Genomic DNA, 135238 nt, shown 5'->3' with positions numbered 1-135238 from the left:
AGATGGGTGAAGTACTTTTTTGATTTATACAATTATTCTTGGCCCCGTTAAATTTTTTTTGGCAAAATAAGGCATGATAACCATCTGGGTCTGGGGCTTTAAGAGCCCATATCATGCACAACAATATCAATTTCACACTTGGAAAAGGGCCTAGTTAGCTTAGCCCAATCATCCGAGGAAAATGCTAATGGACTTTGGAAACCCACGACTAATTAGTATGTTGTAAACGCTTATTCGATAATATTTTAGTACGTGTTGTAAAGGCTTCCTGATAGATTGTCGTACACCTGTCAAAAAAAAATCCTAACAAAACCTCCTAACAATGTAGTAGGGTAAGTAGGGTCGAATCCACAGAGAGATGGCTATTCAATCTAATTTCTAAAGATATGGAAAAACTAAACTATGTCACGAAATTGGGATAAGAAGTAGTCTAAATTAGAATAGGAATAAAACAACTAATAAAAAGACCTAGTATTATGGTTCACCATGCGTATAGTTCTAAATCTATCAAATATCAATAATAATTCAATCAATCAATTATCTAGAGCAATTGCTAAGCCTGCGGTTGCGTCTTAACACTCTCAATTCAACATATGTAGTTCGATCGCTAACATAATCAGAATTGGTAATTGTAGGTAAGCCTCTAAAAGTAAGATCTTTCAATTCAAACTTTTATTAGCAATAATTAATCAAACAATTGATCAGGTTGTAAGATTAACAAAATAACACTATCAATTAAAGAAATCAATAATCAAAATATCAATAACATCAATCAAGATTCATAGTATAAACATGGATTCCCAAACCCTAGAAATTAAACTACTCAAACATGAGAGAAATAATTAAAACTAAATCTAAGGAAGAATACATAATTAAAGTAAAGAAATAATATTACCTCAATAAATTAATGTATCAAACTCAAGGACAAATCCATGGAGGAATTCATGGAGTTGTCCATGAAAAACTAGGCTAGAGAGAAAACTACAATGAACGTAAAACAAAAGGTATAAAAAGGCATAAGGGAAAATAATAATCCCTTGAGTATTTGTATTATCCTAAAACTAATCTAAAAATAATTAAAGAAAAGAAATAAGAAAATATAAATTACATAAGTTGAAATTATTAGTGGATGATAGAAGATGACGTGGCCCGAAGACTTGTGACGATGTGGAATGAAAAAGCTACTCTAGGCTTCAAGGCTGCTCGACCAGACCTGCGGGCGCAGGCTTGTGGCCGCGGCCTGGCAGTAGCACCTGCTGGTGTCGAGTGGTCGCGGGACAGGGGCGCAGCATTTATCCCGTGGGTGGCTGACAGCATCACTTGGATTCAAACACCTATAAGCTATAACTTTTGTTCTAGGAAGCTTCTTGGGGCGTGTGACCTATCATTTGAAAGATTTTCAAGTGTAGTTTTCAACGCAACTTGAATCACTTCAATCCAATCTATAGAACTCAAGTTATGATCAAAAGAGTGACCAAAGGTCTATTTTGACACTTTGTAAAACGTCGTTTGACTTCGTTTCTAACTCAAATTCAATACCGAAAAGTGCATAACGATCATTATTGTGGATGCTATTTTCATTTCTCATGCATAAAATCCTCAGAGTCAACATCCACGAACATGTGATCTTTGATTAATAAGCTCAATTCATCGACTTCCATCCAAATATCATCCGAATCAACTCCAAACACTACGAAAGCGTCCAAATGATGACTATGAAATCACCTGAAACATTAAGAAAAACACAAACGGAGCGTGATAGAGCACAAAACAAACAACTTATGCATTTGTGAGCTAAAAAGCGACTAAAAGACCCAAAAATCAACTATAAACTTAGCATAAATATGCCTATAAATCCTATATAAATGTGATTCATCACTTCTCCACCATGAGACTGAGCTATGGAATTCCTACTCCATCATCTAGTGACCCCTTCCCTTCCTCCTCCTCTTCCTCCTCCATTCTTTATACACCTTCTCCAACAAGCTAGCTTCCTCCTCCATTTTTAATCTACCTTCCCCAACAAGCTAGCTTCCTCCTCTAATTTTGATCCGGCCACCTTCCTAAACAAGCTTCCTCTTCAATTTTTGTATCACCTTCCTCAAAAAGCTATATATATATATATATATATATATATATATATATATATATATATATATATATATATATATATATATATATATATATATAATGGATATCCTACACCATATAATCATGCTGCAAAACAATGGGTGGCATATTGTCAACCGCAAAGAACTTCGTGACCAAATGGTACTCTCATGCAGACATAATCTACGACAGAATGATTAAGCCTCACCTCCACCGTAAAAAAAGTAGTGTAGCAAATTAGTTCTTTCATTTCCTGTAATACTTACCTGCACTTATATAAAAGTAGCTTGGTATGTTTTCAATTTTAGGTTTTTTTAATTTTATAGGAGAATGATAATTTCCAAATTTGTAGTAATATATCAATTCACAAATATATGTGTACGTGTTAACTATGTATAATACAATTTTTACGTAGTTACACGTAATTTTTAAATTTTTAAATTTTCACGTAATTTGTTAATACATAAATAATGTTTATAATCGGTATACAAACTTATAATCTTTTTTGTATAGGATGGTATTTCGGGTTTCATTCTTTAATCATTTGTCGCTGCTAAAGGCATTTGACTATGTCGCTAAGTGTCTGGTAAGAAAGATGATGCCAGATACTGCTGAGAGAGTCATAGTTGAGTATGACAGTAGACGAGAGGCTTGGAAGGATGAGAGAGATGAGCAGCGGCATGATTGGATAAGCCGATTAGAAGACCGAGATGAGAGAAATGAACAAATGAGTGCACGAAGAGACAAAAAAAGCAATTGGAGCAGTGAAGACAGAATCTTTTCATTTTCCTGATGACGCACTGGAATATTGTCATGCTGATTACCCCTGAACCACCATGGAAAAGATTGAAGAGAGCGAAGAGACTGCAGGGAGCAAAGAGAGTGTAGGGACCGAAGAGAGTGAAGACCCCTTAACTAACTCTGAGTCCAGCACTTGGTGTTTTTTTCAAAATATATTGATAACCTAAGACTTAAAACATATGAAGCTGCCATTTTCCGCTATGTCATCTGTAATCAAATCTGCTTCGTTACCCCATAGGGTCACCGCAACCTTGTTAAACTTGCACTTTTTTGTATTTCTGTTAACGTGCATTATGGTTTTGAGATTTTTTTTTTTTTTATTTTTTCTTACTCTTCATCTTGAATTTGTATTGTTCGTGTATTTGCTGAGTTGTCCTGATTCGATTCCACTTTGCTTTCAACCCCTACAAGCTGTCCAATGACCTTTGCATCAAAAAAAATGGCTAGTATATGTTTTTTTTTTTTTTTTTGATTTGGTAGGTTTGCTGCCCTAATTTGCCTTTCACTGTGTTATTTATAGATGGAAAGTTGGGGAGCAAAAAAAAAGGGAAAATTATATAAGATTTGGCTAAAGTTGTCGGAAAAGAGAGGGAGGTTTCATCTAACAAAAAAAAGTGATCGTGGTGTTTTTTTTTAAAAAAAATAAAGATAAAAGTTTTTTTCTTGCAAAAGTAGGCATTCAAAAGTTTTTTTTTTCTGATAAATTTTCCTAAATTAAACAATATGGGTGCACGATAGAAACGCAAGTAAACTACAATTCATTGAATCATTTTGTGATTCTCTTTTGGAATATTAGTCATAAAACTCATAATGTGATTTTATTAGGTATAATTTTCAATTCGATCGCGATTTCAAATTTCAAATTACTGATAATTACAAATAATTAACTTAAACATTAAGCAAAATTTGAATGGTTAATATATACTCTTTTAATGTTTCTTGATTCATGATTCATTTTATAATAACTATCTTTAGCAAGCCTACAAACTTTGGTGGGAATTGATTTGATTTAATCTATGGTTGCTCGCTTTTTGCCTCAAAAAAAACTATCTTTAGCATATACTCTCGTAAACACGATATTTCAATACCAATATGTTATTATAAGCTATATATAGAAAATACTAGTAAATCCATTTTTAAAAACTCGACTTATTTACTATTCATACGGTCAAAATAAACCTTGTCGTAACCATGTGCACCGCGCATGCTTAGGGGTGATAGCAATAACTACACAAATTACTCTTTTTTTGCACAACAGCTCTCACACTTAAGAGTTAAGAGAGACCACTCTCGGAAAATCATCCTTTAGATCTGTGAATCGAAAAAACTCTGAAATTCACAGAAAATCTTCACCAAAAAATTGAGTTCACTTTACAATCTCAATTTTGATGCTATAAACTAATTCCTTCATCATTTCATTCTTCGATCGAGTTGTTTGATCTGTTTTCGTCGCACATTATCAGGTTAATTTCTCTCTCCTCTTCTCTGATGTCTGATCATTTTGATTTCATTTCTTAGATCGATGATTTTGATTAATTGCGATTGTTTTGCTTTAATTTTTCAATTAGGGTTTGTGATTTGCTGAATTTTATTAGATCTAGTTGAAATGTAGTGTGAATTTGTCGGTAAGAGCTTGTTATCCAGATTAGGGTTCTTGTTTGTGAAATTTTTGATTGCTAGGGTTAATCTGTTTGTGGGTTTGATTTTTCGTTATGATATGTTTTTGTTGGATTGAATTAGGGGAAATGTAGCGTGTATGATGTGTTGATTGTTGGTGGTATTGAGTGAATTGTTGTGATTGGTGAGATTTGTTATTGAATTTTGAATTTCGTTTATCAGATCTGAGTAAAAGGTATCGAAATCATGGAGAAAACTTGTACGCTATTGGTGCACTTTGATAAGGGCACACCGGCATTAGCCAATGAGATCAGGGAGGCATTGGAAGGCAGTGATGTGCCGGCAAAGGTAGATGCAATGAAGAAGGCTGTCATGCTTTTATTGAACGGTGAGACGATCCCACAATTATTCATCACCATTGTTCGGTATGTCTTACCTTCAGAAGATCACACTATTCAGAAACTTTTGCTGCTTTATTTGGAAATCATTGATAAGACTGATGCTAAAGGGAAGGTGCTCCCTGAGATGATTTTGATTTGTCAAAACCTTAGGAATAATTTGCAACACCCTAATGAGTATCTTCGAGGTGTTACTCTTAGATTTTTGTGTCGATTGAACGAGGGTGAGATCATTGAGCCATTGATCCCATCCGTGTTGCAAAATCTGGAGCATAGGCATCCATATGTTAGGAGGAATGCGATACTTGCTGTCATGGCTATCTATAAGCTTCCACAGGGGGAGCAGCTCTTGGTAGATGCACCAGAGACCATTGAGAAGGTGCTCTCCACTGAGCAAGATCCATCAGCAAAGAGGAATGCATTCCTCATGCTCTTCACATGTGCCCAAGAGAGGGCAATTAGCTACCTATTTACCCACATTGAGCGAATCTTGGATTGGGGTGAGCAGCTTCAGATGGTGGTTTTGGAGCTGATAAAAAAGGTTTGTCGGACCAATAAGCATGAGAAGGGGAAGTACATAAAGATCATTATATCTTTGCTTACTGCCCCTTCAACAGCTGTCATATACGAATGTGCTGGTACCCTAGTTTCTCTATCATCAGCACCTACAGCTATTAGGGCCGCTGCTGATACTTACTGTAAGCTACTGCAGTCACAGAGTGACAACAACGTCAAGCTTATTGTGCTTGATCGTTTGAATGAACTGAAGACTTCTCATAAGGAAATCATGGTTGAAATGATTATGGATATTCTTCGTGCTCTTTCTAGTCCTAATCTTGACATCAGGAGGAAGACTTTAGATATTTCCCTTGAATTGATCACTCCTAGGAATGTTGATGAAGTAGTTCTCATGCTGAAGAAGGAAGTGGTGAAGACTCAAAGTGCTGATCTTGAGAAGAATGGAGAGTATAGGCAAATGCTTGTTCAAGCCATCCATACGTGTGCTATGAAATTCCCAGAGGTGGCTAGCACAGTTGTCCATGTGCTAATGGATTTCCTTGGAGACACAAATGTTGCTTCAGCTATTGATGTTGTGGTCTTTGTGCGGGAGATCATTGAGACCAACCCCAAATTACGGGTCTCCATCATAACAAGGCTTCTGGATACCTTTTATCAGATCCGTGCAGCAAGAGTTTGCTCTTGTGCTCTGTGGATTATTGGGGAGTATTGTCTTTCTCTCTCCGAAATTGAGAGTGGAATTGCTACCATTAAGCAATGTCTTGGGGAACTTCCATTTTACACTGCCACTGAGGAAGGAGAGGGCCAGGATGCTCCTAAGAGGGACCAACTAGCCAGCAGTATCACTGTCTCTTCTAGAAAGCCTGTGGTTCTTGCAGATGGAACTTATGCCACTCAAAGTGCTGCCCTAGAAACTGCTATGTCCCCCCCTACCTTGGTTCAAGGGTCGTTGGCTACTCAAGGAAATCTGAGGTCTCTGTTGCTATCTGGTGATTTTTTCCTTGGTGCTGTTGTTGCCTGCACTTTGACAAAGCTTGTTTTGAGGTTGGAGGAGGTTCAACCATCCAAGGTTGAAGTGAACAAAGCAATAACTGATGCCTTACTATATATGGTGTCCATGATTCAGCTTGGGCAATCACCTGTTCTCCCACACCCTATTGACAATGATGCTTATGATAGGATTGTTCTCTGCATCAGACTTCTGTGCAACACTGGGGATGCAGCTAGAAAAATTTGGCTTCACTCTTGCAAAGAAAGCTTTGTTAATATGCTTGCTGACAAGCAATTCCGTGAATCCGAGGAGAGGAAAGCCAAGGCTCAGATTTCTCACTCTCAACCTGATGATCTCATTGATTTCTATCATTTGAAGAGCAGGAAGGTTAGTGCGAATTTTCTATTTATATATGGGTGTTGGGTGGATGGTAGAATCATGTTTATCAAATTTATTAGATTGGAAAAGATAAAAACTACAGGATTTATTTTTTAATGGTTTATGATTTGAGAAAGACTTATTTTCAATCTGCATAGATTGCATTTATCATACTGTCATACAGAATGGTTGCTCACTCCTTAAAATATGTTGTCGTTACCGTCTTTATTCCAAGTTTAAATTAGTTTTTATTTGATACAGTTACCGATAGGGATAGAGCTAGCAGACATAAAAAAAAAGTTTGAGCTGTTCTCTAGTCTATATTTTCTAGTTTGTTATCTTGAACTTTCCATTTTGCTAGTGTGGAAGAAGATTAATTTGATAAATCCCGGCTGGTGAAGATTAGACCTTCACTGTTGTAATTTTTTAAAAAAAATTTGTTATAACTGTCATCTTTTTGGGACTAAGGCTTTGTTGTTGTTAAAAATTGGCATCTGCATTTATCGTATAGAATGGTTGTTTACGCTGCAAGATTTTGTAGGTCTTTCATTTATCGTGGAACTTAATTTAAGTAATATTCTTTTTGGGCAAAGTATACCTAGTTTAAGTTTTTCAATGCAGTTGAATTATGTTCAAAAAGTGCTTAGGATTGCCTTATGCAAATAACTTTTTCCAATTGCTACATTTGCCTTCGTGTATGATTGTTCATACGGTAAATGTCTTTGCATCCATTAATGTTTGTTACTTCCTCTCCTCAGGGTATGAGCCAGTTGGAATTGGAAGATGAGGTTCAAGACGATTTGAAACGTGCAACTGGAGAATTTACCAAGGAAAATGATGATGCAAATAAACTTAATCGCATTCTTCAGCTCACAGGCTTCAGTGACCCGGTTTATGCTGAGGCCTATGTTACAGTTCATCATTATGACATTGTACTTGATGTTACAGTTATCAATAGAACAAAGGAAACCCTGCAAAACTTATGCTTGGAATTGGCAACCATGGGTGACCTTAAACTTGTGGAGCGTCCACAGAACTATACTCTGGCACCAGAGTCAAGCAAACAAATCAGGGCTAACATTAAGGTCTCCTCTACTGAAACAGGAGTTATATTTGGAAATATCGTCTATGAGACTTCAAATGTGCTTGAACGTAATGTTGTTGTCCTCAATGACATCCACATTGACATTATGGACTACATTTCTCCTGCAACCTGTGCTGATGTTGCATTCAGATCTATGTGGGCTGAGTTTGAATGGGAAAACAAGGTATGATTTATATGTTCAGTGTTCAATGTATTTTCAGATTACTTTTTATTTCTAGGAAATGCGTTGTTGTGTTGATTTCATAACGTGTTCGGAAAAAGAGCTTATACAGTATGTTCTGTGTTTTGTATGATTATATTTTTAAGGTCATGTTGTCTTCCATCTGCTTGGTCTGTTGCCATCTTGTGGTGACTCTTTGTTAGATTAACATTTGGTTTTTTTGGACATTATCTGGTGGCTTGTTTCCAACTTGTCTGTTTAAGAGAATCTTTGTTGAAAACTATAGTGGTTGAATTGTATGGTTTGTAATTACTCTTATTCGTGTATTATATGTGACAATTGCTTCTTATATATCTAGCAGATTATCACTTGACTGCATTGGGACTAACTTTTCCTCATTGCGTGTCAATTAATTAATCAGCTTCTATATTGTGTGTCAATTGATGAATTAACATCTGTCCTTTACTCCCCAAGTGGGGGAAAACTTTGATCTCATAATTTAGGAACATCTTACAGGCTTCACTGCTCTCAGTTTCATTTTTATGTTTTTTTTTTTTTTTTTATTTATTTTTTTTGGGTTTTAGAACCTTGTTCGTGTTCGGTTCAATAAATTGTTAAAGTGTACCCATGTTAGGATGCTGACTGTTGGATGTTTGACTTTGGCACTTAGGTAAAATGGACCGTCCTTGGTACCTAGGCCAATTCTGAAATAGATTTTCATGTGTTCCTTTATATATTCTGATTTCTTCTGTAACTACACTTGGTATGTGTTGGACTAAACTGAGTCCTTTTATCAGTTATTGTGTATGTGAACTTGACATTAATTGGGTGAACTGAGTTAAATTGTAGAAATGTATGGATTCCTCAATTTTACCATGCTTGTTTATTGGGTGAGCAAACAGTGGAAAAGTAAAAATGGCAAAATATGTGGATATGTTGTTTTTTTGAGTTTAGTTTCCTTTCAAGATCAATAGAATAACTGGGAGGTACTAAAAATGCTTATGATTCTACATACAATATAATAGTTATTTCTCATTAAACAAATTTTGAAAAAGCGAGTAATTTCTACAGTTTTGCTTTTAGTTTTGACATTTTCCCTTTAGTTTAAGATTTTTGAACACATTGAATGTGCCAGTTTGAGACTAGCCTTTTCTTTGCTTATTTTAAGAGTCAGAAACTAAATATGATTCCTCTCAAGTTTAGTCACATGTGTTATTTACTCGACCTCTAGAACAAAGTTATAACGAAGTATTTAACTATCTTGGCTGCTATGACAATTTATGCCATGTTTTGGTCTTGCTTAATTACTATAACTGAGGTATCTTTGTAAATTACTTGCATGCCTTTTGTACTATCACTGTTGTCCTCTTGCAACATAGTCATTAGGTGTTTTCAGGCTTTTAAAAGTTATATGATTGATTATGTATTGGCAGTTACTGACTGGGTATTACACTAGTGTTTTATTGGTCTGTGCTTTTTGAAAACTGCAGTGTCTCCTTTTTCTTAAGGCTTATGTCTCCTCTTTTATATCAACCCTGATTTAATATATTCATTTGGGATGTGAATGCCATTTACTCAAATTTTCCCTAATCAGGCTTTATAACTCTGACATTGCCTACAGGTTGCTGTAAACACTGTAATTCAAGATGAGAAGGAATTCCTAGATCACATAATCAAGTCGACTAACATGAAATGCCTTACTGCGCCGTAAGTCCTGTGATGCAACTATCAGCTTTTTCTAAGACCTCATTAATGATTTTAGTTATTTTTTCGCATTGACAAGATGATTGATGTATGCCACTTATTGATCTGTTTTTCTGTTTGATATCAGATCGGCCTTGGAAGGAGAGTGTGGTTTCCTTGCAGCAAACTTGTACGCTAAAAGTGTCTTTGGTGAAGATGCTTTGGTGAACGTCAGTGTTGAGAAACAATCAGACGGCAAGCTCAGCGGTTACATCAGAATTAGAAGTAAAACACAAGGCATTGCCCTCAGTCTTGGGGATAAGATCACACTGAAACAGAAGGGAGCTGCTTGATCAATATTTCGTCGTTACATTATAGGAGTTTCCCTTATCCTGCTTCACCATCATTCATTGTGTCATGTTGCTATCGGCATGACTGTTGCATATCCTTATACGCGCTTGTTTTTTAAAAGGGGGAGATTTTTGATTTTCCTATTGTTAATTTTTGATTTTACAGTTTTCCAGTGTCGGAAAGTTAGCCTAAAGCGGATATTCATTTCTTTATGTCTTGAGATGTATGTCTTGTGTTTCCCTCATTTAACTGAGGTATACTCTATACAATGTAGACCTCTCCCTCGAGGTTATATGATTAGCTGTTCAATCTTTCCTCCATTGCCATTTCCTTCTCTATCAACTGTGTTTAGCAATTACATCTTTCTATTCGGCAGGACACAATTAATTGCACACACATGCACATTTCATTGTAAGAGTTCGACACATGACAGTATGACACTATGACAGTAGGTATATCATGGCACAAACTCGCTTATTTCCCACAATAAGGTTATATGCTAGATTGTCTTTCAAGGGTCAGAAGGCTATGTTCACATTATTTTGAGCCTAGCACAGTACGCATCTTTTGTCAAATTACGTGTCTCGACTTATGTCCTGTTGCCTCTGATTTTGCCACAGTTCACATTTACCAATTCAATTAGATTGCTAACTTAAAATTGGTGGCACCTCCATAATTAAGGAGGTATGAAACACAAATTGGTACATGATTTAAACCGGAGCTTCTGTAAATGTGTTGGTTCATGGGAAATTTCATAGGAATCTTGGCTTCAAATTAGTATGTTAAGCGATTTTGTGATTTTCGTTTTGGCCAATAGGAGTCGAGAAAAATCTGCTCCTCCTGTATATGTAGGTTGATAAACTATGAACTTTTTGCTGCTGCCTTATTTATCTTCCAGTGGTTGAACTGCTGCTGTAGTGCATGCTAGTGCCAACAGCATAGAACAAAATCCAATTACTTGTAAAAACTTCCTATAAAAGCTAAGTCAAAACTTTTCTCTTACTTTTAGTAATCTTATAATTAAATGTTACTACTTACTCAATTAACTAATAGTACAATTCTTATGTTCAGGTATATCTATCAAACATGATATTTCGTCCAAAATATTCGTCCGACCAAGCCGCAGCAAGTCTTCCACATAAGATCAGTAGTTATTATTTGCAAGTTTTCTGATGGTATGATATTTAATTTTTCATTCAGGACATCACTAAAAATTATCTCAAATAAATAGTTAGTTGAGGTTAAGTAAGAATCTTGCCCCAAAAGTAAGGATTGTTTGTTTAGAATCTGCTGGTAACTCCCCCTTCTGCTGACTTATATTTGGTAAAGTTTGGTGAACATAGTAGATATGGATTTCTCAACTCCCAGTTTTAAGGACAAGAAATCTGATAACATGTTGACTTACCTTTACATATTTCCTTGCATATGTTTCAGAATTCAGAATTGTAAGCTACTCAAAAACACCAACCTTATGGTTGATTCGCAGATTGACGGTTGCTGAGAGCAACATGGACAAGCTCTTAGCTACCAGGCAGTGCCTAAAAGAAAGTCTTGAGAAATCAAATTCTTTGGCTTCTCAGATAGATGAAACCAAGTCAAGGTTACAGAAGATAAATGATAACTTACCGTTGTTATCAACTGAGCTTCGTTCTACTTACTCTCGGAAATCCACTCTTTATGCTGTGGGAGAGCATGTAGACAGGGCCTTTGGACCTGTAGCTGCAGTTTTGAAGGTACATGAATCTGTCTGTGGCCTCGAGAGGTCGCTCATGGAAGGCCCTATAGGTGGTGATATTACGGGGTATTTGTTAGTAGTGAAGCAATTCGAAGAGGCACTGATGTTTCTGTCTGACAACTGTGGGCTAGCAGGGCAGTGGATGGAGGATATAGTGAAGCTCTTGGATGAGAATGTAATGGCTGATGACAAGTACATATTGAATGTGAAGAGGTCATTGAGGGTTCTTTCGGAACTCAAGGACATGGAGGCGCGTGCTAGGCTCAACGGAGGACTTTTAAGCAATGCATTTAACACATTAGAGCTCACGTTCAGGAATTTAGTGAAGGAGAATTCAAGCAACAATGCCTCATTCACAGAGCTGCAGGTTCACAAACTTCAAATCATTATTGAAAGGTTAAAAGCACACGATAGGCTTGAGAACTGCATGACTATCTTTGTTGATGTGAGGAGCTCAAATGCAAGGGCAGCTTTACAAGCCCTTAATTTGAGCTACCTTGAAGACGAAATCTCTGAATCAGATTCTATTCAGAAATTTGAAGATCACACAGTTCAATGGGGTAAGCATTTGGAGTTTGCTTTAAAGCATGTACTTCAAGTTGAGTATGATACTTGCAAGACAGTCTTTGAGAAGTTTGGTTCAGAGATTTCTCTTGGATGCTTTGCAAAAATCACAGTTCAATCAGGTTTCTTAGAACTACTCAAATTTGGCACTAGGATTACTGAGGCCAAAAAAGACGCCATCAAGCTTCTAAAGTTGCTAGACATATTTGCAGTCTTGGACAGCCTGAGGGCAGACTTCAATATGCTTTTTGGCTCAAAAACATGCCTAGAGATTCAAAATCTTACGCGAGACCTCATCAAGCAGGTAGTTGAGGGTGCGTGTGAGATATTTAAGGAACTCTCCCATCAAGTTGAGGCACAAAGGTACAACATGATGCCTCCTTCAGATGGCAGTGTCCCTCGGTTGGTAACCTTTGTCACAAACTACTGTGTCATGCTCCTAGAGGACAATCACAAGCCGATTCTCTCAAAAGTCCTCTCTATCCATCAAATTTGGAACAAGAAAAAATCTCACAATGGAATTCTCAGACAAGAGTTCCAAAACATACTAGATTCCTTGGAGGTTAACTTAGAGACATGGTCAAAGACCTTTGAGGACACTGCACTGTCCTACTTTTTCCTTATGAACAATTACATATACCTGTTTGAATTCTTGCAGGGAACAGTATTTGGCGATCTCATGGGAGAAAAGTTGCTACATGAGCACAAGAGAAAGATGCAAATCTATGCTCAAGCATACATAAAACATAGCTGGGGAAAGCTTCCTTCTATACTAAGTGAAGATGAACTAATACTATTTTCCTTAGGAACAAATACTCAAGAACTGGTGAAGAAAAGGTTTCGAGATTTTAATGAAGCGTTTGAAGACATGTACAAGAAGCAATCCGAGTGGGTGGTAGCAGACAATGCATTACGAGAGAAGGCATGTCAACTCATAGTTCATACAATTGTTCCAACTTACAGGTCTTATGTTCATAATTACAGTTACCTAGTAGAAAATGAGTCTAGTCCTAGTAAATATGTTAAGTACTCTGCATCATGCTTGGAGGCTATGCTTAGCTCTTTGTTCCAGCTTAACATAACCAAATTTGGTCGTAGCAACAGCTCAAAATCGAACCATTTAATTGGGAAACTGCGAAATGCTGTTGCTAATCAGTTTCGTGTTGCTCCGATCAGTACATGACCTGTTGTATATACAGCTTTTCTGTTTTCTGATGTAGTTCAGTCTAGTTTGAAATGCATATTCTGATGTCTTTGTACATATTTTGGTTAAACATAAATTCGACTTCATTTTGTCTACCACCTCCTTTTGAGAAAGTATAATCCCATCTTAGAGAGTGGATAAGACCAAAAGTTCTAAATCCTCCTATTCCATCAGGGTGTGTAAAAAAATAAACGCATCATCCATTGATTCTTTCCTGAAAATTTATGTTAAATAAACACAACTATGATTGCCGAGAGATAAGTGTCTTGCATTTTCAAATAATGTGCATGTAAGGGGAGGTTGTTAAATAATCTTTAATATTTAGTTAAGTCATTATAATTGAAATTTCCATATTTACATGTTTTTCAATTTAATTATGAACTGTAAAATACCCCATAAAAAAAAGTTATTATTTTCATATTTCCTCGATTGTATAACTACGCACATTTTTATTTATAGCTACTAAATTATGGGACCCCCGGTTGAAAATCCTAGCCCCGGCCCGCCACTGTGGTTGAGACCCAAGATTATATTTTATACTCTATAAGCTAGGATTGCTTGCTTTAAACATCACAATAAACTTGAAAAATGAGATGCAAATAGTTTGTATACCGATTATAAACATCATTTATTTATTAACAAATTACGTGAAAATTTAAAAATTACGTGTAACTACAAAAAAATTGTATTATACATAGTTAACACATACGCATATATATATATATATATATATATATATATATATATATATATATATATATATATATATATGTGTGTGTGTGTGTGTGCGCGCGCGCGCGCGCATTGATATATTACTAAAAATTTGAATATTATCATTCTCTTGTAAATTTTTTTTTTTTTTAAAAAAAAAAAAAACCTAAAACTAAATTCTCATACAGTATCAAAAAATAAACCTTAACATAATACTCCTCATATCACTGTAGTATGCATTTTTAACTCTCAAGCCATGAAAACATCACGTCGGAGAAGGAAGTCAAGTGTGAGGGCGGTGACTCGGATGAAGGCGGCAGAGAATCAGGTTCAGGCTGCGGTGGTGTAAATGATGAAGGAGAATGATAACACGATATTATACACGATTTATATGCTATATTTGGTCATATTTTATTGTGTTTTTTTCATTCTCCTAATCTTTTAGAGCTTTTATTCTTCCTATTTCGATATTGCTCTTCTCGGTTTGTTTGTTTTTGTTCTTGTATGAATAAGGCTTGGTTTGCTTGGAATTTGTTTTGATCGCGAGATATTCTTCATATGGAGTGTTTCTAGCATTTAAGGATTATCTAGTTGCTTACTCCACAACTTGGTTACATAGTTAACCTTGAACATAAAGTCTTTACAAAAGTAACATGTTATTTTTCATGGTTACTCGGTGGTTGAACGTGTTTGAAAAAGAACATTATATTTGACAAAAAAGAACATGTTTGTGTTTGACAAACATAAAGGTGATCATTGGGCGGGCCGGACCAAGGTTAAAAAATTAGCTCACTTCTTAGGTCGGGCCAAAATGATCCGGTTGTGCGGGCTTTTCTGGCCGAGTAAAAAAAAATAACTAAAATGCATAAAAACGCATTTCCAAACCCGCCCAAATTATTAAATTTACAGGTCGGGTCCGACCCAATTTGGGGGGCGTAAAAATTTTGCCCAAAACCTGTCCAAAATCGGGCTGAGTTGGTCTAACTTTGATCACCTCTAGCCAAAAACCATACATAAATTCTTTACAAAAAGAACATGATAATACATCAAAGAACATATTCTTTTTCTTGGTTACTCAGGTGATTGATTTTTTTTTTATTTTTTTTTAATTATTTTTTTTAATGTACATACATACATTAAAGAACATATTGTATGATGTAAAGAACATATAGTTCAAACTCAAAGAACATAATAATCAAACTTAAAGAACATATAATGCTTGCTTTCTTTATAAATATCTATAATGTTTTTTTTTTTTTTTTCGCCCATGTTCTTTTAAATATTTTTAATGTTCTTTCCGGCACATGGTGCACCAACCACACAATATTTGGGGGAAGGGGAGATCCCACCCCACCAGGCCACCACTACTTAGTTATGGATCTCATAATTGGTCAAATAATCACGGGTTACTTTATAATTTGTACAATACAACACTCCATAACAAGTGGGTTCAAGAATAAAATAAGGTACTCCGTAGCTATTTTTTTTTTCTTTCGATTTCAATCATTATAGTGACTAAACACATGTACACTTGAATAAGACTGATCAAATTTCCAATTAACACCTTTACTAAACAATCCATCGTTGAGCATAGATGTAAAGTAGTAGCAAGTAAGGTGCATAATTTTGGAATATAGCTATAAGTTTGTCTTCATATCTACTATAACCAAGATCCCATCTCATTTCCTTTCATATGTGGCCAACAATTAAGAAATTATCGTAACACTACCACACCTACACTCAACTAAAACCAAATAAATGAATAATAAAATGACAAAATACTTCGATCTAAATCTGCAATAATAGCCAAAAACTAGCAATTTCCTCTAATCTAACCTTACCCCACAAATAAATATTTTTAAATATGAACATGTGATAACTCTTTTCTCACCACTAAATTATTGAGTAGTAGCTGGATTGAGCTGTCAATATTCTATTGGTTTTCTTTATATATTTATATGATATGAGTGTTACATGTTATATAGCCCACCAAAATAGAAATTAGTACACTTGATTACATACATATATTTGATCTTAGCTAAAGAGCTAAGATAAACTGGCAGGAAGAAGAATCATGGCTAATCTTATTGAGAAGGGTACTAAAATCATCGGTGTTGGCCGTAACTATATCGACAACAACCCCGCTCCGTTGCCTAAGGTTTGCCTCTTCTCCTCGGTTATTTCTTTTTAGTAAGGGTATAATGGTAAAATCAATCACAATTTGTGATTTTAGTATATGTATGTGACAACTGTCTCTAGACATGTAACGTGACTATTATTTTGTGACAAGATTATTGATTTGTTTGTTGTATGTTTTATTGGATGAATAGGAACCAGTGTTGTTCTTGAAGCCAACATCATCGTACTTGGAAAATGGAGGAACCATTGAAATCCCAGCTTCAATGGAGCAAGTATGGTATGAAGCTGAGCTTGCTGTTGTTATTGGCAAGAAAGCTCGCGATGTTTCTGAATCTGAGGCCTTGGATTACGTTGGAGGTTCGTCTCTCTTGGACTTCTTACTCTTTTACTTTGTTTATATGATAGGCCGCATTTGATTGAAGTTCAATCATTGAGAAATATGGTGAAAATGAACGCAACGTACTATAACATTATCTATTTTAGAATAATTGACACACATTGACTTTTTGCACGATTTATATATTAACTTAACTACAGTTTTTTTTAAAAAAACAATAATTATGACTTAAATAGATATTAACACAAAATTTTCATTATATGAACCTTTTTTTTTTTTTAATTTCCTAAAAAAAAAAACTTGTTCTTTTTTTTATAAATTTTTTTACCAATGTTTAATTATACTTAACGATAATAATTGTTAGCCATTTGACAAAATGAAAATGCAATTTTCATTTCTGGTGTAATAATTAATGTTAATTGATTCATTTGATTGGGATCTAAATCTAATTTTATAAAATGAATTTTGGTAAGTCATGAAATGATTGGGGTCCTTTTGGACTGACCCCTGTGTTCAGGCCCATCAGATAATTGGCAGCCCAAAACCCATTCTTAACCCATAGGAGTATAAATATGGGAGAATTGACTAAAGAAATTACTTACACTGTTTTAGAGCTTTTTTTTTTTTTTTTTTTTTTTTGATGACACATTTGGAGCTTTAAATTAAATGTACAATAATAAGTACTATAGAAACACTATTAAAAAGTCTGTCACAAAGCAAATTAGCAATGAGATTTGATGACAAGCTCAATATTGTATTGTGAATACTCCGAATTTTTTAACTCGAAATAATACTCCTAGATCACAATTGATTTAATTCGTTTTTACAAGTGTAATTGAAATTTCATACTCCATAATATCATGACTATCTCTTGTACTACGTATGTTTTCATGTATAATTGTCTTTTGGGGAAGGGGTACGAGAAACATGTGACATCGTACACATACTATTTAAGAGCATACGAGTAATTCGTAGGATGAATGAAAGTAGTCCACTTAAACTTTTTCAACATCCTTTTGAATTAGAATCCTTCTTTAGTATCCTAATAATCTAAAACTACAATTGTTCTTATTTTGGAAAGAAATCTAGCTAAATGCAGTAATCTTTGATGACTTTTCAGGTTATGCTCTAGGACTTGATATGACAGCAAAGGAACTCCAAGCTACTATTAAGGTAATATACTCATTTTTTAACATTAACAAATTATTAACATTAACTTGTATTACTATCAAATATCAGAGTGGAAATTAATTAATTTTATTAACATAAAAGGTTCCTGTCATGAAATTCTGTAACAAACATTCATATGCTTCTCTAACTTTATGTTTCACATTTTCTTCTTTGTATCTATTAGGCTACAGGTCTTCCATGGCTACTAGCTAAGGGACTCGACACGTTTACACCCATCAGTGAAATGGTAAGATAAATGATTTGAATAAATACATGCATGTTTCGGACTCTCTTATATCGAATTCAATACATTATTAGGATAGGATATGACAGGATTATTTATCTTTGGTTTGTCAATTCCCTGCAGATTCCCAAATCTGCAGTGCCTGATCCTCATGACTTGGAGTTGTGGCTAAAGGTTTGTCTATCAGACCTTATTTGTTGTGTTTTTTTTTAGTTAACTCTGAAACGCGTACTATCCTTGTTTGTGATTGATTGAATAAGATCTAATCCTAGTTTATGTGACAAAAGGTTGACGGAGAACTTAAGCAGAAGGGATCAACACAAGATATGATATTCAAGATCCCGTTCCTCATCAGCCACATCAGTTCTTTCATGACACTTCTTGAAGGAGATGTGATCCTAACCGGTATGTATTGCTTATACTCTGCTGCTCAATTGTCAAACTGGAAAAGGTTCTGTGTTGAATATCTTTGTCATGACTCGTGAATTCGATGTTTGACACTTGACAGTTATTCAGTACTGTCATGCTTCAGAGTTCAGATTTCTGGCCTATATTGTATTGTTTTTACTACCTATTTCTCGTCCTAATGATTTGCATACTATTATTTTGTATGGAGTTCATCAATGTGCCCTGCCTTTTTCCTGAGACCCTCCCCTGATCACCTCCAAATCTACAGGGGAGGGGGTGTGCAGATTAGGATACTAATCGAGAAAACTGATAACTTATTGTTATATCCTCTATGTTGCATTGATTAGTTTTCCTGGATATTTTGTATAATTCACAATGTCAAGATGAAAAATACAAATGTGAGTTGTCCTGCATAGACGTCTAGTTTGCTACTCCACCTATTGCTAACTGGTTATTGAAAGAAACACCGATTAGTCTTCCAGGTGGTTAGATTCTTAACCTATACAAGCTCGTGTTAGACCTATTGAAGGATTATCTTTATTAACTATGCATGAGCCTAATAACCTTGTAAATCTGTAAATGTATAGCATGGCTTAGTCATACCATTGATTCTTTGTGGAAAAACTCTGAGTCCTGAACTATTAAACCTATGAACTGTCAACTGAAGCTTCTCTCAATTATGTTGTGCAGGCACCCCAGAAGGTATTGGCCCAGTGAAACCAGGCCAAAAAATTACTGCTGGCATAACAGGTCTGGTAGATGTTAACTTTAGTGCTGAAAGACGGAGCACACCAGTAAGCAATTAATCGCGATGTTTAGGACTGCCATTTCCAGAGGAAGCATCATTTGTTTATTTGAAGTTATTTGTTTAAGTTGCTGATGATTTCATACCTTTCTCCAAGCTGGAATGTATCAGTAACATAATAAATTGTTGCACGATTTGAGCTTATAATGCTATTTATTCTTGTACAATGTCAAGTTAAGAATAAGAAATGTGTATGTGACTAGCTAGGAAGAACAGTTTCCCAAGAGAATTTAAATTTACAACTAGAGTAAGGGTCTGGTTCTTGGCTAAAATTTTGAGTTTCTCTTAATCAAATAAAGAAATCAAATGTGTCTTTCTTTATTTCAGATTTCTTTTATCCTCTCTAAAAGCTGCTTTAGGAGATCATTTTCTTTCTTTACTTATTCATTTTACAAAAGCATATGACGTTGGTTGTAACAAAACGAAATTACTAATTGTTAGGCACGTAACATATATAACGAAAATAGCAACTAGCTGCAGTGGAGGAACCAAAAATTTTACATCACGAGGCCAAGATCATTCAAAAAATAAATTACTAAAGTGTTTGCTAATTTTTTTTCCTTGCAAAAATATATTACCTCCTAATAATTAATTGGAGGCCTAAAATATATATATGAATCCAACTAGATTCAAACCCTGGTCACAAATTCATGAATGAGTTTCCATAAAAGTTTGTCTATACTTTCAAACAAAAATATTGTATACAAGATTTGGAGATGTCAAATCGGGTATTCAAGTTGGGTGTTGAGTTGATTCAAATGAAAAGCAAAACATAACCTTGGGTTAGTTGGGTACACCGTGCAACTAGGTGCATATAAAATTTTTCAAGATATCTCACATGATATAATTGATGTTTATTATAATAGTTAATTTATTACGGTAAAAGTTATAAAAATTTGACCACAAAATATAAAAGAAGGGAAATTCCAAGTTTATCTTCATGATAAACGATTTTTGTCAATCTAAGGGTATTTATGGTATTTCCCCTACATTAGTTGAGGATAAACTTGTCAATTCCTTGGGCTGATTGGATATAATTGTGATGACTAAGCTTCCAGCATGTGCAATCCGAAGCCTTGTTGGACTTGACGGCACATGCCCAAGCCTTGTTGGATTTCACGGCTTCCATCAAGCTCATTTCTTCCGTCAGTCATTCATCCTCTTCATTAATTTCATGCAAGTCTGTTGACATGTAATTACCCCACAAGTGGCAGAATATGATTTTGCAAGAAGGAGGCATGTTTATTTATTTGTATATTTGCTTTCTTCATTTGTATGACTTTCAGTAAAATTGTAATGTGTTATAGAAAATTTGATATGGTAATTCGGTTACTTTCTTTATTTGTATAAATCAAAATCTTTCCAAAGTATAGTTACTTTCTTTATTGTATAAATCAACATCTAAATTAATATTGTAGTTAAATTTGTAAGGTGTTATATTTATCATTTAAAAAAAAAATTCGTAATATATTAATCAATATCTAAGTTATTAATGTAGTTAAATTTGAAAGGTGTTATATTTATCTGATTTATTTTAATTACATTTTAAAGAATATTGCCTTTACCCAAAGAAAAAAAAAAGAGATTTAATTTATAGTCGTTTTCATCTTACAATATTAATTGACAAACACAATATTTAAGAAGCATGGCTTAAAAGCCCAAACTATGATACACAAATAGTCCAACTAAAAAGTAAATAAAATGGCTACCCTTAAGGCTCATAACTTAATAGAATAGTCCATCTACAAATGGCCCACACACTCTACAAGTAGTAGTCTACTTAGGAAATTGACATACAATTAAACCAACTTAGTTAATACCAAAAGTCAAATAATACACTTAACAAAAGCAAATTGAGTCAAATGAAAGTCAATTACACTCAAAAGAGCTAATTGAATGAAATGAAAGTAAGACTCATGCAAACAAAGTTTTGAATAAAATGTAAGTCAAATGCATTCGACAAAACTAATTGAGTCAAATACAAAACAAACACTTTATTAGAATAAAGTGAAAATCAATTACATTTAACAATATCTAATAAAGTCATACGAAAGTCAAACACATTCCAAACACAATCAAATGAAAGTCAAATACACTTAACAAAAGCAAATTGAGTCAAATGAAAGTCAATTACACTCAACAGAGCTAATTGAATCAAATGAAAGTCAAACTCATGCAAACAAAGTTTTGAATAAAGTGAAAGTCAAATGCATTCGACAAAACTAATTGAGTCAAATACAAAACAAACACTTTATTAGAGTAAAGTGAAAGTCATTACATTTAACAATATCTAATAAAGTCATACGAAAGTCAAACACATTCCAAACAAAACAAACCTATTTGAATCAAATGAAAGTCAAATACACTTAACAAAAGCAAATTGACTCAAATGAAAGTCAATTACACTCAACAGAGCTAATTGAATCAAATGAAAGTTAAACTCATGCAAACAAAGTTTTGAATAAAGTGAAAGTCAAATGCATTCGACAAAACTAATTGAGTCAAATACAAAACAAACACTTTATTAGAATAAAGTGAAAGTCAATTACATTTAACAATATCTAATAAAGTCATACGAAAGTCAAACACATTCCAAACAAAACAAACCTATTTGAATCAAATGAAAGTCAAATACACTTAACAAAAGCAAATTGGCTCAAATGAAAGTCAATTACACTCAATAGAGCTAATTGAATCAAATGAAAGTCAAACTCATGCAAACAAAGTTTTGAATAAAGTGAAAGTCAAATGCATTCGACAAAACTAATTGAGTCAAATACAAAACAAACACTTTATTAGAATAAAGTGAAAGTCAATTACATTTAACAATATCTAATAAAGTCATACGAAAATCAAACACATTCCAAACAAAACAAACCTATTTGAATCAAATAAAAGTCAAATACACTTAACAAAAGCAAATTGAGTCAAATGAAAGTCAATTACACTCAACAGAGCTAATTGAATCAAATGAAAGTCAAACTCATGCAAATAAGTTATTAGAATAAAGTGAAAGTCAATTACATTTAACAATATCTATTAAAGTCATACGAAGTCAAACACATTCCAAACAAAACAAACCTATTTGAATCAAATGAAAGTCAAATACACTTAATAAAAGCAAATTGAGTCAAATGAAAGTCAATTACACTCAACAGGGCTAATTGAATCAAATGAAAGTCAAACTCATGCAAACAAATTTTTGAATAAAATGAAAGTCAAATGCATTCGACAAAACTTATTGAGTCAAATAAAAGTGAAACTCATTCAAATAAATATTTTTGTTTATTTTTGTTGCGCATTCCAATATAATCAGATTTTTTTTATATAAGATTATTAATATTTTTTTTTATTCCGTTGTTTTGAAAATTAAAATTAAAATGACAGAAAAAAAATTTATTATTAAGTCGTTCACACTGCCTAAGTTTACTATAAATGAATTTTTTGTGCCAAATGAAAACACGGTCAAAGACTGTCCCAATGGAAATTGCTACTACACATTATAATCCCTCTCCCCAACACACATCATGAGTTCGAATCCTACTAAACCCCATAATTTTTTTTTTGTTTTATTTTTGTTGCGCATTCCAATATAATCAGATTTTTTTTATAAGATTTTTAATATATTTTTTTTATTCCGTTGTTTTGAAAATTAAAATTAAAATGACAGGAAAAAAAATTTATTATTAAGTCGTTCACACTGCCTAAGTTCACTATAAATAAATTTTTTGTGCCAAATAAAAACACGATCAAAGACTGTCCCAATGGCACATGCTACTACACATTATAATCCCTCTCCCCAACACACATCATGAGTTCGAATCCTGCTAAACCCCATAATTTTTTTTTGTTTTATTTTTGTTGCGCATTCCAATATAATCAGATTTTTTTTATAAGATTTTTAATATATTTTTTTTTAATTCTGTTGTTTTGAAAATTAAAATTAAAATGACAGAAAAAAAAAAATTTATTACTAAGTCGTTCACACTGCCTAAGTTTACTATAAATGAATTTTTTGTGCCAAATAAAAACACGGTCAAAGACTGTCCTAATGGCACATGCTACTACACATTATAATCCCTCTCCCCAACACACATCATGGGTTCGAATCCTGCTAAACCCCATAATTTTTTTTTGGTTTATTTTTGTTGCGTATTCCAATGTATTCAGATTTTTTTTTTATGTGACATTTTAAATTTTTTTTTTAAATTCCGTTGTTTTGAAAATTAAAATTAAAATGACAGAAAAAAAAAAGACAATACGTGAAAAGACAATACATTGATGTGCATGACATTGGAAACACATCACCTATTATATAAATCAATGCATACAGGAGTTAAAAGTCAGTACTTGTTACAAATGATCAAAAGTCAAAAGTTAAAAATACGTGATTCTATAATATACATTTGCATTTCTTCACTCCCAAGACAACCAACAACTTTAATTTATTTTTTCCATCTTTCTTTGCCTTTTCTTTTTAGTTTAATAATTAAACTTAAACAATAATACTACTACGTACTTTTACTGATATTGTCATTTGGGGGAGATTATCCGAACAATGTGTTGGGGGAGATTATCCGAAGACTGTCCCAATGGCACATGCTACTACACTATGTTCATATACATCAACGGTTAATACCAAATTAAACCAACTTAGTTAATACCAAATTAGACATACAATTAAACCAACTTTTTTTTTTATTTGAAAACCAACTTAGTTAATACCAAATTAGACATTAACCCTTTGCAAATATATGTGTATTCAACAAAGCTAGTTGAACCAGATGAATGTCAAACACCTAACAAACAGAGCTAATTGAATCAAATAAAAGTCAAACTCATTCAATTCAAACAAAGCGAATTGAATCAAATAAAAGTCAAACTCATTAAAACATTCAAGTGATTCAATACCCTTAAGTGTGGGTATCATTGATCCCTTCTTAAGGAGAGAGACCATTGCCGTACTTTAAACCTCCTAAATTGATTAAAATAAAAGTCAAATAATACACTTAACAAAAGCAAATTGAGTCAAATGAAAGTCAATTACACTCAAAAGAGCTAATTGAATCAAATGAAAGTCAAACTCATGCAAACAAATTTTTGAATAAAATGAAAGTCAATTACATTTAACAATATCTATTAAAGTCATACGAAAGTCAAACACATTCCAAACAAAAGAAACCTATTTGAATCAAATGAAAGTCAAATGTATTCAACAAAGCTAGTTGAACCAGATGAATGTCAAACACCTAACAAACAGAGCTAATTGAATCAAATAAAAGTCAAACTCATTCAATTCAAACAAAGCGAATTGAATCAAATAAAAGTCAAACTCATTAAAACATTCAAGTGATTCAATACCCTTAAGTGTGGGTATCATTGATCCCTTCTTAAGGAGAGAGACCATTGCCGTACTTTAAACCTCCTAAACTGATTTAAATAAAAGTCAAACACATTAAAACAATGCATTAGTCAAACTTATTTAAATAAATCTTTTTAAATCAAATAAAAGTCAAATGTATTCGACATAGCTACTTAAATCAAATGAAAGTCAATTGCAATCAACAAAGGTAAATGAATCAAATGAAAAACAAACACATTCAAATAAGTTATTTGAATCAAATGAAAATGAAATTTATTCAACAAAGCTTATTCAATACAAGTTCCTTGAAAAAAGGGGGGGGGGGGGGGGAGGGGGCGTAGGAGGAATCGAACCCTTGACCATTATGTGTAGAAGAGAGTAGAGAATTGCAAAGTAGTGCTAGCACCGTGTTATTATTGCCTAAAGAAATTTATTTATACTTGTTCCCACATGTATATGAAAAGGGGGACACCTACTAAAATTAGAAAAATCAAAAATGAAATATATTTTCAGGTTGTAATTTTTTAAATAAATTGTATGCAATTTGTAATTCACATAATTTATAATTTATATTTTTATGAAACTTTTTAAAATTATTTTTTAAAATGACACATTATTAAATTATATATATATATATATATATATATATATATATATATATATATATATTTGAAACAAAATATTATTAATTATATATTGAAACCTTTTTACTTTTACAAGTAATAATAATTAAATAAGCAATTTTAATTATCATCTTAAGCAAACACATAAAAAGATAAATAATAAACGTTTTCAAAAAAAAAAAAAGATAAATAATAAACCATTTAACTATTATCATCACGAAACAGTACGAATGTTCTAATTCTTCTGCAAAAGCTAGATAATCATCAATAAATGCAGGATTATTTCCCAATGGAAAAGGAAACGCTCAGTCGCTCATAGATTCATAGTAACACATCCCCCTAAAATTGCTTTGTCATTTCCCTGACAAAGCTCAAAACCCTTTCCCTAACCCATTCAGTCATTCACACTCTCTCAATCACAAATCATTCACACTCTCTCAATCACAAACCCTATCTGGAAAACATGGCCGATGACGACGACAACACTCCATGGAGTGATGAGTGGTATTGGAGATTTCTCCAGAGGCTTAGACAACAGGCATGGGGTCAGTTTGTGGCACACGGCGAGGTCCGTCTGGAAGCGACCAAAAAATTAGACGCACTTCAGGCGAAAATGGAAGATCTTGACAAACAAATAGCAAAATGCGAAGCGTATGCAAAGGCCAAAAGCAAAAGTGAGGAAGAGAAGGTGAGGAAGAAGAGCAAGATCAAAATTGAAGAACCTAAGACTGGAAGCGACATCCACACTCCAATTGAAGTTGGTAGTGATAGTGATGAGGAACCGATGAGGAAGAGAAGGTATGAGGGCGAGTCATCTAAAAGTAGGGCTTAGTGTAAGGGGGATATGGGTGTTGGGGTTGAAGGAGGGGAGGCTGATATGGAGATCAGCGACGATGAGGGTCAGGGTCAAATGAAACTGAACATTGATTTAAATGTAGTTGTCCAGGAAGAACAAGTACAGGAAGAACAAGTAGAGGATGCTTCTGCAATAGGGGTAGATGCTGCGGTGCAACAGGGCCAGCAACAGCAGCAATTGAATTCGGAGGAGGAGCAATCATATCGGAAAAAGAAGAGGACGATCAGCAGCAGGAAGATACGAGTGACTACAAGACAAAGGAGGATGGAATTGCTGGGTACCTCGACCAATTCCATTCTCCTGAAGTCTCTCAAAGTGATGATGGTAACAATTCAGATTAATTATTCAAGGTATGTTACGGTTTTTAATTAAATAAGAATCTCGGATGATATGTAAGTTATTAGAAAATTGTAGACAATGAAGTTTTTGATTTGGAATTATGGATTTTAAATGTAATTGATCTTTTAATTATGGATTTGGGTTGTAATTGATATTTTAATTTTGGATTTGGGTTGTAATTGATATTTTAATTTTGGATTTTGGTTGTATTTGATCTTTTAATTATGGATTTTGGATTATTAATTATCTGGATTGTGATTAATCTTTTAATTTTAATTATATGTCAATCTAGATAATTAATTAGTCTATCTGCATTGTGAATTTGTGACTGTAATTGTGAACTTAATTGCTAGTCTAATTGGATTTAATTTTGGTGTTACAATTTTGTGTCTATTCTACAAACAATCGAAAGCAAAATTTGTGAGGTTTGTAGCCGAATTTCGATCAGAGATTCTGAATTGAGATTAGTGTTCAAACTTTTGATACATCAATTAGTACAAGAATAAGGGAGAGTTGTGGAGAGCAGTAATTAAATAATTTTGAACTGTATAATCAATTTAAAGTTGGAACAATCATCTTTGTTATACTAATCGTGTTGAGATCCTCTAGAGTTTGAAAATTATAGAGTTGTAGAGTTGTGAGAGTTTTTAATTATTTTTATTGAACACCATACTATTCCTATCCATGTATAAAACTTAAAATAATCCAGTGTATAAAATTAGATTCCTTTTTTTAAGTTTAGTGAGGGTTTTCATTGATTATCTAGTTATACTTTAATTTCCATATTTAATGGAGATTAAGTTGAAGGTTTAAAGTTGGATACTTAGAGCATCTCCAATGGTAAGCTACAAAGGCTTGTAGCTTACCTTGATACATCAAAATTTCAAGCTAATTATTTTTAAGCTACAATGTGCTCCAATGGTTAGCAATAGAATATTGTAGCTTGGAAAAATAAATAAATAAAAAAAAAAAAAATTCTACCATACACATGTCACAATATAAGAGCATCTCCAATGGTTAGTTTTAGGCCTTTTTAGGGTATTGCTTGCAATATTTAAGAATTACATATTTGTAGCTCAACCATTGGAGAAGAAAGAAAGCAAGCTACTTTCAAGTAGGTCCTGCTCAAACAAGCAGTGTAGCTTGAATTTTTTTTTCAAATTTTTTTTCTATAAAAATTAATTTAATTTTGGAAATATTGACTTATAAAAAAAAAAAAAAAAAAAACCTTGAGTGAGAGATACTATGTATATGTATATATGCAGCAGATTGATCTATACTCCATGTTCCCAACACTTTACATTTTATCCAATTCTTATTATTTTTTTATTAATTTTTTTTTTATTTTACATGCTTACAATTTAATTTAATTTGCAAGCAAGTTCTTTTTGTATACCATTGGAGATGCTCTTAGAACTAATTGCATGGAGAACACTTGCATCGACAATAGATTTCTAGAGTAGTTCATATAGGCTTACTTGCATGAAAAGTTTTGACTAAAATAGTGAAGTATTTGTAATGATACATGATTGGTGAATTGTAAAATTGTAGGTCCATAGTCCTCCATACAATTTATAATCACATCATCACATGCAAACCTACACTTGGACATCAAGTATATAATCACAAGTAATCAGATTTTATTTTTTTTATAAATTTTTAATATATATTTTTTTAATTCCATTGTTTGAAAATTAAAATTAAAATGACAGGAAAAAAAATTATAAAGTATGGTTTGCAGAAAAAAAAAAAGGGTTAGGATTTTTTGTGAGCGTTCACACAGACAAAGTTTGGTATAAAAGATTTATTTGTGCCAAAATCAACACGGTCGATGACTGTCCCAATGGCACTTGCTACTATACACTCTACTCCATCTCCCCTACCACACATCAAGGGTTCGAATCCTGCTAAACCCCTCATACCCCCCCCCCCCCAAATTTTTTTTTGTTTTATTTTTGTAATCAGATTTTATATTTTTATAAAATTTTAATTTTTTTTTAATTCCGTTGTTTTGAAAATTAATATTAAAATGACAGAAAAAAAAATAATAAAGTATGGTTTGCAGAAAAAAAAAAAAAAAGTGTTAGGATATTTTGTGAGCGTTCACACAGACAAAGTTTGGTATAAAAATTTTTTTTGTGCCAAAATCAACACGGTCAGTGACTGTCCCAATGGCACTTGCTACTACACGCTCTATTCCATCTCCCCTACCACACATCAGGGGTTCGAATCCTGCTAAACCCCGCATACCCCCCGCCCCCCAATTTTTTCTTTTTGTTTTATTTTTGTAATCAGATATTATTTTTTTATAAAATTTTAATATTTTTTTTTAATTCCGTTGTTTTGAAAATTAAAATTAAAATGACAGAAAAAAAAATAATAAAGTATGGTTTGCAAAAAAAAAAAAAAAAAAAAAAAAGGGTTAGGATATTTTGTGAGCGTTCACACAGACAAAGTTTGGTATAAAACATTTATTTGTGCCAAAATCAACACGGTCGATGACTGTCCCAATGGCACTTGCTACTACACGCTCTACTCCATCTCCCCTACCACACATCAGGGGTTCGAATCCTGCTAAACCGCTCATACCCCCCCCCCCCCCAATTTTTTTTTTGTTTTATTTTTGTAATCAGATTTTATTTTTTTTTATAAAATTTTAATATTTTTTTTAATTCCGTTGTTTTGAAAATTAAAATTAAAATGACAGGAAAAAAATTATAAAGTATGGTTTGCAGAAAAAAAAAGGGTTAGGATTTTTTATTAGTTGTTACAGAGTTCCTTGTTCATTAGCAAACTTGGTTCTTTTACCTTTTTTATTATTATTTTTTTTTTACTTTTCCTTATTTAGAAATTAAATGGGATCAAATATATTTTAAATTTTAAATATTGGATAAGGGAAAAAATGTGATTACATTTACATTAAAAATTGTAAATTATCTCTTAGACAACAATAAAATATTTGAATATTTGACTAATTGCATGGAGAACACTTGCATCGACAATAGATTTCTAGAGTAGTTCATATAGGCTTACTTGCATGAAAAATTTTGACTAAAATAGTGAAGTATTTGTAATGATACATGATTGGTGAATTGTAAAATTTTAGGTCCAATGGTCCATAGTCCTCCATACAATTTATAGTCACATCATCACATGCAAACCTACACTTGGACATCAAGTAAATAATCACAAGCAAACCTAAACTTGGACAACAAGTAGTCAAGTATGCACAAGTACCACCATATAGACTACTTGCATGAAAAGTTTTGTAGGTCAATTTGACTAAAAGTTTCGTAGGTCAAACCTAAATGTGAATTTTTCAGTAAGTTGTCAAAGTAGTAATTTAATTTTTTGAAACATTATTTGTTGTTACTTTGTAATTGCGCTTTGGGCTTATTACTTCCATAAATTTGGGTTTGTAGTAGGTAGATGTATATACTAAATAAAATTAATTAAATGAAATAATTTAATTTATAAAGTTCAACTAATGTACTGTTTACTATCATACTACTATGGATGCATTACTTAATGATTCAACTTTAGACTAAATTCAAAGTAAAACTAAATCAATTCCTTTAATACAATAAAAGACAAATTAAGAATATCTTCTTGCAATCCAACAACAAAAACACAACAGAAACAAAGTGAGTTTTTCTAGATGATAATAAATTTCCATTGCCTATGATGTTCAAGATAAACCATAAGTTTCAACTTTAATTAGTTGGGTATGTAGAATATTGGTAGTTTAACATCACCAAAGAACTCCACTGTGATGACCTAACCATGCCTAAATCCTTCTTCGTTTATCATCTTATTCACACCTTCCTTGATTACACAATCCCTTATGATTTTGGTTCGGCCATACTTGATCTTCACACTTGCACGATAGGCTTTGCTAGATTTACCAACAAGGATATCAACTTCAAATGACTCTGGGTAGCCACTCAAGTTCTCTCTTGCAAATTCAACCGGGACATACTGTCAAAATATATCATTAAAATAATATTAGTAAGAGATAATGTTTGAGATTAAAAAAATATGAGAATAAAACAAGTTATGTATTTTTGATGTATTCAAAAGGTTGCATACACCCTTAATTTCATACCATTCTCCCAACTTTGATGTAATCATTTGTAAATCGAGTATGGAACATATTTTGATCAGTCATGGGAATTTTAAAGTTGTTGTCATCTCCATCCTCCTCATTATCCGACACCACCCAGCAGTCACGGAGAATTTTTACCCTGAAATGGAAATTTCCATAATAGTAGATCTCCATGATATCTCCATTCTTGATGTCATTATCTTCCATGAAATCTGACCATCCATCCTCGATTATACACAAGGATTGTTTTCCTATTTGTACCAATCTAACGATAATAGGAAAAGGTCTACCACGGTGACCTTTTCCTACGAAAAATTTCCCAGATGTCGTTTGCATATGCTCCATGATCCTTTCAGGATAGAATCTGTTAAAATTCAATTAGTAACTCTACTTTTACGTAAATTCTATTAATAAAACAAAACTAGTTTACATAAGTGAGGTTAGAATTCGATGACTCACCAGCCGTAATTGAGTTGACTCATCAACCATGCATTGAAACCAAAAAAGGGGGTTTATTTCAGCCATTTTCTGGACATCACACAAGCAATCAAAATTATATAAGTTTCTTATACTTCTATCCGATTACAACCTGGATGCTATAGAACTTGTCAAATAAAAATGATGTTTAATATTGGGTTAGGATTCCAGCCATACAACTCAACGCGAACATTCTCGTTCTCTTGAACATCCTCACCACATATGAACTCTAGTACTCCTTTCTTGAGGTTGCAAGAAATAATCTTTTTGTTTCGATCCCTCCTAATGTGCATTGTGGCTTCATACTTTGTAGTGTTGAAGTACAATGCAACTTTGGTCTCTTTTCCGAGGCCGTTGAATTATGCTTTGGCAAATTTCAGAGGGACGTTCTACACAAATAAAATTAGAAAACGTAGAGGAAGTAAGATATGATAGGAAAAACAAAAAATTATCAAACATGTACAATTGTATCAACAAACCAAGTGCAACTTACAATGGTTGGTTTAAAGACATAGCTGTGCAGAAACTGGAAGTCGAAGTATGGATCTTCTTCATCGCTATCTGATCCTACTTCAGTTCCTGTAATTTCAATGTCATCCCTCCAAATCCTAACCCGATATATCATGTTCACATAGTTCTCCAAGGTCAAGAGAATACGATCTCCAACTTCTATGTTGTTTGAGCTGACAAACTCACTCCAACCCTTGCTTAAAAAGGTCTCAACTTTCCCATCACCCCAAACAACTTCCTTTAAATGGACCTTGTGCTTAGTTCTATCAGTTCCCCGTTGTAGGGTCAGAACAATCTTTACGCGGTACTTATTCCACGTGGTCCACATGTCTTTAATCCCACGAGACATACGATTCGGAAGAGGCTGGTTAAATAAACAGAGAACATATCATTCTGTAGCAAATCTACTAATTTTTTGATAAAGTACATAGCAAGTACCTAGCACAATGAACTCACCACATTTCGTAAGCGCTTACGAGTATCGATTGTGAATTCAAAATTGGTAACAGACATTATAACTCCACCTATTACAAATTGCTTCCATTAGAACAAGGGATTAAAAATAAAATCAGGGGTTATAGTATGACGTGGATAATAACAAAGGACACCATAATTACAAGGAATTTTGTTTACATTCAAGAACAACCACAACAACAGTAGAATAACTGCAGAGACATGTCATTATCAACTTCCAAAAACACATCTAATAAACTACCCATAGGAGTGTCTTAACACAGCAAAATTCAACTATCACAAACACGATAAACACAAAATTGCACTAAAAACATCACAATTTCACAAAAAATGGAACCCAAAATGATAAATATTCAATTGAACATTTCCTATAACAAGAATGTAGGTCCGCTGAAATTTCCGTTAATCAAAATCATAGCGCAACTACAAATTAGATCAATCCGTAATGAATTTTATAGCAACAATTATTTAGAAAAAAAAAAAGATTGCAAATTCTGTTTAGATTGCTATCAAAAGCAGAGCACATCTTTTAGATAATTCTACAAAATAATGCATGTAAATAAAACAAAACAAGAAATAAAAGGATTGGGAACATTCGGACTAGTACCTGATTGAAGTGAACCGAAAAATAGGGTGCAAGACCTCAATTGAGAGAGAGAGATTCGATGATGAACAGGGGTTAGGGTTAGGGTTTGGGGTTGAAGGTAGTAGTGTTTGTGTTTTGTTTCAAAGGAATGGAAATTATAAGACTGAGAGAGAGTAAAATGTGGCAAATATCCCAAAACCACAAAAACAATAAATTATTTGGGCAAAAATAAACGTACAAAATTATTCTTTAATGACAATAAATCAAAGTCGTCATATTGCCCCAATGGTCTTCATTCACCATTCCATATTGAACTCAACACCAAAGGTTCGATTCTTGCTAAACCCCAGACGTCCTTTTTTATTTTGCAATTTTTTGTTCATTTTTGTAAATTTTACGTTCCAAAATTTTCTTTATATATTTAAAAATTTATACTTCTGATTAATTTGCTGTAAAATGATTTTTTTTTTTTCAAAAAATAAAGAAAGTTGATTTTTTTTTTGCTTGGTTTATAAAAAGAGAAGTTTACTTTAATAAAAAAAAAAAAAGTTTACTTAACTCCCAAAATCACGGAATTTGATAAGTAGCTGGAACCGTTACATATATGCCTTGAACAATAATTCAAGAAGGAGTTTCTTCCATTAATTTAGAATCCATACCTTAAATTCGACAACATCAATTTTTATAATCAGTAACCTAGATTATAAGTTATACATCAGAATAAATAATATTACACATTAGTATAATTAATTTATAATCCATAACTTTAGATTAGAAGTTAAGGGTTATAAAGTTGTGATGTACGTTATAATATTAAAAAGATGCTCTTACTTTTAATTGCGTCGTATTGAATTGTTATTTAAGGGATTGCTGTGGAGAATGTACAATTTTAAATTAAGACAATAATAACCCTAAGGATTATTACTGTCTTGTAGTATCTATTTAATTACTTAGATAAGAGGTCTTTTAATTTTTTGTAATCAGAATTTATTTTTTTATAAGATTTTTAATATATATTTTTTTTAATTCCGTTGTTCTGAAAATTAAAATTAAAATGACAGAAAAATTATAAAATATGGTTTGCAGAAAAAAAAAGGGTTAGGATTTTTTGTGAGCGTTCTTATTGACAAAGTTTGGTATAAAACTTTTTTTTGTGTCAAAATCAACACGGTCAAAGACTGTCCCAATGGCACTTGTTACTACACGCTCTACTCCATCACCCCTACCACACATCAGGGTTTGAATCTTGCTAAACCCCTCATACCCCCCACCCCCTCCCCAATTTTTTTTGTTTTATTTTTGTTGCACATTCCAATATAATCAGATTTTTTTTTATATAAGATTTTTAATATTTTTTTTTTAATCCGTTGTTTTGAAAAAAATTTATTATTAAGTCGTTCACACTTAGAAAATTGACATACAATTAAACCAACTTAGTTAATACCAAATTAGACATTAACTCTTTACAAAAATATATGTATATACACTAATTTAATTATTATGAAATTCTATTTATGGATACAAACACTAACAATGTCCATTTAAAAGACATACATACTACAAAATCTAGATCACACGAAAGCCAACACATTTTAAACAAAACAAACCTATTTGAATCAAATGAAAGTCAGATAATACACTTAACAAAAACAAATTGAGTCAAATGAAAGTCAATTACACTCAAAAGAGCTAATTGAATCAAATGAAAGTAAAACTCATGCAAACAAATTTTTGAATAAAATGAAAGTAAATGCATTCGACAAAACTAATTGAGTCAAATAAAAAAACAAACACATTCAAATAAGTTATTTGAATAAAGTGAAAGTCGATCAATTGCATTTACAATATCTAATAAAGTCATACGAAAGTCAAACACATTCCAAACAAAACAAACCTATTTGAATCAAATGAAAGTCAAATACACTATGTTCTTATTAGCATCATACTTGATCTTCATATGAAAGTCATGGTCTGGCCGGCCTTAAAACATTCTTTTATAATCATAGAATTCACACCTTCCTTGATCAAACATTTCACTATGTTCTTATTGGCATCATACTTGATCTTCATAACTGCCTTCCAAGTGTTGCATCCAACAAGGATTTGCACATCACATGACGGGGGGTATCCATACAAATTCTCTCTTGCAAACTCCACGGGAACTTACTCGCATATAAGCACATTTAAAATTAAGTATTTGGACATTTTTTAGTTGTAACAACATCTAATCATAAAAAATAAAAAAAAAAATAAACTTTATGAAACACTTGATTCAAATGATTTAATAAACCACTAATATTTTAATACCTTAGTTATAATCTATGTTAGTATATTTGTAAGTAAAAGATTCCTAGTATGTAAAATATATAAAATATGTTCACAATAAAAAAAAAGTATGTAAAATATATGTTAATATAATTTTTTTTTTTTTTAAGAATAGAAGTTTCATATAGGGTTGAACAAAATTGATTCACCCTATCCACCCATTTGCAACACGTGCAAAGGGAGGATCTAAAGCAATTGACCCTATCCACCCATTTTATACACGTGTAACGGGCGGATTGAAAAGGCCAATTTGCACAATTTAAAATTTGTATTCAATCTCATTCACTTTTAAACCCTAACTTAACCGTCATTGACTCAAAATTTTCCGAAACTCTTCCTTCACTTCCCCATTGCCGGCCGTGAACGCTGATCCAAGCCAAATCATCTCCGACCAGGTACGTCTCCCATTCTCCTTTCGAAAAGTACTTCATAATCGTGTTTAATCTTGAATTTTAAAACTTAGTAATCTTGAAATTTGATAATCAATTCGGAATTTGTGTTTGATTGATAAAGAGTAAGAATTCTTGTGTTTGATAATGATTTATACATTGCATGAACCTTGACCTTCAAATATGACTATCAATTGCTGGTCGAATTCTGGAAAATTGATGCACTACTTTCGTCTTTGAACTGTTGCCTGAACATTTGGTACAAGTTTTGTCCTGCGTTTGGTTTGGGGGTGATTATGGAATCGGTTCCCTGAATATACAAGGATAAACCAAAACCCTCTCCTCTGTTTTCATAGTTTTTATGCTGATTTGCTCTGCTTATCTATGGTGTATGGCGATTTGGGCTGTGACCCTGCTCCAAATGAATAAATAAGGTGCCAGAACAGTATTGAATAAGAACCATTATTAACCTGTTCAATATTAGCAATTGCATTTTTATGATGATTTGGTTATGCTGATTTGGTCTGTTACTGACAAAATTACAGCAATAATAGTGTCACTTTGTTTTTTAGCTTAGTTAGGAAGGTGTTGGCTTAAAGCTTGCAGTATATTATTATGAATATGGCAAAGAAATGGGTTTAGTGATTATATGTGAATAAAATATTAATTGTTCTTGCTGTTGTTGATAAAATTAGCAACAAGATGTGGTTATTTGTGGGGATTGTTGTCCCATTTTGACATTCATTTGGGAATTTGTACTTAATAGTACATGTAATATTTATATTCCTTATTCCTACCAATTTCACTTGTCTTTATGTATTGCCTGAAATTTGTACATTTGGGAATTTGTACTTAATAAGTTAATAGTATTTAATTTAATAGTACATGTATACATTATCAATTATTGCTTGTCCTTTATGCATTGCCTAAAATTTGTACATTCATAATTGTAGTGCTAAAAAAGGTCAATGTCACTTTGGCGATTTGAAGTCAAGCTCGATACTCCTCAGAAGTTTTCAAAAGTGGTGAGTTTGCCTAGTGTAATTTCTTCACTCTACATTGGAACTTTTTTTTAAACCCTTATGCATTGGTAGTATTGAACTAATATTTAAATGTTACCAGCATGTTCCAAAGTGAATGAATACAGAGGTGCAAGAAGTATGGGTGAAGAATGATGTTACAGATCGTGTGTTACGTCTTCACCGAGGTGCTGAGAAGAAGGTGTACCCCGTGCGTTTTAGACATGTGTTTACGGGTCCAGGGAAGTTCGAAACATTTTTAGGACAGGGATGGAGGGAGTTTGTCAACTCAAACAATTTAAAAATGCAAGACCGCATCCTATTAACCTTAGAAGACGATGATGAAATGCTGTATATGGTTAGGATTTGGCGTGACAATGAAGAAATCACTGTAGTGGACCCTTTTGTACTCATAGACAATGACGGTTCAATAAGTGACGTCGACTCTACCGAGTATGTGCCCATGGAGGTTTTTTTAAAACTACCTTCTTTTGAATTCACCTTCTCCAAGGGTTACATGGACAAACCTAAAATCGTGAGTTTATTCTATCCTATCCGAATTCTAAGTGAATTGATATTATTCTTCTTTTGGTTGCTATTAATTTAATGTCTTTATCCTATCCTATTTAATATTTATGTTTAATGTAAATCAGAACATTCCGGTGCACTTTGCCCGTGCACATTTCCAAGAATTTGAAGACCCGACAGAAGTTGAATTGTATGTGACTAAGTGGTGGAAAGCAACAATGCGTATTACGTTTGATATCAACAACAGGATTATGACTTGCGACATCAAGAAAGGAGTGTCGGAAATGATTAAGGGTGAAGGGGTCGTACAAGATGAAAAGGCTTTTGTTGAGTTGGAAGGTACGGATCCCACATATTTTAGCCTTACATTCACTTGATCCTTCGTAGTTGACAAGATGGTTTTTGTATGTATTTTGGATATTACTTACCTAGTAGCAAGTCTATGACTCTCAATGGTTGATGGGTGTTGACGTGTTGTTTTTGCATAATAGGACATGATCTGTTGCACTTAATATTAATATTAGACAGTTTGATAATGTAAAGTATTGTACTACTTGGTTGGAAGCTCTTGTATTTGCATTTTCAGACATGATCCTTGCAATTTTTTTTTTGTTTTTTATTTTGGAATTTATGACTTGAAAAATTGGATGCTAAATTTCCTTGTGTGGTCAGAGTCTTTATGAACAGGGATTGCTAGAGCTATGAGGAAATGAGTCTTAATTAAATTACTTTATCCCAACAATCTGAAAACTATTTTAAAAGGGAGGCATGAAATTGGGAAGGGGATACAATGAATATGGTGATTTAGTGTTATAGTGTTTGTGGATAACATGGTACCTCTAGAGTACACAATTCTTACAAATGAACTGAATAGTTTGATTTTAAGACATATAAGTAGAACAACCTAGCACCATGAATTTGTTGTTCTACTCAATTTATCAAGATATAGTCAGAATTATCTATTCGCTGATTTATGAATTCAATGGTAACAAAGATTATGAATTCATAACACCTTGACACATATACAAGCCAATCCACTTAATTAGTTTGCTATATTTCTAGAGATATCTTAATAATTTATCCTAATCATTTGAGCTAGGCTTCTAATCCTTTCATTATGTTACTTATTCTAGTATAAATGATAATTGAACAACTTGGTTGCTTCCAAAGTTTATGGTATTTTAAGCAAAGCAAAGTCTGATATTAAGCAAAGCATACCAAATCCAAATCCATAAGTCAAATCCAAATCCATAAGTCTGATGGTATTACATAGACAACCAAAACTAATAAAGAAATCCTAAGGTGCTTAAAACAAGAAAAACCCTTTCAAGTGAAAGGTAAAAACTTGTAAGCCAAAGTCTATCTAACGAAACATTAAAATCTGTCAAGAAAGGAAATCTTGGATGCTCCCCACATCAATTTAAGTGCGTCTTTTCTTTGCTCCATCACTTGAAGGACGACCAATGTTCATCTCTTTTGTCCCCTTACGCTTATTCTATAAAAACAAAATTGTACGGAGTTAGTTACAAGTTACATTAAACGTATGGCTTTTATAGAATAAATGACTTTTGTCCCCCATATTTTTTCCTTGTCTTACCTTTTTTGTAAGATCCACTAACGACACCAAATCCTCAAGCAATTTAACCTTATGCACCTACAATTCAAAAATCAATGTTAACGTTAACAAAACTTATATGGATTAATTTATTAATAATAATAAACTATCATTATAAATTGTTTATTGTTACCTTGACTCTTTTTTCCTTGTCTTTGACTGTTGACTTCTCTGTCAGCTTACACTTGGCAGACCCTTTGGTAGTGTTATCCTTATCTTTGACTTTTGACTTTCCTGTGGTAGTGTTATTTTTCTTCACTTGACCCTTACTACCATATTTCTTCCCTTTGACCATTGATTCATTAGTCACCTTCCCTCTACAATTCTTATTGCCGAGTTTGATTTTGTTCTTTGTTTTCCCTGTTGCTGCACTCTTCTTATTGTTGCCTGGTTTTTTGAAACCCATCTCTGCGAGAGTTTTATTTCTAGATCCCTTCGGCCTACCACGAGGTTTTTTGTTTAATATGGGATCCTTCACTGTCACATCACTAGGAGGAAACAAATCTGCAGTATCCATATCAAGATCAATTGTATTCTCCTGTGTCTGATTTATGCTTTCACTTCTTAAGCCAGATTCATCGGGAAATGACATGGAAATACTCTCTGCTGCTTTCCTAAGCCTGCATTGTTCAATTTGAGATCTGACATGCATCATAGCATTTCTGGCAATGTCTATAGCATCGTCATTCACCATAGCTGCTTTGTCACATAACTCTTCAAACTCAGCCATCAACTTATTGTACCTTTTTACAGCGGCAGATTTATTTGGGTCATGGTATGATACCCCGACTCGAGTGTGTTTCCTAAAAATATCCTTGCGCCATCGACTAACAACATATATGTCTGGTATATCAATCACATGGTTGTGCTCTAGTATTTGCATCATATGGTTGCACATGATTCCATTTGTTACGAATTTATGGCATTGACAGTCGACCTCTTTGGTCACCTTGTTAAATGTTGCTGTCAAATACCTTCTTCGACTGGTTAAGACTTCTTCACTCTATCCTTCAGGAACAATCCAAAGACGGTCTTCAATTGCATACTCAATTGTATCTTCATCCAACATTTGATTCTCTCTACAGTTACAGTACATCATTCGAGTACATTCCCTTTGTACCTCTTGAAACTTGTTGTCTGTGTACCTAGTTTGAAAAACTTCTCAACATTGAAACCAGTTACTATCCTCCTTACATATTTTGCACAATTTGCATCAGCAGCTGTCTCGTCTCTCACACGCTTATCCATGGCCTTCGCATACTTTTGAGGAAATTCAAATAGTTTGGTTTTTCGATTCACATAACCGTCAAAGAAACTGTTTATACTCTCAACCCGCTGAGTTGTCTTCATCCCAGCCCAAAAATAGTCCTTCATGAATGCCGGAACCCACATATATCGCTCTACATATAGGCCAGACAACCAATCATTGTTTTCCAATTCAAATTTAGTTATTAGCGAAGCCCACCTTGTCTTGAACTCACTAACAGTCAAACTTTCATAAACTGTCGCCTTCAATACTCCCTTGAACTCTTTGTACCTAAACATATTCACAGAGCATAAATTATTCCACAAACTAATTTATAATTAAGCTAGCAAGTAAGAGGTAAATTATTGTTCTTGTAAGTTCAATCATATACAAATAATAGGAAATCATAAATACAAACCTTTGACATTTCCCCAATTTTTCTAGAATTTTCCTCATAATGTGCCAAATGCACCATCTATGTCGAGTCAATGGCATAACCTCCTCTAAGGGCTTCCTCATGGCCGCTGCCTGGTCAGTTAGAATTGCACCCGGAGCTTGGTTGTTCATACATAACAACCATTGTTCAAATATCCATCTAAATGTATCACAATCCTCGTGGGAAACCAATGCACATCCCAACAGTATAGTTTGTCCATGGTGGTTTACGCCCACAAAATTAACAAATGGTAACTCATACGAATTTGTCAAATAAGTAGCATCGAAGCATACAACATCACCAAATTCTTCATATGCGGCCCGACTACGCCCATCAGCCCAAATAACATCTTTCAACCGGCCCTCTGGGTCTAAGCGTTCAGAATGAAAAAAATTATTGTTGCCTTCTTGCATTTTTCTAAAGTAACTCATCAATGTTGATGCATCACCCCCAACCATTTTCAACCTTCTTGCCTTGTATACCACATGCGACAAGTCTTTCACAGTAAATTGGAGGTTATCTAGCCCTTTCACTTCAGTCGCAAAGCACCCATGAATTTGTGAAATGGGCACACCTTCTTCGAAAAAATCTATCAACCTCCTCTTAACCCTCGGTGTGATGCCCTTTACTCTATACTCCTTAACAAGCTTTGCCTTACGTGGTGTAGGGTTGTGCGTGTGTTCCAAATTCACCTTCCTTATCTCCCACTCCCCATCACGATTAAGACCAGCATATACCTTTGCTGGACACTCACATTTTTTGGACTTTCACTTACATTTTTTTAACTCATCCACACACACGACACCCCCAACTACTCCACCTGAACCAGATACATCCATAGCCTTTGCCCTCTTCTTGGCATCCCTTATTGCTCTCATGTCTGGTCTGCCCCAGCATTCACACCTCCATGTAGTTGTAATACGGTCTCTCACTTCACCTTTTGAATACACACCTTGTGCCCTAGTCACCCCAAATCCCTGCTGCTCTGCATATTCTTTATAATAATCCTCGATATCTTGCCACCTCCTAAAAATCATTCCAACCCTAGGAGGTTCAACAAAATTCACTACACTCACGTCATTACTACCAACAACTGTCTGTAATGTCTCGATTGTGTTGATGGGAGACATAAATTGATCACCATCACGGTCCCCGAACCCATCTTCACTAACAATGTCATGCTCATCATCATATTCACTTCCTTCGTCCAATGTCTCGTTTGTGTTGATGGGAGACATATATTCATCATAAAGTTGGTTATCATCATCATCGCCAAGATCAATAACTGTGTGATGAACATCCCCATATTCACTTCCATCATCCATACTATCATCCATTCTTTAAATCAAAGCCTTACTACCAATTCATACACCTGCTCGAAATGTTTCAAAGTATAAGACCATCTTTAAAAAGAAATTCAATGCTTCAAACATACCAATAAAACATTCAAACTATTTATATATATGCAAACATAAATTACTAACCTTTTTAAAGAACATAAATTACTAAGCTAAGTCAATACTTCTTAATAATTAATAATTTCCTAATGAAGAATTAACTTTTTAATGTTTTTTTAATAATTTCCAATATAATCAGATTTTTTTTTATATAAGATTTTTAATATTTTTTTTATTCCGTTGTTTTGAAAATTAAAATTAAAATGACAGAAAAAAAATTTATTATTAATTAAGTCGTTCACACTGCCTAAGTTTACTATAAATGAATTTTTTGTGCCAAATAAAAACACGGTCAAAGACTGTCCCAATGGCAATTGCTACTACACATTATAATCCCTCTCCCCAACACACATCATGAGTTCGAATCCTGCTAAACCCCATAATTTTTTTTTGTTTTATTTTTGTTGCGCATTCCAATATAATCAGATTTTTTTTTATAAGATTTTTAATATATTTTTTTTTATTCCGTTGTTTTGAAAATTAAAATTAAAATGACAGAAAAAAAAATTTTATTATTAAGTCGTTCATACTGCCTAAGTTTACTATAAATGAATTTTTTGTGCCAAATAAAAACACGGTCAAAGACTGTCCCAATGACACATGCTACTACACATTATAATCCCTCTTCCCAACACACTAATTTAATTATTATGAAATTCTATTTATGGATACAAACACTAAATGTCCATTTAGCTGGCAATTGCCAAATTGGACCAACCAACTAAACACGTTTGGCTTCTTAATCATATGGCAAAATTCTCTCATTATTTGCATGTTCAACTTAAATAAAAACAAGGTTCAATGTAATACAAATTAAAGCAGATACAATAAAAGATCAAGCATCTAGATGCTCAAAAACAACCAAGAAAACAGGTCTTAGAATCCAAACAAAGTAGCAAAACATATAAACACAAGAATGATTTGGGAAGAAGGAGGCATATTCCCTTTTCACATATAAACTTCATCGTTCATTAATTCATGCAAATTTGTTTCAATGTAATTACCCCACAAATGGCAGATATGATTTGGGAAGAGGGAGACATATTCCCTTTGTATATTGACTTTCTTTATTTGTATAAATCAACATGCAAATGTTGCTTGACTTTTATTAAAATAGATTTTGAATATTATAGTAAATTTCATCGCTCACACTAATTATTCTTTTTTCACGAAAGAATGCAATTATAATTCCAAACTTTCAATCAACCAATTCTTAGCTATAATGACACCAAATCAATTATATATGTGTACAAATTATTAACAATAATTAATATTAAAATTCAACAAACAATTAATTTAACTTGAAGTTATTTCATCCGGGCTACCATTTTTGTGATTATTTTTAATCCCATTAAAATATATTTAGTCCCATTTAAACTATTACTTTAATCCCATTTTTGTTTCTGTTAAAAAAAAATAGACGGAATTGTTTAAGCCTAGCATCTAGATGCTAAAAAACAATCAAGATGCTCAAAAAAAAAAAAAAAATAGACGGAATTGTTTTAAGCCTAGTTAATGTTTTTGATATCTTTTCCTTATTTTAGTTTCCTAATCCTATCATATTAGGATTACCTTGTATTTTATATATTGGTGTTGGAAGCCAAAAAAAAGAGAATCAAGTCAATCACTTCTATTTTCTATCTAATTAAGCATTTTCCCACAATAAAAAAATGGCCAATTGCCACACATATTATAAACTTCATCGATCTCAATTTCTCAATATTGTCCATTTTAATTATAATTGATTACAAAATGTTTCAAATAATCATTTTTTTTTTTGAGGGAAATAATCATTTAGTATAGGTTTATTTATTCATATTACATGCAATCAAAAAATCCTTTTTTAATAATACAAATTTAAATAACTTACAAAGATAACTTTAAACAAATGATTGCACCATTAGTTCGGACTTGTGATGTTGATTTTTCCTCACCATCTTTCCGTTCTCAATCGCTCACTCAAGTTTTTTGTTAATGAATTTTTGTAATCAAGAAATGTTGCTTGGTTGGGAAGAAATATGAGTGAAAGCCTTGTATTTGCATGGTCAATACCAACAATTAATTCATCTTTTGACTAAGCAATTTAAAAATAAAAAATTAATTAAAAAAAAAAAGAAGTGACGGAGCCGTTAACGACATCCATCTAAGTGTATTCTTCAACATGTGACTGGGCTGCTAACTGGACTCCCTCAAAGCCAACATGCTGACGTGGTTGCGAAGATTGACAAAAAACGTTAATCATGAAGATTAACTGGGCAGCCCTCATAAAAGAAATAAGCAGGAACGAAAAGAGTAGTAGTTAAATGATCAATTCATCCGTGTATATTATAGAGTATTGGTTAAAAAAAAAAAAATGTACTCTGTACCTATACTTTGTATTAGTTAAAAAAGAAGTATGTATGCATATAGTATAGTTTAGCCGTAATTATTTAGTAAAAATTAACAAATAATGAATTATTTTTTCATGTACGTTATTACAGTATTATTTTCACAATTGAAAATATAATAATTGAATTTAAACTCAAATATTGAGTGGATATATATTTTTTTATTTTTGAGAATATATATATATATATATATATATATATATATTAAATATTACGAGTAGATTACATTAGATCGGCTTTAGATTTCTTTCCAAAAAAAAAGGATAGGCTGAATATTTCAGGAAAATTAACACATTGAGATTATTTTTTTTCAAGAAAACGTAATATAAAAAATTAATCTACTTTCTTAGCAGTGTCGTACTAAATGATTAGGGCATTATTTTTACTAGAGTGCACCCGTGCTCATACACGGAATATATATATATATATATTATAGAGAAAAAAATTAGTAGAAGTGATAGTTATTAAAGGGTGGTTATTGTTATTTTTTTAAAAAAAATTTTAGGTTTTTAAAATAGAGGGCTAGATTTTAATTGAGTGATATGGGTAGTTATGAGTAAAATGGTGGTTATTGGTTTTTTTTTTCAAATATATATATATATATATATATATATATATATATATATATATATATATATATATATATATATATATATATATATATATATATATATATATATATATATATATATATATGGGCTAGAATTGCAAGGATGGGAATTTGGAGTGCAGTGAGGAAGTGTTGCAAAAACGTCTCTTAAATTATATATAAGATTTGTATTAACACAACTATAATTCTTTCATTTTATTTATTTATTTATTTATTTAAGGAAATTCTATCTTTTTATCTAACAACTTCAAAAAATATCAGATTAAGAGAAAATCCACCTAAATCTTTGACCCTAATCCACTTATTATTTTAGAATAAACCCTAATCCACTTCTTATATATATACAACCATGTTAAAGCTAAATTAAAACAACAGACTAATTAACTTGCCCTAACTTGCATTATCAGTATAGATATTGTAATAAGTCCGTACTTGTTTCTTGCAACAAAATCAAATTAACTTCTCTAAAAAAAAAAAGCGTTCTTCAGGTATCATCATAAGCAATAATCATGTCTAGTTCGAGCAACGAAACAGAAAATTACTGGAATATGATTCCACCTGGTTATCGTTTTGAACCAAAAGATGAAGAACTAATTACTCATTACCTAATTAAAAAGATTAACGGCGAAGCTTTGCCACCAAACAAGATGCACGAGGCTGAATTGTACGGCAGGTTCGGTCCTGCAGAGCTTACACGTAAGTTTTACGATGATTTTCTTCGTTCTTGATCGTCTTTGTTTTCCTTTCATTCGTCTGAAATTAATCCTTGATTGTATGCATAGTGCATGTTATTAATCTTTGAACTTATTCACTAATTTTATGTTGATAGTATGTGTATGCATGTTGATAATCCCTAGCTACTTTGTGATATTGATCGTCCAATTATTGCAAATATATCAAGAAATCATGAATTATAAGATATTGTTAATTAGTTTATTATTATGCATAGACCCCATATAATTTAATTTTGTCCAAGAAATTCATACGACATTCATGTAATTAATGATTAGGGTAAAAAAAAAAATATCATGCTGTTCTTGTTCATACGTGATGATTAGGGCAAAAAAATTATATATATATATATATATATATAATTAAACGGATCATGTAACTCCCTCCGTTTCATAATATTAGTCTCATTTACTTGTATTGATACAATTCTTTGATGGCAGATATCTTTAATTTCAGACTAGCAAAAATTATAAAAACAGGATATTAATAATATACTCATCGGGACGAATAAATCTAGATCTCATATGACTATATTATTTGTTCTATTTATTATAGAGAGAAATTTAGAAGATTCCCTCTAATTTTCAATAGTCAAAAGATTCTAAATGTGACTAATAAGTAGAAACGGAGGGAGTATTGTTCATACTGTAGCATCTTTTGATAGTTTAATTATATACGTTGATATATAAACTTGTCATTAATATCAAGGTATACTCACATTTGACAAATCAAATTTTGTACGAATTGTTTCCTTAGTACACATTGCTTAAAATACAAGAATATATATGAAGTGAATATATTGATAATCAATTATCTATTTTTATTTTTTTAACGTACAACATTGCAAATTAAATAGCTTCAAGAATATTTTTATATATAACTCATGCTTCTTTATTTTCTTTTATATATTCTTGATTTTGTTTATTTTGGTGAGTCAAATTTAATATATTGCAAATTGATCTAATTTGTTGTATTTTGATGCATGCAGCATATTATGAATCAACAAGTGAAAACAATTGGTACTTTTTCACACAATTGGAGAGATTATACGACAAAGGAAGTCGACCTAAAAGATCTGCTGGCAATGGTTATTGGAAGATGACCGGGAAGGAGATACCAATCACGAATAAACAAGGAAATAATGTTATTGGTTTTAGGAGGAATTTTGCATTCTTTATTAAAATCGAACCGAGCCTTTCAAAACAAAAAGATGAACCCAAGGGAATTAAAACACCATGGCTCATGCACGAATTTAGGGTTAATGATGATACTTCAACCTCGGAGCCTAAACCGAAAAGACGTAAAACAAATGATCATGATGGTACGTCACAATCCCAAGGCTCCAAACCAAAAAATATGGTAAGCAATAATTAATTACACTTTATAGAGTACAGCTTTGAAGCAATTTGTAAATAATAATGTATTTGTTTTAAATTAATGGATTTTAATAGGATTATTGTTTTTAATTTGCAGTTGGATGGTTGGGTGTTATGCAAAGTTTATAGACTTGCTAGAGATGTCGAGGTTGAAGCTCTAAACCCGGCTCATCAACTTCATCAAGAGGAGGAGCAACATCAAGCTATTGAACAACCTGTTGCCCTAACTAATGGAGCTAATAATGATTTACCACAAAGAGATGTCGTCATGGTTGAGGAGCAACATATTCATTATCATCAAGGTGTTGAACAACATGTTGCCCTAATTAATGGAGCTAATGATTATGATCAAGAGTATCATCAAGGGGTTGAACAACCTGCTGCCCTAAATGATTTACTTGACTATAGTTTTCAACAACAACAACACAATCAAGAAATGCCGCAATATTCGCAAGAGGAATTGGAGTTTTTAAACGAGATGTTTCCATGTTGTGATCGAATATGACAAATATTTGTATGTACGATTACGGTTGTAGACTTGTGGTTGATAAGATTAATAAAAAAAATTCATTACCTTTTTTTTTATTATTATTTTTAATTATTTTAATTTCATAAAACTGGGCTTAAGGAAGTGTGGCATCATCAATCATATTTTGATCGATAAAATGTGTAAAATATTTTTATATTTTTTTTATAGTAATGTTTAAATATACATACTTCATATATTTGTCAAAACATGTAAATACGAGTAATATTCGTATTATGTAATGAAATTGTAATACTCACAACTCATGGACTAGTAGTTGGTGAGAATAAATGAATTGAAGATATAATTGTTAGTAGTGACCTCTTAGTTGTTAGTGGTTTGACAAGTTATAAAATGACATGCAATTTTTTTTAATTCCAGAGCAACAATTAATGTTAGGGGCCGTTTGGTTCACACGAGGGAATCGGAATGGATAGAACAAAGGGAAAGGAGAAGAATGGAATGAAAATACCCTATTTTTGCTTTGTTGTTTGTTTTTAAAACAAAGGGAATCCCACCACCACCACCACAACCACCACACAACCACACATTTCATTAATTTTTCATCTTTCTCAGCCACCAAACCCCTCGTCGGCCTTCCCCCGCCCCTTGCCGGCTCTCCCCCTCCCATCGCCGCCCTTCGCAAGCCCTCCCCCTCCCCTCGCTGCCGCTAGCCACGCCTGCGTCGACCTCCCCTCCCGGAAAAAACCACCCCTAGCCCAGCAAAACCCTAGCCCCGATCTCCCTCGACCCCGAAAACCGTCGCCTGGCCCTCCCACCACCCTCGAAACCTTAGCGGTTAGGATTTCAAGGGTGGTGGGAGGGTCAGGCGACGGTTTTCGGGGTCGAGGGAGATCGGGGCTAGGGGTGGTTTTTGCGGGGGAGGGGAGGGCGGCGAGGATCGGCGGTGGTCGGGGGAGGGGCGGCGGTGATCAAGGTAGGGGCGGCGGTGGTTTGGGCTGGTTTTCCGGTGGTGTTGGTAGGTGTGAAAGTGGTGATTTGGTGGTGTGAAGGTGCCCATGTGGGTAGGGAATGGGAATGGAAATACCTAGGGGGGATGGGGAATGAAGTTGGAAGGATTTGGGGTAATGGGGAGGGTAAAAGGAATTAATAAAAGTGCTAAATAAACATCAACAAAGGGAATCGGGCCAGTTGATTCTCATTCCTTTTCCTGATTACCCCAACCAAACGGCCTCTTAATTTATCTATTTCATTGGGATCTAAATTTAATGAATTTTGGTAAGACATGATTGATGATTGGGGTCTCTTTTGGACTGTACATACTCCATAGTATCTAGGCCCATCATTTGGCAGCCCAAAACCCAATCTAGTTTATCTAAATTCCTATGACACGTGATTACTGTCTAACTGCACGTTTTAAGGTGGAAGAATTGACTAAAGAAAATCACTTGCACTGTTTTGGAGCTTCAAATTTATTAAATGTATAATAATAAAATAAAGTCACTTTCCCAAAAAAAAAAAAAAAAAAAAAAAAAAAAAAACCTCAACAAAAGTTTATTACAAAGCAAATTAAAAATGAGATTTGTTGACAAGCTTTATATTTGTACTTTATCAAAAAGTAATATTGTCAATACTCCAAATTTTTTCTAATTCGAATTATTACTCCTAGATCACAATTGATTTAGTTTGTTTTTATGAGTTAAATTGAACTTTCATACTCCATGAGACCATGACTTATATTACGTAAGTTTTTCAGAAAGGCGTATTGTATTTTTTGGGAAGGGAAGGGTACGAGAAACACGTGACATACACTTACTTATACATACTATTTAAGAATATACGAATAAGAAATAGAGGAGAGTGAAAATTAATAGAGGTAAGAAAGAAGAGGAGAGCAATTTAAAATATAAAGAAGGAAAAAAAAAATGTACTTCGTATGATCACTTTTAAATTACTACTACTAGTAATATATTTTAAATTTTTTATATATTGGTGCAGTGGTACAGCTAGCTAAACATTTTATAATACTCCGTACTGTACTACTTTGTATTGCACTGATGTGGTCTAGATAACAATTCTAGCTTTTTGGGCCTCAAAACATTGAGCCCTATCCAACCAGCACCCTTGAATGGTTGAATGCATTCTTCGAAATCACCTTCATATGTGCAGTGTGCTCTGCTACCTTTCCAACCAGAATGCTTAGTCATTCAGATAGTGACTCACTTTCTTTAGCTACTCGTAAGAGTGTAAGACCCAAAGCCGAGGAAAATTCCTTTGTCTCCGGATCCATTAAGCAACTTGGACATAAATAAAAAATTAAAAATGAACAATTTGGACCAAATGAACGAAGTGACTTTTTTTTTTTTTTTTTAAAAAAAAAAAAAACTAAGATACATCTTTGTTTTTTTTTTCCAATAAAATAACCTCATCTATTTAGAAAAAAAAAAACTATGTAGCTGCTTTTAGCACGGGTAAGCTCAGGGTTATAAAAATATACAAGTAATTAATTTAGTGATATTCTACAATATATTATCTCCGTTTTAATTTATTTGCATTTTGCAAAGATGTGACATCCATCAAATTTTAGATAAAATTTGTTTATCAATGGTAGAAAGAGAGAAAAATAAAGTTGCATGTAAATAAGAATTGACTTCCCGTCAAAAAAAAAAAAAGAATTGACTTATTTTATTCATTATTCGACCTTTTATGAAGGGGCGGAGGGACTATAAAAATCAATCAAATTACACAAACAGCCAGTATTCCACACATTTACTGATAAATATACAAGATCTTATATATATTTCCCAAAAAAAAAATAATAATAATAAATTACGTATACTCCAATCAGCACACAGGTGGACCCCTATGAGAGGTTACAGCCCAGGAACTCCTTCTCCTTACCAATAAAAAGAGTAAAAAGAATTAGCACACTAGAGAAACACTCTTTAAATCAAGTAGTACAAGTAGTAGTTTATGAAAAGCCACAATATTGATCAACTGATCGAAATATTACACGATAGATGTTACATTAAATTACATAGTGAATTAGGCTAAATGCCTAAGTCTTTTATTTATCCTCTTTCGAAAATAACAGTCTTTTTAACAAACAAAAGGAAAGATTTATTATCATAAGCTTTGAAGAGTCTAGGACTGTAGTGAGGTAATAAAATTATAAGATTAATCACCCAGTGGTAGTAGGGAATACTCCTTAACTAAATAAGGAGTGCTTTTGGAAGTAATACTCCCCAAAATACGATGATTTTGGCCATCTTAATGGTCGATAACTAATTCTACGAAGGGCTTGGCAGTTGGGAAGCCAGCCTGCTCTTTGTGAACAAGGGCTTCAACCTGTTCTCAGTTTTAGATTTATCTGAAAATAAAAGAGGGGATGGGGGCGGGGGCGGGGGAGGGAGAGAGAGAGAGAAGGAAGCAAACAAACCATTTGACACTAGTTCGCCTCAGTCGCTCAGGTAACTAGCAAGCTCCAACACAGCAAGGTGGCTAATTCAGTAGTAATCAATCTTATCATCCAAAGACCTGCATCTAAACAGGGGTTTGAGCAAAGCCTTAGATTCCGGTTGATCCCATACTAACAATTCCCACCATTGCTCTTGGCCTTCAATCCGTTCTAGACAAGGGACGAATGACTCTTCTCCTGCATCTATCCTGGAGAACGGAAGACGCTTCAGTTTTGGACAGTCCATAAAAGTACAAGAAAGAAGCAAAGCACAAACAAGTCGACCCTTGTAGATGCTTTCCATCTGAGGCAATAGAATGAGAACAAGCTGCCTAAGTTGGGGAAGACAAATGACAGCGTGATTTCCTTCCGTTGGACCACAATCCACAGCTTCGACTGCCATTAGCTCCTTCACTTGTCTACAATCTTCAACTTGTAATAATCGAAGGGATTGGAGATTCTCCATCCAGCTTAGTCTAAACAATGTCTTAATGTCCTGGCATCTATAGATGATGCATACTTCAAGGCTTGAAAAAAGTTTAGCCTGCTGGTTCAAACAACTAAGCTCTTCGTTGCAACTTCCTACACTTGCACCATCATGAGTTCTAGAATGATATGCAACAGGATACAAGACATCAGATAGGCAAGCAAAGTCTCTACAATTGTCGACATACAACTCCTGAATGTTGTTAGGAAGCACAATGTAATCTCCCTCTTGATCAGTCACAGAACAGCCGTGCAATGATACTTTTCTGCTATATGGTTGATCAGATCCCACCTCACCTCCAACCTTTAGATGATAGCTGTCCAATTGGCACCAGTGCTGAGACCTTACATAGTTGCTCAAGTCACACAGGCTCAAAAACCTGGCATCAAGAATTTCTAATGACTTCACATTCTGCAGCTCAGAAATAGCGCCTGCAATCTGGCATGCTAACCTCTTGAGTCTGAATAAGGCAGGCAACACCCCACAAGGAATTTCCTTTGGTTCCAAAATAGAGGACAAGTTGAGCTCTGTGAGTCCTTCTAACTTTTCAAGAGAGCGAGGAACTTGCTCGATTGCTGTCTGGGAAAGGTCTAGAAACTGCAACTTCAGAAGGTTTAATGATGGCACTTGCTTCAGGTTCTGACATAGACTAAGATCTAAGAATTGAAGCTCTTCCAAGGCACCAATAGAACTTGGCAGTCTAAGTAAGCGAGTATCAGACAAATTCAGAACCCGAAGGGCACGCATTTGCAAGAAAAAGGATTCAGGAATCAACTCAAAGGAGCTGTGTTGCAAAAGTAAGATGGAGAGATAGCTATAGTTTTGAGAACCATCTGGGAGGATCGGCGATACTGAAGAATTAATCAAGGAAACAGCAAGGAGATTCTTCCGGAACTCCAATTTTGAAGTCTTGCCAGCTTCAACCATAAAACTATCTCCAGCAATAGATAGAGCCATATGCCTCACAAGATCATGGATCTTGATAGTCCTTTTATCCTCTGATGCTTCCAGCAAGCAAGAGTTGAGAAGTTTATTCAATATGGAATGGCCCATGTCATATCGTGCTTGTAATGATGAAACATTATCTATCAGCTTCTCACCAATCCAAAGGCGAATCAGCTCTTCTCTACGTATGTCAAAACCTTTGGGGTACAAGGCTGAATACAAGAAACAACGCTGGAGCGTGATATTGTTCAACTTTTCGTAAGAAAATTTCAGCCGATTAAATGCATCTTCCAAGTAGACTTGTTCCTTAAAAGGAAATTTCGCGCTTTCAAGGACTTCCCTCCGACTAGAATGATTATCAACAACCATCTTCCTGAAGCAGCTGGCCAACCCAGTGACAGCAAGAGGGAGACCTGCACACTTATCACACACAAGCTTCCTAAAATGGGACTCTTGTTTGGAATCCAAAAAACCATACCCTATGCTTTGGTGAAACAGCTCCCAACTTTCTTCCACCAAAAGTGGCTCAACCAGAACAAATTTCCGGCAGTGAAGCATACGACAGACATCCCGTGACCGAGAAATAGCAATCAGCTTACATTTTCTAGGAATCCCAACATCTTCATGGCGAAACTCATCCCACAAATCATCAAGGATGAGTACACACTTATCAATTCGAGACAAAAACACATGAATCTTGGCCGCTCTCCTAGTCTCATCCTTATCACCTTGAAGATCCACCCCAAAAGCACCAGCAATTTTTTGCTGCAACTCATTTACAGTAAAATCCACCCCAACAGAAACCATAGCAACAGCATAAACATCAGTAAAAGGGGTTTCATAATGAAGCCGAAATTCGAGCTGCTTTGCCAGGGTAGTCTTCCCAACCCCGGCCATCCCATAAACACCAATACTAACAATTTTATCATCCTTTAACCAATCAATGATTCTGTTCACATATTTTGTGTTTAAGCTCAGCGATACCTCAACTTTTCTGCGCTTTTTTTTGGGCTGTAGTTTATAATCACTACTCCTCGATTCAGGTTGAAATTCATCAGTAACACTACTCCTCAATTCAGATTGATTTTCAACCCCACTATTGTTTGTACCTCCATCACATGGTACGCCACGATAATGCCTTCCTATCCCAAACATCTTAGAAATTATCGAAATCATTTTCAAGGGATTTTGGATCTACCAAACCCAAAAAAAAAAAAAAAAAAAAAAAAAAAAAAAAAAAAAATTATCTTTACTATCAGCGTTGGGATTATAGCTTATAATCTAAAGAAATAAAATTACATATGATCTATTCAATGAAAACAGCAAAAAGTATTACAATCTAAAAAGTGAAAAGAAAAAAAATAACGGTAATCATCTAAAGAACAAATCCTCAATGAGAATTGATACATCTAGCTACGAAAATAAACGATTTTTACAGCCTAAAAACATAAATTAAAAACGATAGGATAATATTTAGAGGGAAGGTAAGTGCAAACCTGCAGATGCATCAAAAATGATGGGAAAAAATGGAAGCAAAAGTTAGACTGGTACTATGTTTAGCTTGCATTTGTAGCTTTTTCGAACTTGACTTTTTAGGCTTAACCGCTCCGATTTTTATTAGTTGCACAACTTTGATTAGTATACTTCGTGCCTGTTTGTTTATATTTACTGAACTGAACTGATTGAAATTGAATTGAACCGAATAAAGCTGAAATGAATATTTTATGATAAAAGAAAATTAGGAACTGAACTGAATAGAAATGAAATGAACGGTTTGGAATTGAACTAATTGGAGCTAAGCTGAATTGAGCTGAAATAAATATGTGTATACTTTATACTTCGTATTATAAAGAATCCTATTTGAATCTCTATCTAATAATTTTTCAATAACTTTAGAGCAACTTCAATGACAAGCTAATTTGACATTTACCTTACCATGCCACATAAGCTTTTAAGATAATTATCATTTTAGCTACTTTTTGCTTCAATGGCTAGCTATAAGCTTAGTACTAGTTGTTGGATAGGATAGAAAATACATGAAAAGAGCTTAATTGGTACAATAAGCATTTTATTTTAAAAAGTTAAATTCTCAAGCAAATTTTGCATTTGGCAAAGCTAATTTGCTTAGTCAAGTTAATTGAGTTTTCTACCTCCAATGGTCAAGCTAGTAGCTAGGGAATTATTAAAATTGCAAGCAAATCCCTAGCTACTACCATTAGACCCTAATATTATGATTGTAATGAAATGTACGGAGTAATAAACTGATATTGCAAAAGAAAAATTGAAGGAGTACTCCGAACTACTCCCTCCGTCCCCAAATGATAGTCACTTTTGAAGAAAAATCACGAGAATTAAGGAGAATTAAAGAAAGTACATCGAAAAAGTAATTTTACATTGGGTATGCAAAAAAGTAGAGAGAGAAAGTAATTAAAGTACATGGGAAAGTAAAATTTACATGAGAAAGTTAAATTCGCACAAATATTTTTGCAAAAGTTAGAGAATTTTGATAAAAAAATAATATTAATGATACTTGAAAAAAGCAAATGTGACTAATATTTTGAGTCACTAAAAATGGCAAAAGTAACTATCATTTGGGGACGGATGGAGTAGTTTTTATCTTTATTACGCCTATGACTAAGAAAAAAATTTGGTAAATCGTCAACTGTTGACGTCAAGTCTGTGTTACGAATTACGATACCATCCGTCAACATCACACCTAATTTTTTTTTAAAATGTGATTTATTTATTTTTTTTTTTTATTTTTACGGGACCATTAGGATTTTTTTTTTTTTTTTTTGACACATAGGATTTATAGGTGTTCATAATTATTGACAGAGACTTTAATTGACACATAGGATTTTTTTTTTTTTTGACATATACGAGTAGGATTTAATTTCTATTAAAGTCTCTGTCAATAAAATAAAAGTCAGTACACTCTTTGGAAAGATTCCACATACGAAATTTCCGGGAAAATCTCTCTTGCTGCCAATTATGAGAAATGTGGTTGTCCTTTTTTTTTTTTTTTTGAAAGATGGTTGTTCCCATCTTTTCAGGTTATTGTCGTTACTTTTTTTTCTTTTTTTTTTTTTGTTTTTTTAAAAAAAAAAAAATAATAATTCAAATAATCCAACATTTGGAGCGATTTCCCTCAATAATGTTAAAACAAAAACAAATTCCCACTATACACCCATTTAAAAACAAATTTCCAACATACCGTCCACGTAGGATTGGTATTTTGGTTTGGCTTAAAACCACTAATGTTGTTAACGGTTTTATGTTAAAACCGGTAGCAACGGGCTTGTTTGGCATCATTTTTGGTTTTTAGTTTCCTGTTTTTTTGTTAAAACTAAAAACCAAAAACAGGAAACAAGAAAAAGGTGTTTCTTTTTTGTTGTCAGTTTTCAAAATTATCATGATTTTAATAAGCCTAAATATTTTTTTGATCCATTATGTAACACATGTAATATACTTTTAAAAAACAAAAAACCAAAAAACAGAAAACCACAGCGATGCCAAACGGACCCAACATTAGCGGTTTTGTTTTTTTTTTAGAAAAAGCAAAGAGACCCGTTATTAATAAATTAGGTCTCTTTGAACTTAATAGTAATAGTGGGCGCTCTTTTTCCTGTTGTTGGCTAAAACATGGTATCACCAAAGAGACCTCCTTTTTTATTGACAGGTCTCTTTGCCTCCTTACTTATTTTTATTTTTAAACAGGTTAAGGAAGAAAAGAAACCTGTTTATTGAAATAGGCGGTCTCTTTTCTGAAACCGCTAATAACAGTAGCGATTTTAAAGCTATAACCGCTATTGTCATTAGCGGTTTTAAGGTGAAAAAAATAAAAATAAAATAAAAAATTTACACCCAATACCGATCCTACATGGACGGTATCTAGGGAATTAGTTTCCAAAACGGCACACAAAAGGAATTTATTTTTATTCTAGCATTATTGTGGGAAATTGCTCCAACATTTGTCCTGTTTAAGGTTTTGTTTGGTGGCACGTTTGAGGTAACAGTTAGCATTTTGACTGGTTAAAACACTACTATAAAAAATTTGAGAGTGTTTGGCCTTATTTGGCGACAGTGTTTGAAATAGCGGTTAGCATTTTGACCAGTCAAAACAGTATTAGAAAGAATTTGAGAGTGATTGGTAAGGTAGCAATAGAGGTAGAGTTTAAGTAGCATTTCTCAAAAGTTAAAAGTAGTATCATTTAGAAGTAGCGGGTAGCTTTTGACAAATTTTTATTACTTTTTAAACAATATTTATAATAAAAAAATCAAATATAATCATTGTTATATAATATTTACTATCGTAAAATATTTACTTATATTCAAATTACAAATTTGATAGACTCCCTCCGTTTTTTTAATGCATCCCTTCCCTTTTATGGATGTTTTTTTTTTAATATACATCACTTCTATTTGGTAACTTTATATAAATGTTTTTTTTAATAATATATTTTATTTTTTTCTCTCTCTTATTTTAAATCTCACTTAAATTAATTTATCATTTTTCTTTCCTCTGGTTCCCACTTATTTAACAAAAATATCTACTCCGATCCCCTTACATGCTTTCTCTTTCATGGTCCCCATTTTACTTTTACTGTAATAAATTATTAACACACTCACAATATTATATTACTATCTTAAAACTCCGCGCATCACAAAGTGGTGCAAATAATAATTAAAAAAAAAAAATTGCTCTTTGTGTGGCTGGCCATACAGTGTATCCCGCTAACACACAAGTAACCCCTGCAACCCCTAGCTACTTAACCCCTTAAGTAATCCCTCAAACCTAGTAAGCCCTTGCCCCACCCTTAAGTAACCCCTCAGACCTAGTAACCTTTTAAGTAACCTCTCAGACCTAGTGATCCCTAACCAAGTTGTTGGAGTTGGTAATGCAACCGAAGATATTTGTTCTCATTTGGTTGTATACTCCCATAAGCAATTGATACATGGTCCTGTGTCTAATAGTACACGATCGTGTGATAACTCTTGTATATTAACCCGTCTACACGGCCGTGTGTTCTTTCCTACACGACCGTGTACTTCTGCGGACAAGTTTTTACTACACGGCCGTGTACCCTCACCTACACGACCGTGTATGGCTGCAGCAAGAGAGGAAGTTTATATTTATTAGGTTTCTTTTTGAGACCTTATAAATATACTACTACTAATATTTTTCATGTACGTTCTTTTAAAAGGAAAAAAAAAGGAAAACCTGTACCGGTGGTGGCGTATTTCGCTTCTAAGTCAGTGGGTTCCAAACCACGGCACAACAGAAGGAGGACAGGTCTATGTTTCGAGTATGGCGATCGAATTTGTTCCAAGAGAAGTTCTTGATTTCTCTATTATTATTCATGGAATCAACATGTATTTTTTCCAACACAAGTAACCTTTCCAACCTAGTAACCCCTGACCTAGTAACCTCTAACTGAACTAGTAACCCCTCCGACCTAATGACCCCTTAAGTGACCCCTGACCAAGTAACCACTGACCGAACTAGTAACCCCTAATGTAACCCCTCCAACCAATAACCCCTAACTGAATTAGTAACCCATTAAGTAACCCCTGACCAACTAACCCCGACCGAACTAGTAATCGTTGACTAAACCACCAATTCCACCGCTAAAGCAACGACCACCAAACCACCAATTCGAACGTATGACCACAACAATCGTCCACTGAGGTTCTCGAGGATGGAAGAAATTTTGATAATCAAACAAAATAACAACAGCTTTTTTACTTACAACAATTTATCAATACCGATTCCACCACAATTTATCAATCAGCAAAATAAAGTTGACGATAAAATAATTCAAAAAAAAAAATCAATTGAAAAATACAAACAAAATTTATCAAATTTTTTTTTTTTCCAAAGCTCTAATTTAACAACATCTTCCTCAACGGCCTTTAACATTATAACCTGAAGATAAATCTTTGCTATTAGAAACATCAAAGGCAGAAATAACCTTCATATCATCAAATTTGTTGAAATTTGGCGGGAATTTTAGGGTTTGGAGCTTTGAAATTTAGAGGAAATTAGTACTAATTAATTCAACTTTATTTTATCATGATGGAAATGAAACACTAAATTTTCTTGGAAAAATTAGAAATATTAATCCTAATTTTCATCAATTTTGCTACAATAATCCCAACTTTAAATTATTCTGGAATAATCCGAACTTTGGGGGTTCCTCTTTTTCTTCAATCCCAAAAACCGGTAACCGTTTGAATGGGTAAATTTTTTTTTTTTTAAAAAAGTGACACGTGTCACAATGGAATTGGCTAAAACAAGTTATAAAAAAAATAAAAAATAAATAAATATAAATTAAAATGAAAAATAAAAAAAAAACCAACAAAACCCCAAAATCCCAGCCAACCCCTTACACCACCCGCCAACCCCAAAACCACCAGTTCAACCCTAAACGGCGGCGCTAATTCCCCTTCCCCCTCCTCTTGCGCCGGTTTCCCCCTCCCCACTCGCCGTTTCTCCTTTTCCCCCGATCTCCTCCGCTCAAATCACCAAAAACCCCCCAAAATCTCCTCCCCTCCACTCTCGAAAACCCCCTAAAATCTCCTCCCACCGTCGAAAAACCCCCCAAAAACTCCTCCCCACTGTCGAAAACCCTAGCCGCTTAGGGTTTCGGGCTGGTGGGAGGAACGATTGGGTGTTTTTGGCAGTGGGGAGGAGTTTTTGGGGGTTTTCGACGGTAGTGGAGGGGTTTTGTTGGTGGATTTGGGGTTTCAGGGGGAATTAGGGGTGTTTCGGGGAGGAAGGGAGACGGCGATGGTGGAGGTTGTTCCACGCGTCTGGTCAACGACGAAGGGGCGACAAGCTGGCTGTGAGGTGGTGGTTAGGGTGCCCGGTGGGGCAAGCTGGCCGTGACAGGTGGTTGGTGATGTTTGGATTTTTTGTTTTTTTTAAAATTTTTTATGGACCAATCAGGGCTTGACACGTGTCAAGTGACCTGATATTATAGGTCATTGACTTTTGTTGACCAGTTTGGGATTGAAGAAAAAGAATGCCCGCTAAAGTTCGGATTATTCCAGAATAATCCAAAGTTGGGATTATTGTGGCAAAATTGAAGAAAGTTGGGATTATTATTTCTAATTTTTCCAATTTTCTTACTTAAATGTGCAAGTTACAGAATGTAAAAAGACTTTAACATTATGTAATAGATTTAATTTTAATACTACCTCCGTTACATATTATTTGCAACGATTAGACATTTTTCCTCTCTATTTTATGTCAATTCGTTGCAAATAATATGTAACAAAGGTACTCCGTAGTATTAAAAAGATGACATGTGACATATGAGTGAGTTGTGAGGACATGTGGCATAGGAGTAAGTTGTGAGGACATGTGGCATATGAAAGATTGTGGTTTTTGTTTTTTAATACTAAAGTATAGATAGATATAGATTATGACGCGCAAGATTTATTTGAATATATTTTTTTAGTAGAATAGGATAGATAAAAAAAATAAAATAAAATAAAAAAACAAAAGGATAGATGCAGTAGGATAAAAAATTGAAGTTATTTTAGAGTTTAGTTTTAAGAAAATTTGGATAGATTTAGGACATGTTCACATTTACTTAATTCCAGTTCAGTTTAGTTTCCAATCAGTTTAGTTCAGTTTAGCTCAGCTCCTGATTTCCTCTCTTATAAAATATACATTTCAGATACGTGTCATTTATGATATTTTTTTTAATATTATTGATGATGCTTAAAATTTACAAACGCTAGAAAAATCCCTTATTTAATTAAAATTAATTGTTGACGGAATATATTGAAATTAAACAAGATATCTACTTCGTATATCATAATCCTTGACCTGATCAAACCTAGCCTGACCTGAAAAAGGGGCGGATTTGGACAACCTTTTCAATGGATTTAAAGGCTTGAACCGAACTGACTATATATATACGTAGTATTTTAAATGGTTGTGATGAGCAGGCCCAAAAAAATTTCTCAAAAACCGAATTTGAACACGCTTTTAGACCCGAAGTTGGGCCCACACCAAACCCATGGCCCAAAATTGGCCGATTTATTGGGCAACGTCCGGCCCATGGTCTCCTCTAAATTACCCTTATAATATTGTTCCCTTCCTCCATCCTGCCCTTTCTCATTAATAGCAACTTAATCTTTTCTCACCTCTTTCAAAGTCTCAAATCTCAATCATCCTAGTCAAGGTCAGTTCTTCCGTCAAATAGTCAAAGTGATGCTTAAGTTGAATTATTGAGTGAAATTACTTCGCAGGCTTAACTCCTACAAGGCTACAAGAGGGCCAGAAGCGTAGAAACTTTCACGAAAGAGATTTTACAAAAGAATTTTCAACCAAAATAACTACACAAGTAAATGGCATAAACTCCCTTAAAAAAAAAAAAAAAAAGTAAACGTATAAACTGATCAAGAGGACAATTGAAAAATAAGATTGGGTTAGTCATTCTCGAAATAAAGGGGTAAATAAAAAAGTGTATTGAGCATACAATGTATGCTGGATAGCTTGGGGGAAATGACGGAGAATTCATCTTGTGACTTCAAATTTGCAAATTTAAACCTCGCCATCTCTACATTTGCTTAAGAGTAGAAAATCCCTTACCTTCCTCCTCTACATTTGCAAAAAAAAATAAAGTGAATGGTTGGAGTAATCAATTTGGTAATTCCTTTGCCAGAAACATGAATCCTTCTGTAAGGAATTTAAGATGGTGGACAGATCATTACCATGTTGTTTGTCTCATGTAGCAATGAAGTATTGCATATCACTTGCTACTAAAACAAATTGAAAATCAATTATGGCGGCAAAAACTTAAGCAGTATAGTTTATTTTCAAGAGCATATGAAGGGTAGCACTGTAGCAGACTGCATGAAAGCCGATGCAGCCAATGGAAATTGACAGGACATAAATGCGTATTGTTTTGATTGGAATTCTGTCACATTCTAACTGCAGTTAGAAAGCGATAGGCTAAGAAAAGTAAGAAGACGCGAGATCAGGAGACCATTGCTACTTGAAGGATATCAAACTTAAGGACTCTCCTATAGGTTATCTTAGTCTAAGCTTTTGAGCATTCTACAATTTCTAACAATTGTATCTATACTTACTAGTGCTACTACTCGTCTATGCATTCATCTTCAGTCAAATTTAGCTACTGTTTCCAACTTTCCATAGTACAAATAGCCAGTTATGTCTTGACTAGTTAGGGATAAAGGTACAATTGGACCACCTTGGATGGCTCCTTCATCTGAATTTCCTATTCTAGTAAAGATATGTTATCACTAACACTCCTAAAATATGGCATAAGATTTACTCTTACCCGAATAACAAACATTCAGACCAAGACAGGGGAGAATCGAAATATAAGATGCATATCTATGAAACATGAATTATACCAAAGGTACCCCTCCCAAAAAGCACAAAGAGAAGATGGCTAATAGCCTAATGAATCAATGTGCACTCCACCGCCATTCCAATGGAGAGAAAATGTTCTGCATACATTATCTATCATAAGTTATTTATTACTTATGGCTTGTATTTGACATTATCATTAAGCATCAAAGAACATCCTACTATCTGACTGAATGAAATTCTCGGCTGAAATTAAACTGTGCATAGAAATTTATTTGAGTCTATTGATATCATTGAAACCATTTCTTGGAAGATGACAACTATGGACACTCATGAGCTACATATCATGTTCTCATCTCAAATGAACCAATGAAAATCTCAACTGCTAGTTCGTTTACATATACATGTTCACTTCTTGTTGATCTGACCTGACAAAATTAGGAAGATTTCTCAAAAAAGATCAAATAAGGAATGAACAACAAATGCCTTTAATATATTTATACGGTCACACTTAACAACCTCAAATGCTAGTCTGGCATCCTAATTCATATAACAAATATCTCCATTCATGGAGATCATCTATGCCACACATGCGATTTGCTATGTTTACAATTTTGCGAGGTACCCCACAACATCTATTAGAAATTGAGCAAGGAATGTCATCATTCTCATCAAGATAAGGTACTAACCCTTTCCCAAGATATGCTTTATGCACAAACAACTCATAAGCTTCTTCCTCTTGAAGGGGCTCAACTATGATCGGTTGAAATTGATCCAATAACCTACATTTTAAGGTAGAGTTAGTTGTTAATACTAGCTTGCACTTGCTCCCTTCTGCAGGGACAAAGATCCCTATCTGATCCAAAGAAAAAACTACTTCTGGTACACCATCTAAGAAGAGAACGAAGCTGACAAAACTTGCAAGTTTATCTGACAGCTTTCTAGCCCTTACATTCAAGTCATCATCACTGGCGAGATCACAGTTCACAGCAGCAGCAACAGCAGACTGTACATTCTTGATAGTCAACTGATCCGGGAAAGTGATCCAAAAGACATGATCAAACCTGTCAACCCACCTTACTGCACTATTGTGCAGGTGCTTCATCAGAAAGGTCTTACCAACTCCCTCTACCCCATGAATGGCAATCCTTCCAACCTTATCATCTTGCAGTAAAAGCTTTAGCTCCATCAAAGTATTTGAAGCTAGTTGTCCAACTACTGCTTCCACCGGCAATAAATTGCCACGAAATGAGCCTCGTGCATACGACATAGAGAGCACATCATCACCCTTCTTGTCCAGTACTTCCAAAGCATCAACCAATGTGTCAATATCCCATCTCATCTTCAAACTAGTTACTAAGCTCCACCATCCTCCAACTTGTTGTCCTAATAAGCATTCCGATTTCTTAACTATCTCTTGCACTTCATCCATCCAGTGGCCGAGGTCATTTGCTGACTTTAGTTTCTTGCCTGGCTCGGCCTGAAAGAATTCCCCTAAGTCCTGCATCCTGGCTCTTATAAATTCAGTTTTATCCTTCAGAATTCTTTTTCTTTCATCAAGGCAATGCCCCCAAAACAATATAACCATTAGACCCATCAATCCACAAAGTATGGTGAAGGACAACATTGAAGGGTTAAAAAAAAAAAACCTCCCTGTATAAACTTAAATGCTCAATGTAATTTTTATAGAACCAACTCCAAGTCTGAACCCTCTAACAGCCCTTCAGCCTAGAAGTGTTCATAGGTCGGATCAAACCAGGGGCATACCAAATCTCATTCCAACACAAACAACAATACGGAATCAGACCCACTTCATCAGGGCGGACCAGGTTTGATCAGCTCTACCTTAAGTTGACAAACGGGTAGGGTTGGGTCGGGTCAAGTCAGGTCAGATCAACCAAGTTTTAAATACAATTTCGACAAAAATTAAACCAGATAATTCAAGTCCACAACCCTCAGCAAAATGGAACCCCTCCAAACTTCGTTCCCAAAAAAATGAACACATGGGCTACTGACTACAATGATTAGAGAACAATTTGCTTACAAAAACAAGTGCAATTTTAATGGTAATTGTACTTGCTATCATTAAAACTTAAAAGACAAAGTGATGATAGTGGAAGAATCGAAACCTGGTGTTACAGCTTCGGAATTTATTAGCAGACCCTCAACACCCAGTGTTATTTTCCACAGAGAGAAGGCGTATGTATTCTCAAACTCTTGAAAGTATTTGTTTTCCTGAAAAAATACCTGCAAATCTGCAATATTATAGGAGATTTTAAAAAATTCTAGATTCTACCACGGCTATATGTAAGAACAAAGATTGCTTATTGCGTAAATAGGTTGTTGGCTCTCTTAGCTTGGCAGTCTTCCTGGCAGCTTCCTGCCTTCCTTTCACCATCCCAAACAAAACTAAAGTATGTGGTTTTGACTTTTCCTGGAGTCAACATGTTACATGTAACTTTTTTAACAAAAGGAGGAGATATATTAGATTAAAAGGCTAGAGCCTTAGTATTTACATAATACATCATAGTGTTATCACATTGGAAGCTGATGTTACATGTAACTATGTAAGGGTTATTGTTACTTTTATTATTATTATTATTATTATTATTATTATTATTATTATTATTATTATTAATATTGTTATTTTTGTTATATTTGTTATTATTATTGTCATTTTTGTTATTATTATTGTCATTTTTGTTATTTTTGTTATTTTTGTTATTATTTTTGTTATTTTTGTTATTGTTATTATTGTTATTATTATTATTGTTATTATTATTATTGTTGTTATTGTTGTTGTTGTTATTGTTATTATTGATACCAACTGTCACGGTCCGAGTGTTCTGACATGGGATACAAGCCTAGCTCAAGGGAGGTTCGTGAGCACACAGCAACACGGACCAAAGGTGTCTTAAAGGGCACACGATGACAACGAGTGCGGAGTCGGGGCTTGTGACAGCCGATACTTCGAAGCGGGCACAAGCGGAACCAACGAGATGAAAATGTATCTTGGGTCTCTTGGTTTGGTGGGGATGCTTTAAAACAAGGCAAGCACAATATCTATAAAGGCTTAAACAACAACACAAGTCTTAAAGCAAGGCAAAGGGGTAGGGAGTTATTATTATTATTATTATTATTATTATTATTATTATTATTATTATTATTAATTGTTATTAATTGTTATTATTGTTATTCTTATTATTATTGTTATTGTTGTTATTATTATATTGTTGTTATTATATTATTGTTATAAGTTGCCATAAAAAAAGAGAGAGGAAAAAAAAAAAAAAACAAAAACAAAAACAAACAAACAATCTAAAACATCAATATGAAGAAGTGGAAAACTTGCAACATGAATCAAACAACAAAACTCATATGATTATATCTTCCCTTTCTTATTATTAATTGGAAGTAAGTGTATGAATAGTGTTAAAAATACAAATTTTGCAGTATCATATTATCTAATGAGAGTAATGACCCACTAAAATTATTGGCAAATACTCGTATACAAAGTACTCCGTTGAATATACTTTGTATGTATTTACAGCAAGAGAGTAAGAAAAAAAAAAAAAAAAAACTGCGGCACCGTCTTATAATACTCGTATACACATAACATAGAGGCGCAGGAAAAGTTATTTGAAGCTCAAAGGCTTATTTTCACATCCATATATAGAGTAGTTACTATTAGTAATTACAAAAGATTTACACAAAAGGCCATAATAATGGCTCATTATTTACCGCATCTAAAATTAAACAAGGCCAAATGTGATGTCAGTACTGAGTAGTGACATCATGCACCCTGCTGGCCTGAAAATAAATATAGAAGATTAATACAACAAAAAAGAATTGATGATCAACACATGTAAACTCAGAAAATAATGGGCAAAAATTACTTGAAATTTAATATGACAGTGCACATGTAAATATGAATAAAACATATACTACCTCCGTTACATATTAGTTGCAACTTTGGGTATGCAACTAATATGTAACGGAGGAACTAAATTCAATATCGACTTCTTCTTGGTATGACTGCTCACTACCTTTGCAAGAATAAACAAACTTAATGTAGCATAATCCTCACATTGGTTCTCGCATTTGTTCAGTTCAAAAGCACGGTGTGCAGCATCAGACATGAGGTTGGGGGATAGAGGCTATGGCCTTTGCAAGACAAGAAATCAACTGCCTAAGAAATTGAACTAGGCTTAGTTCAGTTGACAATCATACACACGATTATCTACAGCTATATGGGACATGACCTATCTCAATGGAAATCGCAACACCATAACAAGTTAAAAACAATATGTATAGACAGTAAACAGAATGAACCAAGGCTATTGCAGATGCATAAAACTTGCACTCATTATAAAAGGAAAAGCAATATATAGTACAATCTTCACTTCAAAAAAATACAAAAAAGCATAGCTTTCATACATTTACAGAAGTAACATTGTAAAATAATAGAGTATATAAACTGATTTTGGGCTTTAACCCTGCTTAAGCTTTCAGCTAAGTTGTCCTTTAAGATGCTATCGAGAGTTAGCATGACAAAAAAGGTCTAAACACAAGCAATAAGATTATAACTGTACATCTAATAAGGTAGAGGTTATCTCCAAGCCACAAACCTTCTCCAAGCCATAATGTAGCATAATGTAGCATAATAAGATTATAACTGTAGCATAGTGAAATAGTGTTGGTTATCTCCAAGCCACAAACCTTCTCATTCTCTCCTGTTTTCCTTCTCCTTTTTTACCGCATTTGACCCATCAAACGCCTCATTAAGCCTCATTTCTCTGAAATTTCCACTTTAAAATTAGAGGACCCTGGACTAGTTTACAATTCCACCCACAATGTAATTCCAAAATTATGCTTCTTTATGATTAGTTTATTTTATTTTATTTAAGCCATGACCCAAAAAAAAAAAAAAAAAAACAGGGGGTAAACAAATGATCAATTTCAGGTCAATAATTTAAAGTAAACTCATATTTTCAGCCCCTACAAGGGAGATAAAACACAACATCCACCACAGGTCTTGGGTGTGTTCTAAAAAGGATTTGATGCAGTAAATTAAATAAGAAATATCTAAGGTTGAGTGGTGGATAACTGGATACCAGGAAACTTTCACATAATTTGGTATTATGCAATAATGGAAGTAAAATTGTTACCGTGACCTGCACTCATGCGCATCTTCAAGGCCAACAATCAAGGACTCTGATCACATACAGATTCTGAAACCCCCAGTGTAGTATTTTTTGATCTGAATAGAGTTTGCAGTGATAATTTAGTATCAGTTCGGTTTAGTTGTAATGAATCCCACCATTCATCCGGTCCTTCAATTTGTTGAAGCATTGGCAGAAGAACTTTGTGTTGATCATCCAAGAAAAAGGAGAATGGGAGCCGCGTCAATTGGGGACAGTCATCAACCAGAATTGACTGTAAAGAGGTGCAGAGCAATACCCCCCTGTAGATGCTGGAAAGCATCGGCAACTTTGTCAGCTCTAACCTTCTTAAATTTGGCAACTTAAAAGTGTGAGGGCTACATTCAAATGGGGATCTGTTAGGACTGTTACAATCTTCGTCTGAAATCAATTCCTTCAACTCAGAACAGTCCCTTATTTCCAATATTTCAAGACTTTCAAGACCCATAATTTGCGTAGGGGTGAATAACTTCTCAATATCATGGCACCTACTAATTGTACATATTTCTAGGTTCGGAAGGAGTCTACCACTTTTTACATCTCCATCTAAGTGATGTTTCGAGTTGTGCAGCTTGGAATTTTCCCAGTACAATTTTTTACGTTCTGTGTCATAACCTTGAGAATATCCTGGATGGACATTTTTGTAACTTGAACTATCCCAGTTCAGCATATCACACAGGCTGCCTAGACCTTCACAATTGTTTATGTGCAACTGATTGAGATTTTCCGGTAGGACTAGCTGTTCTCTTTCAGCAGCAAAAGAACACCCATAAAAGGATACTATATTGCAATAATGCCACACTTCTTTGTAAGATTTCTTCTCTTGCTCCACAACATCTCCAACTTGCAGATGGAAACTATCCAACAATCGCCAGTGTTCAGACTTAACATAACAATTGTAGTCACTAATGTCATGGAATGTTGCATCAAGAATCTCCAGGGACCTTAGATTATTCAACTGTTGCAAGATCCCCATAACATAGCATGATATACGCTTCAATGCAGGCAGCCTGGCAATCAACCCATAATTCAATTCCTTTAATTTGTGAAAACCAGAGAGATCAAGTTCTCTCAGCATGGTTAGCTTCTCTATACCATAAGGAATTCGTTTAATGGCACTGTAACCTAGGTCCAAGATTCGCAAAGCATTCAAGTTAGCCAATGAAGGCACGTATGTAAGCTTCTGACAACAACGAAGAAGTAAGCTTTTTAGACTCTGCAGATCACTAATTGAGTCAGGTAGACTCTGAATGCTAGTACTTGACAGATCAAGGACAAAGAGACTAGGCATATTCAAAAAGAACGACGCAGGAACATTTTTCAAAGGGATGTGCTGCAATAGCAAGACTGAAAGCTTGGGATACTTTGGGAAAGTGCCTAAAGGAATATCTGTAATTTCATTTCTTGCCAGTGAGACAGCATGGAAATCTTCCTTGAATGCCAGTGCTTCCGCCAGGTCTTTAAACTGTGCACCACATTTGACCAAAAACTGTGGTCTAATATTTTGCCTGGTAATTCTAATAGCCATATTCCTGATCACATCATGCATCTTCACAAAATGATTCGCTTCAGAGGATTCCAGCAAGCTGCAGTCCACAAGTTTATTTATTATGGTGTGACCCTTGTCATATTGCGCTTGCAAAGACGACACCTCCTCTATCAGACCCACAGAAATCCAAAGTCGTATCAACTCTTCTCTCGGGATCTTGCAGTCTTTAGGATACAAAGTGCAATACAAAAGAGAAAGCTTGATTGTTGCATTGGTCAGCTTTGCATAAGACCAATGCAATTTCAAAAATAAATCTGTGGTTATCAGTAATTCATGCTCTTTGGGAATTCCTCTGAGTCTATGAAGAGTAAGTTTCCACTCAGAAACACTATTCACCCCCCTTAAACTCCTCGCCAAATGAACAATGGAAATTGGGAGGCCTGCACACTCCTGGCAAATAAGCCTTGCTACGTGCCCAATGTCATCAGAAGTCAATGCTTCACAACTCCCATGTCCAAGTACACTGCAAAACAACTCCCATGCTTCACAAGATCCAAGCATGCCAATCTTAATTGTCTTTTTGCAACCTATTCTCCCACAAACGCTCAACATTCGAGTTGTTATGATCACCTTACATGCACCAGAGAATGGGATCCCAACCTTCTCAAAGGAGAAATGGTCCCACAAATTGTCAAGGAACAACACATATTTTACTTTCTTTGCCAAAAAATTATGCAACATAGCCGCTCTCCTGGTTTCGTCTTTCTCCTGATCAAGGTCAAGACCAACTGCGCTTGAAATGCACAGTTGCAATTTGTGAACATCGAAACCCATCCCCACAGTCACCCACACAAGAACATATGGAAGCTCACTCTGTAAAAGTCGGTTATAAACGTGGATAGCAAGGGTAGTCTTGCCGCAACCACCCATCCCAAACACACCAATTTTGTCAATCTTATCATTGTTCAACCAACTCATTATCTTTTCAAGATTTTCCAAGCTCACTTTGCCTACCATAGACCTGACTCCTAATGCCACCCTTTCCTCTCTCTGATGCTTTCCACAAGATTGAACAACATAATTTTTCCTCAAATTGTCAGATGCAACCCCAAAATTAGTTTGGTTTTCCATGTTCTCAAGTTTTTCACTTAAATTCCTCAATCTCCCCCAAATCAAATCAGAAGCCATATTCCATTCCTTTGACATTGAATCCTGTATAATAATTTATCTAAACAAAAAAGGACACATCAGTTTTTTTTTTTTTTTTTTTTTTTTTTTTTTTTTTTTTTTTTTTTTTTTTTTTTTTACCTTTGCTAGCAAGAGTTGTGTCAATTTGCAAAAGAAAATAATAATAAAATTTCCAATATTTTCTCTACTGAAATTTTCAAAAAAAAAAAAAATTTGTTGCTTGATTGATATTCATTTATTGACAATAATTTTCACCTTTTTAGTGCTTGAGTTATAACAGTGTTTCCCCCCCCCCCCTTCCCCCCTAAGTGAGGTTTATTTAATCATTTACCCTCATTATTGTTAAATAATATAAAAACACATATAAACCGCGCATTTGGGGCTTCATCTAGTTTAGTAAATAAATAAAACGAAGTCCATCCATCCCAATTTTGTTAGATGTGATTTAAATTTTAATGGATTGATTTATAAAGAAAAAAATGAAATGGGTCTTATTCAATTGGTATTAGACACCGTTCACTTCACCTTATTTTTTCTTAAGGAAATGAAATTATTTTTGCTAAATTTAAATTATTTTTATCAAAATAAAATTATTTTTACTAAATTGAAATTAATTTTGCTAAACTGAAATTATTTTAACTAATTATTTTTTATATTTCTTCTTTAGAATTACTGATTTCTGTTATTTTTTAAGGTGAAGTGAACAGGGCCTTAATGTGTGTTTTTTTTATAATATACTCGCATAATTAAATATGAAATGGGTAATGGGATGGGTAATATGTATATTTTACATATAAAATATTTATAAATTTTTATCATTATGAAATTAAAAATGCTCAGTGATTAAATATCGCATATTTTTTTTTTTTGAAACAGATTAAATATCGCATATAAAACAAAGTATTAAAAGAACTAATTAATTTTGATATTGAAAAAAAATGTAACAGTGTAATTAGACAAGTGACTTGGATTTTCTCCGAGATATAGACTTCGGTAAACTAAACTCAAAGTTTAAAAAAACACAAAGAAAATGACAAGTTAATTTGCAAAAATTTTTGTATACTTTCGATATACAGTAATACAAGGTTAATAAGTTTCATTAACTTTTATTTATATGATGGTAACTTATATACAGAGGTAACTTTTGATATTTTTTTTTAAATGTTTGTCATTTAATTTGGGACAAAGTAAATAAAAATACCACTAATTAAAGCGTGAATTTGTTTTTCCAAATCAACTACGGAGTATCTTAGGAAAACTGGAGAAGCGATCGTGTGAAAGCAAAAAAGACACGGTTTGCAACTTTATACAATTTAAAGCTGCAAAAAAATTTAGGAAACTACCAGGAAATACTAATAAAATACCCAATTCTAAGTTTAATTTTTAATTTTAGGTTTGGTCAAAATATTTTTTTGGTTCGAATTTTGTACTAGTCAGAGATTATCCAAAGCATAAGAACCAAATAAAAACAAAACATCTTGCATAAAACGATCCTAACAAAAATGTTTTGTTACATATTTGCACCGATAAAAAAAATATATATTTCGTATATTTTGTAGCATATTATTACTAGTATATTAAAAACAGCAAGAATTAAACCAGTAAACCCAGAAAGCTAAACTGAGCACAGATAAGAAAAGTTACCTGTGAATTGGCCTTCTTGGGGAGTTGGGGATGGAAATGAGGGTATGTGATACTCAACGATGAGAGGATTATGCTTTTTATATTGCGGTAGGTTCGGAGCACTTGACTGGCTTATCATCAAGATACTTTATGCAATGTTGGTCTTGTTGGACTTTGTGACAAGGATTTGTTTAGTTCAATTTTTTTTATTTTTTTTTATTATTTTTTTAACTGAACTTATTTTTACTGAACTGAACTTAATTTTATTGAACTGAAATTATTTTTACTGAAATTAAATTATTTTTACTGAACTGAAATTATTTTTACTGATTTTCTATTATAATTCTTCTTTAAGAAAACCGAATTTTACTGAACTGAACTTATTTTTACTGAACTGAAATTATTTTTACTGAATTGAAATTAATTTTACTGAACTGAACTTATTTTTACTGAACTGAAATTATTTTTACTTAATATTATTTTTTAAGGTGAAAAGAACAGGGCCTAACAAAGAAGAAAAAAATAGCTAAGAAACAGACTCTTAAAAAGACCAAGACAGTAAAAGACAACGACAAGCTTGAGCTGCAAGCCAATGAGCCGGGGATACCCAAGAACGAGGAACCTTCTTTGGCCCCATTCTTTAAAGCTGCTCTGCTCTGCTCTACTCAAATCAAATCTGCTCTGCTCTGCTCGCCTCAGTTCTGCTCTGCTTTATTTTCAAATAATAATTAATAATAACAACTAGTTAATATTCAATAATAATAATTAATATTGTATTGATGATAATAATTTATTATTTTGAATAATTATAATAATTATTAATATTAAAAATAATTATATATATTAATAATAATTTATATTTATTAATCATAATAATAATTATTATCAATAATAATATTTGATAATTCAAACTATTAAGAATTAAAATTTAATAATATCATTTATTAATAATTTCTAATAATTATAAAAATTCTTTCAAAATAATAAATAATGATAATAATAAAAATTAATAATTTAAACATTTGATATTAGAATCGCAATGTGTAGAAACATTTTATGTGGGTATTAATTGTTAGTTCATTGAATTGAATTATTTTTCAAATCTTTCCATACATTTTAAGAATTTATTAAAAAAAAACAAATAAGAGGTTGTTTTTTATATTATTTTCCTTAGAAAATAAAAAGATAATTGTTGAGAAAAAAATAAACAACCTTTTCAAAAAAAAAAAAAAAAAAAAAAAAAAAGCCTAAATAATAGAACAATACAACAAATTTACATAAATAAAATATTAAAAATATACACAATGTATAAACAAATACAAACTTATAATAATATATAAATATAGTTTTTTCCCCGTGAATATCCGAGCGTTGCTCGGGCAATGAACTAGTATTATTATTATTTTTAGGTTAGAAATATATGATTAAGACAAATTTATCAGTAAAATCATTATTACTCATTAAATCATTTTATTTTAAATTTTTTGTGAAATAAATATAAGTAAACCGTTGTCTTTTATCTTTCTACTATTAACATATGTTAAATATGGTACACATATATTTATGTTTTCACTCACCTAAATCGTATATGCACTTACCAACAACAACAACAACAACAACAACAACATTAATAATAATAACATTATTAATAATAGTATTAATAATAATGTTGAAATCTGCTCTACTCGCCTCTGCTCTGCTATCCTGAAATCTGCTCTGCTGAAATTTAATCTGCTTGGCTCTGCCCAGAAGCTTAAAAGAACAGAGCCTTAATCCTACAAGCTGTAAGGTCTTTGACAACGTCCTGAATAGCCTACGATAACCAAAGACAAGTAATATCATTCGCAAACGTCTGGGAAAGAAGAGAAACCACCTAGGCACTATCCGTATAGATCTGCAAACGAATAAACCCTTTACACTTTGCCGTCCTTAACGCCTATAAGCATGCTTGAAGTTCTGCCTGAGCGGATGACGACTTAGTCACCCAAAGTCCACCCCCAATGATCGATCCGAATGGCGCTCCCGAAAAACCCAGCCAATACCTGCCGAATTATCATGAATATTCCAAGTCCGTGAAGCAAAAGGCAGCAATCTAAGGAATCATATATGTTCCCTTGGAGACATCCTGACATCAAAGGCATAGGAGCTACACCCCTGGGATGCTGGAATGAAGAAATATGCTGAGAAAAGGTATCAGCCTCAGCAGCTTTAGAAACCCATTCTTCTTCTGCCAGGTGAAGAATCCAAAACGGGTAGACAACAGCCTGCCTAAAGACCCTGTGATTACGAGATAACCAAACAATCCACATGAAAGAAACGAAATAAGACAAACCATTAAGGTCCTTAGCTTACTACCTTTAAAAAATGCAACCATATCTGTAAACCAAGCTTAAATGGTTTGGCTTGCAATGAAGCACGAGAGAAGGCCAACGGGCTACTAACTAAAAGCACTGTCATACACATACAAAAGAGCAGTCCCTAAACAGGTAGAAGTTGTCTCACAATGTTGATGACAGAAAACACAGATAGGGGAGACTAGCAACCCACGATGGTAAAGAGTGTCTGTCAGGGGTTGAGCGTCATGTAACAACTTCCAGACAAAAACTTTCAATTTGGGAAGAAGGGAAAGCCCCCAAAACTGTTTCCACCACAAATCAGAAGCTGGGACGCTGGGCACATAGGCCACCGATTTACGAACCATCAATGCATACCCCGTCTTGGTGGAAAATCTTCCATCTTTAGTAAACTTCCAGTAGATGATTTTTTTTTTACTCCCTCTGTTTTTTTTTTTTTTTTTTTTTTTTTTTTTTTTTTTTTTTTTTTTTTTGTAAATGTATCACTTCCCTTTTATGGGAGTTTTTTTTTTTTTTTTATGCATCACTTCCTTATTTGAAAACTTTATACTATATTTTATCAATTTTCTCTCTTACTTTAAACCCCACTTAAATTATTTTGTTTTTTTTTTCTCCTCCATGGTCCCAACTTATAAAATAAAAATATCTACTCTCCCTCAAATACTTTCTCTTTCATGGTCCCCATTTTACTTATACTATAATAAATTATTCACCCTCTCACAATATTATTTTATCCTCCTAAAACTCCGCGCATCACCAAGTGATGGAAACAAAAAAAAAAAATTGGAGGGAGTATTTGATGATGGTCAGGTGTGATCTGATTTGATTAAGTTTGACCTTATATGTACGATGATCTATAATGAAAAAATTAAATCAAATGGGACCTTCCTATAATCGTAATAATGTATACTCCCTTCATGTTTTTTAAGTGTTACAATTTTAGGCAATTTATACTCCCTTCATGTTTTTTAAGTGTTACAGTTTTAGGCAATTTGTACTCCCTTCATGTTTTTTAACCGGCACATAGTTAGTTTTAGGCAATTTAATTGACTTAAATAAAATAAGAGGTAAGTTGGGTAGTTAGAGTATTAAAAAATTTTAAAAGAAAGACAATAGAGTTAATAGTTTATTGAAAAGTAATGAATGTGAGAGGAAAGATATAATAAAAAAAAAGTAATAGTGGGTTTGGGTGGGGACCATGAGAGGAGAGAGATATAATATTTTAATGTAGCTCTTTGCCAAAAAAGTAAGTGTAACACTTATTAAAACACGGAGAGAGTATTTTATTACTATAATATGTAATCTTCGTAAAAAAATTTCATTACAAAATTAAGCATGTTTAGCTTTAAAAAACCGCGTGCACATAAAACAATAGGGGACTAATCTGATTGACTAAACCGAGCTAAACTGAACTTATTGGAGCTGAAGTGAACTGAACTGAATATTTTATGAGAGAAGAGAATTAAGATCTGAACTAAACTTATTGGAGTTGAACTGAACTGAAAATAAGCTGAAGATAATGCCCTAAATTGTGTTAGAATTTATTTATTCCGATCTGAAACTTTTTAAAAATCTGATCTATTCATTTTTTTTTTCTTTTTTTTGAATAAGTTCAAATAAGATGAACTAAAACATAAACTCCATTCTCAAGTGTTTGTTTGTTTTTTTATTTTTCATTTTTTATTTTATTTTTTTTACGGATCATTCTCAAGTTATCCCCACTATATTTCCCAAAAACAAAAAAAAAAGTTGTTTCTAGTGAGGATTGTAAGATCATATCTCATCACCTTAGTATGAGATTATCTACATTAATAAGTACTCTTGTTTTTAATAACAAACTAGTGTGTCACCCGGGCGTTGTGCCGGGATGTTACTTTGACTAATTTCTTTTCGTTTTTTTAATAAAGTGTTTGAAATATTACTAATTTGGAATGTAATGTTGAATATTGAAGAGAATATAAAGAATAACATGTGTGTCTTTATTTTTGAGTTTGGATCGATGCAATTTTGTATTCTGCATTTAAATACATTTATGTGGAAAAATAGAACATAAATAATTGGTAGTTAAAATGGTAAGGCATGTGGTATTCCTCCATGAGGTTAGGAGTTCAAAACTCTTTATATGCGTTTTTAATTAACATTGCCATGGATTATTGAGGTGACATGGCGCGATGCCATAGGATATTGAGTAGTGACGTGGCACACGTGGCACATAAACGTTTGTTGAAACGCTTTTTAATATATAAGTATAGATATAGACTAGTGAATAGCATGCGTGTTGTTCTTAGGCTATTACTTTTGTAATTGTGCAACAACTATTTTTAGGTATTTATTAGTTTGTATGTAGTATGTCTTTAATATTTTTGTAGCATAAATCTGTGTGCACTATATTGACAATTAGGGTCTGTTCTCTTACGTTGAAATTCAGTTCAGTTCAGTTCAGTTCAATTCAATTCAATTCAGCTCCTAATTTCCTTCTCTTATAAAATATGCATTTCAGTTCAGTTCAGTTCAGCTGAGTTCAGTTCAGTTCAGTTCAGTTCAGTTCAGCTGAGTTCAGTCAATGAGAACAAGCCGTTAGTCTAGATGGTTAAATAATAATATTTCTTCTAAGAGGTTAAGTGTTAAAAAATAAAGGTTAAGTGTTCAAACCACCACATCCATATATTGTTGTTGAGATCCTTGAGGGGTCTACATGTCGCATGAACCTTATTAGAAAATCTTTTTAGTAGATTAGTATAGATGTTCATTAATATTTTTCTACAACCCTTAAAATGTTTCACTTGTTCCCCTTATGAATAGTGCTCACATGTGTGGTTTATTTATTTATTCATTTATTTTTTTTTTCATTCTAAGAAAATCACATATCTTCTTCTACTAACCTTCTGCCCTTTTGATGATTCATGTAACCTTGCTTTTTACCTTGAACTTAGTCACTTTGTTTTTTGCTCTTTTCTTCTCTTCCTTGATGGATGATGTTGACAAATAAGACTAAAAAATGAATCTTCACCTTCTGAATTCTAACAAAGCAACTTAACATCATTTTATGTCTTTGATGAGTTGCTTTTATTTTTGTTTGATGGATACCACATGTCGTCTTCTACATTTGCTCTCTATGATTCAGGTAAATTTGCTTAATTTTTTTTCCTTTTTTCTTTCCTCTCTCCTCTTCTTTCTCAGATTTCTCATCTCACTTTCTCTCTCTACCAATCAACTAGCATGGTTGCCAACAATTGAACAAGATAATCACAGACAAGATGAATATGAGATAGATCTCATGGTGGGTATTTTTGTTAATGTTAATAATTGTATAATATTTTGTTTCAACTAATTTTTCTAATTCACTTCATGAATTTATTTAATTTAGTTTAGATGGGAAAATTAAAAGATGCAGGCGTGACCACCGCAATCTAGAACATCAATTCACCGGAAAGGGAGGCAAACTGGTTGCCTATGGGCCGCAGCAGTTGAATCTGAGTAGCAAACTCAACCACCGAGTCAACTGGGTCTAATTCAAATGGGTCTCCATTGTATTGTCTTTTATCCAAAATTGCAAAAGGTATGATAATTGTTGTTGCCTATTCTGCATATTTTGTTTCTTATATTAATTCAATTTTTATATTCTGGGTTATTGAATACAACTTCCCCACTTTCGATTATGATTGGCAATTATAGGTTAGATACTGAAAATTGAGGTACAATATTGGCCAAGACTTCCCCACATTCTCTTGTTTGCGCTAGCTTAGACGTTGATGATGGTGTTTTTTAGGTGTTTTGTTCCGGTGTACATAGAATACAATTTGATTTGCTCCAGTGTACATTGGAATTGGGAATCAAATGGTTTCTTATGTTTGTATAAATCAACTATTAAAATTTACAAACTTAAGCCAATTATGAATCTGAACAACAAACAATAATGGAATCAAGTTTAAAGAAAGGAAGGCATTTGGTTGAGAGGGTTTAAGGCTTTAACTATTGATGGGACTATTCTGCTTGGAATCATGGTGTTATATAGAAGTTTAATGACATGATCAATTAGTTATGTTGAATTGGGGAGGGCTGTGACTGGGGTGAGATGGGTTTTGTTACGAGCTTTTGTAAGATTCAAAACAAAATTCATAACGTAAAATAATGATGAGCTATTGTAGATAGGGGTTTTGAGATTTTGTAGTTCAATACATATTTTTATTTAATTTTTTTCAAAAAGATATTTAATTGATATGAACTTTATTGAGGAAAATCCGGGTTTAATTGGAACTAGGTGAAAAAAACTGATTTTTTTTTTTTTTAGAAATTTGAGAATTTCCAAACTTGTATTTTGTCAAATTGTTTGTAATTTTGGATTTTGTATCAATTTTGGTGTAAATTTTGTTAATTTCGTTGAATTTTGCTGGTTGATGTATGTGATTTCAGGCTGAGAAGGCTTATCCAAGGGATTCTATGCAAGAAGCGAGAGGTTTGATGATGTCAGATATGCACAAAGCGGATCCACATTCTAGTGGCAGCACTAATGTCCACGATGTTTCATCAACATACCTATCATTTTTCAGTGCAACTGAAGAACGAAACAACTACGGTCAGGGAGGAATGAAGGTGAATGGGATTGTTTCTGTCAAGTAGGATCCACTCTATGCTTGAAGGTATGACTGCCTCCTTATTGTCTGGTACTCACATTATTCTAAAAGCAGTGTTTTTCATTTCATAGTCTTATACTAAAATTAATGTTTTTCATTTCATCATAGTCTTTCAAATATTTGTCTGACTGACTTCACATTGAGGATTTTGTATTGTGCTTTTAGATGATTTTAAAACAAATACCAGTATATAACCTTAATTATCAAAGCATAAGCCCTAAACCCCTAATTAGTAGTCTTTGTTTCGGCAGATTTTTGGGAAAGCCAAGTTCTCGAATCTCAGAGGCGATAAGGTTCATCTCCGTATGTATTTATAATTGCTCATCGATCTAGCTTTTATTCACGATCAATTTTCTAACTTGGTAAGTAATTTCTGTAATTGATCATCAATCCTTTGATGGGTCGAATTTTATTTTCCCCAATTATTAATCAGAATATTCCAATTTGAGTTTTTGATCATCGATTTACTTGTTCTTCTTCTGGTTTTAATTAATTCGACCCCATTAATGCAAACAAATTTTCCGGGTTTTTTGATAAAAAATTGAATTTAAAAGTGGCTTATATTAGGATTTTGATTAAAAGTTCTCGCAAAATTTGTGCAACAACCGTTAATTTTACCATTAAATTTAACACGATCTCCAATGTGGGAACTTCAATTTTCCTGTGTATTTTTATGTTTTAGTGTTGCATTGCTCATTATTTTTAAAAAAATATTTTTTGTGTATTTTTTCAGATTAGTGGTTAGTCTCTGATTGTGATTGCCCACAAATATTGAAGTTATCAACTTCTATTCTGATTATTGATGCTAATCAAGGTAGGGATATGATTGTTCAATTTAATAATTTTTTCAGTCATGTTTCGCCATTTCGATACTTAGGTCACTTACAGATGCTACAGATGGATTGTTCAATTTAATAATATTTTCAGTCATGTTTCACCGTTTCAGACTTGGATTGTTACAATGTTTATATGCACATTCAAATATATTAAAGGTAGGAACTCAGAGCTTATGCAATCAGCTACTTGTCTGATTGCTTGAATTTGGATATAGGTGCGTGAATGTATATGTTTATAACCAATAAATTCTTTTGTCTTATGGAACTCTTAAGGAAGCTATGCACCCTGCTCACTTGATCACTCCATCTCAGTCTCCCTATCCTTCAACTATTTACAAAGTGTGTATATTATTTGGTACCTTCTAGGGTTTGGCTGTGAACTTATTTTTGATGATTTGAGAAGGGAAAGTATCTGATTTTAAATATGATAATTACTACTTGATTTAATGGAGGCTGCCTACATTGGCACCTTAAAACTCTCAATGGGACTGAAGAATGTAAGAAAATAGGTAAGCAAAAGATCTTGACACCAAAACTGAAAAATGTCAAGAGATAGGGAAGTCAATGATTGTTGCTACTCTACTGAATATTGAGGAATAAAGAAACGAATACTCTTTATAATTTAGGATTTAGGAATTGAACTGAATTGGGTTGATTTGATCAGTTTTTGATCTTGAATGTTGAAATTTGCTGTTTGTTTGGTTGATTGAGCATTTGAGCTATTCTATGTAATTTGGGAAGGGATTCTTGGGGTTTTCAGAAAATGACTGTAAGATTAGTTGATGAGTATAAATCTGGTGACTCAATGAGAGAGTGTACATGTTGTTGGAGTTTGATTTGGATTAGTTTTTAATCTGATGGCCAAATGATTGCTATCAAAAGATCTCAGCAAGGATCTATGCAAGGTACAGAGTTTGAAAATGAGGTAGAGCTTATATCAAGGGTTCATCATAAGAATCTTGTGAAACTTGTTAGTCTGATTCAGCTTCAACAAAGGAGAACATACATTGGTTTATGAATTCCTTCCAAATGGTACACTAATGAAAACTGTTTCATGTACCTTTCTTAACCTTTGAACTTCATGCAAGGTACCATGATTACTATTCAGATGCCACTGTTACATGTCATGATTTTTAGATGTGTATGGAATTTTATTTGATACATGATTCTAAAATTGTCTTTGTCCAATGATAATCCTTTGTAAATTTAATTTTGTCAGATAATCATTTGATGCTCATATAATATATGTGGTCATCTCTAATGATACAATGTTGGGCAGGAAAAATCTGCTATTCAAATGGATTGGATAAGAAGGTCAATTGTAACCCTTGGCTATGCTTGAGGTTTGCAATATCTGCATGAACTTGCTAATCCACCAATCATACACAGGGATATCAAGTCAAACAACATACTTCTTGATGAACGTTTAACTGCAAAGGTTACTGATTTTGGTCTCTCCAAGCTGTTCGGTGACGCTGATCAGAAGAGTTATGTTACCACCCAAGTCAAAGGAGCAATGGTCAGTTTTAAATCCTCTTTCTTACTTATGAAATTTTCTTATAGCGGCCTTCCTATTAAATTATTCGAAGTACTTTCTACCATGTCTATAAGTATGCATAGTCGGTGTTTATAAACCTAAGACATTAGATGGCATTAATAATTAGGATCTCATCCCACATTGGTCTTACCACTTGGTTTGAGCAAGGGTCCTAATGAACTTGATATTTTGGCCGGATTTTGTGACAGTGTTTTGCCTTGAATGTTTCGCGTGCAACATTCTGGCTGCTGGCTGCATTAGAAGAGTTTCTATCTTTAATGTCAACTTAATTATATATATGCCATACATATTGAGAATGGGTAGTTCAAAGTGTTTTGGTAGTGTATGGCCATTGGCCAAATAGCTGGGTTTATTTTACTATTTAGGGTTAGGGTAGGAAGCTGTCATATTCTCACTCTTCTTCTGGGTTTTTTCATCAAATTCTTATGGATGGAAAATACAGTACCTCTTTGATTATGTTCCCTTGACTGTTGTATGAACCAACAATAATGAATCTATTTCTATGTTCAATTTTTTAGCCTAAAGATTGTCTTGTTGAAGTAAGTGGCTTCTTATTACTTGTATTCAAGAGTGCTTTTCTTTAATATTTTGCTCATCTAATTAATGCAGATGCATAGTATATCCTAAAATGATCCATCTAATATTGTTTTGACAAGGCTATACAGTAGAAGGGATACAAAGAGCTGATTGCCAAGTAAAGCAAGCAGTTCAGTTTTTGCAGCTGTGTCACTGAAACTATAACCATTATATTTGATCTTATTTTGTAGCCCTATGAACACTTAAATAAACAAGTATGTTAATGTTGGTGGTTAGTTGATTAGAAGACCCGTTATTTTAACCCTTTTATCTATGTCATTGTTTTGCAGACCCTGTAGCTGCTTGACCTTTGTGAACAAGCCGGAATGTAATATGCTTTTTGCATAAACTGTTGTCTGTAGATTTTGCCAGCATATTGTAGATTTCACATTGTATCTGTAATATGGTGAGCCAAATTTTTCCGCGAAGCGTAAGCTTGGAAGATGTATTCTGGCTTGGGTTTATTTATTAAAAAGTAGGGAGGTGTTTTAGTAAAATAAATGTATTTTAAGAGTTCGTGATCTTATTGTATGTTATTGCAGAGGAGTGATTCTAGCTTGTATGATCTAGTGGCAGAATTTCAATGAAAATGATAATTGAGTCGAGAAAATCCATGTATTTGTATTTTTCACTATAAATACTTACTATTCAGTGTGTTAAATGGAATATTGCAACGGGTTAGTGGTGACTGGTGTCTTTTTCCATTTCTTCCTTTAGATCGTTCTAAGCAAATTGGGAAATACTACGTACTACGGATTACGTTATAAGAACAAAACAAAGTAACAATTTTATTAGCCCGGCTCATTTTAAACAAAATTAGTAATCTGGGCCTTTTGTCTAACTTAAAAATAATTCATGTGGCTAAATCTACCCCAAGCTTTTATCCAATTTACCCTTAAGGCCCATAACTTAATAAAAGAATCCACCTATAACTCTATAAGACTACAAGTAGCCCACACTTTCTACAAGTAGTATACTTTTTTTTTTCTTTTTTTTTTTTTTGAGAAAAAGTAGTAGTTTACTTAAGAAATCGACATACAATTAAACCTACTTAGGGCTTGTTCACATTTACTGAGCTAAACTGAGCTGAAATGAATATTTTATGAGAGAAGGAAATTGGGGGCTGAATTGAGCTGAATTGAACTGATTGGAGCTGAACTGAACTGAAATTAAATAAATGTGAGCAAGCCCTTAGTTAATACCAAATTACCCTAAACAAACATGTATATATGCTTTTTTTATTTTGCAATTCTAATTATAGATACAATTCTATTTATCAACATCTACATTCACTAACAATGTCCATAAAAAAGCATACATAGTTACATACTAGAAAAAAAAAAGTCACACGTCCGGTCTCATTCACTAATGACACTACATTGCTTCGCGCGCAACGCGCGCGCGTGAAAACCCTAGTTTTAAAAAAAATAGTCCCTGACATATATATACCTTTTGGCTTATACTATAAGAGCACCCACAAGGCCACAATGGGGACTACAATAGTACAATCCTCATCTTTACTATGTTTTTTGTGAAGTTAGAGGAAGAGGATTGTTGTGGAAGTTTTATAAGAATCCTCAATTAAAGAGGATGAAGGTGGATTCTCTATAGATGGAGGATGAAGATGCATTGGCTCAAGAGCCAAATTTTGGGTGGAATTGTGTAGTGGGTTACACGTGAGGAGATAAGGGATTTTTATTGATGTAGGGAAAATAGAGAATGAAAAATAGTTAAAAGGATGAAATTAGCGAAAAGTAGTGTATATAAAAGAGAAAATGAGGTGTCAAGACATGAATAAAAGATAGAGTATATTAGAGGATGAGGATGTTATTGTTCATGCTCTAATATTACTTCATATAATCATATAATGTTATAATTTTTTGAAACTTTGCCACATGTCAAATGATAATTAGAAAATTAATGTGTATAGATTTTGAGAATTAAAGAGTTTTTTTAAGGCTAACTTTTATTTGTTGGCTTAAGGTCGTGAGGGCATCTAGACAATGTCTTCGATAACAAGCACATAATTACAAAGCACTTCTATTGATCGTGACTAGTACAAGCATCAAGGCTTTTCTTCAAAGAAAAAAAATAATAAAATAAAATAAATAAAATAAATAAATACATATACAAGGCTTCTAAAGTTCTAAGGAATTTCCTAGGTTTTTTTTTTCCTTTTTTTTTTTTTTTTGGAAAAAAGGAATTTCCTAGCTTTAATTCTCGCTGTTAGGCATAAGCATAACCGTCCACAGCACCCATCAGGCCAACAATATACATCCACTAGACCACTACATAATGCTCTCTTGATTCTTGAATGTATCAGTGTCTAATTTTTTAAGAAACTATTGTGGCAAATACACGCACTATAACTAGCAATATTCGAAAAGCTTTTTTCGATTTGGCTTTACGTCACAACTTTAGTTGTTAGTAGTGTTAATGAAAAAAAGTATGTAAACAAATATTTTTAGGAGTATTAATTTCCGCACGTTATTCTAAAAAGTTCAAAAGAAGAGCTAATTAACAATAATAAGTGCAATTAAGCAAATAAATGTTTTAGAGGGTATAATTGTCCAAACACTATTCATAAGTGTTACGTCATACTTTTAAAAGGTAGGGAAAAAAAGAAAAGAAGAAGATAGGGACTTATGAAAGAAAGTTAAGTTAATTTTTTGTTTTTTGGAATCATCAATCAATCAATCAATAACTATATGGTAAAAGACACACCAGCAATGACACATGTCATCTACTGGTGTGTCCTTAGTTATTTTTTTTAAATTAAAAAAAGTTACTAGTATTTAAAGAAGGAGACATTTTACATATATTTAAATAATAAATCTAATGTTACGGTAATCAGAAAAATTATATGAAAAGGATACAATATATTTAAATAATCACCAAATAAATCTTACCATGATTGTCCTAACATATATATTGCGGTTGATATGCAAACTTCCCTAAGAAAAATCCTAGCTACTCATATTATTACAATTGATATGCAATCTTACTCTATATATATATATATATATATATATATATATATATATATATATATATATATATATATATATATATATATATATATATATATGTGTGAAGTAAGGTAAGAAAGAAATTTAATTAACTTATAAGGAAAGTAAGAACAAAAAAGAGGAGAGAGAAAATTTTGAGATGAGATTATAACAGAGGAGAGAGGAAATTAACATATACTACGTGTATATATATAAGAAAGAAGAACAGAAAGTTAAGATATAAAGAAAGGAAATAAAAAACGTATGTTCATTTTGAAGCACTGTTGCATTAGTATGTAGCTAAGAATTTAAATACTATATTGATGAGCCCCAAATTTTATTTAACCCTTCTTCCCCTACAAGTTACTTAATACACATTGTATACTCTATCCATCCAAATTTTAAACCAACTTATTACTCCCTCCATTTTTTTTTTTATTTTTTTTATAGTTACTTATCAAAAGTACCAGTTTAAATGTAACACTTAAAAAACACACGAAGGAAGTATGTAGAGTTAAGAGTTTGGAACTGGTTATTGAGATTTTAATTTTATCCACATACATATAAGTTCTTATTCACGTTTTGCATTACGTGAATAGCCGCAGGCAGGGGTGCTTATGAGATGAGACAACTCATGAGCTACTCGAGTTCCGCTTGGTCAAAACTCGACTCGAGTGAGCTCAACTCGAACTCGAGATTGACTCGAAATGTTAACGAGGCGAGTCGAGTTGCTCATTACTCGGCTCGAAAGCTTGTAAGAAGCTTGAAATCCTTTATATAATATAACATTTACAAAAATGAAAATATTTTGATATAAAAAACTTTTATTTTAGATTATTAATTAATAAATAAACATTATTTACTAACTCTTATCATCATATATATACTTCTCAAATGACAAAATTAAAGATCATGAAGAGATGTTATAGTAAATAGGGAGTTCTACTAAAGACGGATCAAATTTTAAGCTACTCGAGATCGACTCGACTCGAACAAATTTGGTCAAAACTCGACTCGGTCAAAGCTCGGTCAAAACTCAACTCGATAAAGCTCGACTCGATGTGTTGACGAGTCGAATCGAGCTACTCCAAACTTGAACTCGACTTGCATCACCCTAATCACCGGTACAATCACTAAGGTAACGGCCCACACTCTATCGCAATCACCCACTGACATGAGCTCCTATTTTCTAGAAGGCACATCATTCGTGTTGTAAGACTTATAACCACCTAGGAATTGTCATAGGTTCACACTTCACAGTCAACTAAGCATCGGTCAGCCCACTTCACACCACGTATGTGCCTTGGCACCTTGCATCATCAGGTCAGCTATGTCATGCCACGAGACCTCAAAATTTCGCAAGTCCTGGTCCGTGCTAATGTTTACTCAAGCCATCTCTTTCGTGCTATCCCACTAGACATCCCAACGTCTAGTTAAGCCTACGAAGGCCTCACATGCCTAGGTGAAAAGGTCAAAGCCTTTGCCAAAAATGAATGTGATATTCCCTCAGTCCCTTGTTATCAATTTATCATACTTCCTTCAGTCCTATTGTTATTTTCACTTTAATTGTGCACATGCGTCAATATATTACTTTGACCATATATATATAGAGCTGCATATTAGTAAGAGAATGTAACAATTGAATATAATGAATTAAACATTAATATGAATTGAATAAGACCTAACATAATTATATTATGTTATATATATCTATTATATAATTGTACAGTTACGCGGATATATATAATTGGTGGATTTGATATTCATTTGTTTCTTTTAAAAACAATCTATATATGATGGATAGAAATCAAATATTACAAAGATTTATATGTGGCTGGCTTGGCCACATAGTGTGGCCGGAAATACTTATTCAGGGATTACTCAATCGATCAGGGATTACTCTATCGGCCAAGGGTTACTCATTTAGTGTTTTGATGTGTCGGTCACCAGGGGCGTAGCCACGATTTTTAAGCTAGGGAGGCTGGCGGTTGAATCAATATATAAATACTGTATATGGCTTATTATTATAACAATTTTTTTTTTTTGAATCGCAATTTATGAGTTTTCATATTAAAAAAAATGTCAATAATAGCTTACTTGATAAAATTATTGGCAATTTATTTTCTTATGTATAAAATCAGTGTAAATTCACTTGTTGACTATCAACCACTCACTTTAAAATTAAGAGCTTCTTATTTCATGATTATACCAATCATATTATCCACAAAAAAAAAAGTGATATATAGACAAATTATTACTGAACAATTGGACAAAATTATCCGATTGAGTACATGTAGAAGATTGAAGAGATTAATCACTTATGGAAGAGTTGAAGAAGTTTAGTATAGAATTTGGCAAAAAAAAAAAAGAGATGAAAAAATAAAATGTAAAAAAAATAATAATAGAACGTAGAAGATTGAAGAATTGAAAAGATAATTTACTTATGGAGGAGTTGAAGAAGTTTAGTATAGAATTTTGGCAAAAAAAAAAAAGGAAAAAAAAAAATGTAAAAAAAAATAATAATTGAACACTAAGAAGGATCAAACCTTGGAGGCTTGGACCTAAAGAGGGTATTGTAAGCCCACTCACCAATGAACCACCAGAATTTCAACATGAAGTTTATGAAATGATTAACATATATGCTAAAAACTGCAGGGGGCAGTTTAGAGAATTGAGGGCCGTGGGTTTAGGCTACATAGGCCAGGCCTCTGCCAGTCCTCCCTGTAGCTCTGCCCCTGTCGGTCACACATTGTAGCTAGTCACACAGAGTATATATGCACCTATTGGGTTGTTATTGTGTTATCATTACATAAAAGTATAAAACTATAGTTAATTAATTATTGATATTTTAGGGCCTGTTCACATTTACTTAATTTCAGTTCAGTTCAGTTCAGTTCAGTTCAGTTCAGTTCAGTTCAGTTCAGTTCAGTTCATTTCCAATCAGTTCAGTTCAGTTCAGCTCTTAATTTCCCTCTCACATAAAATATTTATTTCAGCTCAATTCAGTTCAGTTCAGTTCAGTTTAGACCTGGCAATCCTGACCCGACCCGATTGACCCGACCCGAATGACCCGACCCGTAACCTGAAGTTGACCCGAAATCATTGACCCGAAAATGACCCGAACTCGAACTAACCCGACCCGACCTGAACCCGACCCGAATGGAGTTGACCCGAACATGACCCGATGACCCGAAGTGACCCGACCCGAATGACCCAACCCGAAATTGACCCGAAACCCGAACTTGACCCGACCCGAAATGACCCGAAACCCGAAGTGACCCGACCCAATCTTAACCCGAATTGATTGACCCGAACTGACTCGAAACCCGAAAAGACCCGACCCGAAATGACCCGACCCGAAGTGACTCGAAGTTATTGACCCGAAACCCGAAATAACCCGACCCGAATTGACCTGATGTGATTGACCCGAAATATAATTATCGTTATACGTGAAATGACTAATTTAGGACTAATTAATTAATTATATATATATAATTTATTTCTCTCTAAAATGGTGTAATGGATTACATTATAATTATTTATATTACCACTACTTTCCAAAAATGAATAATTTTGTTAGGAGAAAAGATTAAAATTACTCAATAAAATCTTTAAGGAGTAGACTAGTAGAGTACATCAGTACAAAACCCAAAAGTACACCAATATTTCTTCAATGCACTAATGTATTGTCAACTTTCAGCTTTAAAAAATAAAAATTAGTCCACCGGCAACAATACAATTATACAACTACTAAAGCACATGTATGAATTTCAAAGCATCCCTTATTAGTAACTCGTATATTACATATAATGTTAGCAAATTGCAACTTGACATCAAATTAGAGTTTATATATGAACAAATCATGTCACAAGCAACTAATAAAACCCATTCAATGTTAGCAAATTGTAACTTGACATCAAATTAGAGTTTATATATGAACAAATCATGTCACAAGCAGCTAATAAAACCCATTCACCAGTCCTGAACCATAAGGATATAGCAGCAGCAAACTAAGGAGCAGGTTCTAATATATTGCACAAGTTCTAATAGGCAAAAAAAATAACAAAGATTTAGCGAATACAATACAAGTTCTAATATCAAACAAACTAATATTCTTTAAAAATCATACTACAATACTCCACCCCTCTAAATTCTCGACATCAAACATGTGATGTTGTTGTAGCCCAATCCACATAAGTTCCGACAAATGCATCTTCTTCATTTGCTACAAACATAAAAACAAAATGTTATATTTAATTTTTCAAATATAAATTAGTGGTGCAAAAATAAAGTATAGTATCAACTATCAACTTCTTACTTCTCCATGAAAAGGTACTTACATTCATAAGAAAACATCCAACTACGAGTTGTTATCAAAGCTTCCACATTTTCAGGAAGGTAACAGCTTCTCCATTTATTCAATATTCTACCTCCTATGCTAAAAGTTGATTCCGAAGCAACGGTTGTTAGGGGCACAGCCAAAATATCTCTAGCAAGACAAGAAAGCTCTTTATATCGAAGTTCATTTTGTTTCCAATAAGCTAATACATCAAGCTTCGTTGTTCGATCTAATTTAGGGTCCTCAAGATAGACATCCAACATGGACCTTTCAGCATGTGAAGAGAAGGCCTCCTTATCATCATATTTCTGAATTCAACACAACAAAATATGAATCAAACACTAAAATCCAGAAACTAACAAAATTGAAACCAATAAAATAAGAAAACTTAAACATATCATGAGATCAGATTTGAAAAAATAGAAATAGGAAAACTAAAAAGCATAATAAATCCATTAAATCCTACTGTTATGAGCTCTAAACCAATATATATCATTGCCTCAACTACATTATTTTAATCAAGAATCCTAAGCCCACCCAACTTTGCTAATAAGTAGGAACATATTTTAACAATTACTCAACATGATATGTATTTTATCACTGCAGCAAGATAAGAAAATAGGGATTCTAACTTCTATCCCTTCTATTTTGGAGTTCCTGGACTATTTTGCCACCCATAGCGCTTATTAGCATAGTCAAAGAATCATAAAAACATTATAATATACAATTTTCCCTAATTTTCTATATGATCTTTGGTTATTGAATTCAGAAATTCATCTGCATTAACTAAAATCAAGTAGTGAAGCAAGAAATGAAATAACTAACAACAATTGAAAAGCATAATAAATCAAACTCTAATAAACTTAAAACATAAACAAACAGTAAGTAAAGTACTATACATTTTATCTATAACTTTGAAATAACATAATAAAAATTACCGCGAAGTAGTCATATTTTCTCTTGCGGTTCCCATATGAAGTGTTTGTGGAGGATTTGCACCTTGAACTAGTGTCAATATTTGATGTCGGTGATGCTTCATTTCGGACATACAGCTTATAAAGCTTTCCCAAGTTATACTGAATTTCGTTAACTTTCATGGTGGCCACTACCTCTCCAAACATGTGTTCATAACAAAACTTGAGAACAGATAATTTGCAACGAGGATCAAGAATAACAGCAAATGCAAACAACATGCCATAGTCATCATCTTCTGATTTAAACCAATACTTATCAAACTTGCTTTTCATATCTATTGCCATGTTTCTCAGAATTTCATCACTGTCATGCTCCAAATCTGTCAACAACATGAGAATTTTCCAAACATTCTCGAAATAAAGATTTGAGGTAGGATAATCTCTTCCAGAAAACAATTCAGTTATCTCATGAAACGGTTCTAAAACATCTCTAATTTTCTCAAGAATTTCCCACTCTTCCGAAGTAGGACAACAAAGTTGAACTTCAGACATTTCTCCAAAGGCCTCACGGTATATAATGGCCCTATCAATCATCATATACGTGGAGTTCCACCTTGTTTGGACATCAAGCCACAATGATTTGGTTTCTTGTAGCTTAACTAAATGCACACAAGAACGAAAAACTTTTTTTCTTGCTTCGGAAAATTTAACACGCTTCACACAAAGTCTTACTTTCTCAACAATATGTTCAATAGCTTTAAGACCTTCTTTAACAATAAGATTTAATACATGTGCTGCACATCTCACATGAAAAAAATCACCATCACACAACAAAGCCCCTCTTGCAAGTAGAGTGTCCTTCAAATAATTTTGCATTTTATCATTACTAGAAGCATTATCTAACGTAAAGCTGAAAATCTTGTCATCAATACCCCAATCTTGAAGCATTGCCAACACAACAGTATACATTGTTTTTCCAGTGTGTGGTGTATCAATGTGAGTGAAGTTCAACACTCTACTAACTAAGTTCCAGTCAACATCAACATAATGAGCAGTCAAACACAAATATCCCTCAGTTTGACAAGAAGTCCACATATCACATGTCAAAGAAATACGACCAGAGACTTTACAAAGAGCAGCCTTTAACTTAGCCTTATAAGTTTGATGCAATTTTAGACAGTCAGCTTTAGCGGTGTTTCTAGTAATGAATTTCACATCAGCATTTAAATATGCATGAATTGCTCTATTACCATCATGTTCAACCCAAGAAAATGCATATCCATGTTTTATAATGGCTTTAGCTACCAACTCTCTATACACTTGTTGGTTAAAATTTGTACCTGTGGCTCCTCCTTTTTTCAAGGAATTCTGATATGCATTACATTTTTCAAGATGTCTTTTCATATTGCCTGTACCATAACGGGAGTTGGCAATGAAAGATGCGCTTTGACAATGTTTGCAAATTGATCTTGATTTCCCATCTTTACATTCCACCATGTCAATCATGAGGAATTCCTTCCACACCGGGCTCCGTCTCTTGTCTAAAATAGCAGAATCAGGTACACAAATGGTCACAACCTTTTCTAAGGTAGCAGATTCAGGTTCTGGTGGAACCAGAGTGGCTTCTTCTTGTGAAGAACCAAAATCTGCTTCTGGCTCTGATGGCTCTTGATACAAATTCCAGTCCACATCTACAAAATGAAGTATAAATAATGTCATTTATACAAAGAAAAGCAGCTTTATTCACTTTTAAAATCATACATATTGAATTACTAGCTAACAACATTAACTACAAATGAAAGCAAAAGGTGATATGCAAACAAAATTATTAGAACAAAGAAAATTCATTCAAATTATTATATGTACACCCATCAAAAACCAAACAAATTGGGTCTAATTTTAAGTGTTTAAATATATATGAATATGATTATATGAACTTACACTGCTCTTGTGGAAGCTCTGCCTCTGAGATGGTTCAAAACGCCATAAGCCCAAAAGTGTCAGCACGGTATATACATGCAAAAAAGGATACATGCATTAGAAACCAATTAAAGATGAATTTGTAGAACTGTGAGTACACTTTGAAATACATTAAGCCAATTAAGGTGCTTGTTTTCCAATCATGTGGATGGCTGAGTTGTAACCAATTTCAGTTGAAATTCATTCCCCATTTTTGAAGTTCTAACCAATTTAACAAGATTCATTCCCATTTTTTAAGTTCTAACCAATTAACAAAAGAATCAAAGTAATATACAATTACCTAACATTTCTCACTTGAGTTGAGAAGACAAAGAATGGAGTAGATGCTTGAACTGTTGAGCAAATCTAGTGACCAGTGACGAAGGAGAACTAAGAACTTCTCAACAGAAGATGAAGTCTTTCAAAAAAAAAAAAAAGCAGAAGAGAAGATGGAGAATGGGTGAAAACGGCTGTTCTAGCCTCTAGGGTTCTTATTTTTCTTGCTTTGGGTCTTCTTTTTTTTTTTTTTGTTTAGGAGAATAGGAATTTGGAGTTTGGACCCTTTTGTCAGCTTACTGAGTTACTGATTTACTCAAGAAAGACAATTTACTTTTTTTTTTTCTAAATATTAAAAAGTTACTATTGAACTAAAAAAAGAGGGAGATTTCCCGCTATTTTTTCAATTAGATATATTTTGGAGGGAAGTTTACCCTCTACTTTTTTTTATCAAGTATTCAAGTAAAAATTTTGATTATGGTTTATGGTGGAAAAATTCTCTCTAAATTTTTAAGTGTAACTTTGTAGATTTTGAATCAACGATGTGATTTCAAATTTATATCCAAATATCTCACTATATATAAATATAAAATAAAGTTCATACTATATTACTATGCAATAACGTTCGAGTGTTCTGCGATTGATCACAAAGCAATACACATAAAAAAAATCCGACTTTTTTTATTTTATAAGTATACTATACATTATGCGACAATCACGCTATATCTTAGAAGTACTATTCCTACTATATTTGTATAGTTCATGAATTTGATATACTACGTATTAGTTTAGTTGTACACTTAATATATCGATATACGTAGTAAATGCTACAATTGAGTAAATGAGTAATGATCAGTAGACAAAAGATGCTAGACAGCTTGTTTGAGACCATAAGTCATAACAATAAATTTATAATAAAACGAATCATGTTAAAACAAATATTCACCTGATTAAAACAAATAAATTGTATGAGTAATGTGTAATTTTGCAATTTACAAAGAGTCCCACTTGATTAAGACTATTATTATTATTATTATTATTATTATTGTTAGGCACGATTATTATCATTATTATTATTGGCCTTGAAAACTTACTCGACCTGAATTGACCCGATCCGAACTTGACCTGACATCTAGATCTGAAAGTTGACTTGACCCGAATCAACCAGACTCGAAAAGACCCGACCCGAAGTTGACTCGATCCAAACTTGACTCGACCCGAACTTGACCCGACAACTTTGACCCGAATTTGACCCGACTCGAATTGACACGACCCGAAATTGACACGACCCGAACTTGACACGACCCGAACTCGACTCGAATCGTCGACCCGAATTTAACCCGAAACCCGAATTAACCCGACCCGACCCGAATCCAACCCGAACATTTCTTGACACGAAACTGACCCGATCCGAATTGACCCGACCCGAACCCGACCCGAATGACCTGTTTGCCAAGTCTAGTTCAGTTCAGTTCCAATCAGTTCAGTTCAGTTCAGCTCAGTTCAGTAAATATGAACAGGCCCTTAGTGGTATCTATCTAAACCTAGTTAATTAGTTGTTGGGATTTGATGTGAATATGTGATAGTGTCTTGATTGACTTGACAGATAATTTCTTTGTGTCGTGTATTGTCGAAACTCATGCCTCATCCATCGTGTAGCTTATTTCTCCCAAGATTTGACTTGTCACCTCAGCATTTTAGCAAATTTAAGCTAATTTAGAACAATAAGTTATGAGGATTGTTTTGTGATGTTAAGATGTAGTGAGTAGATTTTATTTCGTGAAATGTAAAACTTATTTTATCCCCTATTTACATTTAAAATGAGTTACCCGAAATTGGGTACTATCCCTCACTCTCAAGGTACACTTATTATTAATGGGTTATATACAAAGTTATTGAAAAGTTTAAAAATCAGGCCTTTGTTTCTAAATGATCCTACATGTCCACATTTCCAAAATTGGAAATGTTAAAGTAAAGATAAAATTAAAGATAGCGAAATAGACAGAAAAGGCTATTTTTTGGTCTTCATGACTCGGAATATAAGTTCTCTCTTTTGAGGAAGTTGCCTAGAAAGTACTAGTAAATGTAGTGATGTGATATTGCCACTTATACGCGTAATTGCTTACTTCGTATATAGTTATGTTCTTTTAGTCGAGCCGTTTATTATGCTTGTAATCATAGTGCAGTTCAATCAGCATCTGAATATACTCCTGGATTTTACGTTGATCCAACGACTTCATTTTTTGCTTCTTTAAGCTCAGTCAAACTTCAGGTTATTCTTATGATTATTTAATTTCTTCAATTTCAGATTTCTGCTTTATTCCTATGATACTTTGTCTATTTAAATTATTCGTGATTATGGTATTTACTTTATTTAATCAATCATCCAACTGCAATTTTATTTGATCACTATATGTTGCTGTTGTTATTATACTAGTTTTTACTTTTGTTAGCTTCATCTGAATTCATCCAATTTTATTTTATTTTTTTCAATTATTATTTGCATTAAGCTTTAATTACTGTTTAATCTCATGTAAAGTGTCGAATTATATAGTATATAATGGTGGAAAAGTAAGGATTGGTTTTGTTAAAATTGGAATTAGGGTTTGATAGAATCTTTACGGGTTAAATTGTATAATTTGAGGAAAGATAGAATCTTTACGGGTTGAATTGTATACAGGAAAGTGTTAGCTATGGAGGTCGGTGCTATATTTATGGGAATTTTTGGGCTTTTGAGTTTTTTAAGTGGGGTATCCAGTCTTGATGAGAGGAAAATAATTCTCTTGAATGAGACTGAATACTTGGTTGCTAGGATGCAGGACATTAGGAGAGAAATCTCATTTACTCAAGGCAAGAAGCGAAAGCGAGATCATGCCGTCTGGGATTGGATGGCCGACGGTGAGAAACTCGTGGAGAAAGCGCGATGCGTATTAAGAGAAGTAGGAAAATGGCGGTGCTTCCTTGTGGGCGATGCAAGGATGAGATGGAATGTTAGCAAACTGATTGATGATATGAGAGTTCATGACAGAATTGGTGCCAGTCTCCTTAATCAGGCCTTGTCTGATGCCCGAGGTCTATGTCATGGCTTACATATACCGGTTAAACAAGTAGTTGGCCAAGAAGCTTCTGATACTTTGGACCAGCTTAAGCTTCTGTTGAAAGGGGACAAGGCTGGAAGGATTGCTATTCATGGCGAAAAAGGAATTGGTAAAACCTTTTTAATGAAGCACCTGCATAACTATGCGTTAGGCAGGTTTGATTATGTTTTTTGGGTCCCTTCCCCAGATAAGTTCACCGTCAAGTGTGTGCAAGATGCTGTTGCTGCAGTTGTTGAATGTGATCTTTCAAGTGATGATTTACATGTAAGGGCTGCAATGTTGAGACAAAAACTTGCAGGTCTTGGCAGCTTTGCACTTTTCTTAGACGGTGTTGCTGATGTACATGAAACTGATATTTCTATGGACCTCATAGGAATTCCAGTCCCTGCAGCAGGCAGCAAATGCAAGGTGGTATTAAGTACCTTGACCTTGGGATGGAGAATGTTTAAACGCTTTGCGGCAGTCAAAGTTGAGCTCCTTCAAGAAGAAGCAGCATGGCAATTGTTCAAGCATGAAGCTCAAATTGGCAAGGGATTTGTGTCTTCCCCTGTTGACATGCCTAGGTTACTTGCAAAAACATGTAGCGGATTGCCACATAAGATTGTGAAATTAGCTACTCACATGTGTGGCAAAGATGATCTCCATGAATGGAGGTTTGAACTTTCTCAATCAGGATGTCATAAGTTGAAGAACAAACATCCAATAATTCATGAACTTGAGCCAGAGAGTAAAAGGCTAAAGAGGGATATGATATGATTCATTCTCCAATGTCTCTTGGTTGGGTGGGATTTGACAGGTAACTGAGAAGTTCTTTTGTGTCAGAAAGCAGGAGCATAAAATTAACTGAATCATTGTGATTCTGTAGGTCTTCAGTTGTCTGTTCTTCATCAAGAGGCATGTTTGATAATGCTGTGAACTAGCTGCTCAAGGAACTCGGCATCAAGAGAACAATTAGATGTATCTGTTGAGTCTTTTTTTATATAGCCAATGGCGCTATCTTGGTAAGCTATACACTTATACTCACCCTCAGGCTCGCATTAGAAGACTAGGACTAAAACTTCTGACAGAGAAGCCATTGATAGAAGTATACTGATTCCTCTGGCTTTTACCCAACTTCTTTTTGAATAATTATGCTTTCCTTAATTATATAACATGATTACAGTAGAATTTCGAAGCTGTGATAGCAGCTGGTCCATCATGTGTCTATCTCTTCGTGACTATCTTATGTTTTAATTTGTGTTTTGTTCTGTTCCCCTCTTTGCATAACTTGTCCTAACAACATCTGGTGCTGGATCATCCAAATTACATCTTTTGGGCTGTGGCTAATCTCATAGCCCTTGACCCATGTCATGCCATTCAAGTTGCTGCTGATGTGAATGAAGATCCATCTTACTAGTTGTCCATCCTACTATGGAATCACGATCCATCTTACTAGTTGTCCATCCTACTATGGAATCACCTTCATATTTATGCTGCAAGGATTCAACTGACAGGAGAAGATGTTAGCCTAACAGCTTCCGGCAGAGAATGGCTTCAGTGATAGTGTCACATTTTGAGTATACAAGGATGATTTTGTTTTTTCATCCCTTGCCCAGCCAGCCAACTTTTTCTCCACGTAGTAAGAGAAAGAAAGATCAGATCTCATTATTTTTTTTTTGGCATTGTTCTGTTTATCTGCTGCTGTATACTTACATTTCATGATACAATTTTCCCCTGATCAATGTATTTGTTCCCTGCTTTGGAAGTTGCAATGCAAGATTCAAAATGATGGTCAATACTGATGCAAGGGCAAAGAGTGCAATTGTGCAAATATATTCAGAATGTATAAAAATGAGTATCCCATTTAATTAATCAAGGACATATGCTGGGTTTTAAAATTTAAAGTTTTGCCCGATCTTGTGGGTTTGACTGTTAGTCTTTTCATTGCTCTTTTCCATGGCTTTCTCGCGTTTGCCTGTTATATTCCTTCAATCTTCAAAATTAAATCCTATGTTTCAATTCTCACTTCTCAGCTCTCCCTCACAGGTCAATTTAGCCTGGGTTTGTGTGATAGAAACTTTGGGAGTGGGGATAGGGCAATGGAATCCCTTCTCCAAAGTGCCCTGTAGATTGAACCCTCAAACTTGAGTTATAGAAGGTGTTCTTTCTACAAGGCCAAGCTTAGCTTGGATTAATTGTATCAACAATAGGTATGTACTTCAAAAACCTTTTTTTTTTTTTTAATCACATAAATACATACTACCTCCGTCCCCTTTTGATAGTCCCTTATGGGCATTTTTCACGGGAATTAATAAACACAAAAATGAATAGTTAAAGTACATTGAAAAAATAAATTGACATTGGGTATGCAAAAAAGTAGAAAGAGAAAGTAATAAAAGTACATGAGAAAACAAAATTTACATGGGAAAGTTAAGTTTGCACATATATTGTTGCAAATTGGAGGGAATTTTGGTAAAAAATTAATATTAATAGTTGTTGGAAAAAGCAAATGGGGTGAACATTTTGGGACTAAAATTTGTCCATAGGGGACTATCAAAAGGGGACGGAGGGAGTAATATACAACACAGTATTTTGATAACTCAAATCACAGACTTAGTTACTGCAGACAGCTCCTAATCTGCACCATTCTCCTGAATCCTGATCTTGTAAGCCAGTGACTTCACGCAGCAACTTAATCTGGACAGAGTTGCTATCTGTTATGGATTGGTTCAATGAGGTCAACACCGCAAGTCAACCACCACTTTTGGTGTATACGAGGCGCGCTAAGTTGGGGGCAGCAGGGGGTCAGCACCAAGGAGCAACATGACAAAGATAATTAAAAGGAAGTTTGGGAAAGGAAGCAGCCATCTTTAATCATGCCTTCTATGGGTTTCTATTTTCGTTAATGAATTGTCACATGTTTGATTTAAGCCTTGAGTATATGTTTGTTAGTATTAGCAGTAGTATGATCTATCCAGAAATTTGTGAGTTAATCTTAGAGAGACTTGTAGCCTCAAGCTACTAGAGAGAGTCATAACCTAAAGTTATGTTTATCCATTTGTAATCATCCTTCAATCAATCAAAGTACTCAAGCTTTCATTCTCAATTCTCATTTCAATTGTGCAATTTACATTACTCGAATTCAGTACATAATAGTTGGTATCAGAGCGGTGGTCCTGCGACCGCCGGTGTCGGAAACCACCACCCAGATTTTAAAAAAAAAAAAAAAAAAAAAAATCGAATCAGACCAGCCATGGAAGGAGACTTACCGCAACGCCTCACCGCCATAGAAGGAGCCCTAACTCTCATACAAGAGAAGCTGCAGCCCCAAGAAGACAACCTCACGCGCGCCGTAGCAGCGGCCATTAAGGCGGCCATGGAAGAAGAACGCAGGGAAATCGAGAAGGAAAGGAAGAAAACGGAGGAGGTGGTGGCGAATACCGTCAATCGCCTAGAGGAACGCCTAGACCAATTCCGCGCCACCGTGAACACTCAGGCCACCTTAGACCGTGGCAAATTTACGAAACTTCAGGAGGAACTGGAGAAATTGAAGTTCGTGCAACCCCAAAACCAACATCCGTCGCAACCAGTGTTACCCCCCCTAGAGCAGCCGGTGGTGGGGGAGAATACCTCTCACCAGGAGATGGAAAGGGTCCGAACCCCCTCAGGGCCGAGAACCTTTGACGAACCAGGGTGGCATCCACCCGATAACGGGTGGCGCGACGGCGGCGGAGGAGGCGGCGGAGCACAGTGGAAACACCGCAAATTGGATATGCCAGTTTTCGAAGGTACTGACCCGGATAGTTGGACCGCTCGGGTAGAGATGTTCTTTGAGTTTTACCGATTGTCGGAGAGAGAGAAAATGGAAGCCACGGTGGTGGCTATGGATGGGGCGGCTTTGAAATGGTTTTAATGGGAACAAAAGAGACGACCGTTTTATGGATGGCCGGATCTCAAACAGCGAGTCCTCAATGAGTTCCGACCCTCTCACGTCGGAACCTTACACAAACAATGGTTGGCCGTTGAACAGGTGGGGACGGTGGCGGAGTATCGCCGTCGCTTCATAGAGATGGCGGCGCCACTTGAGGATGTGCCGGAAAGTTTGATGTTGGGACAGTTTATCATAGGATTGAGGGAAGAGGTGAAGTCAGAATTAAGGCTCTTGAATCCGTCCACATTAGAGAAGGCTATGGAGATGGCGGGTCGGATTGAGGAGAAGAATAGAGTCCAGCAAGGGAAACGGCCCATGGGAGGCTGGAAAGGAGTGGCGAATAGTGGGCCTTCAAATTCGAGCCCAATGCTGAGTGGTCCTTCTAACCAACCCCTGCACCAAACCATGAACAAGGGAGGATTAATCTCCACTTATGGGCTGCCGGGCAGCAGTGGAAGTGGGCCGCCCAAATCTTGGCCCAAGGCCCCTGAGTCTCAAGGATCAGTTAACATGAATCGTGCTACTCAAGGTCAACGTCAAGGGTCAACGGGAGGGACAAGAAGGCTTACCGAGTTTGAATTACAAGAGAGGAGGGCAAGAGGCTTGTGTTTTCGGTGTGATGAGAGGTGGGGTGTAGGTCATCGATGTAAGAAGAAAGAGCTTAGTGTACTTCTAGTAGCGGAAGGAGAAGAGGAGATTGAGATCGAAGGGCCGGAGGTGGTAGATGATACTACTTCCGAGGAGCAAGCCTCACTTTGTGCCGTGATTGGGATTCACAACCCGAAAACAATGAAATTACGAGGTGTGATTCGAGGTCAAGAGGTTGTGGTGATGATAGACCCCGGGGCTACTCACAATTTTTTGGCTCTTTCGGTGATAGAACAAGTGGCGATTGAGGTGGTGCAAGGGGGAGAATTCTCGGTCTCATTAGGCAACGGGGACTTGGTTCATGGGAGTGGGGTGTGCAAGGGAGTTAAGGTGGAGTTGAGTGGTGGGGTGACCATCACGGAGGATTTCTTACCACTCTCACTAGGGAGTGCCGAAGTCATCCTTGGTATTCAATGGCTTGCGAAGTTGGGCTCGGTGGTCACAAATTGGCGGACCCATGTTATGAAATTCTCGATTGCCGGAACACCGGTCACTTTGACCGGCGACCCTACACTTGAGAAAACTCAAGTGACGTTGAAGTCCATGCTTAGAATTTTAAAGAAGGAAAAACAAGGCCTTTTGGTGGAATTAAATTTGGCAGAGTTCACCAAATCAGGCCCAAGTCCAGCAAGCCCACCTCCTTACTTGGAGAAGTTGTTGGGCCAGTTTCAAGGGGTGTTTGAAATGCCCAATGGACTACCTCCTAAAAGAGATCATGAGCACTCCATTAATCTCAAAAGGGGATCCGACCCGGTTAGTGTCCGTCCTTACCGGTATCCTCAAGCCCAAAAAGACGAGATCGAAAGGCTTATTCACGAGATGCTCGAGACCGGAATTATAAAGCCTTCAATGAGCCCTTTCTCAAGTCCGGTATTGCTAGTGAAGAAAAAAGACGGGTCTTGGCGGTTTTGTGTTGATTACCGGGCCTTGAACAAGGAAACGGTGCCGGATAAATATCCGATTCCCGGTATTGATGAGTTACTAGACGAGCTACATGGGGCTACGGTGTTCTCGAAGCTTGATCTTAAATCGGGCTATCATCAAATTCGAGTTAAGCCGGAAGATACGCATAAAACGGCCTTCCGAACCCATGAGGGGCATTACGAATTTTTGGTAATGCCGTTTGGGCTCACTAACGCACCGGCAACGTTCCAATCTCTTATGAACGATGTCTTTCGTCCCTATTTAAGGAAGTTTGTGCTAGTCTTTTTCGACGATATCTTGATATATAGCAAGGCAATTGGGGAACACGAGAATCACTTGAAGTTGGTCTTGTAAAGGCTAGAGGAACACCAATTGTACGCCAACATGAAGAAATGCGAATTCGGGAAATCGGAAATTGCCTATTTAGGCCATGTAATTTCGGCAGAAGGTGTCTCAATGGATGGAGATAAGATAAAGTCCATCCTTGAGTGGGAGATACCACGAAACCTCAGGGAGTTGCGGGGATTTCTCGGGTTGACCGGTTACTACCGGAAGTTTGTAGCACACTATGCTCAGATAGCTGGCCCATTAACATCTCAATTGAAAAAAGAGATTTTTGGGTGGTCGGAAGCCGCTACTGCCGCTTTCCAAAAATTAAAGGTCGCAATGACCACGGCTCCTGTTCTGGCGGTTCCGAATTTCAAGGAGGGGTTTGTGGTGGAAACCGACGCATCGGGGTTTGGATTAGGGGCGGTGATGATGCAAGGTGGGCGGCCAATTGCGTATTATAGTAAGTTGCTTGGGGTCCGAGCTCGTGGGAAGTCTATATATGAAAAGGAATTGATGGCAATTTCCTTAGCGGTGACAAGGTGGAGGCACTATTTGCTTGGTCGGCCGTTCGTCATTCGCACCGACCAATAAAGCTTGAAGTACTTGGTCGAGCAAAGAGAAGTGAGTAGTGAATACCAAAGGTGGCTAAGAAAGCTTGTGGGGTTCGATTTTGTGATTCAATACAAACCGGGCACCTCCAATAGGGTGGCCGACGCTCTGTCGCGGAGGGATGAGAGGTTGACTGGTAATGGAGTTCGAATACAGGGAGTAATGAAGAAGATGGAGTTGAAAAACATGATCCACTCACAATATGTGGATTGGACCGAATTAGAAAAGGAGTTGGAAGCTGATAAGTGGTTGGGCCAAGTTGTTAGGGGGCTCAAGGAAGGGAAAAATGGGCCGAGTGGATTTCATCTAGAAGGGAATCGAGTTTTTTATAAAAACAGAATTGTTTTGCCTAACTCCTCAAAGTTTGTTCAATTGCTTTTACAGGAATACCACACCACTCCAACTGGTGGCCACGACGGCGAAATCAAAACCTATCTCCGATTGGCGGCGGATTGGTTTTGGTCCGGTATGAGGAAGGATGTCGGAAAATTTGTTCGAGAGTGCGAAGTCTGTCAACGCAGCAAGTCAGTGAGCAAGTGTCCTTTGGGATTGCTCCAACCCCTTCCGATCCCCGAAGCCATTTGGGAAGATGTGTCCATGGACTTCGTGGAAGGGCTCCCTGTATCCCGCGGCTTCGACACGGTTCTGGTGGTGGTTGATCGGCTCTCCAAGTACAGCCATTTCATTGGGCTGAGACACCCCTTCAACGCCCTTAAAGTGGCCGACGCCTTTGTGAGGGAGATAGTGCGCCTCCACGGATTTCCGGCCACCATCGTTTCCGATAGAGATCGAGTGTTCATGAGTGCGTTTTGGAAGGAATTGTTCAGGTTACAAGGAACCCAATTGAGCAGGAGCACGGCTTATCATCCCCAATCAGATGGGCAAACGGAGATTGTCAACAAGAGCCTCGAGACTTATCTACGTTGTTTCATCGCCGAACAGCCGAAGCAATGGGCTCGGTGGTTACCATGGGCGGAGTACTCTTATAACACCTCCCCACACTCATCCACCAAGATTACACCGTTCAAGATCGTCTATGGCAGAGATCCTCCGAAATTATGGAGATTGGGAGCAGGGCAAACCTTAGTGCAGTCGCTAGAGGAGAGTTTGAAGGAACGAGATAGCATCTTGGATGAATTAAGGGTGAATTTGCACCGAGCGCAGCAGATTATGAAAATGCACGCTGACAGGCAGAGAAGGGAAGAAAATTTCGAAGAAGGAGACAAGGTGTTCCTTAAATTACAGCCGTATAGACAGAAGTCTTTAGCGAAGAGGCCTTTCGAAAAACTAGCAGCAAGGTTCTATGGACCGTTCGAGGTGGTGAAAAAATTTGGGAAGGTGGCGTATAAACTCCGGTTGCCTTCGGATTGTAAGCTACACCCAGTTTTTCATATTTCCCAATTGAAGAGAGCGCTGGGAAATACACCCTGTAACTCTTCTATCCCGCAACAAATGACTGCCGAATTGGAATTAATGGTGGAGCCAGAGGAGTTACTCGATATTCGCCGAAGGAAACAGGGCTCTGTTTTCGTGTTGGAGGTGCTAATAGCGTGGAAAGGGCTGCCACACTTTGAGGCAACGTGGGAAGACTTTGAAGCGGTCAATTTACGATTTCCCGACTTCCACCTTGAGGACAAGGTGAAACTCAAAGGGGGGAGTGATGTTATGGATTGGTTCAATGAGGTCAACACCGCAAGTCAACCACCACTTTTGGTGTATACGAGGCGCGCTAAGTTGGGGGCAGCAGGGGGTCAGCACCAAGGAGCAACATGACAAAGATAATTAAAAGGAAGTTTGGGAAAGGAAGCAGCCATCTTTAATCATGCCTTCTATGGGTTTCTATTTTCGTTAATGAATTGTCACATGTTTGATTTAAGCCTTGAGTATATGTTTGTTAGTATTAGCAGTAGTATGATCTATCCAGAAATTTGTGAGTTAATCTTAGAGAGACTTGTAGCCTCAAGCTACTAGAGAGAGTCATAACCTAAAGTTATGTTTATCCATTTGTAATCATCCTTCAATCAATCAAAGTACTCAAGCTTTCATTCTCAATTCTCATTTCAATTGTGCAATTTACATTACTCGAATTCAGTACATAATACTATCACTCAAGCCTAATCTAAACATTCTTGCCACAAATATTTGCTTTCTTCAATTTGTATTTTCTGATGTCAGAAGTTCATCAATGATTGTCTGAAATGAGATGTAGCCCCTTCTTAAAGTTCCTAAATTTAAATAATGCTACAGCATCTGCTACTAGTTCTTGCTTCCCATCTTAAGCAGCTGCTATAGCATCAGGGACATCATCTACCTTGCTCTCATCCCCTTCTGCAAAACGGGGATTCCTATCTCAATCAGAGAAAATTGGGCTTCAGGGACATCATCTTAGAAAATCACAAAACTCCCAGACCTGCAAGCTTAATCAAGTGCGGAGTACGACCATGTTTCACATCTAACAAATTCATGGTACATGGTCGAAAATAAAATAAACTTGGGTCTTGTATTGAAACTGTTGAAGGAAACTCATAATTGTTCATATCTATATAAAACTGTAGTAGTAGAAACACAAAATTTGTCTTTCAAAAAAAAAAAAAAAAACACACACACACACACACACTAAATTGTAATAACTAAACTCATAATTGCTCGATGTAGACACACAAGATTCTTATCTTAAGAAAGGAATGCGACTAGCTAGGGAAAATACCATGCATGAATAACCAAGCTGCTAAACTCCCTGCAAATTGCAATCTCAGCTCTGAACAAGCTAAGAAACAGTATCTGCCATTTTTCTGATCCACTTATTCATAGTCACTGTTTGTTTGTCTGGTGCAACTTGAAGTAAGCACATTCTTTCAAGTCGATTCAATATCACATGACCCTGATCATCTACATACATTTCTTCCCTGTCTTTGCCAATTAGCCCGCAATTTTTCCACTTATCAATGATTATGCGTTTGGCAACTTGACAATCATTAGGTACCAATTTTGCTGCTGCCAGAAAGCAACGCTGGACAGTACTATCTTTTAAGCAATAGTACCCAAATTTGAGCTGCTCCAATATAATGTCCTCTTCCTTGTTGATGCTGGAAATGGTGCCTACCATCTCATTCAATCGGTTGTTCCATTCTCGATGATCTTCAATCCCTGACATAGACCGGGCTATGATGATGATGGCCAGTGGCATTCTTGCACACTCTTTTGCCACTTGGATTGCTACTTTCTTGGTCCTTTCCTGATCTCGTCTTGAGAACAATTGATCATTATTTCCGATTTTCACTTCATGTAGGAACAGATCCTTGGCTTCTTCTTCCTCCAACAGCTCCAACTTGATGGTGTGGTCACACTTCATCCTGTTGCATACGTCTTTGGACAGTGTACTAAACACCAGGATGCAGTTCACACCAGTACTTTCTGGGGTCATTTGAGACGGTATCCCTAGCAATTCATAAGCTGGAAAGTCCTCCTTCACATTGTCAAGGAAGAAAACTGCACGACCCTGGCCTATCTCCTGGAGTCTCGCCATTATCCTGCCTGCACATCTCACCTCATCGTGTGCATCATTGTTGCCCAAATCAACAAACATCCCATCAGCCACGCAATTCTGCAAGGCCTTGTTGTAGTTCCTTTGATCAGGCTCTATATCTGGTGCCCTGGCCCAAAATACAGCGTCGAATTCCTGTACATCTTCTACGGCTTTGTTGTACAGGTGCTTCATGAGATTGGTCTTTCCAGCTCCTTTGTGGCCATAGATACCAATGCATTGAGCACGACCTTCTGTCATGGCTTGATAAGCTGATTCCCTTATCCTAGACAAGGTCGTGCCAATGTACTGATCCTCCACCATGGGTAACTTCTCTCCACGCTTTCTAATCTCGTTGTTTGTTAAGCCTTGCCCTTGCAACTGGTTACCCTTTTCCAAAAGCTCCTGTCCTTCCCTTAGGTGTCGCTCAATGCTCAGCACCCACATCATACGCTTCAGCAACCATGACTCATCCTGGAGACTGTCTAACACTGATTGTGCTGAACGTATGTACCCATCTGCTTGCCTAAAGTAGGCAACCACAACATTCTTACACTTCTTTCTAGGGTCTGTCTCCTCATTTGTTACCATTCGATTCATGTCATCGACAGTGTTCTGTAGTTCCTGCCGCACACCATCCAGGTCATTGCGTATGATGTCCACCTGCACAAATCGTTTCCCTAACTGACAAATTTTCGGCACTACCTCAAGTATCGCATCCATCATTTCTATACCCACAGCAGCCTGTGTGACCCGGTAAGATCCTATATGTTATTCCCATGGTGATCCATCTGAAGCCTACACGCCAGCCTATCATGCAGCATACACAGTTGCCTCTGAAATAAGAGAATACTCTGCTCAGATAAAAAATTTCCTCCCAACTAGGGGTACTATACATTTACAATAATCAAAAAATTACAAACCAAAGAGATCAAACAGCACAACTCTAGGAAACAATTTCGACCTTTTATGTGATCTAGAGGCTAGCAGAGGAACTGGTTACTTCTATGTTCATCTAAATCTTGTTTAGATTATACTAAGGGTTTGTTCTGACTTGCTGAACTGAACTGTTTATAAGAAAAGAAAATTAGGAACTGAACTGAAGTGAAATTAAGATTGAGAGAACATGTCTTAGCTTTTAGATAGCACCTAAAATAATGTAACCGAGCAATATGTAAATATATAATTTTTTCTCAATCCTTTTTTTTTTCTCCATCTCTATACTTTGTTTCAAAGCTTTTCACTCACTTTACAAAAAAAATTGTATTGGTGTTTGAAATTTTATTACGGACGGAGTATTTTATTGTTTGCTCCCCTGTATTTTATTACTCTGTATGATGCAAAATGAATACACCCCCATATTTTGTTACTCCGTGAAAGACAATGATCGTTGCTTTTCCATTCATTAGCTTGCGTATAAATATACAAAAGTAAGCGAGATATACTCGGTACTGATTAGCTACAAGTTAGGCTAAGATTATGCTAGGATAAATACAAGCTAAACTAATATATACAAAGTCAAAGAATATATTTCCATATATTCTAATACTCCCCCGCAGTCGTAGCGGGAGCATCACGAACGCTAAGACTGGTACGAAAGTCATCAAATAAAATCCGTGGAAGACCCTTCGTAAAAATATCTGCAATCTGATAACGAGAAGCAACATGTAATACTCGTACCTCGCCTTTAGCGACTTTTTCACGAACAAAATGAATGTCCATCTCAATGTGTTTTGTGCGTTGATGTTGCACTGGATTTCCAGAGAGGTAGATGACACTCACATTGTCACAATAAACAATAGTTGCTTTTCTAATAGGAAAATATAGCTCAAGCAACAGATTTCTGATCCAACAAGAATCAGATACCACATTAGCAACCCCACAATATTCTGCCTCTGCACTAGATTTAGATAATGTAGGTTGCCGTTTAGAGGACCAGGAAATCAAATTATCCCCTAAAAATACACAATAACCTGAAGTAGATCGCCTGGTGTCGGGGCATCCCCCCAATCCGCATCAGTATAAGCAACAAGTTTGTTAATAGAGGACTTATACAGATGCAAACCAAAAGACAAAGTACCCTGTAAGTAGCGTATGATACGCTTTAGAGCTCCCATGTGCGCATTGCACGGATCATGCATATGGAGACAGACCTGTTGAACTGCATAAGAAATGTCAAGTCTAGTAAAAGTCAGATACTGAAGGGCACCTGCAAGACTCCTGTACTTAGTAGGATCCTCATATGGAGCATCATGAGAAGCACTAAGTTTGGATTTCGTGTCGACAGGTGTTGGACAAGGACTACAGTTAGACATACCAGCCTTGGCAATGATAGAAGTAGCATACTGTTTCTGAGACAAGAACATACCATTAGCATCATGAGTGACAGCAATGCCCAAAAAGAAACTCAAAGGACCTAAATCCTTCATTGCAAATTCGGAGCTCAGAAGACCCATAATCAGTGTCCGAAGATGGTAAGAAGATGCTGTAAGAATTATATCATCAACATATAACAGAATATAAGCAGTATCAGATCCCTGCCGATAAATAAACAGAGAATTATCAGATTTACTGTTAGCAAATCCAATAGAGGTGACAAAATCTGCAAACCGCTGATACCAGGCTCGAGGAGCCTGTTTGAGACCATAGAGAGAACCTCGTAAAAGACACACATGATCAGGGCGACTTTTGTCACGAAAACCCATGGGCTGATGCATATACACTGTTTCATTGAGCTTACCATGCAGAAAAGCATTCTTGACATCCAACTGATGGATCGGCCAAGAGTGAGAAATAGCAATGCTTAGAACAGTACGAATAGTAGCCGGTTTGACAACCGGACTAAAAGTCTCATCACAATCAATACCCTGCTGCTGAGTCTTGCCATCAGCCACAAGACGAGCCTTATATCTCTCAAAAGAACCATCAGAATTCCGTTTATGACGGAATATCCACATAGAACGAATAACATTCACATTAGGAGGCCGAGGTACCAAATCCCATGTATGATTATCAATAAGAGCATTATATTCCTCTAACATTGCATTTTTCCAATTATGGTCACGGATAGCACTAACCGGGTCCTTAGGTATAGGAGAAATGGTAGTAGTGGTAGTCGTGTTTAAATTGTGTAAATACTTCGGGTTAGGTTTCACAATGCCATCTTTGGCTCGAGTAGTCATATGGTGGGAAGGTGGGGCCTGCTGGTCGTCGGTGTGGATGGGGGAGGCATGAGTGGTAGTGGAGTGGGAAGGCAGGGACGAGGAGATATTAGCATCACCACGTGAGGTAGTGAATGTTGGGCTGTCGAAAATAGGAGGCTCAATAACAGGTGTGTGATGAATAGTGGGCTGCCCATCGTGAGTGGGGGTACCCGTGACAGTACGTGGGCTGACCTGGAGTCCTGGTGAAGAAGGCCCATTAGTGGGCTGATTAGAAATTCGCCTAATAGGGGAATTGTTGGGCTGATCTGGGGTCCGTATGAGAGGAGGAGTGGGCTGGGCCGGGGAATGAGGAGGGCAGGGCTGGTCTGTGCTCAAATGGGGTGGGTGATTTAGTGGATTATAATCCAGGAAATCATAATCGTCATATTTTGGTTTGTGAATTTGTGAGAACGGAAACTCGTTTTCAACAAATCGCACATGCCGACATATGATGATTTTGCCATTTGATAAATTATAGCACTTGTAGCCACGATGACTTGGTGCGGGACCAAGATAGACACAATGGGTGGACCGTTCTTGCAATTTGTTTATAGTAGTAGAAGGAAAGAGAGGGTAACAAAGACAACCAAAGACTCGTAATTCCGAATAGAGCGGATCACATTGGTATAAGATTTGAGTGGGAGATTTAAAACCTAAGACTTTGGTTGGAAGAATGTTTAAGAGGTATGTAGCCATAGCTAGAGCATGATGCCAAAAAGAATGTGGCAAAGATGCATGAGCAAGAAGGGTCCGAATGATGTTATTTATTGTTTTTATATGTCGTTCAGCTTTACCATTTTGAGGAGAAGTGTGTGGACAAGAAAGACGGTAGAGCATGCCATGATTTTCAAAAAATTCTTTTAGAGTACCATTGACATATTCGGTGCCATTATCACATTGAAAAGTCTTAATGTTACGTTCAAATTGTGTTTGGACTATCTTATGAAAAGATTGAAAAAGGTGTTTGACTTGGGATTTTTTTGCAATGGGATATGTCCATAAAAATTTGCTGTAATCATCAAGAAACAAGAGATAATAACAATGACCGGAAGAACTAATAATAGGAGAAGTCCAAAGATCACTATGAATGATATCAAAAGGTAAAGCAGTATGCGACATGGATTTATTGAAAGGAAATTTAACATGTTTCCCTGATGGACATGATGAACAAAAAGAATTACAAGCCTTATTACATTCAATAAATTTTTGACTACTTAAAGATCTAAGAACAACATCTCCAGGGTGTCCTAGTCGATTATGCCAAAGATCGGAAGAAAGAGCAGTAAAATTTGAATGTTGGACTGAAGAGTTGGCTTGATTGGATGGAAAGATAGGATATAGGTCACCAGTACTGTCACATCTCATTAGATTGGCCCCCGTCTGTAAATCATGCACAGAAAACCCATAAGGATCAGAAGCAATAGAAACCATATTGTCAGTTGTGAATTTTCGGACGGATATCAAATTTTTAATAATTTTGGGAGCATGCAAAACATGGTTAAGGGTAAAGGGAGGGTATGGGGAGGGCAAAGTAGCACTACCATGACCAATAATTGGAACTAAATCACCACTACCAACAACAATGTTTTGATTTTTAATGCTCGAATTTACATAGGAAGAGAGAATACCTTGATCGGCCGTCATATGAGATGTTGCTCCAGTGTCCATATAATAATTGTTGTCCGGACGGTTGAGATTAGCAAGCATTTGCATCGCAGCTTCTATATGTGTCGGAGAAGGATTCGAACCATTTTCCATAGCACTGTAAGCCTGCGGAGCCGGACCCAATATACCAGGCCCAGTAGGCCGTGAACCAGATGAAGAGGCAGCAGGCCTCGGTGCCCAAGATTGAGATGGATATGGACAGGGGGGCTGGGCCACTGGGCCTGCCAAGGGGCCCACGAAGCTGGCCATGAATATGGACCTTGCTGAAAAAACCAAGGTTGCCATTAGATGGGCTGGACCGCTGTTGGGCTGGCCCATTAGAGCGTGGCTTTCCAGTTTGCTTTGAGTTGGACTTCTTTTGCTTCCCTCCTTTGTTGTTTGATCTGGAGGAGTTCACAGAGGAGTCCGAATGATGCTGGCTGCCGGCGGTGGAAATAAGGGCGGTCAGAGATGAATTCTTAGACCCCCCCTCCTTAGCAAGACGGTTTTTGATGGTCCGTTCTGCTAGTTTCAAGCGAGATCGGCAACTTTCAAAAGAGGGCAATGGTTCTTGATTTTGGATAAAGTCCACCGTACCGGCATATGCTTCGGGAAGGCCAGCCGTCATTTTTAGGATGAGACGAGTATCGGGAATCGGAGCATCAACATCCGCAAGACGATCCGCGAGGGATTTGATGTGATTACAATAGCCGTCAATTGAAGAAAAATTCTCGAAATCAAGGTCAGCAAGTTCTTGTTCGAGATGGGAGGCTCGGGAAGCTTTGTTATCTTGGAACATGGACTCGAGACGAGTCCAGGCACCTTGAGCAGTGTCATCTTTGAGGAGAATAGCAGTGAGAAGATCGGGAGAAATAGAACCATATATCCAATTAAGGACGGCGGCGTCGAGACGTTTCCAAAGGGCAAGGTCTGCCTTTTTGGAGGCTTCATAAGCAGCAAGTTCCGTTGCCTCCGTAGGAGGAATAATGTGAGAGGTGAGATCATGTACCCTACAAAGCACTTTAAAGAGTGCAGCCCAAGAGTGGTACAAACCATGATTGGCGTCCAAGGTTATCGGGATGAGGGATTTGACGTTTGTGATGGTCAAAGCAGGATGATATTTGTTGGAGTCAGCCATGGAGTGTTGCAGCGGAAGAGAAACAGAGGAAAAACAGAGGATAGAGGAAAGGGGTGGGCTGTTTGAGAGGGAAAGAAAACCAAGGTTCGAAACCTTAATCTGATACCATGAAAGACAATGATCGTTGCTTTTCCATTCATTAGCTTGCGTATAAATATACAAAAGTAAGCGAGATATACTCGGTACTGATTAGCTACAAGTTAGGCTAAGATTATGCTAGAAGATTATGCTAGGATAAATACAAGCTAAACTAATATATATAAAGTCAAAGAATATATTTCCATATATTCTAATACTCTGTAATTTCGTATTTGCTCCATTTTCGTGACGGACGTACTTTTTTTTTTAATTTTCTTTTTAGGAAATTTTTTAACAACTCCCATACTCAGTTTTGTTATTTACGGATTTCACCTTAAAAAAATAATATTAAGTAAAAATAATTTCAGTTCAGTAAAAATAAGTTCAGTTCAGTAAAATTAAATTAACTTAATATTTGCTTCAATGGCTAGCTATTAGCTTAATATTTAAATTAACCACACCTCCTTAATTTATGTTTTTTACTTTCATTTTATTTATTCTAATTTGTTTTATTTTAGCAAGTTCTTCCCCAAGCAAATTAGCTTTGCCAAGCTAATTTGCTTTACCAAGCTAATTGCATTTTCTAGCTCCAATGGGTCAAGCTAGTAGCTAGGGATTATTTAATATTGCAAGCAAGTCCCTAGCTACAACCATTGGAGTTGCTCTTATATCCCCCTTCACTATTGGTAATTTTCTGTCAATTTTTCTTCTCCACTGAAGGACACAAAACCAATTGAAAAAATACTTCATCCATTTCTTTTTAGTTGGTACGTTTCTTTAGTCAAGTTTGCCAATGTATAAATTCAACCATTAATATCTTTAATTTTCGATAAGCAAAAATTATAAAAATTTAATACTACGTATTTAGAAAATATATATCGTGATGATTCTAAGAAGATCCCACATCACTATATTTTTCATTACATATAAATCACAAAACACAGTCAAATGGAAGTGTGTAAATAGTGCTAAAGTTGAACGTGTCTGTTGAAGCTTAAAGGTTTTGATGATGACGAACTTAAACAAAGCAACCTTCAAACTAATAAAAGTTTTCTAAGTGTTGTGACTAAGACAGGTGAAGTTGGCTTTGGAAGTGGAAGAGTAGCCTAGCTTTTGAAGACTCATAAGAGAACTCAATTAAGGAAAGTTAAGGAAGATAGAAGAAGACTAGTGAAGTTCCTTAACAGGAACCTGAAGACAGTAAGTTTTGGAAGAACTTGGTCTGCAAAGTTCCCGTTTGGAGCTGGAAGGAAATTGACAGCAGGAACTTAGTCCTGGACTGAGTGAAGCCCAAGTATCCTACATACTATCTCCATTACATATTAGTTGAACTTTTGCCAAAACGGGGTGCTACACATTAGTTGCAACTTTTAATTTTTTCCTAATTTAGTAATTTTTTTAAATGAAAGTACAAAAATACCCTTACTAAAGAACTTATAAACACAATTAACTATCTAAATCAGATTTCATTAAATTCCTAATCTAATTATTAACATAATATTTTCACCTAATTTAACTCATCTAACACCTAAATTTAAAAAAAATTCAATTCCAACAAGCATTCAACTCAATCAACTACCAAGAATTATCTGAACACGACCTTCACAACATCGTCGCCGCCGCATCTAACCACCATTGTCACCGTCGCCGCTGCATCCACCACCACCGTCAACGTCGTCGCTACTCATCACCATATTCAAAGTTGCCGCCTACTCCTCCAACGTTCCTCTCTCTCTCTCTCTCTCTCTCTTGTTTTTTTTTTAATAGTGTAGATCTAGGTTTGAGGGGTAATTGGGCTAGTTTAGGGTTGTTTATGGATGGTTTGGTGTGAGTTAAGGTGAGGAAGGGTAGTTTTGGGTTGGTTTAGGGTGAGTGTGGGTGATCTTGGGGCTGATTGAGGGTGGTGGTTTTGGGGTGGTTTATGGCGAGTGTTGGTGGCTTTAGGGAGGTTCGGCTGTGAGGAGTTGGTGTCGATGTGGTTAGAGTTGAGAGGGGGTGGTTTTGAGTCGTTTGGGTTAAGAGGGGGGGTGATTTTGGAGTAGTTCGCGCCGCGGGGGTGGTTTTAGGGTTGTGAGTCAAGCTGTGAGATGGGTGGTCTAAAGGTGGCTGCTGTTTGATGTTGGTTGTGGACTTGTGGTGTGGCCGCTGTTGTTGTTGGTGGTCATTTTTTTTATTTACCTCCACTTTCTCTCTCCTACCCTTAATTTACTATACTTTAACCCATTAATTAACCATTATGAAATTTTGTCTTAGAATCCGTGTCAAGCTCAAAGTTGCAACTAATGGTGATAGCTAAAATAGTAGATTTGTTGTTATTTGATTCACTTGTGTCCGTCTTGGCTATCACAAGAGTAGAAATTGTTTTGTACATCTGGCCTATTCGGGTGTATTGTACACCCATGACTATTTGCTCTCATTTCGATGTTTGTTTTTCATTCGATCATCAAATGAAGAGCAAAAACTAACATTAAAATTAGTTGGATGTATGGTACACCTAGGTATATATAACAATCTCTCTCACAAAAGCTCTTTTCATACCCGAGTTGCACCCTTGCCACTTGCCATCAATAAAAAAAGACGCCCACAAAGATTATTAATTGTCAAGCCACTTGAATTGTGACAATGACAAGGCAGCAAATTTAAATAGAGAGAGTTGAATATATAGCCGATTAGGGAAGGCTTGGTGAGTGCGTTTCCACGCTAATCGGCAGTAGTAATCGTAACAAACAGGTTTTCACAAAATAGATTTTAAAACAACTGCAATAATTCTAAAACAAAAAGTGAAAAGCACGTAATTTGATACCAGTACTTTTTTTTTGACAAGGTTTAGACTTTTCTCCATTCTTGTTGATTGTTCTTGACTTCCCCCCACATAAGTCTAGCATTACGAAGAAGTTTCCTCTAAAAACGTACTTCCACCGTTTTTATTTAGTTGACGCGTTTGATTTAAGCCCATATATTAAGGAGAGAAGAGAGAGCGAGAGAGAATAAAAAAAGCAAGTGAGGTAACTTGTAAATGCAAGATAAAAGTTACCCTAAAAGGAAACGTGTCAACTAAAAAAAAAAAAAAAAAAAACTTCCTAAAAATCAATGCGTGTCAACTAAAAAACAGAGGTAGTATATCGAGTAATTTATCCATCTATTTTAAAATGGAGTAGCTTACATCGTTTGACAATACACATTTGTTAGTAAAATAAAATTGCAATTTCCCAAAAAAAAAAACAAAAAACCTTGTCACGGTCGGCAATTTCGTAAGGTGCTTCCAGTAGATCTGCATAATGTTTTCGCAGTTTCTATGAAGTACCAACATAAGCCAAGGCAGGTATAAAAGAGAACATAAAATCCTAAAGTCTCCTCATCAACAAAAAAGAAATCTACACATTATTCCTTTTTTTTAATTTGAAACACACATTAAGCTCCTCATTCTCTTATCGCTGCCAAAATATAGGTCAGTATTTCTTTTCATATTTGTGGTTTCTATATCTTTATAAAATCCTTCGTACGAATACTTATTATTGCGCTCTTTTCATTTTTCGCGGTTTATTGTTATAATCCAACATCAGCTGAGAACTTTTAGTACTCGTCATAATTTAAATAAAACTAGAGCATACCCATACGGAATATATATTTTATGTGACAAAAGTATACTTAGATTTAAAAAGCTAAATATAAAAATAGAAATTTAGTGGAATAGGTAGTTTTTTTTTTTTTTTTTTTTTTTTTTTTTGAAATATGTAATTTTTTATGTTTCTGTTCTGCAAAAATCTACAAAAAAAATAGGTTGTGTAAAATTTTAGAATTAATAGCTTGAAGAGTTGTAATTTAACATTGAAAATTTAAAACTGCAATTTTAGTATATTTGAAAAAAAAGTATATAGAGATAACTAAATCGATCTTTCTGCAAGGTGCTCAAATTCAGCTTAATCGGAATTTATTTATATATAATTCTCACATTTAATGAAAAGAAACTTGACTATTTGAGTTCTGGCTTCTTCTATCTAATAATAATATAGACATATACTGTATGTTTCTAATTTATTCATGAAAAATAAGGACTTAAGAAGTAAAGAGAGTATGTAATATCTTAAAAGTTGAGGCATTTCCAATAGGCAACAAAGGTAAAAAGAAAAAGAAAAAGAAAAAAAAAAGTATTCGTAACGTTTAATGAAGCAAAATTTATGTAATTTGAAAATTAGATAGACAAAAACAGAGAGATTAGACAGACATAAGCACAAACCCCAAAAGAGAATTCATAGACTATATTGTACGAGTAGAATTGAATAAAGTATGTTGTCTATGTACTTGATAAAAATATAAAATCATCACAATTCAATACTGTAATTCATTCTTAGTTATCATCTCCAATTAGTAAATACGAAGTGCTACATGTTGTAATAACACGAAGTGAATAGATGAGTGGGCATTAATTAATTAGTTGCTTGGTTTTACGGAGTATATTTTATTAAAGATAATGATATATATAGCCCTATTTATAAGCATTAAATACACTCCTAAAATATAATTAAATTGAAAATTTATGATAAAATCACAGGTATAATCAACTAATTGTTGGTAATTTATCCTCAAAATTTCTTTTTTATACTTTTTACACATGACCCTTAGGTCTATGTTTATCATTTCCTTTTTAAATACTTTCTCTAAGCTAAGTATATTCGTTAAATATTGTGTCAATTCAAATTAATTTGTTATGATTGTGTATTTGTGTCTATGACTGACTGTAAAATATACTTGGTGTACAATGGATATTTGATGGGTGGGGGGCTATATCACAAATTATGCTACAAATTATATCAATGTAATCATTTTTTTTTTGGCAGATCAAATGGCCGGTAAGATGCATATGAGATTACCTGTAATAGATTCGCTTTTGGCCATGGTGAGGAACTTCCCTGGTATATCATCTAATGGAAAGCGCGGTAGAGCAGTTGAGGCAGTTGATAAGCATTCTGAAATGTGCAGTGTTCATTTTCAACCACAAAATAAACGCAGGAAAGAGCAGACATTCCTGAGTGTTAACTCTAAGTACATTGTGAAGATGATGAATTGGTTAGGAAAAGATGAGATAAACGCCATTGGAATTTATGGCATGGGCGGGATTGGGAAGACCACCCTTGCAAAGCAGCTACACATTCGAGTAAAAGACCAAGAAATCCATGTTACTGCTTGGATCTCTGTTGGAATGGATTTCACTGTATACCAATTACAGCAAAAAATTGCTGATGCTTTTGGGTTTGATCTTCAAAATGATAAAGATGTGACCAGAAGATCGGGCATGATATATGCATTTTTGTCCTGCAAAGACAAGTGCATACTTTTCCTTGATGATTTGTGGGGTGAATTTCGTCGAGAGGAAGTTGGCATTCCAAGAAAATGCAAGCTTGTTGTCATTTCCAGGATGCTGGATGTTTGTCGTATGCTTCGTTGCCAGAAAGTCATTAGGGTCGAACCACTCTCAGAGGAAGAGGGTATGCAGCTCTTTCACTATAGTATGGGAGTGTATGATGGTGTTTCCAAGCAAGAGCTCTCTGTTAGGAACCTTGTAGTTAATGAGTGTGCAGGTCTCCCTCTTGCTGTCATAGCGTTGGCCAACATCATGAAAGGGGCGGTTAATTCTCCTAGATGGGAAGAAATCGTTGAGAGTGTAGATCCCTTTTCAATGGGAAGTACTCAGTTGGAAGATATACTTGGTCAATTGAAGTTGTCTTATAATAGATTGAATAGCGCTAAGCTGCAGCATTGTTTCTTATGTACTGCATTATACCCCAAAGGCTATCCCATCAGTAAAGAAGAGTTGATACGTCTTTGGATTGGGGAGGGGCTCATAGATGAGATGTCATCGTGGCAGGAACAGTACGACATGGGACATACCATATTGAACAAGCTTCTCAATTCTTGTCTGCTTGAATCTTGTCAACATACCGGGATTGTTAGGATGCATGATCTTGTTTGGCGTATGGCTCTTTCCATTGATAGTAATGGCTTAATGGTGAATGATGGCCTACCTTCAAAATTGGAGTTCTCTGGAAGTCTCAAATTTGTTTCATTGATAAATTCGTCAATATCACTGATCCCATCAGATGCTTCCCTCAAATGTGCCAATCTCTCAACCTTAATTTTACAACACCCCTTTGAGGTAATTCCAGAATCATTTTTCTTGAACATGCATGCCCTTCGTGTTCTAAGCCTATCTGATACTCGTATTATTAGATTACCAAGTTCCATCAGTGCCTTGGATGAGCTTCGAGTCCTTGATCTTAGCAGTTGTCAGAAACTGCAACACGTCTGTCCAATAACACAACTTTATAAATTAAGGTTTCTGGACCTTTCTCAGACTGCAGTTGAGGAGGTTCCTCGCTCCCTTGAAATGTTAAATAAGCTCACTGAGCTTGACCTATCCTCTATCACTGAACCAAAAATCCTAGGGGTCTTGCCTGCCCTTTCGAAATTGAAGAAACTATCATGCCATATTTCAGGCATTATTCACGAGCTGCAAGTTTTGGAATCACTGAAAATTCTTGATGCCAAATTTGATAACCTTTTGGACTTGAGTAATTATGTCAGGTCTCAGCACTGGAGAACATTAGAGTGCTTCCATATTCAGGTTGGTTATAGAAAAAGGCTGAAGAGATCATACAGTAGAGCGGTATCTCTCCAAGGCTGTATCTTGAGTGAGCGAGGGAGGGAACAGGTTGCATTTCCAGATGACCTTCTGGAGCTGTATCTTGATAATTGCAGTGGTTTCAGTAGCCTATCTGATATATTGTGTCGCAATAATGCTGAAAATTTTAAACAGCAAGCCGATGTTTTTTCAAGCCTAGTTAAATGCACCATCAGAAGGTGTCATGATGTTGAGAAACTTCTTTCACCAAGCTGTATGCAAAATCTCCCGAGCCTTGAATTATTGAAAGTCGAAGAATGTCACAAATTAAGAGTGCTAATAGTAGAGGAGATCGACAATAATTGCCATTCTGAAGGAAAAGATGCAGTCATTGACCTCCCACAGATAAAACAGTTGGTTCTCACCTCGTTGCCCCAATTGAATAACATCTATAAGGGCCGACTAATTTGTGCTCAACTTTGGTCATTTATAGTTATAGACTGTCCAAATCTGAAGCACCTTCCGTTTTCCAATATGGGTGATGTAAGAGAATTGGTAACTTCTCTTGAATGGATTGAAGGACAGCAGAAATGGTGGGATTCGTTAGAATTGGATGATATGGAATCTAAAGCTTTGCTAACACCGTTTTTCAGATGCATATCTTCCATGGATGTATGCTGAACAAAAGAGTAAAAGTTGTGTGTGATACTTATATTGAAGTATTACATACGAGTATATAATTAGCCATCTTGCTATAATGCTATGGGGTTGTAGGTGTAAGAAATATGACTTATGTATTCTAAATAATGAAACGGCTTATTTGGAAAATGTCAAGAAGTGATAATAGATCACTGTCCTAAAGTCGAATTTGCTCCACACAGTATACACGGACTCGTAGCAATCGACCTTCAAGGTTACACGACTGCAACTCTTCAATGTATGACAAATAGTTAGATTGAAAACACTATGAACAATGCCCAAAATAAGAAACTGTATTTTATGTAACAATTTTTAAAGTAAGATGAGGACAGGCCTGTAGAAGAGGGTTTGCAACCAGCTCTACTGCACGGGGCCCCTAAAATAAGAGGGCCCAATTTTTTTTGTTAGTCCATTAGTCCAAATCAAGAATTATTTGCATTTACTGCATACTGAAAAGACGCTCATCAAGTTGTCTTCTCAATGAAAATCCCACTTCCCAAGTCTCCAACTCTACCTTTCTCGCTGAATGGTTTTGATTTTCAGCAATTTACCTTTAATTATTTGGTTGATTTTTTTTTTTTTTTTTTGTTTAAAAAAAAATAAAAAATAATTCATTATTTACTCGTTATATTTTTTCTGATTCCCAAATTCAATCTCCATCAATGAATTTCATTAGTGTTTTTCTTATTTCTAATTAACAAATCTTCCTTTCTCTCTCTCAACAACTCATAAAATTTCATTATTAGTATAATAATCAGAGTAACGTATCTAGCAAAGTATAATCAGGATGAAGTACTCTTTAACAAATGAGTATTAAGGATGGATTGATACAAATGAGCAGTAAGGATGGATTGATAGGGGAATTGGGTCAATTGCAAAAATCATAAAAGGATGAAGGTTAAAATTCTGAAGTCATACATTAGGCAAGCCTCCCAATTTCAATCAGGTTAATCCTATTTCCAATACTCTCTATGTCCCCTTTTAATAGTCCCTTATGGACAAATTTTAGTCCCAAAATGTTCACCCCATTTGCCTTTTTCCAACAACTATTATTCTATTAATATTAATTTTTGGAAAATTTGATTCTAATTATCCAACCTTTGCGTGGTCTTAGTTTATTAATCCGACATTTCGATTATTCCTCAATTATCTAAGCTTTGGGGGGTGTCTTAGTCTATTAGGCCAAACTGGCCTGCTACTTGTTCTTTAGGTAACTTTTTTTTTTTTTAATTTTAAATTTTTCTAACAACAAAAAAAGGATTTTAAGAAAAAACAAAAAATCAATTACATAGTAATCTAATATTATATAAATAAAGTATGCATTTTTCGAAAGCATTCAACGAGCCACATAAGAAAATGTATTATTTTGACCAATGAAAAATTAGATTAATAATTTATTTTAGAATTAAAAAATTCATTCGCCACCTAAGCAAGAGTGACGAATAAGATTTTAAGAATTTTTCCAAAGAGATAAAAACAACGAATAGTGAATAATTAAAATTTAAATCATTTTAAAAACTAATAATTATCTTTTTTACATTTATGGATGCAAATTTTTAATCGCAAATATCTTTGATCCTAGCAAGCATTATAAAAATTAGATATTAATGTACTCATTGAAACGATAAAACTAAATCTCATATGTTTGTCCTTATATAGAGAGAGACATTAGAAGATTCCTCAATATTTAATGGTTAAAATATTTAAATGAGGATAACATTTTGATACAGAACGATAACAAACGCATATGCAAAGTACTTATTTTTACCAATAAAAAATGTCATTTATTTTTGATTTAAAAAATTAAATTGTCACCTTAAGCAAAACTAATGAATAAGGTTTGAGATTTTAAATTCAAGTGCCACGTAAAATAAATAAAACTATGAAAAATAACTTTAGTGTTAAAATAATAATAATAAAAAAAAAAAAAAAAAACTATCTTATGATATTTGGAATTTTATCCAGATATCTAAAGAATGATCTTCGTAAATATACAAAATCTTAATTTATAAAAGAGAAGTTATTGCATGCGAATGCCTGCACGCAAAAATCCGTGCGGCTAGCTTGGCTGATATGTTTTACTTATTGGCATATATGTTTCACGTGTTAGTTGATATGTTTTATTTGTTGACTGATATGATTTTTGTGTTGGCTAACATATATTTTTTTTTTGTTGGCTGATTTGTCTTTTTTTCCCCTTTATTTGCTGATATCAGACATCATTTGGCTTATATGTTTTTTTAGTTGACTGATATATTTATTTTGTTGGCTGATATATATAATTTAATCGTTAGCTTATATGTTTCATTTTATTGACTTATATATTTATTTTATTGGCTTACTTGTTGCTTTTGTTTGTTGATTTCATATTTTTGTTAGCAGATATGCTTCTTTTGTTGGCTGATATGTTCCTTTTACTGGCTTTTTTTTTTTTTTTTTTTTTTTTGCCGATGTATTCCTCTTGTTGGCTGATATAGATTTTTTGTTGGATGATATATTCCTTTTATTGGCTGATACGTTTTTATTAATGTCCTTAATGTTGACTGATAGCAAACATTAATTGGCCTATATGCAATATTTGTTGGTTGATATAGATGTTTTGTTGGCTAACATCAATTGACTAATTTATACTCCCTCCGTACCGTTTTGATAGTTCCTTATGGGTAAATTTTAGTCCCAAAATGTTTATCCCATTTGTTTTTTCCAACAACCATTAATATTAATTTTTTACCAAAATTTTCTACAATTTACAACAATACATGTACAAATTTAAATTTCCTATGCAACTTTTGTTTTCCTATGTACTTTTATTACTTTTTCTCTCTACTTTTTTGCATACCCAATGTCAATTTACTTTTTCAAAATACTTTAACTATTCTTATATGTGTTTATTAACTCTCGTGAATAATGTCTATAAGGGACTATCAAAAGGGGACGGAGGAGTATGCATTATATGCATTATTATCAAAAAAAAACAATGACTTTAATGATATGGGAAAGAAGCAAATTTTGACTTCTAATGCTTAACCTTGAAGAAAGGAAGAGGTGAACAAAACTATCATCAGCAAATAGAATACACGGAATATTAAGTGATTGCCGGTCCAGCTTGAAACTTAAACCTTATTTACAATTAAAACTTTCTAGCTAGAGTTTCCTAATGAGCATTTCCATGAAATTAATGAGAAGATGACATGAAAGGGGTTACCCCCCGCCCCCTCCTTTTGGTCCCCTAGTCTAAGACATCTAGATGGTTTGAGCTATTTCGTTGGTTAATTTCTTAGTTTTATTTTAGGAAAATTGGATTTTTACCACCTTTAAATAACGACTTTATTGAATTTATTACCTCAAAAAAAAAAAAATTTACTTTACCACCTCATAAAAAAAAATAAAACATCAATTTTACCACCAATCACCTCCAACTAACGGATTCCGTCCATAAATCCGTTAGTGGGGCCTACCTTGCACACGTGTCGCCATATTATTGGGTAAGTTTTTTTTTAAAAAAAAATTTAAAAAAAATAAAAAAATCCCCATCAATCAACCGGTGTTGCTGCCACCGTTGAGACCCCAACCGCCGGACCGGCTACGACCAGCACCACCACCTAACCGGTACGACCAGCCCCCGCCACCTAACCGTTACTAGGCCTGTATAAAACTATCCGAGAATCCGAAAATCCGATAATCCGATCCGCAACCGATCCGAATTTTTGGATATCCGATCCGAGTTTTCATTTCGGATCGGATATCCGATCCGAAAAAGCGGATATCGGATGCGGATTTGGATATTAATTTTCATGATATCGGATATCTGATATCCGAAAGATATCCGAAATATAAAGCCTAAAATAATGAAATATATATAAAATTTTTAAATTGTTCATATAAAACTAACCCTGTATTATTAACTTATTGTAATATTCTTAATATATTTGATGATAATATTAATTGCAAAAGGAATACTATTTTTGTTAAAATATTTTGTACAACTTAGCGATAAAAAAACGGAAAAATTAGTGAAATTTAGAAAGTAATCATAACAATTTTACTTAATATTGGATAATGGATATCCAAAGCATCCGATCCGAAAATTTTTCAATCTATGAATATTATTTAATGTATTTTTTAATCTATGAATATTATTTAATGAATCCGATCATTACTTTCATTTTTCAATCTATGAATATTATTTAATGTATTCTTTTTCCTCATTTTGTTACTCCCTCCATGTTTTTTTTAAGTGTTACAGTTTGACCGGCACATAGTTTTAGGCAATTTAATTGACTTAAATAAAATAAGAGGTAAGTGGGGTGGTTGGAGACTTGGAGTATTAAAAAATTGTAAAAGAAAGATATTGGGGTTAATAATTTATTGAAAAGTAATGAATGTGAGAGGAAAAATATAATAAAAAAATAGTAGTGAGTTTGGGTGGGGTCCATGAGAGGAGAGAGATATAATATTTTTAATGTAGTTTTTTGCCAAAAAGGAAGTGTAACACTTAAAAAAATACGGCCAAAAATGGAAAGTGTAACACTTAAAAAACACGGAGGGATTATGAAAGAAGCGAGTATTTCTATCACGTCACCTTGAGATAATTAGTTTTTTTTTTTTTGCTAAAATTACCCAATATTTTTGTCCAAACAAGAGAAGTTTTTCCAATTGAGGAAACATTTAATTGATGTGACTTAACTAAAACGCGGCTAAGGGCCTGTTCTCATACGTTGAAATTCAGTACAGTTTAGTTCAGCTCAACTCCTAATTTCCTGCTCTTATAAAATATTCAGTTCAATTCAGTTCAACTGAGTTCAATAAATGAGAACAGGCCCTAATTCTAGACTTTTAACTTTTACGCTTTGTTTGGATAGCAAAAAAGGAAAGAAAGGAAGGGGAGGGAAAAAGGAGGAAGGGAAGGGAAAAGAAAGGAAGGGGGAATTAAGCTCCATTTTTCCTCCAAATCTCTCCAAATTTAAAGAGATTATGCTTATTAAAGAGAAAGGGAAAATAAATCTCTCCCTCTCCTTCCCCTTCCTTCCCCCAATCTTTTACCCAAACAAGAGAATTTGTCTCCCTCCCTTCCCCTTCTCTTCTTTTCCTTACATTTCTTTCTATCCAAACAAAGTGTTAATCTGCAACCGTTGGTAGTTAGATATGACCTTTTGTATATGGTAGCTATATCCAACGGCTGCAGATTAAAATATAGGTGGCTACTTTTGTATTCCGTTGGATTGATTCCTTCAATATGGAAATATTTATGGTTGTACGTAAAATATAAAGAGAAGCTGTTGTTATACTTTTGTTTCAAATCAGTTTATTTGCAACCTTTTTTTTTTTTTTTTGAGGGAAAGTTTATCTGCAATCTATATGTATGTCTCAATTTCAAATTTGAGATGATTATAGTTATCAATTTAAGATGTTCAATTTCTTTTAAAAAAGATGTTTAATACATCCCCGTTCTAATAATACTACAACAATTGGATTTTTACACTATTAATCATGCTTGTTTGACCACATATTATGATTTATAAGTAAAATATAGTCATGTGAGATCTTGTTAAATTCGTCTCGTAAAAAACTTTCACAATATCAACTTTTTATAATTTTTGCTCTTATATAATTATAGATTTTAGTATATAAAATATGATTTGGGATGCGTAATTTTATCCTTGTAATATTTATGAAGCGAAAAAATATTTCATAATATCAGATTGATTATAAAATGTCATTTCTTTTAAAGAAAAAAAAAATCATTTATACATTTATGTAAAGAAAAAAAAAATCAAATTTGACTCATGGTAGACTACTACTCGCACTAGTGAGCTAGAAATACTTAACACTAGTTTCTACCAAAAATCAGTAATACGTAGTAAAAGAGATTAATAACTACTACCTCCGTCCCTTTTTGATAGTCCCTTATGGGTATTTTTCACGGCAATTAATAAACACAAATAAGAATAGTAAAAGTAAATTGAAAAGGTAAATTACTATTGGGTGTGCAAAAAAGTAGAGAGAGAAAGTAATAAAAGTACATAGGAAAACAAAATTTACATGGGAAATTTAAATTTGCACAAGTATTGTTGCAAATTAGAGGGAATTTTAGTAAAAAATTAATATTAATGGTTGTTGGAGAAAGGAAATGGGATCTTTGGGACTAAAATTTGCCCATAAGAGACTATTAGAAGGAGGGAGTATAATAAAATTCATAAAGTAAAGCAAAAGTCAACTTTTCTTTTTTTTTTTTTTAAAAAAAAAAGTCAAATTATCAACACCTCAAAAAAATAATAAAAAAAAGTCAAATTATCAACTCCCACCTTTCGTTTTAATTTACTTCAAATCCAGTGTTTAAATCACCAATCGTCATCCACCATTGTCGTCTTCTTCGTTATCATCGTCTTGGACTCACAAATATTTGGGTGCGGGTGCCCGCATACCCGCACACAATAGTTTGTGCAATAATATTAAATCGCAAGTACTAAATGCAGCACAAAATAACCTAAATGCAGAAATTAATTAATAATGTGAAAATAATAAAATGACTAAAATACCCTTTTCCAAATAAAAACTGATTTTCCATTTCACCAGGCTTTTTGTTTTTACATTTTTTATTTTGCAATTCATTATACTCGCCAATTTTTTTCATTTCATTCACAATTTCAGCCACCATTTTTTTTTTTTCCCAATTCATTTCATTCCATCGTTTCCTTTACAATTCTTCAATCTAATAAGCCCTAGAGACGAAGAAGTCGTTCACCGCTTATAAACCATCCAGTCTTAGGTTTTTTTTCGTTTTATTTGTTTGTTGAATTGTTATAATTTTTCATTATAAGTACCCCGACTTTGTTTTTCGGGGGTACTAGAGACCCCCGGAAATCTTAGCCGGGGGGTACCAAAGACCCCCGGAAATCCTAGCCGGGGGGTACTTGAGACCCCCGGAAATCCTAACCGGGGGTACTTGAGACCCCCGGAAATTGTATAAGGGGATGCTAGAGACCTTCAAAAATCTTAGCCGTATAAGATGGAAATTTTATGTTGTTTGATTGTTCATCTATTACAGCACATAATTTTCATACCTCAAAAAAATGTCGTAGTGCATTTCATTATAGTCTAGGAATTTGTTTAATATTGAATACTCTGTATTAAATAGGATACAAGATTGAATACGTTAGAATATGGTTGTAAATTAAACAGTTGGAATGATTGATTTAATTTTAATCATTTAAAAAAGTGTAAAGGATTAAGTTAAAACAAGGACAAAATTAGAATATAATTTTTTTAAAAAAATAACTTATTCTGTATTTAGGTAAAATTGTCCAGCATTTAGTACTCCCCTATTAAATACTCATACATAACCGGGAGACAAACACTAAAGTCCCTCTCTCTTGAAAATAAAGTTATTTTCCTCACTTCTCTCTCTCTCAAAACCAAACTTCGATTTTTAGCGCGTTCATTTGAGCTGTGTCTCTCAACTTTCAGGTACCTAAATATTTTCGTAATCTTCTTTTACATTGCGTATTTAATCATTTGTGTATAACTTGTACTCCGACTTATCTTGTTTCTTGCTTTGAATTTCAATTGTTGAGTGTATTTTATTTTGATTATATTCTTATGTCATTTACCACAAATTTAATGGCTAATTTATATATTGGAGTTGTTGATCTTCTTGATTAATTTTCCGTCGACTTTAGGTGAGTAAGGAGTGTTAGTAACAATTATTTGATGATTTGAATTGAAATTCCCTCTGTTGGTGATTTAATCGTCGGATCTAGGTGAGTTAGTGTATCGGTAATCACCGAGTTGATCCGGAGTTCTAACACGTGTAGTATCGTTTAGTTGCTTGAGTTAACCCGGAATGTTGATTGAAGAAGTTTAGGTCAGTTATTGGAGTTGAGATCAACCTAGGATGTTAATCAAACAAGTCTAGGATCTGCACAACCTTGTCAACCAGGAATATCACCGGAAAGGTTGAACCAGTAATATCCTGTTAGACGAATTGCCTTACAAGTTTAGGTAAAATAGAATCAGCAAAGTGGCAGGATTATCTGCCAGAAAATCAACAAGCTTGTATGTTTTGTAAGCCCATCCATTACGTCTTTTAATTAGGCTACTAGCTGTTGGAAATTGGAATGATCCTGGTTCAAATGAAGCATAGTATTACGTTCCATTCTGGGAATTTCCAGAGATCAAGTTGCCTACATTTGATTTCTGATTAATTTCTAAGATTCAGATATTGTAGTAGGTAAGCTTAGGAAAACCAAGTTGAGGAAAGCCCTAAAAACTGTGAGGAAGTGGGTTTAAGAGATTGTTGTTTCATGTATTGATTTTTGGTATCCCGTTTGATGCATCAGAATCACCAATTAAAGAAAAGGTTAACAAGTTTACCTATCAAATCATCATCCTTCACTGCTACTTGGGGTAAATCTTGACCTTTGTTACTCAAATTATTCTCTTGTGGGTTGATTAGAAAATCTGCGGTCAAGTTTAAGCTCTTGAACATACTACTCAAGGGCTAAGGGGAAAAGGGTGCTAGTAGTGTTAAGTGGCCGAGCATGGTGGTTTAATGATAGTTTTTGATAAGTGATAGCTCTGATTGTGTTTATGACCGTGGGATGGAGGTGTTGATGTTGTGAAAGATAGGTGGGGGTTGAGCTGACAGTGGTGGTGGTGGGGGGAATGAGGTTTCCTTTTCCTTTTTTACTCTAACCAAACAAGATAGGTAACACTAAGCCAAAGGTGTTCTCTTTCTTACTCCTTTTCCTTTCCATTTCAATTGAACTGCATATCATCTAAATTTTGTGAGTTTTTTATAAAAATAAATTTGGATGACGTTTATAATAATTTGTAGGTCTTTCATGTTTTCCAAGAAAAAGACAAAGAAAGAAGGATTTTATCCTTTTGATCACCCAATTGTTATTAGGTCTGTTTGTAGATAAGTTTCTTTATTACTCTGTTTTTTAGTGTTGCAATTATACCAAAGGTATTGTTGGGCAGAAGGCTGGGCCATTTTTTTTAAATGACATGCGCTTGATGCATGTTCAAATTTAAGGATCTAAAATATTTATCATTTTTTGGCTTTGGAGTTTGGATTATAACAAAACGTTATGTTCTTTGAACTTCTTTCTTATTGTTGTTAAATAGCAAATAGTCAAATACAAAAGTCGGTCAATTGGAGACAATTTTGGTGCTATTGTAGGTATAAGTTTGCGCACCTCCTCATTATCTTCAGAGTGATTAGAGTAGTGTTGAAATGGACTATTGATTATTTGTAATCTTGACTAGAGTGTTGTAATTTATCAGGTATAATGAAGGCATAATTGGAGTTATCATTGAAAAGGGAATTAAGTTATAGGGGGAAAAATTTAGTTTTGCTGTGTTTGGGAGAGGCCTCTCAATATTATTTTTTACATAATTACATCTTTGGTAGTTCTCATATCAATAATCATATTCACCTTCTTCCTTTCGTTTCTGCCCAATATTCTAGTTTATTAAACATCCATAGGAAATCCTATACATATAGTGTCTTAATATGGTGATTTTTGTACAGGAAGTCTTTCCTATGGATGCCAAAGCTGTTGTTGGGGCAATTCTGGCCCTTTTCACCTATTTTACTAGGGTACCCAGTCTTGATGATAGAAAAAGAATTCTAAAGGGTAAACTGGAATATCTGAGAGCCCAAATAGATGACATAGAGAATATTGAAAGAGCACCTTTTTCTGCTAGGGTTCAGAGAGGCAGGAAAAGAAAGAGAGAAAGCGATCTATGCACCTGGGTGGATGAGGGCCGGGAGCTTTTGAAGGCAGCAGAAACCTTATATACACAGGCCAAAGGATATAGGAACCTCCTTACGAGTACAAAGAAGAGAAAGGTTATTGACAAAGTGGTTGACGCACTTGCAATCCATGAAAAGAAGGGTGATATTCTATATATGCATGCCTTTCCTGACGAACAAGGTCGATATCATGGTAATTACATACCAGTCAAGAAGATCATTGGAGAAACAGCGTTAAATACTTTGGAAAAACTCCAGCATTTATTGGAAGATGCTAAGATTGGACGGATTGTTATTCATGGGAGAGAGGGAATTGGCAAGACCTTGTTCATGAAACACCTAAATAACTTTGCATTAAAATGTGTTGAGAGGTTTGATTGTGTTTTCTGGGTTAGCTCTCCTGAACAGTTCAGCATCAGGCATGTGCAAGATGCTGTTGCTGCTGCTGTAGAATGTAATCTTCCTAGTGGTGATGATTTGAATGTGAGGGCTAGCAAACTGTCAAACACACTTGCAGGCCTGGGAAATTTTTTGCTTTTCTTAGATGGTGTGCCTGAAGCAGATTTTTCTTTGGACCAAATTGGAATTCTAGTCCCTGTAGAAGGCAGTGAGTGCAAATTGATATTAACTACTAGCTCTACCTTGGGGTGTAGAATTTTGGATGGTTTTGGAACAATTGAACTTAATTGTCTTCCAGAAAAAGAAGCATTAGAGTTATTCGTTCATGAAGCAGGTATTGACATGAGATGTGTTACTTTGCTCGATAACATTCCTAGGTCGCTTGCAAAGAGGTGTTGTGGGGTACCACGTATGATTGTTAACTCAGCTTCTCGCATGTGGGACACTGATGACATCCGTGAATGGAGACATGCTCTGTTTGAATCAGGAAATTTTGAGAAATGAAGTAGAATTGTGACAATGTACGAGAATGAAATGCCAGCATTCTTTTCTTGATTGCTCTCGAGTCTCAAGTGAGGCAGCATCTTACTGCCTTAAGGCTGAAGACACGAGGAGTGGGCTAGTACATTAGGAGTCATCAGATCAGATGAGTTCGTTTCGCTGCTTCCTTTAGTACTCGAGTGGAGTAATGAGATAATTAGGAGTGAAAATGTAATGTAAATAATGTTCTCATAGAGACATAGAGTCATAGGCTGCCAGGACGAACAAAAGGACCTGCTGGGCCTGCTGGCCATTATATGTATTGGAAAGTTAGTATATATTTTGACTTTCCTGCTGCAGTGTAAATCGTTTATAATGGAAGAAGCGAGTGTTAATTTTTTTGTTTCTTTTGGTGAAGGAGATTCTTCTTTCTTTCTTTTTTACCCTTTTTGAGCAAGAAAGCGAGTAGTGTACTAACGCCAAATTTATTATCGGGATTCAACGAAATTAGCATGTAACATTGAAGAACGTATCTCCAAGCTGTAAGCTATAGCTAACCTTACTAGAATCATTTTTAATGATGTGTCTGTTGATCCTTAGCACTTTAAGGTTGACTTTTGGGCTTGGATGCTCCAGGAACAACCTGATATCATGAGTATACAGGACTTTCATTTTATGAAAGATTTCCGCTAATGATACCTTAATGACAGATTCCGACTAATGACACCTTAATGATGGATTTCGGCTAATGACATACAGGAGGACAAGTACCTTCATTTTGACTTTTTTAGCAGATTCATTTTGTTTAAGAATGGCACCTTAAGTTTTCGATGTTTGACTTTTATTTACCCTCTATATTTGTGCGCATATTCACGCTCACAAATTTGCCAAACAAGGTATTTATGACAAACAGGGTATTTCTGACAATTTTGCCAATTTAGTATTTGCGCTCACAATTTTTCTTTATCTATTTTAAAAGTGATGGCTGCATTATAGTTGACTGCATGGCTGTTGGTATGTTTTTGGGCCATGAGCCCATGATAAGGATTTGATTACTGCATGTCAGGATTGTTAGCATAAAGGCAAGATAACTTCTGAAAGCAACACCAAGGCAACAAATTTGATATGTTACTGAATGTACAACATTCTAAAAAAGACGGAGTATTCATTTGTATAACAGACTTAAGAGTCAAGCTGTCAAGGTCACTGATTAGTGATCACACAGGTGACTTGGTTGCCACATTGACATTGTAATTAAAACTAAACACACCACAACAGTAGTAGTACATACTCCAGGCCTCCAGAGTATCACTGGTGATAAATCTTTAGGAGAGAAACTTAGGTGCATAAAAACCGGTAACTCTTTTCACTTCATAGTTCATATTCTCTCGTGATCAAATGTAACCAGCAACGAGCTGCTCTTTACAAGGTTTCCTACATTGCTACTGCAGATTGTTACTGCAATATCAACTATCAAGTGAAAGTGATTTAACTATATATAAGCTACAAATATTTACAGTAACCCTCAACTCAGGTCCTCTTTATTCTAATTTTGTAGAGTACACCAAATATGGTCTAATACGGAAGTTTGTCACCCTTCTCAAGGTTCCTAAGCTCAAAATGTGCATTTCTCCATTCACAAGGGTCTTCAATGCCACACATATGAGTAGCTATGTCTACAATCCTGCGTGGCACCCCATGACACATCTTTGCAAGCGAGCTAGAAGTAGAAGTCATGCTGATTCTTGCTTCTTTTCTGAACAATTGGGATGCTTCTATATCTGAGAGACTATCAATTTTAACTGTTCTACAACAGTCCAGTATTTTAGAAACACAATTAGACCTTGTAGTTATAACTAGCTTGCTCTTACTTCCTTTTGCAGGGACTGGAATTCCTATCTGAACCAGGGGAAGTTGTACTTCTGGTATGTCATCTAGGTAAATCACAAAACTTCCAAGACCTGCAAGCGTATCTGACAGTTTTTTAGCCCTTAAATTTAAGTCACCGTTGTAGGGAAGATTACACTTCACTGCAGCAGCGACAGCATCTTGTACATGCCTGATGCTGAACTGATGAGGACAAGTGATCCAGAAACTGTAATCAAATCTCTCAACCCATTTCAATGCAGAATTATGCAGGTGCTTCATCAGAAAGGTCTTGCCAATTCCTTCTATCCCTTGAATAGCAATCCTTCCAACATTATCATCCATCAACATAGCTTGAAGTTGTTGTAGACCATCTGAAGCTACTTGCCCCAATAAATCTCCCACTGGTATATGATTACCACGATCAGGACCTCGCACATCAAACAAGCCACATCCCAAAAGGATATCAGCCTCTTTTTCATGAGCTGACAGTGTCTCATTCAACTTGTGAACGTCTACCAGCTTTGCACAACGTTGAAAAGAGATGCTACCTTGCCCACATTTTCTTTTCTTCTCTGAAAGTACTTGATCGCCATCTCCTAATAACTTTCTCGCTTTCTGCTCAAGCGAATGACCCTTAGACACCCAGATCAAGAGGTCATCATCCCTTTTTCTCTTCTTGCCTTGCCGAGTAGAAGCAGAAAGCAATGCTCCTTCAACGTCCTGTATCTTGGCGCTTAAGAAGTCAGTTTTTCCCTCAAGAATTCGCATTCCCTCATCAAGTCCTACTGCCCTGACTAAGGTATCCAGAAAGCTAAAAGTTTCATAGAGAACAGCAAAGGGATCCATAGTCATGACTGATGACTACTTCCTGTTTCAGATTTGTCAGTCAGATTTCAATACCCTCAAGACACAATCATAAGCATGCCAAGTAATAGTAAAAAGGCAGTTGACCCTACACACTACTACTCAAAAAAATAAATAATAATAATAATAAAATAAATAAATATGGAGTAAATTATAGATAAAAATATGAATAAGAATCAGATGAATAAACATTCAATCAATAAATGTCAGTTTAAATTAATAAAATTCAGAATTTAATCAGAAAAAAATAATTTTTGAAACTTTATCATATACTTCTTACGTCATTGATTCGAAGTACATTAGATTTAATCGTTGTAAAGAGAATTCAATTAAGTAAAATGAAGGGAAAAGAAAATTATATGGAGTACTTTTCACATCAAACACAATTTTAATATCATACAGCTTTTTTTATTGAAGGACTTTTAATATCAATGTTTGCATACGAAAAATTTACCAAAAATAAAAAATATACAATAATACTACATCCGTTTCGCATTATCTACAACAAATTCTATTTAGGGAAGCTTCACATTATGTGCAACAAAAAAAAAGTTTCCTCTTTTAGTAAATTTTTCTGTGTAAAATTACCACCATACCCTTACTAAATTACACTTAACTTTTTTTTTTTGAGGAAAAAATTGCACTTAACTTTAATAAACAACATATTAACTCTTTAACCCAAATTAATTTATCCATAATTAAAAATAAAAAAAAAAAATCCTAACCCACATTCTCTCTCCTCCCTCACAAGTCACAACCATATCCACCACCACCATCACCATTTTTTCTCTCTCCTCCCTATAAAGCACCACCAGCACCAACCTTTATCTCTCATTCTCTCTTCTTGCACAACCAACGCACCACCACCACCACCCAAATCCACCACACAACCGACCATTCCACCGCACCACCACCACACCAGGCCATCTCTTCTCTTTGTTCTCTCTCTTATATCTTCTCTCTTATCCACCGCACCACCGAATATTTTACCTCGCAAGTTCGCCGCCGCCGGCTCTTTTCCCCTTATCAAAGTCGTTGCCGCCGCCTCTTTTCCCCTTTTCAAAGTGAAACGGAGGTAGTATAAAAATTCAAACTTCCATTCTCTGCTGTTCGTTAATCAAATAATAATCCCAATAATAAAATCGTACCTTGATAAACAAAAACACTAAAGCAGCAAACTTTGAGCATCTAACAATGGGGAATTCAAGCAGTACCACTAATAATTTTTTTTTTTTTTTTTTTTTTTGAAAAAACTACTACTACTAAATATTATTATAATAATCATAAAAATAATAATAATATATAAATAAATAATACAGTAATAATTACTGAACTGAAGCAGCTTAATCAACAAAAAATTGGATGTATTGATATTAAAATAAATTGTTTCATAAAAAATATTAAAAACAAAAAACAGTACTGGGTACCTTTCAAAAATGGTGGGCGCACTGAGCAAAGCCTGTGATGAAAGTGAGGAGGAAAGAGAAAGCCAATTTGCCAGGGCTGGTTTCACACCTTTTTTTTTTTTGAGAGAGAGCTAGTTTCTGTTTCACACTTGGTAATGTACTAATAGTTGTTTATGTAACATGAGTTTTTTTTTTTTTTTTTTTTTTTTTTTTTTATTTTTTTTTTTATTTTTTTTAACCCAATGTAACAACTAACATGTGTATTTGCCCATTTGGGGTCGATGCAATTTTTAATTTGGTAAGGAGTAAGGACTGTAATGAAAAATAACTATTTACCAATGGTAATGTACTAAATATTCAGAAATACAAGTTTATACTATTTGGGATAAACAATTTTTGTTTTGTTTGTTACTCGTACATGGTATTTTTTGCAAATTTATTCACTGCTTTTTATTAAAAAGCTATTGATTTATTCAACAGAATGTCATGTGAAACAAAATATTGTATTTCATGTAATGTACATCAGTACATGTGAGTTATTTAAAAGCTAGTACTCCGTATTAAAATCATTCTAACAAGTAAAATGAGAATATATTCATACTTAGTGTCTATAGTGATTTACTGAACTGAATTGTTTATGAGAGAAGGCAATTAGAAACTAATTGAACTGAAATTAAGCTGAAGAGAACAAGCTTTTAATATTCTAAATGCATATGAGTAACTTTGTGAATATTCCTTTTATCCTTTAGAATTTATCATTTCCATATTTAATCCTTTACACTCTTATGATCAGTTTATTTCATTCGAAAGATATTAATTTTTGCAGCTTAATTTGTAATGGACACACGTTAGACAAATTGTTACTCTAATACAGTATAGTATATATAATACAAGGTCTATTAAGATTATGCTCCATATGGCTGATGAGCAAAATTTCCCATTTCAGTTAAGTCAAAACTGGATTGTAGTAACTATTTATAATTTTATATTCCTGGAGAGTGTATAATAAATTAATAAGGTAGCTCATCAATTGGTTGTGTATGTACTTCAAATGTTGGTTGGATTCACTTCATGGTTCCCACAATTGCTAAGGACCACCATGCGAATGATTTGCTAGAAATTAGCTACAACTCTGCTTAATATGTTAAGGGCTAACATTTGAAGCCTCTTCATATTGTTTGTCGTCTATCATTAAATAGTAGAGTTGGACATAGATCGACTGACACACAAACTGCTTTAACCTAGTGTGAAATTGGTACAAGTTGGCACAAGCTCTTCTTTGGCAAGACACATAACAAGAGGCACGATAGTAAACCATGACTATAAATTTCAAAATTTGGCACAAGCTCGATGGATTGGCCGATCTCTCCTCTTTATCCCATTAATTAACTAAGTATTGAAATATAAGTCTATAACTCAGCTAGTGGTTCAAGCCGTGCATAGGCTTCAATTTACAAAAGGTTGGCACGAGCCGATATAAATAAGGGGTGTCAGCTCGGATAATCGGATCGGGTTTGATATGGTCGGGTCGGGTCGGGTAAATTTTTAAAGTTGAGTTACACTAAGTTATTATGTCCACGCGAGTCTAAATCTGAATCGGATATTTTTCGGGTCGGGTGTGCTTTTGACACCTCTAGACTCATATAATACTACTTTTCCTTAAATCCTTTCAAATATGATTTCCTTGAGCACGAGGCTTGAGGATCACTAGCAGTCTAGCACGACATAAGAATTTACACAACCTAATTCATGCCCACATTATTGTTGTTCTATTCATGATAGATGTATCTTCCCCGTGTTTTAATAAATAAAACGTTTTGATTTTTGCCACTATTCATCTTATTCACTTTAATTAATGTTTATGATTTATAAATATAAATAAAAATAAATATAATCATGTGGGTATTTGTTGGAATCGTCTCAATGAATACTTTTTTAATATTCGTCATTTGTTATAATTTTTACTTATTGGTAATTAAAGATATTTTCAGTCAAAATTTTGTATTGACATACGCACACAAAGAAAACGTTCTATTTATTTAAATACGGAAGGTTTATTCCTCTAATCCATTTATTCTCCTTAATTACCTGTTTTTTTTTTATTTGAAAAATAGACACATTAATAAAAAAAGAGAATGGAGGAAGTATTTCTATATTTCGTATATTCTCAATGTTGAATAAAATAACAAAATATGAAGTAACAATCTACTTTATTATTATATTATAAAAGTGTATATAAAAGTACACCACCAATGCAAATATGCAATGGCCCATTTCTAGCATTTCATGACTCTTTAGGGGAAAGTTCGTGTACACTTCATCGTTGAAAGAGAAAGACTAGTAACTTAGTAACTTACGGTGTATCCTTTGTACGTCGCTAGGTTGCCAATTGCCATGTTGCAAGTTTGCAACCATATGCTTTAATTAGTTTAAGGTTAGGTCAAAGTATAGCCCTTCATTGCGTGGCAATCAACTA

At 34.6% G+C, this 135238-nt stretch overlaps 14 protein-coding genes, 1 long non-coding RNA gene and 1 pseudogene across 34 annotated transcripts; 9 read left to right on the top strand and 7 right to left on the bottom strand.

Moving 5' to 3' along the window:
- The first annotated feature begins 4176 nt into the window (after positions 1-4176).
- Positions 4177-10438, top strand: LOC145617601 (coatomer subunit beta-1-like). Its single transcript, XM_081672316.1, has 5 exons — positions 4177-4373; positions 4750-6822; positions 7572-8081; positions 9700-9785; positions 9910-10438. The coding sequence occupies exons 2-5, from the start codon at positions 4774-4776 to the stop codon at positions 10112-10114; spliced, it is 2850 nt and encodes a 949-aa protein (XP_081528442.1). The 5' UTR covers positions 4177-4373; positions 4750-4773; the 3' UTR covers positions 10115-10438.
- Positions 10439-11586: 1148 nt separating this feature from the next.
- Positions 11587-13654, top strand: LOC145618414 (exocyst complex component EXO70A1-like). The gene has a single exon (XM_081673184.1). The coding sequence runs from the start codon at positions 11621-11623 to the stop codon at positions 13592-13594; it is 1974 nt and encodes a 657-aa protein (XP_081529310.1). The 5' UTR covers positions 11587-11620; the 3' UTR covers positions 13595-13654.
- A 2650-nt stretch (positions 13655-16304) lies between these two features.
- On the top strand, positions 16305-19596 carry LOC145616523 (oxaloacetate tautomerase FAHD1, mitochondrial-like). The gene is made up of 7 exons (XM_081671261.1): positions 16305-16484; positions 16657-16822; positions 17923-17975; positions 18157-18219; positions 18340-18390; positions 18504-18621; positions 19315-19596. Exons 1-7 carry the CDS (start codon positions 16401-16403, stop codon positions 19428-19430), a joined length of 651 nt encoding a protein of 216 aa, XP_081527387.1. The 5' UTR covers positions 16305-16400; the 3' UTR covers positions 19431-19596.
- An 18846-nt stretch (positions 19597-38442) lies between these two features.
- Positions 38443-41656, bottom strand: LOC145616714 (protein FAR1-RELATED SEQUENCE 6-like). The gene is made up of 6 exons (XM_081671460.1): positions 41146-41656; positions 40302-41061; positions 39745-40174; positions 38771-39640; positions 38620-38676; positions 38443-38517 (listed from the first exon to the last, which is right to left on the bottom strand). Exons 1-6 carry the CDS (start codon positions 41654-41656, stop codon positions 38443-38445), a joined length of 2703 nt encoding a protein of 900 aa, XP_081527586.1.
- An 8363-nt stretch (positions 41657-50019) lies between these two features.
- Positions 50020-53850, bottom strand: LOC145617669 (disease resistance protein At4g27190-like). 2 transcript variants are annotated; one of them, XM_081672398.1, is made up of 2 exons: positions 50808-53850; positions 50020-50264 (listed from the first exon to the last, which is right to left on the bottom strand). In XM_081672398.1, the coding sequence occupies exon 1, from the start codon at positions 53431-53433 to the stop codon at positions 50875-50877; it is 2559 nt and encodes an 852-aa protein (XP_081528524.1). In that variant the 5' UTR covers positions 53434-53850; the 3' UTR covers positions 50020-50264; positions 50808-50874. The 2 variants fall into 2 exon arrangements, with proteins under 2 accessions (XP_081528524.1, XP_081528525.1); XM_081672399.1 differs by having other exon boundaries at positions 50020-50258.
- An 8068-nt stretch (positions 53851-61918) lies between these two features.
- Positions 61919-64582, bottom strand: LOC145618264 (putative disease resistance protein At4g27220). The gene is made up of 2 exons (XM_081673042.1): positions 63736-64582; positions 61919-63114 (listed from the first exon to the last, which is right to left on the bottom strand). The coding sequence occupies exon 2, from the start codon at positions 63111-63113 to the stop codon at positions 62127-62129; it is 987 nt and encodes a 328-aa protein (XP_081529168.1). The 5' UTR covers position 63114; positions 63736-64582; the 3' UTR covers positions 61919-62126.
- A 403-nt stretch (positions 64583-64985) lies between these two features.
- Positions 64986-71307, bottom strand: LOC145617309 (putative disease resistance protein At4g27220). Of its 6 annotated transcripts, XR_014107698.1 has the most exons (5): positions 71129-71307; positions 66775-69524; positions 66326-66402; positions 65653-65795; positions 64986-65416 (listed from the first exon to the last, which is right to left on the bottom strand). XR_014107698.1 is itself a non-coding variant. In XM_081672001.1 (3 exons), exon 2 carries the CDS (start codon positions 69500-69502, stop codon positions 66812-66814), a length of 2691 nt encoding a protein of 896 aa, XP_081528127.1. In that variant the 5' UTR covers positions 69503-69524; positions 71129-71307; the 3' UTR covers positions 64986-65416; positions 66775-66811. The 6 variants fall into 6 exon arrangements, 1 of the variants encoding a protein (XP_081528127.1); XR_014107696.1 differs by having other exon boundaries at positions 66326-69524; XR_014107697.1 differs by having other exon boundaries at positions 65653-66402.
- Positions 71308-76405: 5098 nt separating this feature from the next.
- LOC145617781 (uncharacterized) lies at positions 76406-81746 on the top strand. 9 transcript variants are annotated; one of them, XR_014107790.1, is made up of 7 exons: positions 76592-76741; positions 76829-77020; positions 77875-78101; positions 78347-78457; positions 78829-78909; positions 80211-80450; positions 81356-81746. It is a non-coding gene; the product is annotated as an uncharacterized LOC145617781 (long non-coding RNA). The 9 variants fall into 9 exon arrangements; XR_014107791.1 differs by lacking the exon at positions 78829-78909; XR_014107789.1 differs by having other exon boundaries at positions 78829-80450.
- Positions 81747-87951: 6205 nt separating this feature from the next.
- On the bottom strand, positions 87952-91805 carry LOC145617979 (zinc finger BED domain-containing protein RICESLEEPER 1-like). Of its 2 annotated transcripts, none has more exons than XM_081672754.1 (6): positions 91587-91805; positions 91268-91291; positions 90667-91017; positions 89351-89706; positions 88414-88720; positions 87952-88298 (listed from the first exon to the last, which is right to left on the bottom strand). In XM_081672754.1, the coding sequence occupies exons 1-6, from the start codon at positions 91591-91593 to the stop codon at positions 88234-88236; spliced, it is 1110 nt and encodes a 369-aa protein (XP_081528880.1). In that variant the 5' UTR covers positions 91594-91805; the 3' UTR covers positions 87952-88233. The 2 variants fall into 2 exon arrangements, with proteins under 2 accessions (XP_081528880.1, XP_081528882.1); XM_081672756.1 differs by having other exon boundaries at positions 87953-88298; positions 89351-89517; positions 91587-91804.
- Positions 91806-93694: 1889 nt separating this feature from the next.
- Positions 93695-96403, top strand: LOC145618074 (disease resistance protein At4g27190-like). Of its 3 annotated transcripts, XM_081672856.1 has the most exons (3): positions 93695-93833; positions 94242-95455; positions 95525-96403. In XM_081672856.1, the coding sequence occupies exon 2, from the start codon at positions 94255-94257 to the stop codon at positions 95413-95415; it is 1161 nt and encodes a 386-aa protein (XP_081528982.1). In that variant the 5' UTR covers positions 93695-93833; positions 94242-94254; the 3' UTR covers positions 95416-95455; positions 95525-96403. The 3 variants fall into 3 exon arrangements, with proteins under 3 accessions (XP_081528982.1, XP_081528981.1, XP_081528983.1); XM_081672855.1 differs by having other exon boundaries at positions 94242-96403; XM_081672857.1 differs by having other exon boundaries at positions 93703-93833; positions 94374-96403.
- A 2304-nt stretch (positions 96404-98707) lies between these two features.
- LOC145616713 (uncharacterized) lies at positions 98708-100495 on the top strand. The gene has a single exon (XM_081671459.1). It carries the CDS (start codon positions 98708-98710, stop codon positions 100493-100495), a length of 1788 nt encoding a protein of 595 aa, XP_081527585.1.
- Positions 100496-100525: 30 nt separating this feature from the next.
- On the top strand, positions 100526-101062 carry LOC145616711 (putative mitochondrial protein AtMg00860 pseudogene; annotated as a pseudogene).
- A 2785-nt stretch (positions 101063-103847) lies between these two features.
- LOC145616710 (disease resistance protein SUMM2-like) lies at positions 103848-105329 on the bottom strand. Its single transcript, XM_081671458.1, has one exon. It carries the CDS (start codon positions 105327-105329, stop codon positions 103848-103850), a length of 1482 nt encoding a protein of 493 aa, XP_081527584.1.
- Positions 105330-113939: 8610 nt separating this feature from the next.
- LOC145617586 (disease resistance protein RPS2-like) lies at positions 113940-118479 on the top strand. The gene is made up of 2 exons (XM_081672299.1): positions 113940-114114; positions 115505-118479. Exon 2 carries the CDS (start codon positions 115510-115512, stop codon positions 117964-117966), a length of 2457 nt encoding a protein of 818 aa, XP_081528425.1. The 5' UTR covers positions 113940-114114; positions 115505-115509; the 3' UTR covers positions 117967-118479.
- Positions 118480-125397: 6918 nt separating this feature from the next.
- LOC145618405 (putative disease resistance protein At4g27220) lies at positions 125398-129030 on the top strand. Its single transcript, XM_081673177.1, has 2 exons — positions 125398-125451; positions 127520-129030. Exon 2 carries the CDS (start codon positions 127532-127534, stop codon positions 128645-128647), a length of 1116 nt encoding a protein of 371 aa, XP_081529303.1. The 5' UTR covers positions 125398-125451; positions 127520-127531; the 3' UTR covers positions 128648-129030.
- A 936-nt stretch (positions 129031-129966) lies between these two features.
- On the bottom strand, positions 129967-132902 carry LOC145617515 (putative disease resistance protein At5g43730). 3 transcript variants are annotated; one of them, XM_081672225.1, is made up of 3 exons: positions 132784-132884; positions 132347-132411; positions 129967-131360 (listed from the first exon to the last, which is right to left on the bottom strand). In XM_081672225.1, the coding sequence occupies exon 3, from the start codon at positions 131342-131344 to the stop codon at positions 130199-130201; it is 1146 nt and encodes a 381-aa protein (XP_081528351.1). In that variant the 5' UTR covers positions 131345-131360; positions 132347-132411; positions 132784-132884; the 3' UTR covers positions 129967-130198. The 3 variants fall into 3 exon arrangements, with proteins under 3 accessions (XP_081528351.1, XP_081528350.1, XP_081528352.1); XM_081672224.1 differs by lacking the exon at positions 132347-132411 and having other exon boundaries at positions 132784-132902; XM_081672226.1 differs by lacking the exon at positions 132784-132884 and having other exon boundaries at positions 132347-132676.
- Positions 132903-135238: the final 2336 nt, after the last annotated feature.

The sequence above is a fragment of the Chenopodium album genome, chromosome 26 (genome assembly GCF_948465745.1).
Source record: "Chenopodium album chromosome 26, dcCheAlbu1.1, whole genome shotgun sequence".
NCBI lineage: Eukaryota > Viridiplantae > Streptophyta > Magnoliopsida > Caryophyllales > Amaranthaceae > Chenopodium > Chenopodium album.
This window is presented reverse-complemented; position numbering and strand designations above follow the sequence as displayed.

Bases quoted from the DNA above. Each gene is read 5' to 3' on its own strand.
- LOC145617601 (XM_081672316.1), top strand. From the start codon at position 4,774: ATGGAGAAAACTTGTACGCTATTGGTGCACTTTGATAAGGGCACACCG. The intron at 6,823-7,571 runs GTTAGTGCGAAT...TCCTCTCCTCAG, and splicing joins ATCATTTGAAGAGCAGGAAG to GGTATGAGCCAGTTGGAATT. The intron at 8,082-9,699 runs GTATGATTTATA...CATTGCCTACAG, and splicing joins AGTTTGAATGGGAAAACAAG to GTTGCTGTAAACACTGTAAT.
- LOC145618414 (XM_081673184.1), top strand. From the start codon at position 11,621: ATGGACAAGCTCTTAGCTACCAGGCAGTGCCTAAAAGAAAGTCTTGAG.
- LOC145616523 (XM_081671261.1), top strand. From the start codon at position 16,401: ATGGCTAATCTTATTGAGAAGGGTACTAAAATCATCGGTGTTGGCCGT. The intron at 16,823-17,922 runs GTTCGTCTCTCT...ATGACTTTTCAG, and splicing joins GGCCTTGGATTACGTTGGAG to GTTATGCTCTAGGACTTGAT. The intron at 17,976-18,156 runs GTAATATACTCA...TGTATCTATTAG, and splicing joins AACTCCAAGCTACTATTAAG to GCTACAGGTCTTCCATGGCT.
- LOC145616714 (XM_081671460.1), bottom strand. From the start codon at position 41,656: ATGGATGATAGTATGGATGATGGAAGTGAATATGGGGATGTTCATCAC. The intron at 41,062-41,145 runs GTTCAGGTGGAG...GTGAGTGTCCAG, and splicing joins AAAGGCTATGGATGTATCTG to CAAAGGTATATGCTGGTCTT. The intron at 38,677-38,770 runs GTAACAATAAAC...TTTGAATTGTAG, and splicing joins ACAAGGAAAAAAGAGTCAAG to GTGCATAAGGTTAAATTGCT.
- LOC145617669 (XM_081672398.1), bottom strand. From the start codon at position 53,433: ATGATTTCGATAATTTCTAAGATGTTTGGGATAGGAAGGCATTATCGT.
- LOC145618264 (XM_081673042.1), bottom strand. From the start codon at position 63,113: ATGCAGGACTTAGGGGAATTCTTTCAGGCCGAGCCAGGCAAGAAACTA.
- LOC145617309 (XM_081672001.1), bottom strand. From the start codon at position 69,502: ATGTCAAAGGAATGGAATATGGCTTCTGATTTGATTTGGGGGAGATTG.
- LOC145617979 (XM_081672754.1), bottom strand. The intron at 91,018-91,267 runs GTAAGTTCATAT...TTCATTTTGTAG, and splicing joins AGAGCTTCCACAAGAGCAGT to ATGTGGACTGGAATTTGTAT. The intron at 89,707-90,666 runs GTACAAATTTTA...TGTTGTTGACAG, and splicing joins GAAAAAAGGAGGAGCCACAG to ATTTGGAGCATGACAGTGAT.
- LOC145618074 (XM_081672856.1), top strand. From the start codon at position 94,255: ATGGAGGTCGGTGCTATATTTATGGGAATTTTTGGGCTTTTGAGTTTT.
- LOC145616713 (XM_081671459.1), top strand. From the start codon at position 98,708: ATGGCGGCGCCACTTGAGGATGTGCCGGAAAGTTTGATGTTGGGACAG.
- LOC145616710 (XM_081671458.1), bottom strand. From the start codon at position 105,329: ATGATGGATGCGATACTTGAGGTAGTGCCGAAAATTTGTCAGTTAGGG.
- LOC145617586 (XM_081672299.1), top strand. From the start codon at position 115,510: ATGGCCGGTAAGATGCATATGAGATTACCTGTAATAGATTCGCTTTTG.
- LOC145618405 (XM_081673177.1), top strand. From the start codon at position 127,532: ATGGATGCCAAAGCTGTTGTTGGGGCAATTCTGGCCCTTTTCACCTAT.
- LOC145617515 (XM_081672224.1), bottom strand. From the start codon at position 131,344: ATGACTATGGATCCCTTTGCTGTTCTCTATGAAACTTTTAGCTTTCTG.